Source organism: Ochotona curzoniae, unplaced genomic scaffold (assembly GCF_017591425.1).
Source record: "Ochotona curzoniae isolate NIBS_2020 unplaced genomic scaffold, NIBS_Ocur_1.0 contig_2723, whole genome shotgun sequence".
Taxonomy (NCBI): domain Eukaryota; kingdom Metazoa; phylum Chordata; class Mammalia; order Lagomorpha; family Ochotonidae; genus Ochotona; species Ochotona curzoniae.
Window position 1 is genome coordinate 24891567 of NW_024465573.1, and position 139669 is coordinate 25031235.

A 139669-nucleotide genomic window follows, 5' to 3' on the forward strand; every position below is an offset into this window, starting at 1 on the left:
TGAGTCATTGTGCTGTGTCCCATTTTTAAAACCTTAAAATGTATTTATTTTTATTTATTTGAGAGGCAGAGGGTGATACAGTTCTTCCATCTTTTGTTTCACAGCCATATGCCTATTTCCAATAGCCAGAGCTGGGCCAGGTGAAAGCCAAGAGCCAAGAATTCCATCCCGTTTCCCACGTGGGTTACAGGACCTATGCACTTAAGCCTTTCGCTGCTGCCTCTCAGGGTGTGCATTAACAGTGGAGAAACAGACTCAAACTCAGGCACTCCAGTACGTGAGGCTGCTGTCCCAAGCACTATCTCACCTACTGTGTCAAATGGGTGTCCAGTTATAGTCATCAGAACAGGTGTGAAATTTTATCTCACTGTAGTTTTGACTTGCATTTCCCTAATGAATAGGCTCTTAAACATTTTGTAATGTTGACTCAGATTCTTCGTCCATCTTGAGTTGGGACTATTTACATAGCATTAAGTTGTAAGAGTTCTTTATATAGTCTGGATCTTAGTCCCTTACATGGGTTATTTACAATATTGAACGGCTTGGTGCATGTGAGCCTGGCTTTCTCCCCCCTGCAAAGGTGGGTACAAATTACACAAAGGACGGCTGTGAGGAACAGTGACAGGACCGAGGCACCAGGTTGGGCCGCTGGGGTACAGCTCCCCGATTCCCCGTACAGCCCACGACCCTCACTCAACCCCCCCATCCCCACTCAGTCCCCCGATCTCCACTCAGCCCCCCGACCCCCCGGTACAGCCCCCACCCGATCCCCGGTACAGCTCCCCGACCCCGGCTCAGCCCCCCATCACCGCTCAGCCACCTGATCCCCGGTACAGCCCCCCATCCCGCCTCAGCCCCCCATCTCGGCTCAGCCCCTCGAACCCCGCTCAGCCCTCCCATCTCCACTCAGCCCCCCGGCCCCCGGTACAGCCCCCGAACCCCGCTCAGCCCCCCGATCCCCGGTACAGCCCTCGACCCCGCTCAGCCCTCCCATCTCCACTCAGCCCCCCATCCCCGGTACAGCCCCCCATCGAGCCTCAGCCCCCACCCCGCCTCAGCCCAGCCAGCCCCGCCCCCACATGCCCCGCCCCTGCCTCCGGCCCCGCCTTCCGCCCTTTGACCCGCGCCATTTCCGGTTGGAGACGTGGCCCGGGGCCGCCATCTTGGCTGGAGGCGAATCGGCTGCTGCTCCTGTCACGGGCGACGGGTGCGCAGCGGCCGGTGCGCCCTTCCCGGACCCCAGCCCAGGCCAGAGGACGCGGAGCGCGGGCGCGCCCCCACCACCGCCCTCGCCATGGTAAGATCCGCGCGGCTGGCCCGGCTGGCCCGGCTGGCCGGTGTCGCTCTCGGCCGGCCTGTGGCGGAGGCCGGCGGAGCCCCGGCCCCCGGGCGCGGCTGGGGTCTGGACGCCGGCCTCCTCCCTCGGGGCGCGGGGACCCGGCGGGCTCCCTGCTCCGCGCCCGGCGTCCCGGGATCCCCAGGCCTCGTCGTCGTGTCCACTGCCGCACCCCACCCCCTCCGACCAGCTGGACGCCAGCCGCCGCCGGGACTGGCGCTAGGTTTCTTTTTTCTTTTTCTTGAATTTTTTTTTTTATTTTTCTTTTGGACACCTGTGTAGGAGACTGGGTTTTATTTTGTCTCGTTTCGCATGGCAAGACCATGCGATGCTTGTGGGGGAGGGACCTCGGCGTCCAGGGCCGCTGCCCTGGCGGCGTCGGGGCTCGGCCGTCCCGGCGTTTGCAGCAGGTTCCCGCCCGTCTGTTGGTGCCTTAGCCCGCTGTTCGTCCTGTGTGTGCTACAAGTCCGGATTCCTTTTGTTTGTTCAGAAGGGGGAGTTGGAGGCGTAACGCCCCTGGTGACTTGGTGGGCCTCGAGTGTCCCTGACACCTGCCAGGTGTGTCGCGTCGATGAGCCAGTTACACGGAGCACGGCTTGTGTGTGCAGGGAACGCACCGTTTAAATTGGGTGTGTGGCGTCCTCTGTGTCCTGCGAAACTCCCTGTGGGCGGAAGATGGGAGAAAGCAAAGTTGGGAACTCCGCTACAGTTATCGCTGTGGTTTGTGGATATTCAGGAAGTAGAAGAAATGTTTCTGTTTTAAAGGAGTGTCATTTGGTTTCGAAGGCACCTTAAATTTTTTGAAAAATTATTTTATCACTGGGTGATTGACTTAACTTCTTACATACGTGGCAGTTGTCAGAATGTCACCAGTTGTATAAATTGGATGAAGCAGGTTTGCCTTCTAAAACTTTGGTGTGAACACATAAAATTAACACTCATTTTTCAGTTTCATCATGAGGCTTACATTTTACAGTTCTTAATTAAAGGTTTTAATGACCACTTATTAATCATATATTTACAAGGACAGAAAGCTATATTTCAGCATATGTATGTGTCTACAGTCTAATGATTATGGAAAATAAGTTTTTTTTAAAGATTTATTTTTAGGGGCCTGGTGTGGTAGTATAGTGGCTGAAGTCCTCACATTGTATGCACTGGGATCCCGTATGGGTACCGGTTCTAATCCCGGCTGTTCCAATTCCCATCCATCTCTTGTTCGTTGCCTGGAAAAGAAGTAGACGACAAAAGCTTTGGTACCCTGTATCCACGTGGGAGACCCGAAGGAGGCTCCTGGCTTTGGATTGACTCAGCTCCAGCCATTGTGGTCAACTGGGGAGTGAATCAGGCAGAAGCTTTCTTCTCAGTCTCTCCTCTCTGTAAATCTGACTTTCCAATAAAAATTTTTTTTTCAAGTTTTATTTTGGGGCCAGTGTAATGGCTCCATTGGCTAACCCGGCACCTGCAAATGCCGGCAACCCATATGAGTACTGGTTTGTGTCTCTGTTGTTCTACTTCCCAGCCAACTTCCTAGTTGTGGCCTGGGAAAGCAATGGAGGAGTGGCTTTGGGACCCTGCACTGGTGTGGGAGACCCGGAAGAAGCTCCTGGTTCCTGGCTTCAGATCAGTTCAGCTTTGATTGTTGGGGCTACTTTGGCTGAACCAGCAGATAGATCTTTCTCTCTCTTTCTCCATTTCTGTAAATTTGTCTTTCCAATAAAAATAACATACATATTTTAAAGAGTTATATTTAAAGAGAGAGGAAGAAAAAGAAAACTTCTGTTGGCAGGCCTACTTCCCACATGGCTGCAGCAGTCAGATCTGGACCATACCAAAGTCAGAAGCTCCCTCGGCATCTCCCATGTGGCTAGAGGGAGCCCTGGCCATCCTCTGCTGCTCCCCAGGTGTGCCGGATGAAGCTGGAAGGGAAGTGGAATAGCCAGAACATGGATTAGGTGCTCTGATATGGGATGTCAGTGGCCCAAGCAGAGTCTCATCCTTACATATTTTAATTTTGGTAATAGTTAAAGCCTTGCAAATGTGGGTAATTTATAAAAATCTTGTCTGTTGAGAGAGTCTTGGAACTTAGTATTTTTAATGAATTGATAACTGAAGGATGATGAAGTCCTAGATGCTGAGTGGTAGGGATACATTGGAAACATCGCTTTGACATGTGACATGTGTACATAGACACACAGTTGTGCCATGCATTTCTGAACTAATAAGAGACTTGAAATTATCCGGATACCCCAAAGGTTGATGTTATTTGGAGAACTTTGTCCAGGTGCATTCTTTGTAGAGTCTTAAGACATTTGCCTTATTTCTGTGTAATAGTTTGGGGTCTAACCCTTTTACAGAGTGGTCTGTGGGTAATAGATGACATCTACACTGAAACAAATTAAGACCTTAAGGTTACGTTGGGAAAGTTGGAGCAGGCCTTAGGCCTAGCAGTTAGAAACCTGCTTAGTACGCACTGCCATCCTTTTCTGAGTGTCTGGGCTTTAGCCTCGCCTCTACTTCCAGTTCTAGCTTCATGCTAATGTACACAGTAGACAGGCACAAACCAGTGCCCATGTGGGATCTGATACTTGTGGGTGGAAGATTATCCTGTTGAGTCACCAGAGTAGATGTTGAGGGTCTGCAGTAGTGGCTCAACAGACTAATCCTCTGCCTTACAGTGAGTGCTTACTTTTCCTTGGGTACTGGTTCTGGTCCTGGCTACTCAAACATCTGGTCTAGCTCATTGTTTATGGATTGGGAAAGCAGCAGTAAACTAATGGGTGGAGGATTTATCTGTCTTCTTTTTTTGAATCTGCCTTTCAAATAAAACAATAAATCTTTTTTTTAAAAAAAGGCTGAATTTGGGGGCAGTATTGATGAAGCTGCCTCCCATAATACCAACATCCTGTGTGGGTGCTGGTTTGAGTCTAAGCTGCTCTGCTTCCGATCCAGTTCCCTGCTAATTCACCTAGGAAAGCAGCTGAAGATGACCCAACTGCTTAGTCCCCTGCCCCCCATGTGGGAGACCCAGATGAAATTCTAGACCTCGGCCCAGCCCTGGACATTGAAGCTATCTGGGGAATGAACCAGCAGATGGAAGATTTTTCTCTGCCTCTCTGTAACTCTGCCTTTCAAATAAAATGAATAAATTTTAAGAAAAAAATTGGATTTGTGTGGTTAATAATCTATGCATAACAGAAGATAACTGACATCTTAAACAATTAGAGAGGATATTATTGCTTGATTTTTTTTTTCCGCTTATACTACAGCTGCACAGCTGTATTTTTATCTTTTTGTTGCTGGAGGGGACAGCAAAGAATGAATATTAGTTTCTTGAGTTTTCATTGATCTGCCATCTGCTTAGTCTTCATATGTCTTCAAAGCAAAAACTAATGTCTCTTTTCAAAAAATCTCTACAGGGTTTTATTTTAAAATAAACGAGATAGATTAAAAACCCTTAGTAAACTTTGCAAGCTTTAGGTTTTGTATGTGATTTACATTTTGCTTCAGTATTCTGTGGGATTTTATCTCTAATTACTTGATGTAAATAGGGAACATAGTGTTCTATAACAGGTATAGAAATTAACCTTAATGTAACCATGAATCATAATAAATATGAGAGCCCTTCACAAGTATAGAAAAGGGGTAGGACACAGCAAGTGAAGCTATTATTTATAATGGTGACACCCCGTATTGGCGTGTCAGTTCCAGGGCCAGGTGCTCAGCTTCCTATCCAGCTCCTTGGTAACATACTTGAGAAAGCAGGAGACTGTATGTTTGGGTCCTGGCCCCAGCCATTGTGGACATTTGAGGAGTGAACCAGCAGATGAAAGATCTCTTTCTTGTCAGTCTTCCCCTCTCTGTCACTGTGCCGTTCAAATAAAATAATTAAATCTGGAACCGTTGTTGGCAGAGAGTGTAAAGCCACCGTCTAATACTGTAGTATTCCATAAGTGCACTGGTTTAAGTCCCAGCTACTCCATTTCCAATCCAATTCCTTGCTCATGTGCCTGGGAAAGCAGTGGAAAATGGCCCAAGTGCTTGGATCCCTGTACTCACATTGGAGACACAGATGACGCTCCTGGTTTTTGCCTGGTCCAGCCAAGCTTTTGCAGCCAGTTAGGAACTGAACCAGTAAGTGGAAGATTTCTCTGCCTCCCCTCCCTTCTCCTGCTCTCCCTCTCTACTCCTTCCTTCCCTTTCTATAACTGTGACTTTCAAATAAATAAAAATCTCTTTAAAAATAAAATAATAAATCTGTAAAACAAAGCAAAAATATAAATACATTTTGATGTAAAAAAAAATGAAATCCATGCTTAGTTTTTTCTTAATATACTCTTCCCATTAACTTTTTGAAGTGGAAGAAAGATCTTCAGTGTGCTGTTTAACTCTCCAAATGTGTGTAAGAGCCAGGCCAGAAGAACCTGTACTCAGTCTGTCTCCTGCTTGGGTGACAAGACCCATGTGGCTAGACCATCTTCTACTGGCTTCCAGAATTCACATTAGCGAGAAGCTGGATCAGAAGTAGAGGAACTGGGACCCTTTCAGGCACTCTGATATGGGATCCAGGTGTCCCGGCCTGCATCTTAATCCTCTGAGCCAAGCCTTATGGCCACAAACAACTTGATAGGGAATCATATTTGTGCAGTCTGCCCCAAAGAAAATCAAGCCAAGACTAACTAAAAGCTCTGTGTCCCTGTCTGCTTTCAGGAGACATCCTGTCTCCCAGGACTCTGCTGGGAGGAGGAGGTGCTTTCTCTTTCCCTCTTCTTTACATGTTCACTTGTTGATTTTGCAAATAAAACTCCAAAAAAAAAAAAAAGTCAAATCATCATAAAAACTGTTAACGTACCCTTTACTGTATACTGCATTTTAATAATTGTTAAATGTCAGTAAATACTGATCTGTATGGCTTAGAAGTATTTCCTTTTTATTTTAATATTTACTTACTTGAAAGGCAGAGTTACAGGAACAGGGTGTGTGTGGTAGGGAGGCTAACGAAAGAAATCTTCCGTGTGCTGATTTACACCCCAGATAGCTGTTAACTGTTGGGGCTGGGCCAGGCCAAAGCTAGGAGCCAGAATATTCAGACAAATCCCCACATTGGTGCAGGTACCCAAGAGTTTGCGTCGTCCTCTGCTGCTTTCCCAGGCACATTTAACAGGCATTAGAAAATGTGATGTTGTTTTTGCCCCAGTTGGCTGCAACGACCATGTCTAGGCCAAGCTGAAAGCGGGAGACTCTATCTGGGCTCCCTCTTGGGTGGCAGGGGCTCAGGCACTCAGGTTGTCTGCTGTTGCCTTCCCAGACACGTTGGCAGGAAACTGGATCAGAAGCTGAGCAATGATGACTGGAACTGGCACTCTAGTGTTGGATGCTGGTAATACCTGTGGCAGCTTACTGGGCTGTGCCACACTACCGCCCCCTTGATGTTATTTTAACTCCGCTGGAAGCCTAGGGACAACCCTTAGGCCTGTGTAATCATTGCTTCTAGCAGACTTGTAAGTTTTCTATTAAGTACAACATGGTTGTGTAGGTGTGAAGTTTTGATCTTTCTCTGACATTTGATTTCTTTAATTTATTTCTCTAAATCTTCCAAAAATTCTGATATAGAGGCTAGTAACTTTAGGGCTCTATTTTCCAACCTTTGGTTTGGGGTAGATTCCACAGGGATTACAGTTATGCTTCTACTTGTCAGTATTTCTCAATGCAGGGAATGATTCTCTGTGGACCACTTGAAAATTTCTGCTCTAAAGTTATATGAGTTTCTTGAAATCCTTAGTAAAATTTTTTAGAGAGGCAGTTGATGTCATTTGAACATCAAGATATTGACCAACTCGGGTTGGACATGTGGCATAGAGGTTAAGTTGCTGCTTGGGACACCCATCAATATTCCACATTCGAGTATCTGGGATCTAGTCCTTGCTGCTCTGCTTCCAGTCCAGCTTCCTGCTAATGCTTGCACTGGGAAAAGTCTAAAGTACCTAAATACTCGAGTTTGCAGCTTCTGGCTTTGGTCTGATTTGTCTCTAGCAGTTGTGGGCATTTGGGGAGTGAACTAGATGTGTGTGTGTGTGTGTGTGAGTACATGCATATATGTACATGTCTACCTTTCAATTAAAAATGAAAAATGTAAAAAATTGACAAAACCATAGGGTAAAAATGATTACCTTGAAGTGACATTTTAAAAAAGACTTATTTATATTTTTTATTGGAAAGTCAGATTTACAGAGAGAAGGAGAGACAAAGAAAATAATCTTCCATATGTTGGTTCACTCCCCAAATAACCACAAAAGCCCGAATTGAACTGATCTGAAGCCAGGAGCTTCTTCCGGGTCTCCCACTGGGGAAAGGGTCCCAAGACATTGGGCCATCCTCTGGTGTTTTCCCATACTACAAGCAGAGAGCTGGGCAGGAAGTGAAACAGCCAGGGCATGAATTGGCACCGATATGGGATCCTGGTAGATGCAAGGCAAGGATTTAACAACTAGGATGTCGCACTGGGTCCAAAGATTTATTTATTTTTATTTAAAAGGCACATTTTATAGAGAAAGAAGGTCTTTATCTGCTGGATCATTCCCCAAATAGCCAAAGTGGTGAGGGCTGGACCAGCTTCCAGCCAGGAGCCAAGAACTCCATGCAGGTGTCATGTGGATGCAGAGTCCCAGAGATCTGGGCTGTCATTTGCTATCAGCTTAGAGCTTAAAAGATTAGAAGTGAACTGGCTGGATGCTGGTGTTGCACGAGGTGGCTTAACTTTCTGCTTCCAACTTCTAGTTTGTTTCACTTAGTATTTTCAACATGTATCAGTTCTTCTCTCCTTTTTATTACAAAATATTCTGGCCGCGAGTGGTGTCCAGCGGCTAAAGTCCTCTCCTTGAACATGCCTGGGATCCCATATGGGCACCTGTTCTAATCCCAGCAGCCCCACTTCCCATCCAGCTCCCTGCTTGTGGCCTGGGAAAGCAGTCGAGGATGGCCCAAGGCTTTGCAACCCTGCAGTTGTGTGGGAGACCCAGAAAGAAGTTCCTGGCTCGTGGGATTGGATCAGCTCAGCACTGGCCTTTGTGGACACTTGGAGTGAATCATCAGATGGAAGATCTTCCTCTGTCTCTCCACCTCTCTGTATATCTGACTTTGCAATAAAAATAAAATTTTTCTTTAAAAAAATCTCATCATATGGTGTATCAGTTTTGATATCCACTAATGGATGATAGCCAGTGGGGTTTTCAGTTTTTAGCTATTGTGAGTAATACTTCTTTGACTATTCATGTACGAGTTTGGTGTGGCACACTGCTGCTGAGGGAAGCTAGGAAGCAAAAAAAAGTCTTCCCTTACATTATCTTACCTTATATTCACATGGGCATAGTATGTAATGAGTCACCTGAGATTGTCCTGTGTGTGTTTTAAGATTTATTTATTTTTATTTGAAAGGCACTTTTGTTTTGCTTTTGTTTGTTTGTTGATGGAGAGGAGAGAGGAGAGACAGGAAGATCTTCTGTCTGTAGGCTTACTCCCCAGATGGCCACAGTGGCTAGAGCGGAGCTGATCCAAATCTAGTAGTTTATTCTGAGCCTCCTATGTGAGTGCAGGAGCCCCAAGACCTTGGGCCATCTTCCACTGCTTTCCCCGGCCATAGCAGAGAGCTGGATTGGAAGTGGAGCAGCCAAGACAAAAACTGCTGTCCCTGTAGGATTCTGGCATGATGAGCCACTGCGCTATCCCCAGATTGACCTATTTTTCATTGGTTAAATGAAGCAGCAACAACATTTAAATCTTTTTCCTTTTTAAAATGTCATTGTATTGGACCCATGTAGATAGTAGAAACATGAACCTCCTATGATAAAAATTAATGAGGGCCTGGCGTGATAGCCTAGTAGCTAAAGTCCTCACCTTGTACGTGCTGGGATCCCATATGGTCACTGATTCATGTCTTGGCTGCTCTGCTTCCCATCTAGCTCCCTGCTTGTGGCCTGGGAAAGTAGTCGAGGATGCCCAAAGCCTTGGGACCTGTACCCACATGGGAGCCTAGAAGAAACTGCTGGCTCCTGGCTTCAGATTGGCTCAGCTCTGGCAATTGCGGCCACTTGGGGAGTGAGTCAGCAAATGGAAGATCTTCCTTTCTGTTTCTCCTCCTCTCTTTATATCTGACTTTCCAGTTAAAGTAAATGAATTATTTTAAAAATTTCTTAGTGGTTAATACACTGGTTAAGATAACTGTATCCTGTATTGGAATGCCTAGGTTTGAGCCCTGGTTTTGCTATCAGTTCTAGCTTCCTGCTGCTGGATACCCTGGGAGGTAGCAGTCCTTATATCCCTGCCACCTGCATAGGAGAACTGCACCAAGCTCCTCACTTTGGCTTGGCCAACTGCGGCCATTGCAGCTGACTGGGGAGTGCACTGATACATAGGTGCTTTCCATGTCTTTCTTCCTCTCACATTAAAAAAGTAACAAATAATTTTAGGTCAGTTCCTTCTCCTTTGGGATTAGGGTATTATTATTTGTTTAACAAAAACTTAAAGCGTCTTGCCTTTGTGTAAATAAATCTTTGCTTACCTCACACTGTTAATTCAAGCTAAAAACCTGAAATAGATATGAGTCCTGACTTTTCTGTAGTTTCATTGTTTTCCTAGGATCAATTACTGTCCTCAGTATATCTTCTTGCCTCATATCTCGGGGATGCAGAATCCTCCAAATAGGTTGAAAGAAAAATGTTTGTCAAATACAAAACTTTATTTTACAAAATCAGAACTATATAGAAAAGTTCTTTGAATTATTTGCTACTCTAAAAGTAACCAACTGGTAATTTTATTTGTTTATTTATTTTAAAGATTTAGTTATTTTTAATGCAAAGGCAGTCCGATATACAGAGAGGAGGAGAAACAGAGAGGAAGATCTTCTGTCCAATGATTCACTCCTCAAGTGACCACAAAGGCCAGTGCTGTGCTGATCTGAACCCAGGAGCCAGGAACTTGCTCCAGATATCCCATACGGCTGCAGGGTCCCAAAGCTTTGGGCTGTTCTCCACTGCTTTCCCAGGCCACAAGCAGGGAGCTGGATGGGAATTGGGGCTTCTGGGATTAGAACCGGCACCCATATGGGAACCCCGGGGCATGTTCAAGGCGAGGACTTTAGCTACTAGGCCACCATGCCGGGCCCTATTTTATTATTTTTGCTTGAAATAGCTACAGAGAGAGAGGGAAAGACAGAGGATAAGAGGCTCTTCCACCTGCTGGTTCACTCCCAAATGGCTATAAGTGCTGGAGCTGAGCCTGTCCGAATCCAGGGTCTGCCACATGGGTGTATCGGCCCAAGGTCTTGGGACATCTTCTGCTGCTTTTCCAAATCATAAGCAGGTAACTGGGTGGGACTGGAAATGGCACCCAAAAGGATGCCCAGTGCCTGCTACAACGCTGCATCAGCCCAAGTTTTAGTTTTCTCTCTCTCTTTTTTTTTTTTTTAAAGGCTTATTTTTATTATTTTTTTATTGGAAAGGCAGATATACAGAGAGGAGAGACAGAGAGGAAGATCTTCCGTCCGATGATTCACTCCCCAAGTGAGCGCCACAGGCCGATACTATGCCGATCTGAAGCCAGGAGCCTCTTCTGGGTCTCCCACGCGGGTGCAGGGTCCCAAAGCTTTGGGCCATCCTCGACTGCTTTCCCGGGCCACAGGCAGGGAGCTGGAAGGGAAGCAGGGCTGCCGGGATTAGAACCGGCGCCCATATGGGATCCCGGGCACGCAAGGCGAGGACCTTAACCACCTGCGCCACCACGCCGGGCCCCAAGTTTTAGTTTTCATAAAAATAAGAAAATTAGTATTTTTCCTTTTGTTTTTAAAAGATTTGTGCATTTACTTATTTTCTTTAAAGGTTTACTTATTTTATTTGAACAAGTTTCTTTATGAGGGAGAGGGAAAGTGAGAGAGGAATCGGTCAATCTTCTGTTTGCTATTTCATGACCCAAACGCAGCAGCAGCCAGAGCTAGGTTGATCTGAAGCCAGGAGTTCCCTCCAGGACTGTAGTGTGAGTGCAGGAGCCTAAAGTCTTGGGCCATTTTCTACTGCCTTTCCAGGCACTTTAGCAGGGAATCTAGGCCACCCCGAGAGCTGGCAGGAAAAATTCTGTCCTTAGTACCTGCATTCCCTAATAGATGCTGTTTTTTTCCTGTTTTGTGCAGAGTAAAATTGAAGTTGAGGCATTCCATTTTTATAGATTTCTGAAGTAATGTTGTAGTAAGGTTATTTAAATAACATTATTCGTCTTTCATTTTCCATTTGTATCAAACATTATTATGTCAGTTCCCTAATTTAGCACCGTTCCTTCCCAGGCCACTTAGTCAAAGCAACCCCTTTTTCTTTTCAAAGATTTGTTTATTTGAAAGGGAAAATGAGGGGAGAAATGAAAATCGAAGATCTTTCATCCTGATTTACTCTCAGTGGCTGTAATGACTAGGGTTGGGCCAGACCAAAGCTAGGAGCCTGGAATTGGATTTGTGTCTCCCAAGTGGGTGGCAGGGGCCCACGCACTTGGGACTCAAAATTAAGGCTCTCATACGAAATGCGGGTGTTTCAGGCAACAGTTTATCTTGCTGTGCCGTAGTGCTGGCTCCTCTTCTATGTCTTGAATGCACCTGGTCAGATTTCTGTGTACAGAGAGTTGGGGGGGAAATTACAAACTTTTCTTTAGGTGCATGACTGGAAAATAGGAAGAGTATCTTTATTTTCCACTACTTTTGCTTTGCCTTATGAGCTGTATACTGGAATATAAAGCGATGCAAGTCTGAAAGTCAGTGCTCATTTATGTTATTCCGTGGAGGCTGATGAGAAAACAAATGTGAAGAAATAATTGACTAGTACTTATTTGTATGTGTGTTCCTGGCAGGTGCTGTTGGCAGCGGCAGTCTGCACAAAAGCAGGAAAGGCTATTGTTTCTCGACAGTTTGTGGAAATGACCCGAACTCGGATTGAAGGTTTGTTAGCAGCTTTTCCAAAGCTGATGAACACTGGAAAACAACATACATTTGTTGAAACAGAGAGTGTAAGATATGTGTACCAGCCTATGGAGAAACTGTACATGGTACTGATCACTACCAAAAACAGCAACATTTTAGAAGACTTGGAGACTCTAAGGCTCTTCTCAAGAGTGGTAAGAGTCCTGCAATATTCAGTTCTGTGTTTTTATACTTTTTATGTGAAACTGGTTTTTACCCCTAAAGTGGCTGCTGTTTAAAACTTTGTAGCTTATTGCTATAGTTTATTATTCATTCAGCAAATATTTAGTGGATGTCCTTTACTCTGTAACTATCCCAGAAGAGAATATGGAACTACCATCTCATTTTTTTTAAGATTTATTTTATTTTTATTGTAAAGTCAGATATACAGAGAGGAGGAGAGACAGAGAGGAAGATCCCCTGTCCGATGATTCACTCCTCCAAGTGACCGCCATGGCTGGTGCTGAGCCAATCCAAAGCCAGGAGCCAGAAGCTTCCTTCAGGTCTCCCACACGAGTGCAGGGTCCCAAGGCTTTGGGCCGTCCTCTATTGCTTCCCTCCCAAGGCCACAAACAGGAAGCTGGATGGGAAGTGGGAATCCCAGGACCAGAACTGGCGTCCACATGGGATCCTGACGCGCTCAAGGCGAGGACTCCAGTTGGTAGGCCATTGTGCCGCTAGGGCACTGCGCCGGGCCCTACCATCTCATTTATCACTTTTTTTTTTTTAATAAACTTGGGTTTCTATGAGAATTTGTTTCAAAGATTTATGTATTTATTTATTTTATTGGAAAGGCAGATTTTACAAAGGAGAGACAGAAATATCTTCCATACACTGGTTCACTCCCCAAGTAGCCACAACAGCCAGAGTTGAGCCAATCTGAAGCCAGGAGCTTTCCCCAGGTCTCTCATGTAAGTACAGGGTCCCAAGGCCTTGGGCCGTCCTCGACTGCTTTCCCAGGCCTCAAGCAGGGAGCTGGATGGAAAGTGGAGTAGGTAACACACGAACCAGTGCCCATATGGGATTCTGGGAGATGCAAGGCAAGGATTTAGCCACAGCCCTATATCAAGTCCCATGTCTCACTTCTTAAGCAGTTACTTTAATCTGCCTTTGTGGTGTTAATACTTGTTTGGTGTGGTTTTTAATGTTTTTTAGTAACTTACTGATACATACAGAAATACAAGGGTTTATGCCAAGAACTTATAAAGCCTAGTAGGAGCCAAGAAAGTGATTTCAGGTTTATTGGAATTTGAGTATTTAAAAGGCTAAGATCTGGAAACACAGATGTTGGTAAATTCTGAATCTTTTCCATTGCTCTCCATGCTTAGATCCCTGAATATTGCCGAGCCTTAGAAGAGAATGAAATATCTGAGCACTGTTTTGATTTGATTTTTGCTTTTGATGAAATTGTTGCTCTGGGATATCGGGAGAATGTTAACCTGGCACAGATCCGAACCTTCACAGAAATGGACTCTCATGAGGAGAAGGTGTTCAGAGCAGTCAGAGAGGTAAATCTTTGGGGCTGTTGAGTTGGATAAGTTTCTTGTTTTTACTTGCCACTATGGATTGTACTCAAAGCTATATCCATGTACTTATTTCTCTTTCATAGACTCAAGAACGTGAAGCTAAGGCTGAGATGCGGCGTAAAGCAAAGGAGTTACAACAGGCCCGAAGAGATGCAGAGAGACTGGGTAAAAAAGCACCAGGATTTGGGGGATTTGGCAGCTCTGCAGTGTCTGGAGGCAGCACGGCTGCCATGATCACAGAGACCATCATTGAAACTGAGAAACCAAAGGTGGCACCTGCACCAGCCAGGTACAGTCCAGTGCATATACCAGCACCCCTAGATGGCAGGTGAAGACTGTATGTCTGGAGGGATGCCTGATTTCTAGCAATCTATAAATATGAGAGACTTGATGAAATAAGATCTTAAGATCTCTTAAATCAGAACTTGTTAAACTGAACTTCACAAAGTATAGAGAGAAAGGAGAGATATGAATATCATATTTTTCATTTTAGGTAGAAGAGTTTTTTGTTTTTGTGTGTGTTTTTTTTAACAAATTATCACAGGACAGTTTCTTATCAGAGATGCCTTATTTGGGGAAGGGAGGAAATATTCAGTTCTTTCTGGAATGTGTTTTAATCTTGGTCAACAGTTGATTCAAGGGGGAATCTGAACTACTTGAATATGCATAATTTTGTTTGTGCACAAGTACATTTGTCTGGATGGAAGGCACATAATTTTCTTCAGATCCTGTAGGATTATAAAAATGTGCCATGGGTCTTTGAGTACTCAAGGCTTAAATGTTGTAGTTCCATAGGCCCTGGGATTTCTCCTACCCCTACCTCGTCCCCACCTCTCCCCACCCCCCCAAGTTCTCCTATATTATTACTCTAGTATAGTTTTTTTTTTTTTTTTAACAATCTTTACACAGTTAATTTGGGTAAAAAGGTTCAAGGGCTATAGGAAAGTGGGTAAGATTATTATTTCCATATTGCTTCCTTCATGTATTTGAGGTAAAGGGGGATATCGAGGGAGAAACCCCACCCAGTTTCCCAGCCACCCCAAGTCCTGCATGTGTGGCATGCTCTGAGATACTCGCTCAAGTGGTTTGGATAGGTTACAAGTTATGAATCGCTGCCAATCTCGCCTCTCCAAACACAACGAGGTCGTTGAAAAATCCACTGATTGACATTATCCATCATAGCATCTCTATTTGCCTGGTATTTTGTTGCCAACCTATAGCTGAGGTGGTTGATTAACCTGTTCCATTTTCTGTCCTTTCATGGTTAGGGTTCTGAGTCCGGCATTTCAATTGGGGAGATCCCCAAAGAAACTTTGTCTGAGGTGTTTCCAGGCCGGATTCTTGTATGCACCAACAAGTACAGGGTCCAGTACAGTCCATCGCCCTGATCAGCTGGTGGTTGCAATTGCTGGGTTGGTTCTGTTTCCAGCACCACCTTCCACTGGAACCAATGGGTGTTACAGTCCAGACTGGTTCTGCACAGTGCATACTCGGCCCTCACCTAAATCAGTGGGAGCTGCAGCCTGGTGAGAGTGACCCACAATAACCCCCACCAGGACCGCCCCCTACCCTGGTTTGCCAGAATGTGTAGCAGACCCGTCCAGTCTGTCCCACATCCCCCTTGTCTCTTCTTCATAAACAGTCATATGTCCATCATTGCTGGCATGGACAATGGCAGAGAGTCCAGCATCCTATTGTCAAGATATACTTAACAGTTTCATTGATCTGGAAGTAGAGATGCCCACTGCGTTATATCCTCACATATCTGGATATGATAGTCTCCATTACACAGTAACCATACAGCCTCTTAAATGAAAAGCCACAATAAAAATCAACAAGAAGAAAAATAGATACTCAAGACTTAAATGTTGTTTTGATTTGTTAATTTTTTATTTTCTTTTTCTTACTGTTTACATAGTTGAGGGATTCATGCCATATGGACCTCCAGTTAGGTTGGGGAGGGTCAGGCATTGAGGAAGTTAAGTGGGACAAATGTTTCAGGTTTTTTTTTTTTCCTGTGTTTAGTGGGGAGGAGAGGGAGGAGGCTGCTCCTTGCTAGCAAACTACATCAGTACCCAGGATGGGGCATGGTCTTGATGATGTCGATGTCAGGAAGAGTGTTCCAAGGGTGTTATTACTTGAGTAGTTTTGGTATCTGTGATGTTGTTGGCTACATTGTGCCAATGTTGAGAAACTCTTTCCAGGGTCTATTGGTCTCAGTGCATCTACAGACCCAGGAACATGCTGCTAGCTTGGCCAGGAAAATTGTCCAACTTGTTCTGCTTTTCATTCTCTAATGAGGCAATCAGCATTCCCTGCTGGCCTGGATGAGTTGACCATCCTGTCTTCCGTGTGCATCTGGGCATGTTGTCCATCACACAGGCATCAACAATTGAGGAAGCCCAGTCTCAATACATGCACTCCAAGGTCAGGTCATACATCCTGTGATCTTCCAGGGTGGCTGGTGTCTGAGTCCAGCAGTATAGTGTGGAGTCCCCCAAGAAACCCTGCCTGGGGTAACCTCCAGCTTGATTCTTGTGCACGAGCCAGTGCAGGGTCAGGTTCGGTCTGTCATCTGCACCAACCAGTGCACATACCAGTGGATGCAGCTGCCTGGTCAGTTTTGCCTCAGCCTCAGCCTCACACCTGACATGAGCCGATGAGTGCTGTGGCTTGGCCCAGCTAGTCTGCCACAGACCCGAACCTCAGATATGCCAGCCAATACTGTAGCCTAGTCAGGATGATCCCCAATAACTCCTACCAGGCCTACCCCATCCACAATACCAATTTTTGTGTGTACCAGTCTCTGCGGCCTAGCCTGGTCCAGCCTGAATTACATCCAGCTCTTGCGTACACCCATGGATGCTGTGGCTTAGCTCAGTCAGATCTGGCCCTCAGGTTAGCCAATGGATGCCACCACCTTGTCCGCCCCCAGCCCTGGTTCTCATGCTCAGCAGCAGTAGGTACAATCTAGCAGAAGAGTGCCCACAGGCATGCTGCCAACACAGATCTTGTGCTTGCCAGGAAGTACTGTGAGTCCAACCTGACAAGATTTGCACCCAGTCCTGGCTCTTGCCAGCTGATGCTGTGGTGTAACCCAACTGGTCTACACACATTCTGGCCCCTGCGCATTGCCACCGGGTGTGGCTCCAAACCTTGAATATTAATAGTGACTGTCAGCTGGCAGTTTGGGTAGGTTCTTAAGTCAGAACATGAATAGTCTAGTTGTCTACTAACAATAGGAACCTTGGGTTTTTCCCTTGAGGTATTCACATTCCTCTTAAGGAATTCCTATAGGATACAGGGTCATTAATTAATGTTTTTTAATTTTAATTTTTTTAAATTTTGTGTTCTTCCACTTAGGCCTTCAGGCCCCAGCAAGGCTTTGAAACTTGGAGCCAAAGGAAAAGAAGTAGATAATTTTGTGGACAAATTGAAATCTGAAGGTGAAACTATCATGTCCTCCAACGTGGGCAAACGCACCTCTGAAGCAACCAAAGTGCACGTTCCGCCCATTAATATGGAAAGGTAAAGTGGTAACTTTCAATAAGAAAAATCATGCTGTTTTATTTTTTTAAAGACTTATTTATGTATTTGAAAGTCTGAGAGAAGGAGTGGCAAAGAGAGAGATCTTCCATTTGCTGGTTTACTCCATAAATGGTCACAACAGCCAGATTCCAGCCAGGCTGAATCCAGAAACCAAAAGCTGCTGCTGCTGCTTTTTTTTTTTTTAAGATTTATTTATTTTTATTGCAAAGTCAGATATACGGAGAAGATCTTCTGTCCAGTGATTCACTCTCCAAGTGACTGCAACATTTGGAGCTGTGCTAATCCGAAGCCAGGAGCTTCCTCCAGATTTCCCACACAGGTGCAGGGTCCAAAGGCTTTGGGCTGTCCTCGACTGCTTTCCCAGGCCACAAGCTGGGAGCTGGATGGGAAGTGGGGCTTCTGGGATTGGAACCCGCTCCTATATGGGATCCTGGCACTTGTAAGGCGAGGACTTGAGCTGCTAGGCCACTGTGCAAGGCCCCAGAAGCTTCTTAAGGGTCTCCCATGTGGGTGGCCAGAGCCTAAGTGTTGGGCTTTTTTCCAGTATTTTCCCAGGTGCATTAGGAAACTAGATTGCAAAGAGAGAAGACAAGACTCAGCCTAGTGCTCATATAGGATGTGACACAGGCAGTGGCCTAACTTGCTATAATACCACACTTGGCCCCAAAACATGTAAATTAAAAAAATATTTGGGGCCCGGCGCGGTGGCGCAGTGGTTAAGGTCCTCACCTTGCACACCCGGGATCCCATGTGGGCGCTGGTTCTATCCTGGCAGCCCCGCTTCCCTTCCAGCTCCCCGTCTGTGGCCTGGGAAAGCAGTTGAGGACGGCCCAAAGCTTTGGGACCCTGCACCCACGTGGGAGACCCGGAAGAGGCTCCTGGCTTTGGATTGGCACAGCACCAGCCGTTGCTGTCACTTGGGGAGTGAATCATCGGACGGAAGATCTTCCTCTCTGTCTCTCCTCTCTGTATATCTGCCTTTCTAATAAAAAAAATAATAATAAAAATAAATCTTTAAAAAAAAATATTTGGAGCCTGGCACAATAGCCTAGTGCTTGAAGTCCTCTTCTTGCATGCATCAGCATCCCATGTGAGTGCCAATTTGTGTCCTGGCTGCTTCACTTCCATCCAGTTCCCTGCTTGTGACCTGGGAAGGCAGTAGAGGATGGTCCAAACCTTGGGACCATGCACCCTCGTGGGAGACCCAGAAGAAGCTCCTGGCTCCTGGCTTTGAATCAACTCAGCTCTGGCAGTTGTGGCCACTTGGAGGAGTAAATCAGCAAATGGAAGATCTTTCTCTCTGTATTGCTTCTCTCTGTATATCTGCTTTTCCAATAAAAATAAATCTTTTAAAAATAATAATATTTTGATGTTCTGTAAGTTTTTTAATCTTTCTTGATTTAAAAGATTTATTGAGCTCATATTGTGGAATTAGCACAAGATTTCTTTAATCTTGAAGGAGCGTTCTCAGCCATCCATTCTCTGTAAAGTTAAAACTTACCTTTAAATGACTAAGTTAAAAAGAGCTTGTCTTCATGCCTAGTTTGTGTCTTGTCTGTTAAAATGGACTTGAATTAGATAGCTAGAGCTGTGGTAGCTCTATACTGTATTTCGGTGTGTGTTTTATTGTTGTTGTTATTTATTTGAAAGGGAGAGACTGACACTGACTTCCTTGGCTGCAGTAGCCACCTCTGGTCCAGGTTGAAGCCAGGAACCAAGAACTCCATTCTGGTCTCTGTGTTGGTGGCTGGGGCTCAAGTGCTTGGCCCATCCATCTACTGCTTTCCCTGGGGCATTAGCTGGAAGCTAGGTTGGAAGCAGAGAACCAGGACTTGAGCTTGCAGCGTATCTTGGGATGGCACTGGCCCCCAGCATATCTTTTTCTAGTTGCATCTTTAGTCTAAAATATAGAAATACTTTGAATCAAATTAATATATTAATTTTTCTTTTATGTGTTTTTACTTCATATAAAATATATTGATTTATCTTTTATCTCAGAGCTGTGGTTCTGGTTGGTGACATTTTTAGGTGGTAGTTAACATTCATGGCTCAGATTTCTTGACTTAAAGCCCAGACCTTCTACTGTTGCTGATGGTTTTGAGGTCAAGTGAAAGATGAGTCTGGGAGGATACTTCTATCAGGTGTGCATAAAAGAGGAGTTTGCTCTTTATATGTCCTACTCTGCATGCAATGAGCAGGGTTATGTCAGGGTAAGTCTTGATTCACTAAAGCTGTGTTATTCTGCTAGTGCGTTGAAGAAGGCAGAACCTTCACACTTTGAGATGTTGAAGACTGTCATGTCTTAGAGTTGAGACTTATTCTAAATAATAAAGTACCTCTTGAACATTGCTACCTGTAGTGAGTACAGTGGGACCCTGTGTAGACCTGTGTGGTCTTAAGTTTGGGGCCTTTGTTTCTAGAAAGGCCTAAGGGTTGGAACGGTGAACAATAGGATGCCAAGGCACTCTAGCCTCTGCAGCTCATCCAGCTAGGACTAGTTCCATTCCTGAATATAAATTGTATTTGATAATTGTCCTTTCACAAGAAGAAATAGAAACAACTCTCTCGCACCTTTCCCTTCTCTGCCCATTCCATTCCTGAATGTGTTTCTGTTGTTTCCTCAACTTTTAAATAAACTCTACAAATAAGTAAATAGTGATTGTCCATTGTAGCAAGACTTTTTTTTTTTTCAAGATTTATGTTATTTTTATTTGAAAGAGTTACAGAGAGAGAGAAATCTTCCATTCATTTCCCAAATGACCTCAATGGCCAGACTTGAGCTGTTCTGAAGCCATTAGCTTCTTCCAGGTCTCTCACATGGATGCAGGGGCCCAAGAACTCGGAATGTCTGGTGCTTTCTGAGGAACATTAGCAGGGAGTTGAATCATACAAACGAAGCAGACAGAACTCAAACTGATGCTCACGTGAAGTGCTGGCCTTTTGTTAGTAGCTACATGACAATGTTGACCCTGTAAGTTGCCTCTCTATGGTTCTAGGAGGGAGAAAAAAACCAAATAAGTACACATGTATGTACTGTTTAAATAAAGAATATACAGGGTCTGGCGCAATAGTGTAGCTGTTAAAGTTCTCGCCTTGCACGCACCAGGATTCCTTTTGGGCGCTTGTTCTAATCCTTGCAGTCCCGATTCCCATCCAGCTCCCTGCCTTTGGAGTCCAGCAGTTCGAGTCCTGTGACTCCAGGCCTTGCCTTCCTGAGCAGAACTCCTATAATCCCAACTACAGCTCTGACTACAATTACAACCTGGGGGCTAACCGAACAGCGGCTTCGGAATCGGCCAGTGCAGAGACTACTGGGACCTGGCCCATGAGTGTGACCCGCTGAACTGCTTTGTGCGGTGCCGAGTCCGGGTCCAGGGCCACTTCTAGGACGAGGGCAGCTCCTGCAGCCCTTTCATGCTGGCCTCCTTGGAGTCCTTGTAAGACTCAAACTGCTGAAAGTATTTTTATTGGAAAGGCAGATACACAGAGAGGAGGAGAGACAGAGAGGAAGATCTTCGGTCGGATGGTTCACTCTCCAGGTGGCCTCAACGGCTGGAGCTGAGCCAAGCTGAAGCCAGGAGCCAAGAGCTTCCTCCGGGTCTCCCACGCTGGTGCAGTGTCCCAAGGCTTTGGGCCATCCTCAACTGCTTTCCCAGGCCACAAGCAGGGAGCTGGATGGGAAGTGGGGCTGCCAGGATTAGAACAGATGCCCATATGGGATTTCGGTGTTTTCAAGGTGAGGACTTTAGGTGCTGCACTATGGCACCAGACCTACCAACTGATGAGCATTCTGGGAGGCAACGGATGATACCTCAAATATCTGGATCCCTGTCACCATTGTATAAGGCCTGGGTTAATTCCTGGCTTCCAGATTTGACTAGTCCAGCCCCTGACTTAGGAGCATTGGAGAGTGACTAGCAGATGGAAACCTTTGTGTGTGTCCCTTGTTTCCCTGTCTCTCAAACAAAAAGAAGGCAAATATTAAAACTTTAGCCCCTCCTTACTCCCACCTACCTCAGAATTCATAGCCAAAATATTTTTTTAATTGGAATACACATGTGGCTTAAACAGTGTGCTCGTCACTTGGGATGCCTGCGTTCGATGTTAGAATGGTCTGCTTGAGTCCCAGTTACCCTGCTTCCCATCCAGTTTCCTGCTGATGTGTACTCTGGGAGGCAGTAGATGGTCTCAGGTGGATGGGTGCCTTCCATCCATCTGGGAGACCTGGACAGAGTTCTAGGTTCTTTCTTTTCCTGGTTCAGGCCTGATCCAACCCTGGCTGATGCAGGCTTTAGGGGAGTGAACCAGCAGGTGGAAGATTGCCTTTCATCTGTCTGCCTTCCAAATTAAAAAAATGAAATGAAAGAAAAGTTGTTCTGTTTTGGTTTCTACCTTTCTGAACAAATTTATTACTTTGTCATTATAGTGTACATATGAAGATTGAAGAAAAGATCACACTGACCTGTGGACGAGATGGAGGATTACAGAATATGGAATTACATGGAATGATCATGCTTAGGATCTCAGATGACAAATTTGGCCGAATTCGTCTTCATGTGGAAAATGAAGATAAGAAAGGGGTGCAACTACAGGTGTGTGGAGTCTTCAGATTCAGAATCTTTAAGATAGCTAGTGCAAGATCTAGCACAATCTTAGCTAGAGTCTTTTTGTTTTTACCAGAGAACACAGAAAATTATTTGTGTGATGTAGCTAGTGCCAGTCTGCCATGAAATAGGAGACCTGGTAAAGCTGTTGGCTTCATCCTGGACCAGCCCTGGTCATTGCAGCTATTTCAGGAGGGAACTTTGTCCCTCTGCCTTCCAAATAAATTAATTAATTAAAAAAATTTTGAAGTTGTAGTAATTGGAGTAGGTGTTGTGGTGAAGCAAATTAAATAAGTACTTGGAATGTCTGTATCCCATAGACTGAATTCAAGTCATTGCTACTTTGTGCTTGCCCTTTTTTTGTCTTTAATTTGAAAGAGAGGTCTTTCATCTGCTGGCTCACTCCCCAAATGTCCACAACAGGCAGGGCTGGATCAAGCTGAAGGTAGGAGCCAGGAGCTTTTTTGGGGTCTCTCACATAGGTGGCAGGACCCAAGCACTTGGACCATCCTGTACTGCGTTCCCAGGTGCATTAGCAGGGCACTAAGTTGGAAGAGGAGCACCTGGGACTTGAATCAATGCCCCTGTTGGTTGCTGTTGTCAGAGGCAGCAGCTTTTCCTGCTAAAGCCTCTAGGAGGCAGCAGATGATGGCCCAGGTCCCTTGGGTCCCTAGCACCTGAATGGAGTTACTGGCTCCTGACTTTGGCCAGCCCAGCTGGGACTGTTGCAGGCCCCAGGCAACATTTAACTGCTGTACCCAACACCTGTCTTCCAGTGGTTTGTGTCCTGTCTACTGTGTCTGAACTTCTGAAGTTTCTCTTTTCATTTCAGACCCATCCAAATGTGGATAAAAAGCTTTTCACTGCAGAGTCCCTAATAGGATTGAAGAATCCAGAGAAGTCATTTCCAGTCAACAGTGACGTAGGGGTGCTAAAGTGGAGACTACAAACCACAGAGGAATCTTTTATTCCTCTGACAAGTAAGTGCCTCTGGCTTGCTTCACTAAGCTAGTATGTGTAGAAATCTAGAAATAGTCCTGGCTGTTTGCTATAGCAAAGTTCTTTTTGACGAAATGACCTTTTTTCATCAAAATAAAAAAAGAATTATACCAACATTGTGGCCTAGCAGGTAAACCCATCTGGTTTGTGTCCCAGCTGCTCCACTTCTGAACTAACTGCCTGCTAATGACCTAGAAAAAGCAGTAGAAGATGGCCCAAGTACTTAAGGACTCAAAAGAAACTCCTGGTTTTGGCTTGGTCCAGTGCTGGCCACTGCAGAAATCTGGAGAATGAGCCAGTGGATGGAAGACCTCTGTCTCTCTCATTCTCACTGGAAACCAAATAAATAAATCTTATTAAAAACCCAGAGTTTCATTAGGATCACTATTTTAGATGTGTAGATTATGGGCCATGTAAGCTTCAAGGGACTTTGAAATTAGATTTAGTATGTAATCATGTTAATTTTTAATATTTTCAGTTTTAAAAATTGTTTAAATATAATTCAGATTAAAATGTTGTTAGACCTGACGCTGTCAGTACGATTTCATTTGCTTTCTGAACTTGCATGCACTCTTGTACTAATAGAGAATGACAACTTTGTTTTCCTCCTCAGTTAACTGCTGGCCTTCAGAGAGTGGAAACGGATGTGATGTCAATATAGAATATGAGCTACAGGAAGATAATTTAGAACTGAATGATGTGGTTATCACCATCCCACTTCCGTAAGTGATGTCTTCCACATAATTGTGATCCTTACATTGGACGTATAGGACTGTGTTTTGGAGCTCCTTTTGGAAGCAGCTCCTGGCTGGCTATCTATGACTTTCTGGAAAGGACAACAGTACTCTAGGAATGGGAGTTGGGTGAGAGAGAGGAAAGTACTAGGTGACCAGGACACAAGGGGACGGTGAGGGATGACTTAAATGTTTTATGACTTGATTATGATATTTGCAAGACTATCTACCTTTGTCAAATGGATTGGACTATACATTTTGGAAGGGGTAAGTTTTGCTTACTTTCAAGCCAAATCAAAAACCGATTTCTTTTTTTTTTTTTTAAAAGATTTATTTTTTTAATTTTTATTGGAAAGGCAGATATATACAGAGAGGAGAGACAGAGAGGAAGATCTTCCGTCCGATGATTCACTCCCCAAGTGAGCGCAACGGCCGATGCTATGGTTCCATGTTTGTATTTTCAGATGTTGATCCTCAGCTTGTTCATGTAATAATGAAGATGTCCAGAAGGAGGAGCCACTTGCCAGTCAAACTTTGTCCATTTTGACAGTTTTCAAAATTAAGTTTATTAAATTTTTTTTCAGTTGCTCTATAAATTTTCATTAAAATTGACAGTGTGTAGAAAAAAATGACAGTATGTAGTGAAGGAAACTGTTGATTTTTTTTTAAAGATTTATTTATTTTTATTACAAAGTCAGATATACAGAGAGGTGGAGAAACAGAGAGGAAGATCATTCCCCAAGTGACCGCAATGGCCGCTGCTGCACCAATCTGAAGCCGGGAACCAGGAAACTCTTCCAGGTCTCCGACACAGGTGCAGGGTCCCAAAGCTTTGGGCCATCCTCGACTGCTTTCCCAGGCCACAAGCAGGGAGCTGGATGGGAAGTGGGGCTGCCAGGATTAGAACCGGCGCCCGTATGGGATCCTGGTGTGTTCAAGGCGAGGACTTTAACCACTAGGCCACGCCGCCGGGCCCGAAACTGTTGATTTTTATCAAAACAAGATATTTTCATTTGAGTAAATTTTCTGATAGCTTTATTAAGGTATGTACTTCATGTAGTAAACTACACGTATTTAATTTATGTAGTTGAAGTTTTAACATATGTAGATCTGTGAAGCCATCAGCACAATCAAGGTAACAGAACTGTCTGTCACTCTGAAAAATTCAGTTCTGTGTTTTTGTTGTGCACTCTTGGCTTACGAGGCATCTCTGGAAATCTGCTTTATCCTCTCAGTAGCATTTCCACTAAGTGTTCACTGTTCATCAGTGAGTTCCCAGTTCATATCACCTGTCAAGCTTAACTGTGATCAGCTGTAAATGTATTCTTAGTGCATCTTCACTGATATGCTGCTTCCGTGCACACAGTGGCACCTGATATGGCACTGGTGGAGGGTGTAATCAATGAAATTCACCCTTTCCTGCACCTGACTGCTTGGACTCTACTGCTGCTCAGTGTCAGATTAAATAAATCAACAGGACAGGCATTTTTATGACTGGGTTCACCTCCTGAGTTCTTGATGAGCTCCCCTTCCTACCTGGCTACCAGTGGAGCTTTAATTGTCTGTTGCTGCCAGGGTATCTCATCACTGCAACACCACTTGCTGTTTCTGCTGCTTGCTTGTGTCCAAGGGTCTCCAAGTGTCCCTCTGCTATTGGCCTGCCCTCTTTGCTCTGCAGAAAAATAGTCTGTTTAGAGGGACCCTCCACCTGCATCCCTGGCATCCCATATGAGCACTGGTTTAAATCTCAACTGCTCCACTTCAAGTCTGGCTCTCTGCTTATGGCCTGGGAAAGCAGTGGAGGATAGTCCAAAGCCTGGGGACCCTGCACCAGTGTGGGAGAGCTGGAAGAAGCTCCTGGATCTTGGCTTCAGATCAGATCAGCTCCAGCCATTGCAGCCACTTGGAGAGTAAACAGCAGACAAAAGAGCTTTCTCTTTGTATCTCCATCTCTCTACATCTGGCTTTCTAACTATTTTTAAATTAAATCAATTAAATGATTTAAAATTTTATTTTAAAATTAATTTGGTGGGAGAAAAACAGTGACAGAGAGGAAAAGAAGTCTTCTACCTTGATTCACTCCCCAAATCCCTTCATCAGCCATAGCTGGGCCAGACCTAAATCAGAAGCCGAGAATTCCATCAGGGTCTTTCAGGGACCCAACTACTCCATCATTTTCTGTTGCTTCCACAGTAGATGATCCGGAAGCTGGATCGGATGCAGAATAGCTGAGACTGGATCCCAAGAACTATGCTATGGAAATACAGGCATCCCAAGGAGCTGTTTAACTTGCTGTGCCAAATGCCTGACCCTTTGTTCCATTTTTTGATAATTCAAAGCTTTACAGATTTAGGTTTGTCAGATAAGGGTTTGTTTAAGATTTATTTCATTTGTGTGAAGGAAAGAAGGAGAAATCTTCCGATTACTGGTTCATCCCGCAAATGGCCGCAGTGACCAGGGCTGGGCCACGCCAACGCCAGCAGCCAGGAGCTTCATAGGTCTCCCACGGGGTTGCTGGGACCCAGGCACTTAGACTCCTGCATTGTTTTCCCAGGCACACTTATCAGGGAGCGGTATCACAGACAGGCATCCATATGGATGTCAGCATTGCAGGCGGTGGCTTAACCTGTCTTACATAGACTGGCCCCCAAATATGGTTTTTTAGTCACTCTTCTGTTTTTTTTTTGTTTTTTTTTTTAATAGGCTTATCAAAAAGTAACCATCTGGGCCCAGCATGATAGCATAGTGGTTAAGTCCTCGCCTTGAATGTGCTGGGATCCCATATCCCGGCAGCCTCACTTCCCATCCAGCTCCCTGCTTGTGGCCTGGGAAAGCAGTCAAGGACCGCCCAAAACCCTGAGACCCTGTATCCACATGGGAGACCTAGAAGAGCTCCTGGCTCCTGGCTTCAGATTGGCTCAGCTCCAGCCATTGTGACTGCTTGGGGAATGAACCATTGGACCGAAGATCTTCCTCTCTGTCTCTCCTCTTCTCTGTATATCCGCCTTTCCAATAAAAAAAAAAAAATCTTTAAAAAAAAAAGAGGGAGGGTAACCATCTTAGTCTGTACAGTTTAGTAACTCTTTCAGAACACTTTATGGCTGCCTTCAAGTATTGTAGGATTTGGATGTTCGTGACAGGTAGGGTATTGTTTGTCAGGATTTATTTTACAAGATTATTTTTAGGATGCCACAATTTTTAGGCTTCTCCATCTACCCCATAATTGTGGTTATAGTGGCTTCCTGTGTCTTAGTTCAGTTTTGGAATAGTCGCCAGAAGAGACTGCTAGCATTTTACTCCATTGTCTAACACTGCTTGAACAGGACAAGAGTTTGAGCAAGAGCAAAGAGAAGGAAAATAAAAAATCTAGGACATTAAAATCAATAGGAAAGAGTTAACATATTCTTATGCCACCGTAAGGTTTTGTCTCCGTTATTTACTCTGCCCCTAAACAAGCCTTCATTGTCACTGGTGAACTAAAGCATGGTAAATTTAGAACGTGTAGGAGTAGGTGACACTGCTTGTGAGCCCTGTGTGGGGGTGCTAAGTACATCCTAACCAGCCGGCTTCTCTTGCAGATTGAGGGCACTTCACTTACTTCTTTCTCCTAACGAGTTCCTTCTGTTTTGCCCAGGGGTAATTGTGCTTTCACCTACCACAGTTCACTTGTTACATTGTAAATCAAATAAGTCCACTGGTGTTGACCTCAGTATGTCTCGAGTCTTTTGAAAATACATCTTAAAGGCTTGTATTGATCTCCTTTGTTAATACTTAAGTTCTTCCTTAATATAATGGACCTGCTTTTTCTTCTGGTGTCATGTATGAGGTGAATTAAAATCCTTCTTGAACGTGTGGCAAATTATTAATGCAGGATTTTTGAAAATATACCCAGCTCACATGTTTGTCACTATCCATCCTCTGCTAACTCCCAGGTCTAGTCTGTAAATTGAAACAGTCCACAGGCATACTTGTTGAGCATTGTATTTGCATGTATCTTTCCATAAAAAGAATTGAGTGAAACCTTGAGTCAGGGTGCTAGGTCTTTTATCTTTCAAGTTATTGGGAAGCCTCATTTTTTTTTCTAGAACTGCACAGAAATTGCAATTCTAGAGGCAAAATTTCAGGAACATAATCACATTTGGGATTGATTTTTCTTGGTAGAGTTCTAGCTATGTCAGTTAACTTGACTGGATGCTTTCTCATGACAGGTCTGGTGTTGGTGCACCTGTGATTGGTGAGATCGATGGGGAATATCGACATGACAGTCGACGAAATACCTTGGAGTGGTGCCTGCCAGTGATTGATGCCAAAAATAAGAGTGGCAGCCTGGAGTTTAGCATTGCTGGGCAGCCCAATGACTTCTTCCCTGTTCAAGTTTCCTTCATCTCCAAAAAGAATTACTGTAACATACAGGTAACTCATTCTAATAGAGGGCATATATAGAAGGAGCCATAGGGCAGGTACCAGGTAGAAAAGAGGGCTTCGTAGTGCAGAAATCAGAAAAGCTGGTGTCCCCAGATAACTCCGCTTCTTACTTGTATGATCATGCCCACATCAGTTTTCCTCTCTAGATCAGAAGAATTCAGTGTGCTTCTGTGTGAAAGTACTTACAGATGATGCAACATGCAAGATCTATTTTATTTATTTGAAAGAGTTATATAGAGGAGTCTGGCATGATGGCTCAATTGGTTAATTCTCCCCCTATAAGCGCCAGGATCCTTTATGGGCATCAGTTCGTTTTTCACTCTGCTCTGCTTCCCATTCTACTCTGCTTCGGGCCTGGGAGGCAGTAGAGGATGCCCCAAAGCCTTAGGACCCTGCCCCTGTGTGGGAGACCAGAAGCTCTAGGTGTCTGGCTTCAGATCGGCTTAACTTGAGCTGTTGCGGCCACTTGAGGAGTGAACCAGCAGATCAAAGATCTTTCTCGCTGTTTCTCCTTCTCTCCATAAATTTGATCTGCCTTACCAATAAAAGTAAATCTTTTTTTAAAAAAAAAGAAGAAGAAGAAGAAGAAAAAGAGTTACAGAGAGTGAGAGATCTTCTGTTCACTGCTTCACTCTGTACATGACTGCTTGGCCAGGGCTGGGCTAGGCCGAAGCCTGGAGCCTGGCACTTCATTCTGGTCTCTATGTTGGTTTAAGAGCCCAAGGACTTAAATAATTTTCTACTGCTTTCCCAGGTGCATTAACAGGGAGCTGGATTAGAAATAGAGCGATCAGGACTCAAAATGGTGCTCCTGTGAGATAATGGCACTGCAGGTGACAGCTGACTCTTCCCTGTCACTGCAACTATCCCAGTTTCCTCTTTTTTAAACTCTTATGTTAGAAAATTTTTTTTGCCTAAACACTTTTGTCATTTGATTTGTCCCCAAGCGGCCGCAACAGCCAGAGCTGAGCCGATCTGAAGCCAGGAGCTTGGAGTCTCTTCCGAGTCTCCCACATGAGTACATGGTCCCAAGGCATTGGGCCGTCCTCGACTGCTTTCTCAGCCCATAAGCAAGGAGCTGGATAGGAAGCAGGGCTGCCGGGATTAGAACCAGTGCCTATATGGGATCCTGGTATGTTCAAGCAAGGACTTTAGTTGCTAGGCTACTGCACAGGGCCCGATAAATCTTTTTTTTTTTTTTTTTAAAGATTTATTTTTATTATTTTTTTATTGGAAAGGCGGATATACAGAGAGGAGAGACAGAGAGGAAGATCTTCCGTCCGATGATTCACTCCCCAAGTGAGCGCAACGGGCCGATACTATGCCGATCCGAAGCCAGGAGCCTCTTCTGGGTCTCCCACGCGGGTGCAGGTTCCCAAAGCTTTGGGCTGTCCTCAACTGCTTTCCCAGGCCACAGGCAGGGAGCTGGAAGGGAAGCGGGGCTGCCGGGATCAGAACCGGCACCCATATGGGATCCCGGGCGTGCAAGGTGAGGACCTTTAACCACTTGCGCCACCGCGCCGGGCCCCGATAAATCTTTTTTTAAAAAAAGAAGACCAGGGTCCTGCGGCGTGGCCTAGCGGCTGAAGTCCTCGCGTTGAACACACCGGGATCCCATATGGGCGCCAGTTCTGATCTTGGCAGCTCCACTTCCCATCCAACTCCCTGCTTGTGGCCTGGGAGAGCAGTCGAAGACGGCCCAAAGCTTTGGGACCCTGCACCCACGCAGGAGACCCAGAAGTTCCTGGCTCCTGGCTTCAAATCGACATAACACCAGCCGTTGCAGTCACTTGGGGAGTGAATCATCCGATGGAAGATCTTCTCCTCTGTCTCTCCTCCTCTCTGTATATCTGACTTTGTAATAAAAAATAAATATATCTTAAAAAAGAGAGAGAGAGAGAGAGAGAAGACCAGATGAATAATGTTGGAAATTATAACATTGAATTTGGGGCCCAAGTATTAATTGATCATCTGGGTAGACCTGTAAATCTTCATTGGTTTCCTAAGGTCTGGTGGCTGCAGGTCATTGTGGAGCTTTGCCATCAGCACTGCTCTGTATCTCACCCCAGCTCTTACCGTTTGGCTAGAGCAGAATGATCATGTTAGTGAAAAAGTGATACCGCGAGCTGCAGTTCTGAATTGAACACATTTTAATATTTCTAAGTTGTTTTTTAATTCTGCTTTTCAGGACTTTGTTCTGTAATAATAATTTAGCTAGAATCTTGGAAACTCAGCCTCCTTTCCCTGACTCTCTCTCCCTTCCTAGGTTACCAAAGTGACCCTGGTGGATGGAAACAGCCCCGTGAGATTTTCCACAGAGACCACTTTCCTAGTGGATAGGTATGAGATTCTGTAACATGAAGAAGAGGGAACAGAAAAGAAAAATTGTCGAATAAAGAAGAAGCTGACAGTGGCTGAAGAGGTTTCCCAAATGTAGAGCCATTGGAGACCCTTGTTTTCTGATCCAGTGCTCGACTGCGCGCAAGGACCCTCAACTCGCCCCCCGTGTTTCAGTGTCACGGAGACGTTCTTTGACAGAGAAATGACACAGACACAAGGGAAAGGCTGCTGATTTCTTTGGCAGATGTTTCTGGCCAGCAAGAAAGCAAATTCTCCAGAGAATGCCCCTAATTAAATGCCACCTCTGCATTCGCCCTAAGCTTGCTCCTTTATTTTAATCTCTAAGTATAGGTCCATTTCATGCTTTGTTTTAAAAAAAGTTTTCTTTGTAGAAGATTTTAATCTTTCATTTTTTACCTCCAGTGTTTTCTTTGCATACATTCAATCAAGCACTGGGATCATCTGTATTTGGACACTATAGTTGTCTGGCACTCCTGGAACAAGTTTAACCCATTCTTGATTTTTGGACTATATACAGGTGAACTGCATTAGGAGATTGAGTTGTCTTTTGGCATTTTTCAATATGCATTCATCTCTCCATTTGCCAGGTTTTCCTGTTAAGTCTCGTCCCTCCAGTTGTCAATATTAAAGATAACTGAGAAGTAGCTTTCAAATGACACAATCCTCTCAAAGATGTTTTAGAGAAGAATAGTTATGTTCATTTCGGGACACCCACTGCAATCATGTTGCCTCCTGGTGCTACCCAGGCTTGCAGTTCTCCGCATTTTAGATACTTACACTGAAACATGCTAGTTCAGTCTTTGTAACCCAAGCACATTCCTCAAGTTTACCACTTGGTTGCTCTGTCATCAGTCCCCTCCTTGCCAGCAGAAATGAGATTATGATTTAGAAGGCTGTGGGTTTGGGGAGTTCCTGTACCAGTCCCATTGGCCCTGAACCAACAAAGAAACTCCATTTCTACCACTAGCTTTGTAGCATTTCAAGAGACAGATGATTCTATTGCTGTGCAGCGATTACCCGTATATATTCCTTTTTTTTTTTTTCTAGCCTGCCTGACATTTTCCACCTGTCTCCTCCTGTCTTGGAGCTTCTTTCTTTTCCTCCCCACTGAATATCATCGTGTGGTGGTGGCTTCTTAGCTCTAGCTCATCCATTCCTTTTTCAATCAGCCAGCCCAGCCTTGTTCTTCAGGCCAGTATTGCACTTAACAAGGGTAGAGAAAGGATTGCTAGGAGGCTGTAGTGGGCAGACATGGTGCATTGGACCTCCCACACCCCTGTCCTGCTGGAGAGTGCCACTCCCATTGAGCAGCCTGTGGTCCTCCTGCAGAGGATGCTTCGCTGGGAGCACAGCAGCTGCACACCCGGCCAGGGATGGAACTGCTTGCCAAAGAAATGTCTGGCCTTTCCCTTTCCCTAATACATCAGGAAGAATCCTTATCTCTAATTTGGTTTCCACACAAGATCTTTCTGAGGAAGGGAATTGGAAAAAGAAGTCTGTCAGGTAGTTAAGTAGGCAAGATATCTCTTATTAATCCATTTTTGTTGAGAGTTCCTTGTCCATATGATTTTTTAAAGTTTAATTTCATAAAAACTTTTTGTTCTGAAATTACTTTTGGGGTAATATTTAAAATGAGAAGTTTTGTAACCCTGTAAAATATATAGGGAATATAACATTCCAGTGTACACAGAGAAGGCAAATTCTTTAATCAAATAAAGCATATTATAAAATGAGATGCTTATTGGACTCTTGACTCACACTAAGATGGCTCCTGACTCAGGATACTGTGATGGGATCTAAGATGAAAAATTAATGAGACTTTTTAAAATAAGGTTTAAGTATTTTTATTGCAAAGTCAGATATACAGAGAGGAGGAGAGACAGAGAGGAAGATCTTTCATCCGATGGTTCACTTCCCAGGTAACTGCAGTGGCTGGAGCTAAGCCAATCCGAAGCCTGGAACCAGGAGCTTCCTCCAGGTCTCCCATGTGGATACAGGGTCCAAAGGCTTTGGGCCGTCTTCGACTGCTCTCCCAGGCCACAAGCAGGGAGCTGGATGGAAAGTGGGGCTGCTCCTGTGACTAGAACCAGCGACCATATGGGATCCCGGCACATTCAAGACGAGGACTTTAACCACTACACTATCACGCTGGGTACAATACTTTAAAACAGATTTATTCATTTGGGGTTAGCACAATAGCCTGAGGACTAAATTGTTGCCCTGCAAGTTCCAGGATCCCATATCTGTACTGGTTCTAATCCCGGCTGCTCTACTTCCCATCCAGCTCCCTGCTTGTGGACTGGGAAAGCAGTCTAGGACAACCCAAAGCCTTGGGATGCTGGACTTGTGTGGCAAGCCCAAGGTAAATTAAATAAATAATAAAATTAATAATGAACAAATAATAAACATCTTATTGGAAAGTGAGACTTAGAGAAGGATCAACAGATTTGTCTGCTGGTTTACTCCCCAAGTAGCCACAATGGCTGGAGCTGATCTGGCCAGGAGCCAAGAGCTTTCCCTCAGGCTTCCCACTCGAGTCCAAGGTCCCAAGGCCTTGGGCCAACTTCGGCTGCTTTCCCAGGCCACAAGCAAGGAGGTGGATGGGAAGCAGGGTTGCTGGGATTAGAACCTGTTCCCAGATGGATCCCAGCGCATGCAAAGGCAGGATTTAGCCACTAGACTACCACGCTGGGTGGAGGAACTAAGGCTTTTATGTTGTAGCCTTTAGAGGGGTGAAAGTGAATGCTCTGTTCCAGCGTGGTGGCCTAGCGACTAAAGACCTCGCCTTGAACCTGTGTGATCCCATATGGGCACTGGTTCTAATCCCGGTGGCTCTGCTTCCCATCCAGCTTCTGCTTGTGGCCTGGGAAAGCTGTTGAGCACGGCCCTAAAGCTTTGGGTTCCTGCACCTGCATGGGAGATCTGGAGGCAGTTCCTGGCTCCTGGCTTCAGATCAGCTCGGCACTCGCCATTGCAGTCACTTCAGCAGTGAATCATTGGACGGAAGAGCCTCCTCTCCGTATATCTGATTTGCAGTAAAAATAAATCTTTTTAAAAAATGAATGCTCTGAATTGATCCCCCTCTTTACTGTCATTGCAACCATTCTCCCCACCCCCATTCCCTCTTGAGCCTTTCAGTAACTGTGACTTGAGCTGCTCCCAGTGTGAAAGGAGCTGGGGTTATTGTCTTGCACTTTAAAGCCCCCGCCTGTATCACGGGTATCCCAGCTGCTCCACTTCTGGTCCAGCTCCCTGCCAATGGCCTGGGAAAGCAGTGGAAGACAGCCCCAGTGCTTGGGTCCCTACACTCACCTAGGAGACCTAGAAGAAGCTCCCAGTTCCTGGCTTCAGTCTATCTCAACCATGGCTGCTGCAGCCATAGTGTGGAGAGTGAACCAATGAAGATGTAACTCTGCTTCTTCCTCTAACTACATTTCAAATAACTTTTAAAAAAAAAAGTGTACTGTGTACTGTGACTACCCAAGGCAAACAGTATTTTTTGGGTGTCTAGCTGACTCTCTTTTTAGGTTTGTTGTATTTGAAGGAGTTACTTAGATAAAGAGAGATTTTCCATCCACTGTTCACTCCCTAAGTAGCTACAATGGCCAGAGCTGAACTGACCCAGGAGCCAAGAGCTTCTTCCAGGTCTCCCATGTGGATATTAGGTCTGAAGGCTCTGGACCATCCTCCAGTGCTTTCTCAGGCCATAAGCAGGGAGCTGGATAGGAAGTGGAACATCCTGTGGGGTACTGGCATTTGCAGGTAGAGATCTAGCCTGTTGAGCCACCACTTGGCCCCAGCTGGCTGATATTTTAGGCTGCAGAGTTAGTGATGGATAAGATGAGCCTTCAGAGAGGAAAAAAAAAAAAAAAAAAAAAAAGGACTACCTGACAAACACAAGAAATCTAGCTACCAGGAAGTTTTCAGAACCTTGGGCCACTCCTCATTCCCCACCAGGAAGGATGGTTTCTGCCTTGCAGTTCCTGTCAGTGGCTGCATGGGTTAGTCTAACTGCAGAAGGCTCCCCTGGGTCTACTTTGTGTGATTAGGTTGATTATCAAACTAGGACAGGTGCTGGTGTCTCAGACCAGCTCAAGTCTCAGCTGCTCCACTTCCCATCCAGCCCCCTGCTGATGTGCCTGAGCACTTGGGTCCCTGCCTCCCACATGGGAGACTCAGATGGAATCCCAAACCTTTGGGCTGGACCGACCCTGGCTGTTGGTGCCCATCCTTTCTTCTGCTCAAATGAATGTGTGTTGTTTCTCTAACTTGAATCATGAACTGATACAGGTGTACAAGACCAGTCTTCAACCTGAATTTCTCCCCAGTCTTGAGTGCATGCTAGCTTTGGGTGAAGGTATGCATGATGCAGTTTCCAAGGCCAGCTGAGAACTTCTGCTCCTTCGTAGCTAAGAAGGCTTGCACTCCTCCCCCTCCCCCAACCCTGTTGGACACAGGGAGGGATTAGCTTGATGTCATGGCTGCCACCACACTGACACTAATGAAGCCTAAGGTCCAAAGAAGGCAGAACTTTGGGAGAGGGTGTGTATCTTTGGGAACTGCAGGTTGGGGGATCATTTGTCGCCTCTTTCTGGAGTACAACTGGAGAGAGGCATAGAGAGTGTGCCAAGGTAAAGTCAGAAGGAGTGTGGAAATCCACTTGTGAGGTGCAGAGCCAAGTGCAGAGGGCCTCAAAAACAGGCACTCTTCCACACCCAGCCTTTGCCCTCTCCCGCTGCTTGCATTTCGGAAAGTCTGAAGCATGCCTGGAAAGCTGTTTGCCGCCCTCTTCTCATCCCCCCTCTCCACCCCTCCCCTGAGCTCCCAGCTGCTCGACCTCTTGCATAACAGAGCACTGAGTTTTTGATGGGCTCCAGATGTGGAGTGGGATGAGGGTGGAGGGAGGGGGCAGTAGGGCTCCACTCCCCTGAGTGCTCTAACTGTGGGAACCCAGAGGCTGGACACAGCAGGAGGGGACACATTGCACAGAGCCTTCGCCATGAGCTCCACGGCTTCCGGAGTTGTCAGGACAGTGGGAAAGGTTAGAGGCCATTTCAATCCCCCGGGGGCTGAGGCAGGCATAGGCTTAATTATTTTTTGAAGTCCCTCCTGGCCAAAACAGTAAAAAGGAGCTGGGATAGTAAAGCAGAATTTTAAGTTTCTAAGAGACTTCTAAGTCCCTTTTCTCCAATATTGGATGCTGGCATACAGGACAGAGCAGTTTGGGGACTGATATCTTCAGGTTTCCTGGTACGGTTTATGCTAGGAGCCTGATTTTTCCACCACCGCTGTAGGCAGCAGCAAAGCGTGCCCCCTCTCTCTTCCACTGCGTGACTGCAGCCAACCCAGCCGTGGGGGGCCGCCTGCTCACGCCAGCCCTGTCAATGAGTGACCAGAGATACCCGCAGTGCAACCTCCAGCCGTTCCGGAGTAAAGCCACTGAGAACAGGGTGTGACCATCCCAAACTGGATGCCTTATTCTCTGCTATCCCGCCTCCCCTACCCCCACACCACCCCCACGTCTCACAAGGTGGAGCCTGGGTCAGACCTGGTGATTTTCTGCCCCTCCTGTCTTCAAGGAGAAACAATCTCCCAGGTTTCACCAGCACAGGTTAAAAAGGCCCAGTCTCGCAGATGGAGCTCCCTTGAACTGTCCCCAGCCGGTCTCCTGGGAGGAGAGCTGGCTTTGCAAGGTGAGGATTCGCTGTCAGCGTCGGGTTTCCTGGTGGGAGTTGTGAGAGGAGGACATCAGCGGGTTAGAGCACTGCCTTCCCCGGTACCTTCTCTGTGTTGCTGTGGGATGCTGCGCTCTAGAGCCTGCCTCCCAGGTGCATCTGCTTCTCAGCAGGTGGGAGCTCTCCCGGGCCACACACACTTTCACGTGCCCTCTCGGCTCATTTCCAAGGCCGCTGCTTCCTGGTGAGGGCTTGGAACAGGGTGAAGAGGAGGAGGAAGGAATGGGGCAAGGTCAGTGTCCCCTCTGCAGATGTTCTGGAACAGATGTTGAAAGTGCCGTTCCCTGGGAGCCCTGGAGGCTCCAAGCAGCTAAGGCGAAAAGGTAAATAATCCAAGGGAGGGGTGCAAGCTGACTGTCCCCAACAGCTCCTTGAGAGGAGCCTCAAAACCTTGGGTGGAGGGTGGTCTGGGAGAGTCCGGCGCGGAGAGGGTGGAGTGTGTATGTGTGTGTGGTGCGCAGGGTGGTGCAGAGCCCAGCTGTGGGGACGAACAAAGCGGGCGCTGTGCAGGCGGGGGGGGGGGTGCTGCTGTGGGAAAGGGTGGGTGGGGGGACCTTGGACTGCAGCCCCACAAGGGCGTCTTCTCTGGCTAGCCAGGCCGGCCGGGACGGGGGTGGAGGCGGGGACTGGGGGGGGCGGGACAGGCTCGCTCTCCTCCTACTCAGCGAGCTCCCAGGGAAAAGCAACAGTGTCCTCCTGAGCCCGAGGCCGCCGCGGCCCAGCCGAGCCAAGAGACCCCGGTGTCTCCCCCTTACAGCACACACACCTACCAAACCCGGCCCCGGTGAAGGGCACCCCCTCCCCTGGCGTTGGCGGGGGTCCCATTCGCTGCACCTCTGCGCCTGGGCCAGGCGAAGCCGCGGGCCCGGCCAGAGTCCTCAGCTCAGCGTTGGGCCTGGGGGCTCGGAAGAAACCCGCACAGGAAGAGGGCCACCGCAGGTGAGTGTGCAGGCGCAGGCGACCACAGGGCCGGGCACGCCCAGGCGGCTGGCTTTTGCCCCCCTTGACTCGCCGCCAGGGGGGGCCCTCGCGCGCTCACCCCCACCCCCTCCCCCGGAGGGACACTTGCCAGGGTCTCTCGGGTGTCGTGCGCGAGCGGGGCCTCGTCCTGCAGGGCCCCACCCCTGCCTCTCTCCGCCATCAGCGGGACCCCCGGGTGGTGGTGGTGGGGGGCTCCCCGGCTTGCCTCCTGGAAGGACAGGAAAGACGTGGGGGGAGCGGGGCCGGGGGAGTCCGGCTCGGAGACACGATGGGGAGCTTGGGGGTGTGGGGTCTGGAAGTGTCCAGGAGGTGGGCAGCGCACCTGGGGCCTGCCAGGCACTCCTCCAGGCTCCACGTCTTTAGGGCCCGGAGGCCGCATGGGACACATTGGAAAAGTGAGTCGCAGGCTCTGGTTCCACAACAGCGCGCGGTCTGGGTTTGAATCCCCAGCGGAGTTCCCCGGAGCCGAGGCTCGGCCAAGTCATCGGGCTCCCCCGGGGGATGGGGAAGTGCTGGCGGGCGGCGGGGAGGGTGGGAGCTGCCGGGCGCAGGGTGGTTGCCGAGCAGCCCCACGACGCTTCCGGCGAGGCAGCCGCGAGCGGGGGACTTGGCCCGGCCACCGCGGCCGGCGTAGGAGGGATCCAGGGCGCCGGGGCGGAGCCGCATTCTGGGCCCGTTAGCTCAGCCGTCGCAGTGGCTCCCTAGGCTGACTCACCGGACAGCGGGCTCACCCGCAGCGGTCACACGAACACGCTCCTTACTGCGTGCGGCCCTCCCCCTGCAGCCGCTCCTTCCTCGGCGCGCCAGCCTCACACATACACACCCCAGCACCAGGTCCCGGGGGACCCCGACCCCATTCCGCCCTGAAGAACCCGTGCGTGTGGCACACGCAGCCCCTCTCCGTGCTGCAAGCGGGCGGGCGTCTGTGGGGCAGCCCTTCCCCCCTCCTATTTTTTTTTTTTTTTTTTTTAATTTGCCCCTGGAGCAAACAAGCGGCTCCTTCTCCCCGCCGGCCCAAAAAGAAAAGGCCGCTTGTCCGGCCGTCAGGGGCGGGCGGGTGGGGCTGCGCAACACTGACGCCTTGTCCCACTCGCGGCGGTTCCCGGAGAAGGGGGAGCAAGGGCCGCTTTCTAGCGGGGATCGCACTTGGCCTGGCCGCTTCGGATGAGTGCACCTTTCCGGCACCCCATCAGACGGAACCCCGATCACAGGCACGCACTCCGGGCCACCCGCCTTGCCTCCGGCTCCATCCCTGGGCCTTCTGGTCGACTCCCCCGTCCGTTCCCTCTCGCCGAGGACCCCCTGCCCCTAGCCTTTGCTCCCCGGTTCACATCCCTGTGCCTCCAATTCCTCGCCTGTTCGCTCTTCAGGCCCCCTTTCTTTTCCTTGCTTTTTTTCCGCCGCATTAATTTTCCTAGTCCTTGAGTAGTCTCCGCCCCTGGGCCTTAGGAGTCCCACTCCGGCCCCCGTCCGGCTCGGACGTCCCGCCCGCTGGGCTCCCAGCCTCAGTTTCCTTCCCGTCCTGGCTCCTTCCTCAAGGGCGGATGTGCGCCGGGCAGCCGAGACCTTCCCAGCTCGGCCCCGCAGGCCGCCGGCCACAGCCATGCGCCGCCCGGGGCGAGGCTTCGGTTGGCCCCCCAGGACTCAGGTGAGGGACCGAGCGACCCGCAGACGCTCTCGGGGAGCTGACCTTTCTTCCTGGGGCTGGCTTTGTACCTTTCCCCTTAGGCCATGGAGGTCTTTGGGCTTGTTGGCTCACTTTGGGCCTCTGTCCACCCTCACACGGGAGCAGAGATCCCCGGGGGACACTCAGCTCTCCGGAGAGGGCTGGGAACTGCTATCCGTGTGGCGCAGGTGCAGGAGCGCTCTCGCCGGGCGTGGAGACCGGATGGTTCGGGGTCGCACCTTCCAGTCCCGGTCTGGGCTGGCCGCACTCGGGGGTCCGTGCCTGTCGCTCATCCCATCTAGACACCCAGACCTCCGCCACTCTGCTCCCAAATGGGCGCTGGGGCGCTGCTGCTCTACTTCTGCGCTGCAGGACCAGAGCCTGCACAGCTGGGACATGGCGGGGTGGGGTGAGGGGCGCAGCTGAGCTAGCTGGGATTTTCGTAGGTCACCCCGGCGGGGAGGGGGCCCGAGCGGGCTGGGTGGGTAGTTAGGATTCCCGGGAGTGGGCGGAAGATACTGGGGAGTAGGGGACAAGAGACCAGTGGATGCAGACGGTCAGTCGGTCAGCAGTACCCTCACTCCGCGCTCAGGTTGGGGTCCGAGAGCAGAGGGCGCCGCCAAGTGGCGGCTCTGCGGCACCTGCGTGCCGGGCCAGGCTGGTCAGGTGCCTCCACTGTGCCTGGATTAGGTTTCCGGGCTGGGACCAGTGGCTGGCACCTCCCGATCTCTCCATCTTTTCTTATCTCCTGCCCACACCTCTCCTTATCTCTCCCTCTCCTTTCACCTCCTTATTTCCCTCTCTGCGTTCCTCTAGCACTATCGTTCCCCATCAACCTTGTTCCTTTACAATCTTTATCCCCACTTGAAGTCCTTGGGCTGGCAGATACTTGAGCATGCCCACAGCTGCCTCTCCTCTCACAGGTGACTAGACTGAGATCTGGGCCCCAGAACTGCCTCTCAGAGTCCCGCAGCTGGTAGTCATTGGTGTGTTCACAGCATTTGACACTTCAAGGGTAATACTGAATATAGTACCTGAATCTCCAGGGAGCCCCATCAAAACAACAAATAGCTTTATAGATGGCAAGATCCACCCAATTTAAGTATGCCATTCAGTGACTTACTCTATTTACCGAGCTGTGCAACTCTTATACGCTAATCTTAATTTTGAAAAATGTTTCAAGGCAGAGAGATCTTCCAGCTGACAGTTCTCTCCCTAAGTGCCTACACTAGTCTTTGTTGGGCCAGGTGGGAGCTGGGAGCCTGGAACTCAATCCAGAGTCTCACATGGGGGTGGCAGGGAGTCGAGCACTTTGGGCCATCACCTGCTACCTCGTAGGGTGTGCTTTAGCAAGATGCTGGAATTGAGAGTGAAGCCAGGGCCTCTTGATTGCTGAGCCATATGCCAGCCCCCACAATCTTAGAATGTTTCTTCTTCTTTTTTTTTAAAAGACTTATTTTACTTGAAAGGTAGATTTATAGAGAGAAGGAGAGACAGAAAGATCTTATATCTGCTGGTTCACTCCCCAAATGGCCACAACAACTGGAGCTGAGCTGATCTACAGCCAGGAACTTCTTCCAAGTCTCCCCACGTGGGTACAGGGGCCCATGAGTTTGGGCCATTCTCGCTTTCCCAGGCGATAAACAGGGAGCTGGATGGGAATAGAGCACTTGGGACATGATCGGGCACCCATGTGGGATGCTGGCACTTGCAGGGCGAGGATTAGTCAATAAAGCCATTGCACCAGACCCTAAAACGTTTCCATTACTCCCGAAAAGAATTCTATGCTCCTCTTTGAACCTTCAGCCTTAAGAGCTAGCACTGGTCAGTATTGCTGGGTTTTGTTTTCAGTTTTCTGGAAGAATGCCTTGACAGTCAAAGTTAAATATCTTGTCCACATCCTGCAGTTTCAAAAGTCAGGGTTGAAGTCAAAGCTCCTGACCACAGACGTGTCTCTTTCCTTCAGCACTATGATGACTTTTCTGATCCTCTTCTTTTGCATAAACATCCCATTCCCAACCCACGGGATCTGTCTCTCCTCCCACAGCGGAGGCAGAAGGATTTGCCCCAGGCTTAGGAGGGCAGTACAGCAGTCTCCATCCCTGGAAAGCCTTCCCCATGGCCCGGAATGCCTGGAGACGTGCCAGGCCAACTAGGGACCTGGTGTTAGGTTAACGGACTGCCTTGTCTTTGCCTGGGCGGCCTTGGGGTGGGCCTTGTTTTGGCCTCTCTTCCGCTAGCTTGGGTGGAAATGATGACGGAGGTGACGCAGTCCAAGCACGGAAGGGTGGAAGCCGGGAGGGTAAATATAGTAATTCCATGGACCAAGGCCCTGGAGAGCTGCTGCCAGACTAGGCTGTTCCTTGGAATGCTGGCTTCTCCCCACTTTCTTTCCAAGTCACCTTGGAGGTGGCTGCAAGACAGAAAGAAGGGAAACCCTGCAATCCTGGGGCTGCCTCGTAGCTTCCTTTACACACTCCTCCTCTTTGCCAGGAACATTTTAGCAGCACTTGGCCAAGGGGTGGACATGTATGCACTTAGAGGTTCTGACGCATTTCTCAGCTATACCAAGGCAGAAGCCAGGGAGAGATGGAAAAAAAAAAATCCTGTGAGCAGAATTCACCTGGTGACTTTAAAGTCCACACCTTCCCTTGGTTCTCTGGGCCCAAGCTTTCTAGAGTACTGGACCCAAAAAGGTGTGTGCTCCTAGTGCTGGTCACCCCCTGAGAGTTTTTTTTTTGTTTTTTTTAATTATTTTTGTTTGAGTTACGGAGAGGAAAGAGATTGAGAGATCTTCCATCTGCTGGTTTACTCCCCAGATGGCCAAGACAGCCAGGAGCTTCCCCCATGTGGGCCCAAGGACTTGAGCCATCCTCTGCTGCTTTCCCAGGCCATGAGCAGGGAGCTGGATGGGAAGTAAAGCAGCTGGGACACAAACTGGCGCCCACATAGGATGCTGGTGTTGTGGGCGGAGGAGTAACTTGCTCTGCCGCAGTGCTGGCTCCCACCGTTTGGTTTTTAGCTGAATGTGTTGGGGTGCGGTTGCTTTCTAGGAAGGGAAGGGTGTAGGAGTAGACATCCAGGGATGGCAGGGCTGACTACCCCCATCTCAAGGTCGGGGGCACATGCCCTGATGAGACTTGGGGAACAAAACAGAGGAGAGGATAGGTTGATGGGAGAGCTGCTTGCATGGGGAACCTCTGGCTCCCAAAGTCCTTAGAGGGGCTGCCCCACACTCTGTGTTTCCTGTAAGGGTTATTCCCACCTCCTGACTCGAGGCTCCAGGCGGTTGGTGGCCTTCAGTGGCCAGGGAGCATACAGAAGCACCGAGGTGCAGACTGGACTTGTGGTGACAAGGGCTAGGATTGGTGTGATTTCCAGGCAGTGATTGCAGGTGAGAAATTATCTGTCTGGGGCGCACCTACTCCTCCATGTTCCCTGCAGTTTTTCCCCCAGCAGGAGCTTGTTGAGACTGGTGGTGCCCTGCCCCGCCCCTCCTCCCACCCACCCAGAAGACACTACTGCTGCACCTGCTGCTTTGGGAGAGGTGGAGAGGGATGGCTTCTCCTGGTTTACTCCTCAGTTGTTCCAAAGAACCAGGACTGTATCTAGCTGAAGCCAGGAGCCACGTGCTCCATCCAGGTTTCCCACATGGGTGGCAGAGACCCACTCAGGCTCCTTGAGCCATCACGGCTGCTTCTTTAAGACTGTGCATTCGCAGGAAGTGGAGATCGGGGCCCAGAGCCAAGAATAGAACCTAGATGCTTAGCTATGGGATCTGGGTGTCTGGAATGTCATCCCAACTGCCAGGGTGAGCACTCGCCTCAAGAACACAGGGATTTTCCTCTTCTGCCTTGACCACCAAGCTTCCCCCTGCTTCTGCTGTGTCCCCAGGAACTTTGGAGCCCTAGGACCATGGATGCTCTCAACAGGAACCAGGGAGGCCCTGGAGGCAAGACCCAGGCAGTGGTGCAGGTGAGTAGGGGCAAGGCTGTGGAGCGAGAGACCTTGCAGTGAAGGTAGCTTTAAGCCATTCTTTTTTTTCTCCATTTAATTTTTTTTTTAACTTTTTCTCTTTTTTTAATTATTCATTTTTATTGGAAAGGCAGATTTGACAGAGACATAAAGATCTTCCTTGTGCTGGTTCACTCCTCAAATGACTGCAATGTTCAGAGCTGGGTTGGTCCAAAATCAGGAACCAGGAGCTTCCTCCAGGTTTCCCATGCAGGTGCAATGTCCCAAGGATTTGAGCCATTCTCCACTGCTGTTCCAGACCCCAATCAGGGAGTTAGATCAGAAGTAGAATAAGCAAGACACAAACTGGTGTCCATATGGGATACTGGTGCTTGTAGGTGGAGGATTAACCACCACCCTGGCCCAGCTCAAGCCCTTCAACTTACCTGTGGTCACAGCCTGAGGAGCGGGGCAGGAGTTCTGTCCTCCTTGGCCTTCCCCAGGTCCTAAGCTTATTAACAGTGCAGCCTTTATCTGAATCAGGTTAATTGGTTCATCCAGAAACTCCTCTTTGAAAGTCAGAAAGCAATTTCAGCCCCTAGGCTGCATGGCTATCCTGACCCCTGCCTGTTGCCTCCCTGATGACCTGGCATGGTCATGGCAAGTCACAGGCCAGTGGACAGAGAACTCGGGAGCTTGATTGGCCTTCCATGGTACTCCTCTGCTCCCCCCACCTCAGCCGCATACTCCCTGTTTGTTTCCACAGACAAAAGGGGCAGCTGAGCCAAGATTTGAGATAAATCCAGTGGGACAAGTTAGTGGCCTAGATTCAGATCTCATTACAATTTCGGGGGAATCACGCTGTGTGTAAGGGTTCCGACTCAGCCTTTCAACACCCTTGGAGCTCTGTGGAGAGGAGCAGAGTCTGAAGAGGGTGCTGGTGTGACCAGGGTGGTCTCCAATGATGCTTATCCCCCATCACCACCCCCTGCAGAAAGGACCCTTGGACTTGATTGACACAGGCAAAGGGCTGAAGGTACAGACGGACAAACCGCATCTGGTGAGCCTGGGCAGCGGGCGCCTCAGCACGGCTGTCACCCTCCTGCCGCTGGAGGAAGGTGAGTTGTGGACAAAGGAAAGGACATCTGGCCTGCCCACCTGCCTCCCTGCCCCCATCCTCTTAGGCATTCCTGCCAGGACGTCAGGCTCCTGTTGCTGTCTGCCAGCCACTCTGCGGGTGGGGGTGGGAGGTTTCCTTCCCCCTCTCTGATAAATGGTCTGGCCCTGATTAGAAAGGAGGAGGAAAGCAGCCCGTGTGGCCAGGAAGAAGGTGGAAGCCCTGACTCCATGGCCTGGGAGCCTGGATGGTGAATGAGGAGATGGGAGTTGGAGAGGCAAGATCTCCCAGGATAAGACCCTGGCATGGCCCCCTTCTTGTGCCCTCCCTCTTTTGCCTCTCCTGGCTGCACTTGTTGCCAGGGCAATAGCACATTCCCCACATTCTCCAAATACCAGTCCCAGGGGCTCTGCCAGGGGAGGGGGTGCAGGTGGCCGAAGACAGAGGAGAGAGGGAGATTTAGAAGAAAAGAGGGGAGACAAGGAGCAAGGGGGGGCCAAGGCAAAAGGTACACAGAGGGGCACAAGAGAGAGGCTGCAGAAGGCTCCTCCCTTCTCTCTGTGCAGTGTGGCCCTCACTGTGCCTTCTCCAGGGACCTGCCTGTGCTCAGGGGCCCACCGGGGTGGTGGAGGAAGACGTGTATTCCTCCCATGGCCCTGCCTGCACTGCTTGGCCTAGCAGTCCCTCTGACTCCGTTTGTCTCTTTTCTCCAGGGAGGACAGTCATTGGTTCGGCAGCCCGAGACATCTCATTGCAGGGCCCAGGCCTGGCTCCAGAACACTGCTACATCGAGAACCTTCAGGGCACCCTCACCCTTTACCCCTGTGGCAATGCCTGCAGTATTGATGGGCTCCCTGTCCGCCAGCCCACCCGGCTCACTCAGGGTAAGATTTAATGCCCCAAGCTGATGGGGGTCTGCATTGAAAAGCTTGTACATGTTAGGGGCAAGGGAAGCCTTCTGTGATGGTCACCATGGCAACTACCAGAGTGGCCATAAGGGGATAGGATGCTCGGGTGCACCTGCATGTGTCTTGACAATGTCTCACACTCCTCTGGCATCCAGACATGTCTCCCACCTGCTAATCCCTTCCCTGGTCATCCACACCTGGCTTCCCGACACTGGGCTCAGGTGGGGTGAGCAAGGGCAGTGAGCTGGAATCAAGTTCCTTGTTCCTTAATACCTAGAGGGAGGCTTTAAAAATATTTGTTTACTTATATATTTATGTGAAAGGTAGACACACAAGACAAGGGTCTTCCATTGGCTGGTTCACTCACCAAATTCTTGCAATAGCAAGGTGGGTGACAGGGATCCAAATACTTGAGCCTCACCTGCTGCCTTCCCATGGTGCACATCAGCAGGCAGATGGAACTGGAAAAGAAGCTGGGACTCAAACCCAGGCACTTTAAGGATAGAATATGGTACTCCAGAGAGCACCGTAACCTGTCCTGTTCCTTCTGAGAAGCAGCAGAGGACAGAACTTGCCCTGGGGATGGGCCAGGGGTAATATCTGATGGCTGGATCAGATACTGCCATTCCTGGTACAAGGCTGTTGACTGTGGCGTTGGGGTTATAGGAATGGGTGCCAGCTTAATTCCCAGAGCCACAGGGCGTTTTATTAGATAAGGTGGCTGCAAAAAACTGAGTACCCTATTAGTATGGTTACCAGACAGGTAAAAGGTTGGCCCATAAAGCACTTAGAAAAACATATATTTATTTTACATGCAAGAATGACAGAGACACAGAGAGAAAATGAGACCTTCTATCTACTAGTTTCTTTTCCAAATGCCTGCAACAGTCAGGCCAAAGACAGGAGCCAGGAGCTTCCTCCAGGTCTCCCACATGGGTGGCAGGAGCCCAAGTACCTGGGCCATCATTGCTGTCTTCCCAGTGCATTAGCTGGGAGCTGGATCCAGAAGTAGGATAGCTGGGATACAGGATATGGGCATTGCAAGTGGTGCTTGAAGCCACTGTGACACAGCACTGGCCTCCCAAGTAGCCCTGGTGTGGTCACTTGGGAAACAGGGGCCTAGGTTTCTATTCCTACAGAGTCAGCCAAGTTGGGGAGTGAGAGAAGCACATCTGGGTTAAAGAGGGGAAACCGCCATAAGCACAGGGCAGGAGGGCTGAAAGCTGGCATTGTTTTCCAAGAACTCTACACTGGCTGAAAATCCCTTCTTGGGAAGCTCCCACTTGCTCCAAGCTTCCCCACTTGCCTCTTGTGCATGCTGCTTTGGGGCAGGGCAAGGGAGAAGGGTGGTGCTTTAAATGCATATCCCACCAGATCATCAGGAGAGCAAAGTCTGGCCTTCTCATTGCTGCTGACCTTGGGCTGGGCTGGGCTGGGGACAGAATACGGACATCTGACTGCGGGGAGGTAGCTGTGCTGGCATTGGTAGGTCGGCCCTTGCTTCCTGCAGGGTCTTGGGGTCTCTGAGTCCAGATGGCCGGAAGGAGCCGCAGAGGTTCCTGAATGTCCAGATTTGTATGTGCAGAGGTCAGGCCAGCAAGGAAAGACCCCAGGGCAAAGCTCAAAGCAGGCCCTGTGTTCACCTCCCCACCTCCAGCCCCAGCCCCAATTCCCTCACTGTCACAGGAAGGCTGGTCCTGCCTATGTGTTGGGAGAGACGGAGACCCTATGTGCCTGTCTTAGCCATTTAGTCTAATCAAGTACACAAGGGTCAGCTCTCCGGGAAGCAAGAGGGCCCAAGGCCACCATGAGGCTTTCAAGCATTTCCTATGGTTGCAGGGACCACGCCCCTTCCATCTTTCCCAGGCAGCTGCCCACTCTGCCAAATATGTGCCCACTCCCATCGATCCTAACCCCCTTCCATTTGCATTGCTTGTGCCCCCAACCCCCAGTCCCACAGCCTTCTTGTCTGGGCTCGCCTGACTTGCGAGCCTGGCAGCCTGTGCAAGGGTAGGCAGAAGCACAAAAGAATGGGTGTTCTTGTCCCCAGCCCTCCCCTCCCCTGGGCTCCAGGAGCTGAGGGCTCCTTGTCTCATCTCGGGAGCAAGGCACGGAGCCCAGCCCAGCCTGGCCCCACTCCGGACATTCTTGGGAGTGCGTTTCCTTGGAAACTGGGTGGCTCGGGGGTGCATGTGCTCTTTCTGTGTGTCTGTTTATGCATCTCCGGAAGTGTTGGTGATGCTGGGCTTGTGTTTACAGATCAGTGTGTCCAAGTAGACAGCAAGGGTGGACCCCATGCCCCATGGTCCTGCTGTGTGTACATGTGAACCCACGAACCGTGGGCTTGCCTGGGACATGTACACCAGGGGATTCTTTTCCCTTTATCTTGTTCCCCTCATCTGGCTTTGCAGGAGGGGATTCCCTGCTTTGAAAAAACAGGTCTACGGTGGAGATGACAAGGAGCCCTTGGCTGCCACAGGCTTCAGATGTGTCACTCTGGTCCCTGGAAGAGACATAGTGCATACCAGGCAGACAAAGCAGCAACAGGCATTTCCAGCAAGAATATGCTTGGGCAAGAGAAGGAAGGTGCGGGGTGGGGTGGGGGAGTGGACAGAAAACAGATGCCAGCCTTTAGTGTGCAGCTATGAATACAGGAGCATGCGGCAAGGAAGTCAGAAAAATCCTCCTGCTGCCCCCTGTAGCTGGGCATCTTGGCACAACCCCATGCTATCCCTGTTCTCTGCTGAGCACAGGGTGGAGCTGGGAATAGGACCAAGGAAACAGGAGGAGGCATTTGGGCCTGGGTAGAGGCTGCCCCACCCTGGGACCACAGTGCCAGGCCACATGAAAGCCCTGGGAGGGGACTACGAAGGGGGAGAAGGAAGGAAGCCACAGGGCCCAGGGCCCAGGCTGTCTGGACAGTAGGTCCCCAACCACTCCCAGTAGGCGCCCTTGTTTCCAAGTCTTCTTCACTCCCCAGCCAATCACTGTGGGTGTAAGGCGGGTAGAGTTGTGTGTGGGCTGGGGGGTGGCCAAGCCTCCTGGGCGAGACAGCTGCCTTGCTGGGATCTCTTCCTTTCCCCATCCTCAGTTCTCAGTTATTCCTTCTGTGCAATGGGAGTAAAGCCTCCACACTCGCTCTGTTGCAGAACTAGTAAAGCTCAGACTAATAAATAAAGCTCTGAGGAAGAAAGCAGGAAGCGAGGACCGTGGCTGCGCTGGCCTGCTGCTGCCTCCTGCCCTTTTTCCCGCCAGGTCTGTCCAGCTGGCCATCAGTGTTTCCAGGCCGATGAATCACTGTTCCTCAGGAGGTGTGGCTGCTTAGCTTCCCCTTGTTTTGCATTTGACCCTAAATGGTTCTTCCTCTTCCTTTGGAAGGGGATGTACACTGCATTGCACATGTGTGTGGGTGTGTGGCTGGGTGTGTGTGTGGAGTGTTGTAGGGTTGTGGGTCTGTGGACCACTGGGCAAGGCTCCAAAGGATGCTAGGTTTTCTGAGGCATTGTTTCACATTCTTTTCAGGGATCCAGTGGGAGGTGGCTGTGTCAGAGTGTATAATTGGGGGGTAGGGTCCCTAAGGACCCTGTGTGAACTGTGAACTGAAATGGCTGGTGTGACTCAGTGTGTGTCAGGGCAAGTGTGTGGGGGCAGCACAGCCAGATATGGCTTGGGTGGAGGCATGGGCTCAGAGAGGTGTTTTTGGGGCCCTAGTAGGGCCTTGATCCAGCCAGGGTGATGGGTAAGTTGCAGGGAATGGGTACTGGAGGATAGGATGTTTACATGGGATCTGGGCTCAGGGACGCCTGCGTGGCACAGGGCACTGCCTTGGCCTTGAGGGCCCGGCTTGGGGTGACCTGGTCCTAGCAGCAGGCTGAAGACCAATGCTGGACCCAAGGACCCAGCTGCATTCCATGGGGCCCTCACTCTCCTCCTCTTCCTCATATGGACCCACAGAATGTCCTCTGCCATCACTGAGGTCAGCTGCTTCATTCCACAGATAAGGAAGCCCAGGCCAGTGTGACTGGCTCTAGGTGACACTGACTGGGTGGCCCCAGGTGACATTGGGTGGCCCCAGCTGACACTGGCTGGGACCCCAGCCTCTGCCACTGGCTTCCAACCCAGGAGGCTCTGAGACCTGGCGCCGCGCTTCCCTGCCATCCGTGGTTCTCCATTGAGTCTTCTGCATTCGCCTCTCACCTGGGCTCGGCCCTCATCGTCTTCCCGGGACCTCTTCTCTCACCCCTTGTCCCCCGCCCCACCACGCTGCCCGCATCCTCCTGCCGCCCCGCCCTCCGCATCCCGCTCCCCTCTCTCCTCCATCACTTCCTCTTCCCCTCCTCCCTCCTTTGTCCCTCCCTCCCTGGCTCCCTTCCCCCGCCGCCCGCCAGTGGCCGGCCCGCCCCTCCCCGGGCATTGGCGGCTGCTCGCTGCCTGGCTGCTCGCTCCGATCCTGGAGCCGGCAGCACCGGAGCTCGGCCCGCCCCCTCAAAGGCCCGGGGCGGCCTGGGGACCCGGCGGGCTTCACTAACCGGGGCCAGCGATCTGAAGGTTCAGGTTCGGAGGTGAGTCCTCACAGCCCCAGTCACCACGGTTCCTGGCTGCTGGGCGTGGAGGAGCTCAGGCTGGGAGGGGCGCTCTGGAAGGTTGGCGCCAGGAGAGGCGGTGGTGGTCGGGAATGGATCTTGGTCCTCCTTTGGGAACCTGAGACTGTGAGACCAGGTGGTTTGTGCCCTGAGCCTTTGGGAGTTGGCTAGGTCTGGACTTGGGTGCACAGCTTGTAGCTTGTAGTGGAGTCCATGGGCTGGAGGGGTCCTTGTTAGGATGAGGGCCGCTTGCCTTAGGGTTCTGATGGGAAGGGCCAATCCCTCGTCTACCTTTGCAGAGGGATTGGGAGGAGGGCAATTCTGTCTGTGTGGCCTGCAGGGCTGGGGCTGTGTGCAGTGTGAGCATCTGACTTGGGATCCACCCTCTCTTTCGCTCAGTGTTTCCGCTCCAGATGTGCAGCTCCTCCAGCCACCTGTGTGCAGCTGGAGTCTGAGCTGCTGTAGGCATGGTTGGGACAGAGGGCAGGACTGGTGACTCTAAGCCCAGGTGGACGGGGCTTCTGGGCTTTCCCGGAGCCGGCAGGGAGGGGGGCGCTGGTCTCTGGCAGGGAGGGGGGTCTCTTCCAGCAACAGGCTGGTAAGGCCCCTTGCCGGCAGTGGGGGGGTCAGAGTTGGGGACAAGCTTATGCCCCTGTGTACAAATAGAAAGTTAATTTGGGCAGGAGCTGGGCTGCGCCCATCCTGCTGCCCTCCTGCCTGCTCTATTAATACAGACCCAGCTTTGCTGCCTGGCATCACTATTTATAGCGCAGACAGCATGGCCACACCCCCTGTGGGGTCAGTGGGAGAAGGGACAGCTCTAGGGGCTGGGGCGAGGAGAGGGTGCTTAGATGCTCGCAGCTTCTTTGGTTGTACCTGGCATTGCTGGACTAGAAGCTGTGCAGAATCCTCACCCCCTTCCCAGCCTGGACTGTGTGTTTGGGCTCCCCAAGCCATCCCCAACCTCTCTTGCACCCCATCCTCCTAGGTTGAGTGGTCTGTCTAGAGCCTGTGAACTCATCATTAATTAGCTTGTTAAATGGCTGTAAGAAGAGGGAGCGGCCCGGCCCAGCTCCCTCTGAAGCAGCTGTGGTTGTGATTAGGTGGACCCTGTGGTTGGCTGTTATTTATTATGGTTATGAAGACTCTGAGATTAGCTCTTCTGATTGGTAACTGGGCAGCAAGACTCCCCCCACCTCACCACTCACCTCCCGTCCCCAGCCACAAGCTAAGCATTGTTGGTGTTTGCTTGCCCAGGACAGCCTAGGGGTGTGCCAAGGTAGTGGGTGGCTTACTTCCCTTTAGTTCTCTGCTGTAGGCTTTTCAGCCTGTGGGGCCTACCACCCCCACCTCCACCACCAGCAATGTCGGGGTCTCCAGGGACAGGCTCCCAGGCATCTCAGGAGGGGCCTGCCAAGATGCCCACGTGGCCCGAGACACCCTTTGCCCTTGCAGCCTGCCTGAACTGAAGTGTCTCAGCGTCCAGGAATGTAGCTTTCCCTGCCAGTCTTAGGCCGGCATGAAGCTCAGAGTGCCAAGTGGCATCAGATGGGGTAGGCAGGCGGCAAGGCAGGCACCGGGGGTGTAGACAAATTGGAGAGGTGGGTGGTACAGAGCCCCAGGGCTCTGGCATTTTCCAACACAGCGTCTTCTCCAGAGCCCTGAAGCACCTGGTGTGGCCTGCGGGCAGGATGCTGCCAGTTTGGCTGAGGTGCTTGTGGGCACACCTGTTGCTGTGCACGCTCCTGGGCCCCTGGCTACGTTTTTAGGCTCCTGCACAGCCTCCTCCCTGCATGCAATCACACTTCCTGGGCAGGACCAGGCTTGTGTCTGCCTCCTGGGAACGCACTCGGCTGAAGCCAGGACCTCTGTGGCCAAGGCTTGGCTAGTTTCCAAGGAGACCAGGGAGCAGCTAGAGGGTGCTTCTTCAGGGGGAAAATGAGGGTGGCCCCCATAGACTCTCAGAGCAGCAGCTCTCCTGAGGCCAAAAAGCACAGAGGAGGAGAAGCCAATTCTGGTGCCACTAGGACATGTCACTGATCCTTTTTTTTTTTTTTTTTTTTTGTCATCTGTCTCAGAACTGTAAGTCTCTGCCTCTCGAAGATAACGCGTCTACCCAAGGGGTGCATTAGTGGGTCTTGGATAGGACTCGGGTAGATGGGGCAGGGGTGTCTGAGTTCGTTGAAGAACCTTCTCCATTTGCAGAATATGTTTATAAACATCATCTTAACTGATCCTGCAGGCTGGGTGGTCTTGTCCCCATTTTTTCTGAAGAGAGAACTAGACTTGAAGGCCAAATGAGTTTTCCTGGAAACCTCACAGTGGGTGTGAGAGGAGGCATTAGACAAGGGCCTGGGTCTTAGGAACCACCCACCCGTGCTCTACACTTTGCCTGGCCCTGTGGCACAGGTGGCATCAGGTGTACATTGTATGCCTATTGAGAGTGTGGGCGGGATGGCCTGTGGCTCCACGAGGGGCTTCAGGCCTCCCTTCCTAAGCTTCGGCTTTCTCCGCAGGCTGCATGTTGTGCCTGGGTCAGTCCACTTTCCTTCGCTTTAACCACCCCGCTGAAGCCAAGTGGATGAAGAGCATGATTCCGGCAGGGGGCTTGGCCCCTGGGCCTCCCTACAGCCCTGGTCCTGGTAGGTACCCAGCTGGGTCAGGAACTCAGGCTGGTGGTACTCCTTGCCTGATCTAGCCACACTTTGGATGCTAGAGCAGAATGGTGTCCATGGTCGTGGTCTTGTTGCCGCCTGCCTCAGGCTGGTGGAGGTGGCTAAGCAGCAGGGCCATGGTGGGGCGGGGGTGGGAACAGGATCTGAGGCTGGGCTGAAAGCAATGGAGGACTCTGCCAGCTTGAACCCTCCACATTGCCTGCCCTGGAAGATGCCACTCCGTGTCTGGGTCCCTGGTTCTCTGGTGTCACCATGGGAGGGCCTCTGCCTCGAGGGTGGCCCGAGGGGACGGGGAAGCATGGGCATCACGTTCTTGGCCCCTGCCCAGCCCTCAGGCCGTGCCCTGCCTGCCACTGACTCAGTGGAGCAGCTGCAGTTCATGTGTGAATTATTGATCCCCAGAGGAGAATTGGTGATTGTTCTAGGAACTCACATTGGCTCCCTCCGTCCAGCTGTCCAAGGGGGTGGGGACACCCCAGGAGTTTACCAGAGGGGGTTGCCCAGTGCCCTGTGCACTAACATTCACATGACCTGCACATTTGCCCAGCACTGGAGACCCGAAGCAGGATCATGGGTTCAACAGGATCCAGTGTAGCCTCCCTCTGTCCCCACATCATCCCATAACTTGGGATGGAAGTGCTATCCTGAGAAAGGCTTTGCTGCCTCCTCTCCTTCAGCTGCAGTCTTAAACCCTGTGTGGTCCTAGCAGCCTGGGTGTCCAGTCCACACCCTCATTATTATTATTTTTTCTTTCCTGTTTCTACCTGAGCCTTGTCAAGCCCTCCCTGGGCTGCGGGGGCACTGATTCCAGGAACTCCTGGTTGACTGACTTGAGGGCTGGGGCAGGACAGAGTGACACTCCTGCCGCTGGTTCTGTGGCTCTTGAGCAGCACCTCGTTGCTGACCAGCAGGGCTTCCAGGAACCGGCCATTAGCAGCAGATCCCTCCCCTGCTTCTGATTGGATGAAGTGATACAGCCCTCACCCCTGACCTGGCCCTTCAGGCCTTGTTTTTCTCCCTTGTCCTCTGGCTGGTATGTAGGAAGGCCCCATGTGCTCCCTGTTAGACCGGGGGTCTCAGACCACAATAGTAGGCCCACCCTGCCCACCTGACCTTCCTGAAAGAGGAGTAGAGGGAATTAGTGAAACCAAGGCAAGGAGGGGCCTAGTTTTGGGGTGTTAGAAACAACCAGACCACCCTAAATTGTACAAGTTAGAGCTGGGAGGGGTCCTACCCAGCCCTTTGCTTTGGGGCTTGGTTTTGAGGCTGCACAGCAGGTCACGAGCAGAATTGGCTGGGGCGAGAGCCCAGCCTTTCCGGCTGTTTCTGCAAGGGGTGCCCATACTGTGGCTCCCGTGCGCCTGCAGCTCTCCCGAGTTGAAGGCCAAGGTCTCAGGCACCTTTGCCTTTCCTCCTTAGCGGAATCAGAAAGCCTGGTGAATGGGAACCACACCCCGCAGCCTTCCGGCCGGGGACCTGCAGCCTGTGCCAGCCACAGTTCCCTGGTGAGCTCTATTGAGAAGGACCTGCAAGAAATCATGGACTCGCTGGTGCTAGAAGAGCCCGGAGCTGCCGCTGGCAAGAAGCCTGCTGCCACATCCCCATTGTCACCGCTGGCTAACGGAGGGCGCTACCTGCTCTCCCCGCCCACCAGCCCGGGGGCCATGTCTGTGGGCTCCAGCTATGAGAACACCTCTCCAGCCTTCTCTCCACTCTCCTCACCAGCCAGCAGCGGAAGCTGTGCCAGCCATTCCCCGAGTGGGCAGGAGCCAGGGCCTTCTGTGCCCCCGTTGGTGCCTGCTCGTTCCTCCAGCTACCACCTGGCTCTGCAGCCCCCGCAGCCCCGGCCCAGTGGCTCCCGCTCCTCCGAAAGCCCCCGGCTGGGCAGGAAGGGGAGTCATCCTGAGAGGCCCCCCAGCCCTGGCCTCCGGGGTCTGCTGACTGACAGCCCGGCCGCCACGGTCTTGGCAGAGGCCCGCAGAGCCACTGAGAACCCCCGGCTGGGTGGGCAGCTGCCTGTGGTGGCCATCAGCCTGAGTGAATACCCGGCTTCCGGTGGCCGCAGCCAAGGCACCGGTATTCCTGGCAGCCCCAAGTTCCAGCCCCCAGTGCCGGCTCCCCGCAGCAAGATGGGCACGCTCCAGGACCGCCCCCCCAGTCCTTTCCGTGAGCCCCCAGGCTCTGAGCGAGGCCTGCCAGCCAGCCCTTCGCGCCCGCTGGTGGGGCGAACATTTTCGGATGGGTCAGCCACACGCAGCCTGCAGCCTCCCGAGAGCCCGCGCCTGGGCCGCCGGGGCCTGGACAGCATGCGGGAGCTCCCTCCTTTAAGCCCCTCTCTGTCCCGGCGTGCGCTCTCACCACTTCCCACCCGGACTACAGCCCCGGACCCCAAGCTAACAAGGGAAGTGGCTGAGAGCCCCCGGCCCCGGCGCTGGGCAGCCCAAGGTCCATCACTGGAGGACTTCTCCCTGACACTGGGTTCCCGAGGGCGGAGGACACGGAGTCCCTCACCTACCCTGGGGGAGTCCCTGGCACCCCGAAAGGGCAGCTTCAGTGGCAGACTGAGCCCGGCCTACAGCCTGGGCTCTCTCACCGGGGCCTCCCCCCGCCAGAGTCCTCGGGCACAGAGGAAGCTGTCCAGCGGGGACTTGCGGGTGCCCATCACACGGGAGCGGAAGAACAGCATCACGGAGATCAGCGACAATGAGGACGACCTCCTGGAGTACCACCGGCGGCAGCGCCAAGAGCGCCTGCGGGAGCAGGAGATGGAGAGGCTGGTGAGCAGGTGCCAGGGGGCCTGCTGCCTTCTGTCGGCATGCCTGGGTGGGAGGGGCTCCACCTCCAGGATATGCCCACATTACCAGAATCTCATGCCCTGAAGAAATATTTTACCCTAATTTCTTGCTGATCCCGTGTGTGCTCTGCACATTTCACATCAGTGCAGTGACACTAAACAGACTGATACCTCACGGTTTGAGAACCAGATCATGGTAATGCAAAGCTCGGCTCCTGAGGGGGAATGGACTTGTCCCGGGACGTACAGCAAATGCTGGTAGGGCTGGAATTAGGATCCAAGTCTCCCATCTGAGGCTGGTTTTTTTTTTTTTTTAATTTTGGGGTTTTTTTTAATGTTTTTTTTTCCTTTTTTTTTTTTTTTTGAAAATTTATTTTTATTACAAAGTCAGATATACAGAGAGGAGGAGAGACAGAAAGAAAGATCTTCCCGATGATTCACTCCCCAAGTGAGTGCAAGGGCCGGTGCTGCACCGATCCAAAGCCAGGAACCAGGAACTTCTTCCAGGTCTCCCACAGGGGTGCAGGGTCCCAAAGCTTTGGGCCATCCTCGACTGCCTTCCCAGGCAACAGGCAGGGAGCTGGATGGGAAGTGGGGCTGCCAGGATTAGAACCAGCGCCCATATGGGATCCTGGCGCGTTCAAGGCGAGGACTTAAGCCACTAGGCCACGCTGCTGGGCCCTATTTTATTTTTGTGTGTCTGTGTTTTATGTTTGTTAGGAGGCTTGTTTTTAAAGATCGATTCAGTTGCAAGGATGAATTAGAGATGACAGCTTTTCATCTGCTGGTTCAGTCTCTAGATGACTGCAGTGGCCAGAACTGGGCCAGGCCAAAGGAGGAGTTGGGAACTTCATTTAGATCTCTCTTGTGTAGGTAGCAGGGACCCATGTATTTGGGTTGTGTCTCACTGTTTTCCTGGGTGCATTAGCAGGGAGTTGGATGGGAGGGGGAGTAGCCAGGACTCGAACCCATGCTTTTGCCGGGTTCCTCTGGCTTGTTCTACAGAAAAGTCCCTGGTCCTCCTTTCTTGGTTCTCTTTGGCCTTTGTTTGCAGCTGGTTGGGAACTGGTTAAGGGGCCCAGGCAAGGTGGTCTGTGAGGGTGGGTGGCGGGGAAGGACTCTATCCCCCAGGGCTGTCCCGTGTAGTCTATTGTGGTTGCATGCACCCGTTTGGGTGTGTGCAGGGGCTGGGTGCGGCTCTGGGCAGCTGTCTTGGAGATGGCATGTGAGCTGGGTGGGGGCCGGGATTCCCCGGATAGCGCAGGGAGCTGCAGGGACTCTGGTTGGGACGGACCATGTGCTGGAGGACAGATTCTGCTTCCTCATCCCGACAGCAGAAGATTGGGACTCCTGTCTGTGCCCAGGAAGCCCGGGACTGGTGGGAGGAGGACCAGAGCCCCTCTGGGAAGCATCTGGGTGGGGCACAGGACAATTGTCTGGCTGTGTTGGGGCTTTGGCTTACATGAGACTACTGGGCTACCCTGGGCAGTGAGGCTGGCACAAAGGGGTGAGCCCAGCCTCCTGGCTCCTCCCTGTGCCCTCCCAATCCCCACCCCCACCTCACACAGACACACACCTCCTGCCAGCACCAGATGGCTCTACCTACCTCCACCTGCCACTTTAAGTCTGGAAAGCTGCTTGTCTTGCCCCTCCCACCTCAACCTGGCTGCTTATCTGGGACCTGGGGCAGGGGGCGTGGCTAGGGCCTGGCCCAACCTCCTGGGTGCTTAAACTTGGTTCCTGGTTTGTGTGTGTGTGTGGTTTTTTTCTTTTTTCTTTTTCCTTTCTTTCTTTCTTTTTTTTTTTTTTTTTTGTTTGCCTTGGAGCAGCTGGGCAGGTGTGTAAATGGGAATTCAGAGGGATCATGGCCAAGCCTCCAATGGTGGAGGAACACCTAAGGAGGCCAAGGGATGCCCCAAGAGCCTGGGAGGTCCTGCCTCAGGGTTGGGCTGTTAGGAAAGGGGAAGAGGGGAAACACAACCCAGGAACCTGATTGTGCCATCATTCCTGGGCACAGGATCCTGAGAAGTGACTGTCGGGGTGGTGTGTAGATAACAGGTGGGTTAAGAGGCAGGACCAGGCTGTGCTCACCTGCTGCTGGGGGCAGCAGGAGCTGCTGAGGGTGGGTATCAGGTTCTGTTGGGGCTGTGTGTCTCTGACTGTCGACTGGATCGTGTCTGTCTGTGCCTGTGTGTGTTTGTGCGAGTTGGGACCTGTGGCTGTGTGTCTGCCTGTAAACATAGATCTGGTGCCCATGCCGGGTCTCTGTGAGCCAGCATGCTGGGGCTGGGATGTCCAGGTGTCCAGCAGGGTCTTCGTGAGCCAGTGTGCTGGGGCTGGGATGTCTGTATCCAGTTCCCTGTCAGGACAGGCTGATGTGTCTCTTACTGCGGTCTTCAGTCGCCTGCGTGTGTGTCTGTTAGTGTCTGGGCGTGTCTATGAGGAAGCCCAGTCCCAGGGCATATTGAGAAGGGAACGGAAGCAGGAAGACAGGAGGGTTGGCCACGTGGGCAGGTGTCCCAGGAGCCTGGATCTTCCTGCCTATTTCTGGGGTGTCCTTGCTTTGCCGCTTCTACATCTGGGAGTTAGGACTGTCCTTAGCCCTGAGTACCCAAGCTCTCTCTCCTGACCAGACACCCTGCCTGGTTCTAGCCCCAGTCCATGCCCCCACTACCTCACCCCCAAATTCACCAGCTCATGCCTGCTCTGTTCACTTTCCCCAGGAACGCCAGCGCCTGGAGACCATCCTGAATTTGTGTGCTGAGTATAGCCGGGCTGACGGGGGACCTGAGGCCGGGGAGCTGCCCAGCATTGGGGAGGCCACGGCAGCCCTGGCACTGGCCAGCCGGAGGCCCTCCCGAGGCCTTGCGGGGGCCATGGCGACCTCTGGACGGAGCACGGAGGAACCTGGAACCAGTAGCCAACGCCTGTGGGACAGCGTGGACCGCTCTGACGAGGAGAATCTTAAGGAGGAATGCAGTAGCACGGAGAGCACCCAGCAGGAGGTGGGGTGCAGGGACCTGCGGCCCCGTGGGGCAGAGGAAGTTGGGAGCCAGAGAGTGGGGAGCCATGGATGGAACCAGCCTGGGCAGATTGCACAGCCAGGAATGGTGGCCATGAGCAGGCAAGGAAGGTGTTGAGGCTCCAGGCTATAAATATGCTTTACAACCTGCCTCTCCTCCAGGCCCCACCCAGCCCTGGCACTCAGTGGTAAACCTTTATGCCTTTTAGCTGCAGACTTGTCACTCTGCCTAACCCTCACAGGGAAGGGAGTCGGCCTCCCAGTTTCAGTCTAGGGCCACGCCACCCTGAATAAAAGGGGTTCCTGATGGCCTCCCTCTCTTGCAGCACGAAGATGCACCTGGTACTAAGCTCCAGGGAGACATGCTGGCCCTGGAGGAGGAGCGGGCACAGGTGCTGGGGCGTGTGGAGCAGCTCAAGGTACGCGTGAAGGAGTTGGAGCAGCAGCTGCAGGAGTCAGCCCGTGAGGTGAGCCTTCGGGCCCCCTATCCCAGGGATGAGCTAAGGCCCCTGACTGCCCCATGACCGGCCTCCTGGTGTCTGTCCCCAGGCGGAAATGGAGCGGGCTCTACTGCAGGGGGAGAGGGAGGCAGAGCGGACGCTGCTGCAGAAGGAGCAGAAGGCGGTGGAGCAGCTGCAGGAGAAGCTGGTGGCCCTAGAAACGGGCATCCAGAAGGAGAGGGATAAGGTAACCCATACCTGGCCTGGCCTAGCCTGGGTCGAGGACCAATGGCCTGGGAGAGAGGGGCCCTGGAGCCCTTGCCTCATCATCCATCACGCTGGCCAGGTGGTCTGCGTGGCCTCTTCGGGGACAAGGCCTCTTGCCATCCATGGAAGGTACCAGCTTGGAGGGAACTGTCAGGGGTGGGGCTTATGGTGTCTGAGGGTCTCCTCTACCTGGTCTTGGTACTACCTGTGGGTGCCTGCCATTCAGGGTCCTCCGTGGCCCTTCTAGAAAGTGCCAGAATCTCTCTTGGGCAGTGAGTACAGCACAGCAGGGGACTGAGTCAGGTCTATGTGTCATTGTGTGGACGCCATCCTGTCGAGTGTGCTGTGGCCTTGTGGGAGAGGGGGTCCTTGGGTCTCTGCTTCCCGTGAACCTTCAGGTGCTGCAGCTTCCCACCCCACATGGTCCAGCTCCTGCCCCTGCACCCCTTTCAGATTTTGTGCCTGTCTGCAGGGGCGGCTCCGGTCCGTAGGGGTGGCTCCAGTCCCAAGGGGCCAGGCGGGCCATGCCCGTGATGCCCCCACCGCTATAACAAAAGCTCTGACGTGGAAAAGTTCATCTCTTGTCAGACTCTAACAGTATTTTCCAAATAATTAAAATTTCCTTCTAGTTTTTAAAAAAATTTTTATTTTTTGGAGACTTTGTGGCCATCTTAAACATACTTCAGCAAACCACCCCCCTTTTTTTTTAAACTTTGACTCTGGCCCCCAAAACCACACTCCCAAATTCTGTGCCAGATTATTAACTCATGCTTACCAGCCAGGGCTTCACTAACGTGCCCCTCTGATCACCGTCCTGGGCTTTCGCATGCCCCTAACTAGCAGGCCACCCAGGCAGGGCTGAGCTGTGCCTGCCTTCGCACTAACTCCAGGGTGCTTTCATGCCCCTGGCCTCACCCCTCTAATAACTACCTCCTCCTCTTGGTGTGGGACCCCCCAGGGGTTTGCTCAGAAGGAGCTTGGGGTGGGGGTGTGCAGCTAAACTAATGGGACACAGGCAGGAGGGGCTTAAGGGTGGGGCAGGGCAGCCCAGCCTAGGAGCTCCTCCTACTGCAAAGGCCTGGGCTGCCGCCTCCACGTTGGCAGCTTCCTGCGTGGCAGGGGGAGACGGGCCATCTTTGCCCATCTCCCTGTCTGCCTGCCGGTTGGAGCTGAGGGCGGTAAGCAGGTCCAGTTGGGGCATGGCTCCTGGGGGTAGATCTTTCTAATGACACAGTGGCTACCCTTCCCAGCTTCCCTTGGGGCTTCCCAGGGTCTGATACTCGCATCAGAGGGTGGGATGGGTGACCCCTCTCCACTAGTCCCCCAAAGCTCAGGATGGGGCCAGGTCCTTCCGGGGATGTGGGGATGGTGAGTGGAGAAAGGGAGTTACAGGGGTAACTTCTGGGGTGCAATTTTGCATTTCAGCCTAGCCTCATTTCTCAGTGGCTAGATCGGGACTTTGTTGTCTCTCCGGGTCCAGTTATTGGAGGGCAGTGGGTGGTGGTGGTGGCGGCGGTGGTGGTCTGGAAGGTTCCCTTGCTTCCCTCCCCAGCCCCCAGTCCATGGCTGCCTCTGGCTGTGGAATCCATAATCACAGCTTCTCCCCTGCCTGTCCTTCCGAGGGGTGACTCACCAACTCCTCCCCTAGTCGTCCCCTTTCTCTGCCACCGCCTGCCGCCCTCTGAGGTGTCATCTCGCCCCAGACAGAGCAGTCCACCTCCTCTCTGTACTCGTTCCCGGGCTCCTGTTCCCGTGGCAACGGCCAAGTTAATTGCAACTTTTGTCCCCACTGAAGTTCAGCCTGCAGTGCTGGCACCCCACCCTGATCTTGGGCAGAGGGGGCGGGGCGCGGGGAGACCCAGAGTGTTGGGCAAGGGTCCACTCTGATGCACTGCGCTGTAGCTTTAACCTTCTCAGCTCCTGAATTACACCCCACCCTCAGATTTAACCCTCTTTCTCACAGGGGTAAATTTTGGTCTCTGGGCAATGGGGAAGCCCCAGGCTCCCAACCACAAGGTGGTAGCCCTTTGGGCCTCTGCTACATCCAAGAGAAAATGGAAGGCCTTTTCCTTACGGCCTCTCCTGAAGGTTGCAAGTTCAAGGGCCTGCAGGAGACCAACATTTCTGCCCTGTGCCTGCACCCCTGCCTGCATTCTGCCACGCCCCTCCTCCCTCCTGCTTCACCTCCTGCCTCCCTCACTCTCCTCTCTGCTCTTCCTCCTTCCTCTCTGATTGCTCTCTCTCCTCCCTTGCCCGCCCGCTACATCCCTGCTGCTCTGCCCACCCGGCCCGGAGTTGAGGAGTGTGTGTTCTGTTTCTCCCCCTGTGCCCGCCCTCCCCACCCCTCCCGCCACCAGGAGAGGGCGGAGCTGGCCGCGGGAAGGAGGCACCTGGAGGCCCGCCAGGCGCTCTACGCCGAGCTCCAGACGCAGCTCGATAACTGCCCCGAGTCAGTGCGGGAACAGTTACAGGAACAGCTGAGAAGGGTCAGTGCCACCAGCCTTCCCACCCCCGGCCCCTGCGGGCCACCCGCCCAGAGAGAAGAGAAGGAGAGCGGTGGGACGGGACCATCTGGCCCTGCACTACGTGCCGGACACCAGGACCGGTGCTGTGGCTTGGAAGGGGACCGGGCAGGTTGGGAGGGGTCAACAGCAACACTCTAGGCCATGATTCCCTCTCACCCCTGGTCTGGGGTGGGGTGAGGCCAAGCAGAGCAGTGAGGGTAGGGTGGGGGTAAGTCCTTTCCCACAGTGTCCCTGGGTCCAGCCCCCCACGACTCTCCTCTGTGGTCTGGCCTTCCAGGTAGGCCCGGAGTGCTATTGTGATCACCTCCCAACCAATTCCCTGTCCCTGTTGTTGAAGGAGGCGGAGGCCCTAGAGACGGAGACCAAACTCTTTGAGGACCTGGAGTTCCAACAGCTAGAGCGGGAAAGTCGCGTGGAAGAGGAGCGTGAGCTGGCAGGCCAGGGACTGCTGCGCAGCAAGGCTGAGCTGCTCCGCAGTGTGGCCAAGAGGAAGGTGGGCGTCTGTGGCATTGGCCTGGCTAGCTGCCTGTGGACGGGGAGGCCAGGGCCCCATGTCTGCATTGCAGTCATTGCCTCACTTTGCTCACTTGTGGATAGGCTGATGTGGAACTTAGACCAGGAACGACTGCACTAAGTCCTCTGCAGGGGAATTTTGGTCTTAAGCCTTGGCTCCCCTTCATCTCAGTGGAAGGCAGGTGCTGCTCGTGTCCTGAGCTGGGCACATCCTGAACAGGAAAGTGGAAGGTAGAGCTGGAGGAGGAAGCTACAGAGGAGGCTCTCACCCTGTCTAGCTGTGTCTGATGGAAGCATTGGCACCTGTTAGATATGGTGTTAGAGGTTAGAGACAGCTGGAGTTGGCGGAGGCCACCACCCTCCCCTTGACCAAGGGCGTCTGTCTGGGTTCTAGCCCCCACATGGCTGAGCTCTTAAACAGGGGGATTAGTCATCGTGTTCTGTTAGTAGTTTGGCAAGGGCAGGGGAGGGGATTGCAAGATGGCACTCCCATACCTGAGGACCGAGGTGTGGCTGGGGCTTGTGTCTGTAAGCAGGTGTATGCATGGGCAGTGGCCCTGGCAGGAGTGAGCATGTGGGGTAGGGTGAGGAGAGGCCACAAGTAGTGAGTGTGGTGGGTTTGCTGCTGGACGTCCCCTGAGCCCAGCTCCTTCGCTTCCCTTCCCAAGCCGCTCTGCCCGATGCTTTCCCGATGTGAGGCTGATGAAGGAAGGAAACTAGCCTCCCCTAAGCACTCGAGCAGGTGCAGGCACCCAGGCAGCAGCCCTCCTTGGTCATCTCCTGCTCTCTTGGGGATGATCTTGTAAGGCAGGCTCTCTTGTTCCCACTTTATAGACCAGGAAACTGCGGCTCACATGGCTTGACGCCTCCTGGCACATAAGCATCAGAGTGAGCCTGAACCTCCCCCTCTGGTCCTCAACCTTCCTCTTTCCTCAGAGTTACTTTTAGCACATGATTTTTTTAAAGGCTTATTTTATTTTTTTATTGGAAAGTCAGATATACAGGGAGGAGGAGAGATAGAGAGGAAGATCTTCTGTCCAGTGATTCACTCCCCAAGCAGCTGCAATGGCCAGAGGTGCACTGATCTGAAACCAGGAGACAGGAGTCTCTTTCCGGTCTCCCACGCAGGTGCAGGGTTTCAAGGCTTTGGGTCGTCCTCAACTGCTTTCCTAGGCCACAAGCAGGAAGCTGGATGGGAAGCAGGGCTGCCAGTATTAGAACCTATGCCCATATGGGATTCTGGCAAATGCAAGGCGAGAACTTTGGCCACTAGACTACCATGCGGGACCCATGATTTTTATTTTGTTTTATTTGATGGGCAGAGTTAGAGATCTGCCATCTGCTGGTTCACTCCCCAAGTGGCTGCACTGCTGGAGATAGGCCAGGAGCTGACACCAGGGGCAATATCTGAGTCTACCCACATGGGTGCAGGGGCTCAAACGGGCATCTTTGCTACTTTTCCTAAGCTGTTAGCAGGGAATTGGATCAGAAGTGGAGCAGTTGGGACATGAATTGTCATCCACATGGGATGCCAATATTGGAGGCAGTGGCCTTATCCTCTGTGCCTCAACCCCAACCCTGCAGTGTATTCTCTTTACAAAGATTAGATAATTCAGATATGTAAATGAACTTGAGAGCCCCTAAAGGGGCTATTCTGTGATAGCATGGAGTGGTTGAGAAAGTTGGAAATGGAAGCAGATGGCTGGCTGGTGAGTGGGCCTGGAGGGAAGGAGTGGGAAGCTGTGGGGTTGGGATAGGTGAACTATTTAGTGTCTGGGCTCTGTGACCCTGGACTAGAGGGTAGCGAAAGGCTAGATTTAGTGACTGGGTTCCAGCTAGTGGGTCTGGGGGTTCCTGGCCAAGGGAGGGAGGGAAGAAGGGGGACATGAGCTAGTCATGGCAGGCTGGATTTTCCTGGTCTGCACTGGGACCGAGTGAGAGAGCCAGCTTCCTTCACCAGGGCTGGGGCACCTGGGCAGCAGAGTCCGCTGAGTCCCCTTTGGCCTTAGCTCCACTTGCCCAGCCTTTGACCAAACACCCTCTCTCCTCCAGGAGCGCCTGGCAGTGCTTGACAGTCAGGCTGGGCAGATCCGGGCCCAGGCCGTGCAGGAGTCAGAGCGCCTGGCCCGTGACAAGAATGCATCCCTGCAGCTGCTGCAGAAGGTAGCTCCTGGTAGGGGTGGGGGGCTGTGGGGAGGTTGGAGGTTGGGGCACACAGGAGCTGGGGTGGGGATTTGCCAGCACAGGCCCACCTTCCTCATCTTCCTCTTCTCTAATCCTGCTTTTAGGAGAAGGAGAGGCTGGCCATGCTAGAGAGGAGATACCACGCACTGACCGGGGGCAGGCCTTTCCCGAAAACCACCTCCACCCTCAAAGAGGTAGCAAGGTTGGGTTGGCCCGAGTGGTGTCCTGGGGTGGGGCAGGGGACTGCGTGAGGTCGCTTTCCAGAGCAGCAGAGATCAGAGGCTAGATGGTCCTGAGGTCTGGGAGTTGTCCTTCCATGGGCAGTGGCTGCCTCCTTTCCATTGCTGTTTGTACTCCTAAGAGCTGGCTGATCTCACCATGTGGGGACTGGGGTTTGGGTACGGTAGGTGGGGTGGGACGTAGAGATCTGGGGTTCCCTGGACTTTCATCTGGGGCTTACAAGTGGGTACTGGGGCAGTTGCTTCCCTAGCCCATGTGTCTAGCCTGGGAGATCTGACTGGGACATGCCTGGTTTGCCTACCTCCTCCCTACCACACTGTGTCGAAACGCACCACACCGCACAGTGGTTTAATCTAAACAGGAGGGGTGCCACCCCTCACTATCTCCACCCCCTCTCTGTAGGCCGAGCTCCTCACCTCCCAGTCTTCAGACACAGGGCTCGGGTCTAAAGCTCTGAGCCTGTTGCCAGGGTCTTCTCAGGCCGGGGCTGCCTCTGTCCCCTTAACTCCGTCCGCTTCCACTCTGCTCTGCCCCAAAGCACAAGAGGTAACCACAGCTAACTGTGTGCTCTGCTTTGCCCGCTGCCTGCCCGCCCAGCTCCCGCCCCTAGCCCCTCCCAGGCCTGGCGGAAGGGCGCATGGCGGTAATCCTTTGGCTGGCCAGGGTTTGGGGGAGCTGGAGTGAGTGTGCTGTTCTGCTGGACTGCCCGAGCCACATCAGGGCATTGATTTGCATCTCAGTTTGCACGAATTCTGCATGCCACTCTGGTCTCTTTGGCTCCTTTTCTCTGTTTCATGATCCCCCACTCCATCTGCCCCCTCAGCCCTTCACCAGATAAACCGGACAGTCTGGCCTAGCTGATCCCCTGCCTGGGGCGGGCTTAGGCTCCTGAGCTCTGCCCCAGTGCCTGGACGGGCTTGAGTTCTGAGGATGAGTGGTGAATGTAGCAGTCCCTGTCCTCACAACCTATGGTTGGCTGCTGGCATCTTCCCAAATGGGCAGTGGGCCCATTTCCCTGCCAGGCTCTCTTGCCATAGCCTCGTTCTCAGAGCCTGTCTTGCTTGGGTCCTAGTGGTGTCTCCACCAGTTTCTAGTGCCTGGGGCAGAGAGTAGGAGAGACCCTGCACAGTAGTGTGGGCTGGTGGCTGAGGTTGCATGTGTGTGCCCCATAGCGGGTATGTGGGGTGCTAGACACAGATGGCGTCTCTGGGAAAGCCTTCTTAGGCCTTGTCACCTGCCCTCAGTCTCAGGAAAACCCAGTCATGGGCCTTCAAGGTCTGCTAAGGACTGGGACCGGGGGTCAAGGTGGCTCCCAAAATGAAAGACATGGGGGAACCTCCCAGCAGTCAGTTCAACCCATCTTCCCCCTCCTTCTGAACCCCATCTTCCCTAGCCCTTCCCCCTCCCACTGGATCCAAGCGTCCCACCTTGGCTCCTGGTTTTGTTACTGACAAGGAGTGATGGCACTGTGATGTGGCCTGGCATGGAGTGTGGGGCATTGAGTGCCTGTGCAAATCCCGGTAACCCTTTCTCCGCCCATTCCCGCCTCCCATGGGTGTCCCAGGAATATGTGAGCCTGGCAGAGGTCCTCCAGCTGTGCTTCCGCTTGGATCCCCATGCTTCTGCCATCCCCCCCAACACGCACACCTGGCCCCTGCCTAACAGCGAGGTATCAGCCACTGCGTGTGTGTACCTGCCCTTGCCCAGGGGCCTCCTTGTGTGTGCCTTAGGGCTGTCCCTTGATGGGAGGGATAGGTGGCAGGGTCTGCGACAATGAGAGAAAGGGCAGCAGGTGTGGGGGGCATGCTCTGTGTCGGCTCAGCTGCCTGCACCAGGCCTCCGGTCCTAGAAGCTGCTTCTGCTCTGTGATCCCTCTCCCTCCCTGGGCATGGCCCCTCTCTGGGGTTTCAGTCTGGTTAACCTCTAATGTTCCCTCCTTCGGCCGCTCTCTCCCTAAGTACGTGACGCTTGAGCAGCTAAAGGCAGCGTGGGGTACCTCGCCCAGACCCCCAGCCCCTGCACCGGGCCTGCCTGCCTGGGCTTCTGCCTCTCGGGACCTGGTTCCCACCAGCAGCCTTGCTCTCATGCCGCCCTCCTCCTCCTCTGCTTCCATCATGCCTTCTCCCAAGGTTGGTGAACTGTGTGTCCTGATGTCCCTGCCTGACAACTGGCCCTGTGGCCGGCCTCAGGAGCACGGCTCAATGCTGTGGCCCCAGGTCAGCAGGCTGGCTGCTGTTGCCTGCTTTTGGCCTGGGGTCTGTCTTTGCACTGTTTCTTTGCCCCTGAGGCACTTGCGGGCCAGCTATGATCTCACTGTTGTCTTCTCTCTCGTATGTGCTCTCTTCTCCCTCCCTCTCCTGTCCCCTTACCTGGTTGGACCTCCCTTTTGCCTTCTCCCCATCTCCTGCCTTTTTCTTTCCCCCGTGTCCTGGCCTCTCCCTCCTCCTGTCCCTCCATGTGACACCTCCAGATGGAGAAGTTGCTGCTCCCTGCCATAGACTTAGAGCAGTGGTACCAGGAGCTGATGGCCGGGCTGGGGACTGGCCCTGCTGTGGCCTCCCCTCGCTCTTCTCCCCCGCCTCTGCCCGCCAAAGCTTCCCGTCAGCTGCAGGTAACGCCCTTGGCTCTGCATCTTGCCCTGGCCTTGCTGTGACCGCTGCACCAGCCAGCCAGCCGCACAGGGCCAACCCTGGGGAAATGAAGGGAGGGCAGTTTTGGTCTTTCATGGGCAGTGTGGATTTCTGCCGGGGAAGCTGGGTGGGACAGCAGCCTCCCGAGCCCTGGCCAGTGGAAAGGGGTCCTGACATGGTCATGTTGGGTTCTGTTGGGTAGCCTGTGCCGGGCCAGGCTGTGGTTCTGCTCTCATTCGCAGCCCTAAGCCTGGAGCTTTGACCCAGTATGGGGCCTGTGGCAACTTCTAAGTGACAAGTCTTGAGTGGGCTGCTGGAGTTTTGTCCTCCTGGTCTCCTCAGGGATGACATTCAGAGGCAGCAAAGGAGGCAAAAGCTCCATAGTGACAGCCTGCTGTGATTGTTATGGGAGACCTTGCACCTGTGGGCACTCCTGACCGCAGGAAGTGGGGAGGGTGCTTGCAGGGTTGCCCCCGCCTCCAGGTTTTATGCCCTTGACCTGCGGGAGCCTCTGAAATGCCCCTGTCTGGGAGTTACTGACTCTGTGATGTTGGCTGGTGTTCTGTATACCTGTTTGGGGCGGTGGGGGAGGGAGGGAGGTGACTCCTGTAACATGTGCAGTGATTCTCCTGTGTGCCTGGCTGGATTGAGGTTTCCATATGGTTTGATTCAGTTACTCCTCACTGCTGGGCTTTTGGGGTGAGCGATGTTAGCTCTCATTTAACCCGACACCATGGGGGCAGGGAGGGAGCGCCTGAAGTCAGGGTTCTTGACTTCTGCAATGGAATTCACAGTTTGTTAGTTCCATTGGGGGCTTGGCCATGACAGGCCAGTCCCACCCCTTCCTTTGGCAGATTAGGCAGTCAAGGCCTGGAGCCGGGAGGGGTGTGTGGCTCAAGGCCATACAGACTGTCTGGCACAGCTGGGACCAGAAGCTGCCCAAGTTGCAGCTGTCTCCCGGCTGGCATGGCCTCCTGGTACGAGTCTGCTTACAGATCCTCCCTCTCACTCAGGAGGACCCAGGATTGGCCTGGGAGGAGGCTCGGCAGGTGCTTGCTGTGTCTGCCTGCTGGGTTGGCCCCAGAGGCCCAAGGCCTGATGCCAGGGCACAGCCTTGGATCTGAGCCACCCTGGGTGACATGTGGGAGCCTGACATCACTGGGCAGTGTCTCTTCCCTCCAGGTTTACCGCTCTAAGATGGATGGGGAGGCCACCAGTCCCCTGCCCCGGACTCGTAGCGGCCCCCTGCCTTCCTCTTCTGGCTCTTCTTCCTCTTCCTCCCAGCTCAGCGTGGCTACCCTGGGCCGCAGTCCTTCCCCAAAGGTCTGAGGACAGTGGTTGGGGTGCAAGTGCATGGTGGGGGGCGGGTGTTGCATCTGGAGTCGTCCACACCAGGGGCTGGGTGAGGGGGTGTGAGAGCTCCAGACCCAGCTCTCCATTGCCTCAGCAGAGCGCCCTCCTGGCCCAGAATGGCACGGGCAGCCTTCCTCGCAACCTGGCCGCCACATTGCAGGACATCGAAACCAAGCGCCAGCTGGCTCTGCAGCAGAAGGGTGAGTGGCTGTGACTCAGCCCACTGTCGCCTCCGGGCCATGCCTTTCACAGGATGTTCATGCTTTAATGGAGCGTGGGCGGGAGCAGGGAGAATTATTGAGACCCGCCCCCCCATACCCACCCCAGGAACCCGATACTTAGCAGAAGGCTGCAAGGCAGGGGCCAGGTGCCTGATGTGCTTAGCAGATAAGAAATGAGGCTTAGACATGGCCAAGTCCAGAGGCAGGGTGGTGGATTTCATGACCTCCAGAAATGGGGACCCTGGAGTCCCGTTGATTTGTGTGCATCTTCGTTGTTTTAAGAGCCCATGTGTGTCTGTCTCTCTTCTCCCCTTCACTTCTCTCCCCTCCTCTTCCTTCCTTTCCTCCTCTTTCCCCTTCCGTTTTCTCCCCTCTCCTCCATGTCTTCCTTTTGCATTCTCTGCCTGGGTCCCCACCCATCCAGTTGAGTCGCTTCACACTGAGTCCCTCCCGACTGATGACCTAGCAGGTAGAGCGGAGATCACCGAGGCTGTTGCTTTGGCCAGGCTGCCCTTGCCCTGGCATCAGCATGGTGTGCCCTCTGCCCCACGCCCCAGGCCTGCAGGCCTCAGCCCTGAAGCTGACTTCTCTCCCCTCCTGTCTCTCTTGCCCACTTTCTTGTGATGTTGCTTATGCATCTGCATTGCAGGGGGTCTGCATGGGCACCCTGCATGCCCCTGGTGCTTCATCGCCTCCTCCTTTCCCAGCAGGCTATGTGGGTGCATGTGTTCTGCCCATCTGCTCAGGCCTGGGCTGTAAGTTGGAAGCAGCTGACCATCTCACTACCAGGGCACCACCTGTGCAGGTTGGGTGCCTAGTGTGGGCTTGGGAAGCAGCAAGAACACTGATGTTAGTGCCATGGGCAGTGTGGGCAGCCTGCCTGGAGCCATGGGAGAGGGTGCCGTCGTGGGTCAGCCTCTTCCTGCTCGCCTCATTCCTCAGTGATGTTGCCAGTGTCCCTCTCAGGTAGCAGGGAGCCTGTTGTGACACGCACCTGTCCCCTCTACAGGGCAGCAAGTGATTGAGGAACAGCGGCGGCGACTGGCCGAGCTGAAGCAGAAGGCGGCGGCTGAGGCACAGTGCCAGTGGGATGCCCTGCATGGGGCAGTGTCCCTCCCCCCGCTCATGCACCATTCCATCCTGCATCACCTGCCAGCCGGGCGGGAGCGCGGGGAGGAGGGCGAGCTCGCTTACGACACACTGAGCCTGGAGAGCTCAGACAGCCTGGAGACCAGCATCTCCACCGGGGGCAACTCGGCCTGCTCCCCCGACAATGTGTCCAGGTACCCTTCCATGCCTGGGGCCCTCTGCCTACGGCCCAGGTCTCCTACGCACCTTGATGAATGCGCTTTTCCTCCTTGGCTCCACAGTGCCAGCGGTCTGGACATGGGAAAGATCGAGGAGATGGAGAAGATGTTAAAAGAGGCCCATGCCGAGAAGAGCCGGCTCATGGAGTCCAGGGTGAGGCTGCCCTGGGCCGGGGAGGTGCAAGGTGGAGGGGCCTGCGTGACAGCGCAAGCCCTGCTATCCATGTTGGCCACACAGCGTTCCCTTGGGATTAGAAGGGCTTGCATATGCTCTCTCTTATTAAGATTGATTTGTTTGAAAGGTATAGTTGCATAGAAAGAGAGGGAGAAACAGATCTTCTCTCTGCTGACTCACTTCCTGGATACCTACAATACCCAGGGCTGAGCCAGTATGAAGACAGGATCCAGGAGCTTCTTCCAAGCTTTGCACATGAATGTAGGGGCCCAAGGATTGGGGCATGCTCCGCTGCTTTCTCAGGTGTATTAGAAGTGGATGAGGCGAGACTCAAATCAGTGTCCGTATGGGATTCTGGCATCACAGGCAGCAGCTTCACCTCCTGTGCCACAGCATCAGCTCCATGGGGTGAAAGTGCTTTAGAAGTTTGCTTTAAAAGTTTGTATTGCTTTGGCAGGTGTAGGGTTGGCTTGGTGAGAGTGCAGCTGCACAGCTCTGAGTAGCAGAAGGTGTGCATAAGTGTTACACAACCTTGAATTTCCTGAACAGCTTGGCACTTTGAATCTGTGTTTGCTTGCTACTGTGGACTTTTTTATTTTCAAAAGATTTCTGTGTTTGAAAGGCAGAGTTTGAGAATTAAGTGAGAATCTTCCATCCATTGGTTCATTCTCTACTTGGCAACAACAGTCAAGGTTGGAAAGTTAGGAGCCAAGAACTTCCATCTGGGTCTCCCATATGACTGGTGGGGTCCAAGTACTTGGGCCATCCTCTGCTGCTTTCCCTGGTGCATTATGAGGGAGCTAGATCAGAAGTGGAGCAGTATAGACTCGAACCAGCATCTGTAAGGGAAGATGGTGTTGTAGGCACCAGCTTAGCCTATTGTACCACAACGCCAGCCCCTCTCTGTGGACTTTTGCTTCCCTGTCTGTAGCATGGCATTCTTCTTAGGAATGGTTAGGAATAGCTGGAGCTGGGGGTTGAGGTGTAGGACAGCAGGGGATTCAGAGCTAAGCCAGAGCAGGGATGTTGGCTGTAGGGCAAAGGGCATTAAGGAAAGATGTGTCCCCTTCACGTGGGCATAGAGCTGGGGCTCAGCAGAGAGAGACCAGGTGCGTATCCTGGGCATAGATGGGCCCAGGAGCCTGATGCCTGGGGAGGAAGTTAATTAAGGATCTACAGATGCACCTGTCTCCATGTGAGAGCTCGCAGCATCTCTTGAAGGGAGAGAGGCAGCAGCAGCTGCAGGGACTAGAAGGGGAAGCAACAGCCATTTGGAAGTGGGTCCAGCCAGCAGAGAACACTAATGGTGTTTTGGTGTTGGAGTCGGCCCCTCGGTGAACATCTCTTGGGCAGGTGAAGGGCTGGGGGCTCTGTCCAGGTCAGAGCTGGGCAGAAATGCCAAGTCAGGGGTGATGGTAGTGAGGTCTGTCTTGTTTAAAGCACAAAGAACATCATTGCCATGCTTGATTGCTTTTTAATTTTTTTATTGTTGTTGGTTTTGTTGTTTTAAAAGATAAAGTTATAGAGAGAAGAAACAGAAAAGGGGTTAGATTTTCTGTCTGCTGGTTCATTGTCCAAATGGCTACAATAGCTAGAGCTGGGCAAGTCATCCAAAGCCAGGAGCTTCTTCTGGGTCTCTACTGTGGGTGCAGGGGCCCAAACACTCGGGCCATTTTCTGTGACCTTTTCAGGTGTATTTGCAGGGAGCTGGATTGAAAGTAGAGCAGCCAGGACTCAAATCGGTGTCCATATAAGTTGCTGGTGCCACAGATGGAGGCTTAGCGTGCTACACCAAGGCACTGGCCCCAATTTTTGTGGTTTTTAAAACATTTCCTGTTAATTGACTTGAGAAGCAGAGAGGTAGAGAAAGATGCTCCAGCCCTGGTTCCCTCTCCAAAATCCCATGACAGCTGGGGCTGGGCCAGGCCAAAGTCAGGAACCCAGAACTCTATCCAGGTCTCCCATGTAGGTGACAGGGACCCAAGTACTTGGGCCATCACCTGCTGGAACCTAGGTGTATCAGCAGAAAGCTAGATTGGAAGTGGAGGCAGAAGTGGAGGCATGACTCGACCCTAGGCTGTCTGACATGAGATGCAGTCAGCTTAACGTGCTCTACTAGGACCAATGTCCCTATAATCTGTATTTGATGACTTTTAAACTGCTTCTATATATTCAGTCATGACCTTGGTGTCCAATTTTTTTTTTTTAAGATGTATTTATTTTTGGGCTTGGCACGATAGCCTAGTGCTGTAGACTGAAGCTTAGCCTACTATGTCATCGCACCAGCCCCACAGTATGTTTCCAAGGACCCGAAGTTAGTATTTGGGGAAGGACTCGGACAAACCGCCCAAAAAGAAGGTTCAGCAGTTCCATGTTCTAGAAATTCAGATAGGGTGCTAGGGTCCCCCTTGGCCTTATTGAGTGCTGCTTTTTTGCTGTACCACAGATGGGCATTTATAGATACATCTCACACACATGATATGGCATGTAGTTTGCACTATACTTTCAGGAGCAGGAGTTCTAACCCTGTGTTGCAGAGGGAAACTGAGGCACGATTGAAATTGGTTTGTTGGGCTCCTGAAGCCCCAGCGCGGTGGTGGCAGGGCCAGGGCTTCCTGCTTCATTCCCAGCAGGACTCTTGGAGAGGGTGGGCTGTGAAGATGGTGCCTTCTGCGCCCTTGCCTGGCCAGCTGAGGGGGCAGAGTGCAGCAGTGGCTGAGCCCTGACTCTGGGGTAGGAGCGGGAGATGGAGCTGAGGCGGCAGGCCCTGGAGGAGGAGCGTCGGCGGCGGGAGCAAGTGGAACGGAGGCTCCAGAGCGAGAGTGCCAGGAGGCAGCAGTTGGTGGAGAAGGAGGTCAAGATGCGGGAGAAGCAGTTTTCCCAGGTGAGTGTGGAGCCTACCCCTGCCACCTGCTCCAGCTGAGGCTGCTGTGGACTGAGCACAGGCAGCGTTCTGCAGGGATGTGCTGGCTCCAGGAGACACAGTCCCGCTGGGGTCTGTTCAAACCAGCCTCAGCCTTGGCATGGGCCACCTTGCAGAGAAGCAGCTGGGAAGAGTCAGGGAAGCATCCCTCGGCCCCCTGTGTGCTGTGTGACTCTGCGCTGGACCTCCCTTGCCCGCCCCCTGCTGCCCGTCCTGCTCACAGCACTCCCTCGCCATCCTGGCCCCACCTGCATGTCTTGGGGACAGAAATTCCCTCTTGGCACAGAACCAGCCCTGCCTCCCTGTCCCCCCACCTCCATTGACACAGGACACTTGAACCAGTTGAAGAAGGTGGAAGTTGCAATTGTGCTGGGTAGGGGAATCTGTCCATCTCCTAGCCAGGCTGTGGAGGGACAGGGGGTGGGAGGACTCAGGACTGAAGTCACAAGGGTTTAGGAGGGGGACCATGCGGCAAGAACAGGAGACTGTTGACTCTGCCTCCTGCTCCCAGGCTCGGCCCCTGACCCGCTATCTGCCCATCCGGAAGGAGGACTTTGACCTGAAGACCCACATTGAGTCATCAGGCCACGGCGTGGACACCTGTCTGCACGTGGTACTCAGCAGCAAGGTACCAGGCACAGGGCTGGCCCCGGGTACTTGGAGAGGACACCACGGTCAGACACCTGCCGGATCCCTGTGACTGAAGGCTCAGTTCCTGCTCTGACCTGCCTGGGTCTCTGTGTCAGGGCTAGCAGTGCTGGCCGGAAGCCATGCTGGCAACATCTCCTCTGGGAATTCCAGCATGAGTGACAGCAGCACGCACTTCCAGAGGCAGCCTGGGCAGAGGGGCCAAGGAGGGCTGTGTGCCGGCTCCTGACTGGCAGCTGCTCCCCCCCTAGGTCTGCCGTGGCTACTTGGTCAAGATGGGCGGCAAGATTAAGTCATGGAAGAAGCGCTGGTTTGTCTTTGACAGGCTGAAGCGCACGCTGTCCTACTATGTGGGTGAGTGTCCCCGTGACTGCCTCAAGGTCAACCCACACAGCTAGTTTTCTGCAAGATGACCATGCTTCTGGAGGCTAGGGTTGGTCTTGTCCTCCTGGCCACAGAGCCGGACACAGTGAACTTGGCTCACCTGCACTTGTGTTTTTTCATTCATTCATTCATTCATTGACTCACTCACTTTGCAACATTACTGAGTACGTGGTGTGTGCCTGGTCCTGCCCCGGGCTCTGGTGATCTGTGAGCTTGGCCTCAGCTCTCTGGGGGCCTATACTCAGGCAGGTAACACCTGCTGGCCTGGCTCTCTTAGGGAATGTCAGATGCTGCAGGTGCCTGGCCCTGGAGGGGATGAGGACTCCCTGCCCAGGGCGAGTTCCCTCAGGGACTCTAACTGGTTGTGCAGTTGCCTGGGGGGCTCCTGGAACTGCCTCTGGAGTGTCCCCCAGGGGATCTGAGCCACTTTCCTTTCCCGTGGGTGGTGAGCCATGGCAAGGTACTATTGCACACCTTTCTAGCCAGAGCAGGAAAAGAAAGGCTTAAGTGGGCCCTGAATTGGTGATAAGTATGCCTGCTGGGTGTGACATGTGTCTCGGCTGTGCCCCACCAGCCACACGCTGGGAGAAACAGTCCTCCTGGGACCTTGGAAGCAGTGAGGGACACAGGTGTGGTGCCAAAGATGCCCAGGCCTGGGCTACCCGCTGTCCCCTCTAACCTGCTCCCTAAGCAAGTGCCCTGGGTGTGGGGCAGCAGAGGCACAAGCATGCTCAGTTTCCCACCAGGGCTGGGAGAAGCCAGCCAGGGGAGAAGAGCTGGGTTGTAAGCGTAGGGTAGTGCCCCCTGGGACACCCAGCTTTATGGCGAGGGTCTGGGTTACAGGCAGAGTGACAGTGGAAACTGTTGGGGAGTAAGAATTGCCACCCTTGCAGACCACGTTGGTTGAGCACATGTGAGAGCCGGAGGAGGTGCTGAGTGCTCCACGCATGTGCTTTCATTCTGCCTTTGCAGGTATCACCTCCTCTTCACATGGGTGAGCCTCAGAGAGGTTAAGTCGATCTCCCCAGTTCTCACCGCTCTCCAACTCCTCCCCTCTCCTCCAGCAATTAGACTGTAGTGCTGAGCAGGAGAGAGAGCTGCTCCTGGACCAGGAGGAGGAGGAGTGAGAACTAAGAGAGACAGAGCAGAAGGCAGGAAGGCAGCACTGACCCCGCACCGGGTGCTCGGCATGCGTGGCCTCGCTGAATGTCCATGGGTAAAAGGAAGATCGGGTTCAAACAGAAATAAGGGAGGAAGCTGGCCAAGGGAGCAGACATTTGCGAGCAGGAGGCGTCCCCAACCATGAGAGAGAGATGCGGTGACCAGACCCGGGATGACGTGGCTCTGAGGCTGCAGGCAGGGAGAGCAGGGTTTCTGCTGTGCCCGGGGCAGGAGCCAGATTGCACAAGATCAGGAAGAGGTGGGGGGTAAGGAAGTGGCTGCAGGAGCGAGTTACTATTTCCAGGGGAAGGACTGGATAGGAGGGAATAGGGCCCAGAAAGGCGGCCCGGCCTGGAGTCAGGGTGAGGCTGGAGATGGGTCCAGCGGCTGCAGGAAGGCCTTGGTGCACCTGGCGCACCCCACCTGGGCTCCCCCTCCCCATCTCCAGGGATGGAGGTGGCCGGTGGCCCAGGGTGCAGGTCAGGTGCTGCCCTTGGAGAGGCCTTTCCTGACCTTGCCTCACTGGGTGTGGCAACTTTCCGTTGCCTTAGAGTTCCCCCAGCCCCTGTCCCTCTGATGACTGAAGCCACTTGATGTATGCCAGACCCTGCTCACTGCTGCGCATGCACTCTCACTTATGGCTCGTTAGCATCTTGCAGTGCTTTCACAGAGGCCTGGAGGGTGCCCTCTGGGGAATGAATGGATGAGCCCTGTGCATACCTCCTCCCTCCTCTCCCCACTCCTTCCACACCAGGCTGTAGGCTTTGCAGAGCCATGTTTTTGATTGGTTGGCTCACCAATTGTCAGAGCCCAGACCTTACCAGGTGCTTAGTGATGTTGCTGAGGGAATGAATGAATGAAAAAAACAAGCGGAAGTGAACCAGGTTCATTCCCATCTCCCTCTGCACCCAGGAGGTCAGGGCCAACCCCTGTCTCTGGGCACCTGCTGACGGCACGCATGTGGTTGCTGGTGTCTGGGGATGGTGGAAACTGGTGGGGAGGGTGTATGGAGGGGGCTCAGAATGAGCCTGGTAGGTTGTACAGAGCAGTGCTGTGGGCATGCAGGGCAGGACAGCACAGCAATGAGCAGTGCCCTGTGTGTGTGTTGTGGGTAGGGGACATGTCGTGGGTTTGAGAATCACGCAGGAGATTGCTGGAGGGAACAGCTGGAGAACATGGCACAGGGGCAGAGGCATGCCAGGGTGCGAGTGGTGTCTAAGCAGCCTTGGCCACAGCAAGGAAGCAGCCACTTCCAGGGGACGAGGCCCCAGCAGGGAGGTGTGAGCTGCACCAGTGGGATGAGCTCCACCCAGGGTGGGATGAGCTCCACCCAGGGTGGGGTGAGCTCCACCCAGGGTGGGGTACAGGGAGGAGGAGAGCCCTGGGGTGGGGCCAGAACAAGGATGCAGGTGTGGATGGAACTGTGACTCGGTCTGGACCAGATGGGGAGCAGCCCCACCCCAGGACGGGCTCCTTTCCAGCTTGGCCACTGAGGATGAATGCCTGGTGTGGCCTCTCCTGTGGCTGTGGTATCCAGTGGTGGTGGCCACAGGGTGGAGCCGGGGTACTATGCTGCCCTGACGGCTCCTGCTCTCCCCAGTGAATGGCCACCTCCTCTTGCCCTGACCTGCAGGTGCTGGGTACTTGCTGCAAGCTTGCTTCCTTCTTTTTCTGCTATTTGGTGAATGCATTCCTGTGGTTCAAAATTCAAACATGGGAACAAGTTTAAGGAGCCAGTGTCGTAGTGCAATAGGTTATCACCATCTGCAATGTTGGCACTGGTGTTTGAGTTCTGGCTGCTGCACTTCGGACCTAGCTTCCTAAATAATGCAGCTGTGGATGGTTCTAGGACTTTGGCCCCTGCACCCATATGGGAGTTCTTGGCTCCTGACTTTGTGCTGGCAATTGTAACCACTTGGGGAGTGAACCCATGGACTAAAGATCCATCTGTAGCTCAGCCTCTTGAATAGTTTTTAAAAACGATTTATATATTTTTATTGCAAAGTCATAGTTACAGAGGGAAGGAGAGACAGAGAACTTCTGTCTGCTGTTTCACCCCCCAAGTGGCTGCAATGGCCAGAGCTGAGCTGACCTGAAGCTAGAAACCAGGAGCTTCTTCCAGGTTTCCCATGTGTGTGCAGGGTCCCAAGGTTTTGGGCTGTCCTCGACTGCTTTCCCAGGCCACAGACAGCTGGATGGGAAGCGGAGCAGCTGGAACATGAACTGGCACCCAAATGGGTTCTTGGCGCATGCAAGAGGAGGACTTTAGCCATTAGACTACCACGCCAGACCCTCAAATGTTTTTAAAAAAAGGTGCTCCTGCCTACCACAGGAACTATTATTTATGTAATTCCCATGTGTCCTTCTGGAGTTTCTGTAGGAGAATATTAGCAAATAAACATGCAAGGACTTTCCAAAAGGTCATGGGAAATGTGTATTGTGAAAACAACTGCATGGAATTTCAAAATATTTTGCACCAAAGTCTCTTTTAATCCATTTTTTCTTTAAATTTGATTCAATTTTAAAAGAATCTTTTAATTTGAAAAGGCAGAGTGACACAGAGGGAGAGACAGGGCAATGTCCCATCTTTTGGTTCACTCCCCAAATGCCCAGTCAGGGCCAGGCTGTCAGCGCCAGGAGCCAGGAACTCCATCTTGGCCCCAACACATGGCAGGAGTCCACACACTTATACCTTCGTCTGTTACCTCCTGAGTACATTATCAGGAAGTTGGATGCGAAGCAGAGATGGGACTGGATCCTAGGCACCCCAGGGTGGGCCAGGAGCTTCCCACACAGCAGGCTAACCCACTGTACCACAAGACTGCCCTTGAAATTTCTTCATTTCCCTGTTCTGTTTTCCTTACCCCTTTTTCCTGCGCAAAAGGTAACATGCATTCCTTTTTCTTCTAGTGTATTTTAGAGACCTCCAATGGCTGTATCTCCATGTAGGCATTTATAGCTGGATGCGTCTTACAGGTTTATTTCTGACTGTGTTAGTTAGCAGCCAGGTAGAACTGCACCTCACTGTGCCCTGAGATTGTTTGCTTAGTCTGCATCTGGCGACTCCTCGGGTCATGCATCATCTTCCGTATGCAGAGGGCTATGGTGAGTGATCCACACACGTGAGATTTTGTGCACGTGCGAGACCGTCTCACAAGTCTACCTACTGGGTCAAAGGCAGCATGTGGATTACCACTATAAGCAGTCGCACACCTGCCCACCGTAGGGGGTGATGTTTTGAGTTTTTGTGGTGTCCTGGCAGAGCGAGGCCAGGGCTCCCTGTGGTCATTCAGTAACCCCCGCAACCTGCACATAGAGAAGCTCAGCCCATCCCTCTCCCCCTGCCCTCATTTCCTTTGCAGACAAGCATGAGACGAAGCTGAAGGGCGTCATCTACTTCCAGGCCATCGAGGAGGTGTACTATGACCACCTGCGCAGTGCAGCCAAGGTCAGGGGTGGAGGGCTCTGGGGGAGGAGGTGGCTCAGGGAAGACGGGGGCTGGTGGGGCCCCTGTTCCTTTTGTCACACTCTCTCCCTTTCTCCTCTTCCTCTCCCAGAAGAGGTTTTTCCACTTCACTATGGTGACTGAGGTACCCCTCCCCATACTCCTAACCAGAACCACCACCATTGCATATTAACACCCCCATACCTACTCACCCCAACCCGGACTCCCTCCCTCCATGCTCCTAACTCACCCAGGCCTGAGGGAGGAGCGGAAGCCAGAAGCCCTTGGGGGCCAGGTGTGTGGCTTGCTGCCCGCTGTGCCAGGAGATGGCAGCAGGACATGAGCCCCTGCAGGTGGCCCTGCACAGGGCTGGGATAAAAGGGGGGCGGAGCTCCAAGTCCAGGGCTGAGAGATGGAAGAGATAGGGAGTAATGCTGGCCAGCCTCCTGGGGTCCATCAGCCCTGCCCTCTGCTCCTCTGGGGTCCAGCCCCGCTGCTTGTAGCTTTTTCCATCTGACCCTGATAGTCACTGGAGAGCACCTAGGACAGTGCCCCCCACCTTGCTCTTAGGGTCCCCAAAGCTCTTAGAGGCTGGCCCCTCCTACTTGGGATGAGGAAGGGGTCTGATGTGGGCTAAGGTGGTACCAGGCTTTGGGGCCTGTCTAGGACCCATCCCCTAAGCTGCAGACTTTCTTGGGGAATGGTGGTCCGCCATCAGGGGCAGGTGAGTGAGTCGTGGTGACATGCCTTCCTATCTCTCGGCAGAGCCCCAACCCGGCCCTCACCTTTTGTGTGAAGACCCATGACCGGCTCTACTACATGGTGGCCCCGTCGGCGGAGGCCATGCGCATCTGGATGGACGTCATTGTCACAGGGGCCGAGGGCTACACTCAGTTCATGAACTGACTACTGCTGGCTTCTTGGACCCTGCCCCTGGCTGCCTACTGGGCAGGGTGCCGTGAGCAGCTGGGTGCGAGAAAACCGTGGGGTTCTGGAAGGCCCAGAGGCTTTTGGCCCATTGGAACCAGCCAGGAGCTGAGAGGCAAGGAGGGGAGCCCAGAATTTGCAATAACTCTCTTGGGTTTCCACCCCAGACCCTGCCAGGGCAAAGTGGGCCCCCTGCCCTGTTCCCTGCCACCCTGGCTGGCTTCTCCTGCGGAAAGGACACATATGGTACCAGTCTGCCAAAGATCCCCTCCTGCCTGGCCAGCCCTGGGCTGGGACTCTGGGGGCTGGGCAGAGCCACACGCACAGTGGGGTGATGGCTCCGGTGGTGTACTTCTCAGGCCCTGCTCCGCTCCAAAAGTCACCCCTCTATTTTTTATCCACTTTGCTCCAGGGCCAGAGGCCTCAAGCATCTCCCTTGAGGTAAGGCCCAGATCCAGCTACACCCTGGTCTGCATAGTGACTGTTCTGTCGCCATGGTAACCTGCTGATTGCCTGGTGCTGTGGCTGTACCCACTGTCTCCCCTGGACTTTCCCAGGGGGCCCCTGCCATCATCTCTCCTGCCCACCCAGGGGCACCTAGCGCTGGGGGGAAGAGCCTGGACACCGCCTCTGCCTGTGTCTCCATCCCCCTCCCCCCCACTCGTGCCTTGCTGGAGCCAGAGCGGAGGGGGGCGCTGAAGCCACTAGAGCAGCACCACTGTGCATACAAGGAGTCTAGAAGGGCTGGGTGGGTCCTGATGGGGACAAGCAGGGGGAAGGCCTGAGAGGGCAGGCGGGGCAGGCCTGGAGCCACAGCCCCCCTTCCTGGAGTTGAGAGCAGAGGTCCCAGCCTCCGACCAACTGGCCTCAGCCCTTTGCGCCTTAACACTAAGCCCATTTCCCCGCCTGTGCCCCAGCCCCAGGCCTTGGGCCACCTGGCCTGGCTGGCGGTTTTCAGTATTTCTAAGTGTTTCTGCAGAACAATAAAGCATTTGGACTAGGGGAGTGTGGGCACGTGGCTGGGTGGACTGAGGGCTCAACCCTCCCCAGATGAGAAATTCCCTCAGTGGAAGGTGCCAGGAGGGATGTAGAACCACAAATGTTACCTGCAAGTCACTGCTGTGCGCTGGAGGTGACGGGGCAGGAAGAGGCAGCGGGAGACAGGGGTGGTGAGAAGTTTAATGGGGGCACTTGAGCTCCCTGGGTGGGACAGGTGCACCGGGCCGTGGGGGTCACCGCAGTAGGAGGTTGAGCAGAAGGGCTGCAGTCAGGCACTGGGGCGCCAGGGTTGTTAGCTGGGTGCCCGAGCTCAGCCTGTCACCATAGCGGTCCAGGAACATCAGGGCCACTCCATTGGTCCAGCCAAACCCCTCCTGGACAGAGGTCAGGCTGGTGGGGACACAGCTTGGCAGGGGAGGAGGGGAGTGGGAATCGGGGTCCCGGTCCTGCCTCTCAGGCAGGGGGGCACACTGGGGTCTGGTGGGGAAGGAGTGCCACCACGGGGTATAGCAGGGCTCAGCCCACTCACCTGGACTTCATACTCCCCTCCTCCGCCTGGCTGCCCACCGTTGCTGATGTCATACTGGGGCCAAGAGGATGGAGAGAAGGTCGGGCTGTGGTCCCACCCGCCACCAGGCCAGCCCCAGGGAAACCACCTGCAGAGAGCAGTCACTCCGCCGCAGCCCCGGCCCCTGCAGTGCCCAGGGATGGCCACTGGGTGCCGCCAGTGCTCTGGACCTTCCCTCCACACCTGGGGAGAAGACCCCAGTGCGACTGGGGGTGACCCCGGCAGAGCTCACCTTCTCATACATGACTGACTTCTGGGAGTAGACATCAAAGTTGGTGCGAATCCAGTTCTGAGCAAGCTGGAAAGCCACTTCCTGCGTCTGGGGTGAAGTTGACTTGGCCAGGCCTAAACCCCACCCGGGGACAGGACCGAGAGTCCCCACGGCTCCCATCACACACAGCACAGAGGCCCCAGGGAGGGGAGGCCTGGGCCCTGACACCCTCTCCCCGGATCCCACCTGTCCTCTGCCCGGGGACCTGGGAGCAAGTGGGGAGGGGGCGCCAGGTGGGAGGCACGGGGAGCAGAGGAGAGAGAGGAAGGCAAGGGGCCTCCTCTGCAGCTCGCTCCTCAGGCCCTGGGCTGTGCCCCCTCTGGCCTCCCTACCTCTGATGACCACGTCCTGCAGGGGGGCCCAGGCATTGGGGAAGTCCCACTGCTGGCCTGTGTTCCGAAGAGAAGTGGGGATGCCGTGCCGGTAGCTCAGGATCTGGCTGTCCTAGAAGGTTCCAGCATCACTGTGGCTGTGGTGGAGGTTGCAGGAGGAGCCAGGGTGCTGGACCCCAGGAGAATGGGCGCCTCCTTAGCCACCTCTTCGTGGCCCGCGGCCGCCCCCATGTGGCCATGCTGGGACATGCAGGCTGAGACCAGCGGACAGGAGGGAGGCGCTGCCACCTCCCAGGTCCCTGCTCGCTGGAGTGGGGAATGCTGCCACCTCCCAAGTCCCTGCTCCCTGGAGTCCACGGGACAGGGGATGTAGTGGGGGACGGACAGACCCGGCTGCTGTCCTCTCACCTCCAGGTACTTCAGAGCTCTGTCCGCGACACCAGGGTCAGAGAAGCAGCCAGCCCAGAGTGGGGTGAGGTTGGACGGGTAAAACTCGTGGTTCTTCCTCTGGTTCTCGAGGTCATAATCAAACCAGGAGCCCTTGTCTTCGTCCCATAGCAGGGCTGTCAGGGCTGCCTCCCGCTGGGCCCGCAGGTTCCTGTACTTGGTGGCCTGGGAGTTATTCCCTGGGGCAGCGCTGCCTTCAGAGGGAGCTCACAGAGCCCTGCCCCCCAACACTAGACAGCTCTGCTCCACCTTCCTCCCCGAAGCTAAGGAATCCTTGACACCCACCTCCTTTCCAACCTGCAGGGCCCTCCAGTTCCCTCAGCCAAATGGCCCTGCTCTGCCCCCACAGCCAAGACTGGCTTGCTTCCTGGGGTCATCCTGCAGACACACTGGCCATCTTGCTTCCCTAGTTCTGTGGGTCCCTCACCCCGAGTGGCTGTTGGGAGAGTTAAGTATGGATGTGTGGATGAGGGTGTCGCTGCATAGACTCTAGGTGCCCTTATGTAAGGGGCCCCAGGTGTGTTCCCTCTTAACTCTGATCCTCTGGAAGCTGTTTTCTGGAGGGGGGAGGCCATGAGCTGGCTAGGTGCCCTCACCCTGGCAGTCCTTCCTGGGCAGTTCTGTTGGCCAAGACCAAGGCTGGGGCCTCAGCTGCAGCCCTGGCTTCCCGGGAGCTCACCCACCCAATCTGCTGTAGAAGTTGCCCATCAACTCCTCAGCTTGGCACAGGAAGGCATTCAGGTCGACGGGCACCATCCTGCTGGTCCGAATGCTGCTGAGCGAGTCAGGGTCCGGGCCTCCCACCAGCCAACGTGAGGAGAAGTCCCAGCCAGACTCGGCCCCAGACTTAAGCTCGGCCCACAGGCTCTCCTGGCTCCCTGTGAGGACGGAGCAGGTGCGGGGAGGCCATCCAGGCCAGGCTTGGCTGCAGCAGGCAAGGGACCAGGCTCTGGGGTCATGCTGTCCCTTGCCCCCTCCACTACTCACCTTCAGGCAAAGTGTCTGCCAGCTCTGCATCTTTGCTGTAGGATTCAGGCCTGACCCAGAAAGGAGAAGTGAGCACCCTGGCTCAGCAGACCCTGACATCCCAGCCTGGGTCTGCCAAGGGCACCCAGGAAGGCCAGACTGAATCAGCCTGTCCCTTGCCCAGGGATGCCATGAGGCCCCAACCAGAGTAAGTGGCAAGAGGCTGAGGGGAGCTGGGCCAATCCTCACCTGGGCCCCCCATAAGGGACATAGTAACGGTTCAGGGTGTAGTTCCTTTCCCCGGAGCTCACGGAGATGGTCCTGTTTTCTGCCCAGAAATTCAATTCCAAGGCCAAGGTTTCAATGTTCTCCCTGGGGAGGCATGGGCACTGCCTCAGCCCACCCACACGACCCCTTTCCCCATGCCCCATGCCCCATGCCTGACCCCAGGGAGGTGTGAGGTGTGGGGTGGGGGTCCCCACCGTAGGAAGGTGATGTCATCAGTGTGATTGATGTATCGGTCCATCATGAGCGTCAGGAGTGGGGGTTGGCTGCGCTGCAAGTAGTACACTCGCCCGCCATTGGGGATGTGCCCGTAGCTGTGGGACAGGGACCGGCTGAGATGCCCTCTTGTTGCCTAGCAGCTGCAGCCCGGAGCTCCTGCCCGCACCACTCTTACGTTTTCACCAGGTCCAGGAAGTTCTGTAGCATGCCCTTGACTGTCTCTGCCATCTCAGAGAGCAGCAGCCCTTCCATGACCCAATAGGAGTCCCTGGAGGACAGTGGAGTCATTACCTATGGCTGTTCTCTGCCCGGCACAGCCACCTCCCACCGCAGTTCCCTGGCCTCTCGGGCCTGGGCATGTACCAGTAGTAGAACTCGAGAAAGCGTCCACCAGGCACGATGAATGGGTTTTTCGAGTAGATAAGAGAGAATCGCTCAGGTTGGCTCAGCACGTCTGGCTTCATCTGCAGGCAGGAGAATCCCTGAGGTGAGGCACCAGCTGCGGGAGACTAGCAGAGGTTCTGGCCCTGTGCTGCGGGCTGTGTGGGCAGGGCCGAGCCCCTGGGAGCCTCGCTGGCCACCCATAGGTCTCTCAGGTCCTTGCTCAGTGTGAGCATGTGCAGAAAACCTAGCCATTCAGCTAGTGGGTTCCTGGCAGGTGTCTGCCAAGCATCAGTGGTAAGGTGACTTGGGTTTCTGGCTGGATGGCAGGTGCCAGTTCCCACTTTCCTCTCCCCTGCTGCCACCAGCAGACAGTAGCAGCCCACCTAGGCTGTTCTGTGGCCCAGGTGGGGCTACAAATCCAACCCTTCCCCCCTATGAAGCAGACATGAGTGACAGGAGCGAGGCAGAGCGAGCCCAGGAGGGGCAGCTGGGGCCAAAGGTCTCCCAGGTTCTTCTGCCCCAGGCCATGTCCGCAGGTACTGGTTTTAGTGGGGTTAGGGGCTCAGCTGGTTCAGCCATCATAGGAGGCAGCAGAAGGACCCATGTTCATTCCTGCCAGCTTGGCTGCTGAGCAAAGTCATGCAGCCAGCAGAGGAGCCCCGAACCACCCTTGAGGCCAGCAGCTGCAGGCCACAGGGCGAGCAGAAGGGGAGAGGTGGCTGGGCCTGGGCAGCCTTGGATGGAGGTGCTGCCCTGTCCGAGCTTTAGAACAGAGGAGAGAAAGTACTGAGCTCAGGCTGGGTGGGCTTGGGGTGCAGCCACAGCAACACCTACTGTTCCTGAGACGGACGCCGCCCTGCAAGCTCAGGGAATGGAAAGTGAAGAGGAGCTAGCAGTTCTCATTTTGACCTCAGAAGTTTTTTCTAGGTTTCTGTCTGGGGACTCGGGAGGTGTGGGAAGGGTGTTCTCCAGGATGGAGGTTCCTCCCCCAACCTGTAGCAGGCATGGTCCCTCCCAGGTCAGTCCCACCAGTTACCTTCTTCCCCAGGTTTTTCCAGAGCAGATGCAGCTGTTCCGCCCAGGTGCGCAGCTTGGCGTCTGAGATCTTCTGCAGGAACTTGGGACTGAATAAAGACCAGCACCCCTTCAACCCAGGGCTCAGGGAGGTGGCTCCCTCCTAGGGGCCCCTCTCCTTCCCACTGTCTAGCATCATACCTCGCTTTCCAGTCCTCAGGGGTCCAGGACTCCAGCTCCTGCCCAGCGGCCTGGAAGTGCTCCCAGACAAACTCCTGGAGCTGCTGCCTGGGGATGCTGTGGTTGTGGCTCGCAGCCAGTTCAGCAAAACTCTGCAGGACTTGGTCTGGGGAGTGTGGGGCCAAGAGGGGCTGGTTGGCAGGGCGTCCCCAGCTCCTCCCTGTTCAGAAGGGCTGCTCCACCTAGTACAGCCCCCTCTCCACCTCCTGCAGAGGAGCAGGTGCAGCCCTAGGTACTCACCTGGAGCCATGGACAGTGGCATGTCCACAAACTCCTTGTCATCTGGGTAGAGCTTGGCCATCTGGACCTGGTGTAGGAGCTCGCCATGGCAGTAGATCTGGCTGCAGAGAGATTAGTTGGGGTGGATGCCAGGCAGAAGGGCTGGCATCTGGGGTGTGTGTGTGTGTGTGTGTGTGTGTGTGTACACATGTGCATGCAAGGCCGAGTGAACAAATGGGGGTCTCCAAGGAGCAAACAACCCATGCAGTGGCTGGAGTGCATGCTCAGGGCTAACTGGAACCAACATGGTACAGGACACCTGGGGAAGGGGCAAGAGCTTAGCATGTGTGAAGTGGGGGTACCACTGGGGACATTCTCTGCCCGCCACCTTGGACAGGCCCTGCCAGTTACACACTATTATTTTGTTTGAAAGGCACAAATATATATATGGACACACACACAAACACCTTTCATTCACTGGTTTTCTCAAAAGCCTGTAACAGCCATGACTGGTCCAGGCTGGAGCCAGGAGCCGGGAACTCCCTCAGGGTCTTCCCTCAAGTCTTTGCGCCTTGGCCACTCCTCCCAGTGTGTGCATTAGTGGGGAGTTGGGTTAGAGGCAAAGGAGCTGGGATTCAAACCAGGTATTCAGGTCTGGGCTGTGGTGTGCCACATGGCAACTTCTGTACCAAACACCAAAAAGTCCACCAAATGGACTTTTAAGCAGGAGAGGGATTCAGAAGAAAAGGGTTAGAAAAGAGAGGAAAAGGGTTTATCAACTCGCATGAGGCAGCAGAAGTTCTCTTCCAGGAGAAAGGTGAGGCCAGAGGTCAGCCTGGGATGATGCGGCTCTGGGATGTAGGTTGGAACAGGTGCACAAACGGTGCCAGTCATACAACATGGGACCAAGCCCTGGAAACGGGCCTGCCGCGAGTAGCCACGGGGTGACATCTTCCACCCTGGCTGATGCGGCTCAAGGGGCACGCCTCTGGCAACCGTAGGGCCACCCGCACCTGCACGGCGCTCGAGTGGGCATGTGGTCACATGCTCGACTCTCGCACGTGACCCCCTCTCTGCAAGGACACTGTGACATGACACTCCCTAGGATAGTCTTCCATTTTGTCCTCCCTGTGGGCCCTGCAACGCAGCAATTGCCCTTGTGCTAACCAGGCTCAGGACAAAGTTGTGCATGAAGCCATGGCCACTGGCTTTGTTCCCTGTCAACCAAGAATCTGAAGAGAGCTAAACTGTGGCCTGTTACAGCAACACCTGTCCGTGAGCAATGGGGCATGCGCAAGGTCCAGTTCCAATGGAAGAACCTTTGTAGCCCAGCTGTCTGGTATGAGGTTGAACTGTACTCTGACCGTCCTAGGATACGGTATGTCCAGGCACTGCAAGGAAGGTGCAACTGCCCCATACAAATGAGTCACAACATGATAATACTGATCATTAAAGATGAAGTTCAGGGGCCAATGCGATGGCCTAGTGGTTAAATTCCTTGCTTTGAACATGCCAGGATCCCATATGGGTGCCGGTTCTAATACTGGCAGCTCCAATTCCCATGCAGCTCCCTGCTTGTGCCCTGGGAAGGGAGTCGAGGACATCCCAAAGCCCTTGGGATCCTGCACCTGTGTGGGAGACCTGGAAGAGGCCCCTGGCTTTGGATTGGTGCAGCACCAGCCGCTGCAGTCACTTGGGGAGTGAATCATCAGACGGAAAATCTTCCTGTTTCTCCTCCTCTCTGTAAATATGACTTTGCAATTAAAAAAAAAAATTGGGCCCAGTGGCGTGGCCTAGCGGCTAAAGTCCTCACCTTGAACATACCAGGATCCCATATGGGTGCTGGTTCTAATCCCGGCAGCTCCACTTCCCATTCAGCTCCCTGCTTGTCGCCTGGGAAGGCAGTGGAGGACGGCCCAAAGCTTTGGGACCCTGCACCCGCATGGGAGACCTGAAAGTAGTTCCTGGATCCTGGCTTCAGATCAGCATAGCATCGGCCATTGTGCTCGCTTGGGGAGTGAATCATCGGATGGAAGATCTTCCTGTCTCTCCTCTTCTCTGTATATCTGACTTTCCAATTAATAAATAAATATTTTAAAAAATAAATGTTTTAAAATAAAAACATGGAGTCCAGTGAAGCTATCTCAGGATTTAAGAACAACGGGAAGTGGGCCCAATGCAGTAGCCTGGTGGCTAAAGTCCTCACCTTGCACATGCCAGGATCCCAAATGGGTGCTGGCTTGTGTCCTGGTGGCCCTGCTTCCCATCCAGTTCCCTGCTGTGGCCTGGGAAAAGCAGTCAAAGATGGCCCAAAGCTTTGGGACCCTGCAGCCACATGGGAGACCAGGAAGAGGCTTCAGGCTCCTAACTTTGGATCGGCTCAGCTCTGGCCATTGCGGCTGCTTGGGGAGTGAATCAGTGGACAGAAGATCTTTCTCAGTCTCTCCTTTTCTCTGTATATCTAACTTTGCAATAGAAATAAGTCTTAAAAAAAAAGAAAGAACAATGGGAAATGATTGGCCAAGGAAGCTTTTTTTTTAAAAGATTGATTTATTTTTATTGGAAAGTCAGATTTACAGAGAGAAAGAGACAGAGGGAAAGATCCTCCCTCTGCTGGTTCACTCCCCAAATGGCTGCAATAGCCAGAGCTAAGTTGATCTGAAGCCAGGAGCCGGTGCTTTTTCTGGGTCTCCCACGTGGGTGCAAGGACCCAAGGACTTGGACCATCCTCTCCTGCTTTTCTAGGCTCATTAGCAGGGAGCTGGAAGGGAAGCAGAGCAGCTGAGACATGAACTGGTGCCTATAAGGGTGCTGGCATTTGGAGGTAGAGGATTAGCCAGTTGATGGAAGACTTCTCTGTCTTTTGCTTACTCTTTGTAAATTAGCCTTTCAAATAAAAATATATATATATATTTTAAACCATGGAAAATGAAATTGAAATATATGCTTATTTTGGTGTCTCTTGATTTTTCAAAAGATTTATTTACTTCTATTGGAAAGGCAGATTTATTGAAAGAAAAGGACAGAGAAAGATCTTTCACTTACTGGTACACTCCCCAAATGATATCAACAGCAAAAGCTGAGCCAGGAGCCAGGAGCCTTCTCTGGGTCTCCCACATGGGTGCAGGGTCCCAAGGACTTGGGTCAGTCTCTGCTGCTTCCCAGGCCATAACCAGGGAGAGAGATTGGAAATTAAGCAGTTGGCTGGAACCGGCACTTCTATGGGATGCTAGCACCGCAGGCCGAGGCTTAGCTTGCGATACCCACCATACTGGCTCCCAACCTCTGCATTTTGAAATCCACATGACAGGCTCCTGGCTTCAGCCTGGCCCACCGCCGGTCATCGCAGCCTTTGGGGAGTGAGTCAACAGATGGAGGAACTCTCTCACTTTCTCTTTTTAACTCTACCTTTCAAATTAAATATTTTAAAAAAATGTTGGTACATCACTAGAGTCCTACTGCCATCAACGACTGGTCTAGTCCATCATATCATGTGACAAAAAGTCTCCCAGGACAAGCCATTCATGCTTTTTTTTTAAAAGATTTATTTTATTGGAAAGGCAAATATATATAGAGAGAGAGACAGAAAGATTTTTCATCTGATGATTCACTCCCTAAGTGACCAGAACAGCTGGTGCTGCACCAATTTGAAGCCAGGAGCCAGGAACTTCTTTCCAGGTCTCCCACATGGATGCAGGGTCCCAAGGCCTTGGGCCGTCCTCGACTGCCTTCCCAGGCGACAAGCAGGGAGCTGCATAGGAAGTGGAGCTGCCGGGATTAGAACCAGCACCCATATGGGATCCTGGTGCGTTCAAGGTGAGGACCTTAACCATTACACCATCATGGCGGGCCCCAAGCCATTCATATCGGTAGGTTTCCATTTGACTCTGTCATCTTCCAAAGCAGGAGAGGGCCCAGTAGCTAGGTCAGGTGGCTGGTATAAATGAAGGAAGTGCTCTCTCTCACAAAGCATTAACACAGTGGTGAACTGCCCTCCTGCACTTCTGATCTACCCAGGCATTCAGCCCTCATCCCCCGTGGCTGCTCCTCCTCCTCTCCATTGCACTGGGCTTCTCCACCACTGGAAAGGAGCACTGGGCCGGTCCAGGCTGAAGGCAGCAGCGCTTGTTTGGCAGGGGGCTCCTACTGCTGGGTCCACTCCCACAGGGCAGGGTTCCACAACTGCAGACCTCAGGGCCATCTTAGCCAGGAGACAGCAGAGTCATGTCCACCTACTGTTTGCCAGACAGAACTAAAGCACAGTCCATCAGGCCACGTGATTCTCAAGCAGGTTGAAGGGCACAGCCACCCTTCCTTACTCATCACCCCCATTGCTGAACCTGTTGCTGCAATCCTGGCACTGGGACCCCTGCCTCAGCTGAAGAAGAAAGGGCAGGTGACCCAGGGAGGGCCACAGCATCATGCTCGCTCCTCCTCTGCCCCATTTCCCCAGTGTGCCTGGAGAAATAGAAGGGTCCTTCTCCCACGGGCCCTCTTTAGGAGACCACACCCATGGGCCCCGGCACACACTGGAAAAGGTGAGATTTTCATCGCTGGTTCTGATTCTCTAACGAAGCACCACCCTGAAGAAGTACACCTCAGAGGTCCAGAGGAGCATAAGGGCTTTGGTTTTGTTCCATCTCCGGGTCTCTGAGCAGCTACATCTCCCACCATCTGTGCCAGATCTAGCCCTGCCAGGACCCGTGTTGGCTCCAGGACCACCAGCATCAGCCCGAGCTGCCAGCTCTGTGCAGGCGCTCTCAAAGAGTCAGCTTCCCGGGGCTGTGCCCTGGAAGGCTGGTGTTTTCACACACAGGGTTCCCACTGACCACACGACCAGATCCACTGGCACTGCCCAAGAACCAGGGAAAAAACTCAAGAGGGCGGCCCACAGAGCTGATCTGGCTGTCATGCCTGCTTCAGTCAGAGGCAGCCTGGTAGAGTCTGCCCTCTGCATGCCCTGGGGAACTGCCATCCTCCACCCAAGTGGCTCTGGGCCAATCCTTTGAAGGCTGTTTACAGGTCATGGCTCAAGGGACAAAAGAACCCAGCAGCCCCTTGGGTCCTTCTGGAGCCGGGAGCCTTGCCCATGCTTGCACAGAGTAATTTGTAAAAGTTGATTAGAAAGGATCCAGCGCTGTGGTGTGTAGGTGAGGCCTCCATCTGTAGCACTGGCATCTCAGATGGGTACCGGTTCCTATCTTGGATGTTCCACTTTCAATTCTGCTCCTTGCTTATGGCCTAGGAAAGCAGCAGAGGATGGTGGACTATACCCATGCGTGGGACACGGAGAAAGCTTCTGGCTCTGGCTTCAGTTTGGCCCAGCTGTGGCCATAGTGGCCTTTGGGGAGTGATTGAAGGATAAAAGATTTCTCTGATTCTCCTCCTCTCTGTAACTCTGGCTTTCCAATAAAAATAAATCTTTAAGAAAAATTGAAGAGAGGTGGATGCTGGGGGGCTCCGATCAGGCCACCTCTAGCTCGGTAAGCACCAGGCGGCCTTCATGCCCACTAGGGGGGCCAGTGCGCCAGTTGGCGCCAGACTTTGCCTGCTGGCCACCCGGCCAGGGAGCCCGGGAGAATTTGGTTCTCTGAATGCTGCTCAGACAGCTCCATGCCAAATCTGCAGTGCTTAGGGGATGCGAAGTAACCCTAAAGATTTCCATTGATGGTAAATCTCCCTCAGATGAACCTGTAACTAATATGGTCTCAACCCACGTGTTTTGAATGATCATAATACCCAGTACAATCCCAAATCCTCGCAACACACAGCAACTGGACGGGAACACAGAGAAATCTCTCATCTCCTTGAAAAAGCTAGGAAGCCGTGAAGTGTAACCTACAGGATCTGGACAGGTATCTTACAGTCGATAGATTCAGAACAGCATTAGACAATAGTAAAAACTACAATGACACACAGGGGGAATCAGGAGTGACCCCAATAAACTATTAACAGGTGGTCATATGCACAGAATAGGGGAGAACCCCAGAGCGGAGCCGCAGGACAGGAGGCGGCTTGTATCCCACTCATAAGGACTCCCGGACTCCCATCAAGGTCTATCGGAACGGGCACCAAGGACGTCATCACAACTGCCAAAGAGAACACGGGCAACTGGAATGCCTTCGGAGGCCAAGAACCCAGAGGACAGACATCCCCCCTCTTTGGACAAACTATACGAGATGAAAGAAGCCTGAGTCCTTCCACATAGGAACCAACGTCATCAGAACAACAGCCAGGAACCACAATCGGTCCTCAGAATCAGAAGAACAATAAACCTTCCTCGGGACAAGGGAGAGGAGCCTTCTCCAGTCCTTGCCCAGTTCCAGCTCTGGGCCTACACCCTCTATAATGACCAACAAGGTGGCTCCAGAACCCCTTTCCCCCCAACACACCCACACACACGCACACACACACTCACACAAATAGGGATAGATAAGCAGAGAACAATAAAGAAAGATAGGTCATCAAAGACTCACACATACCCTGTTAGATAGAGCACAAAGAACAAGTACTCATCACCAAAGTTTGAGAGATTTCTCTGCAACTCCCCCCAAACTAGTTATGCACTTCAATGGTTAAAATGTCACTGAACTAGGCACAGGAGGTTCTTAACAATCTACATGCAATTTTAACATATTGTTTAATCAGTGCTGTGTAAATTAATTCCATAACGATATATATTGATGCTGCTGGGGCTTTTAATTGATTGGGATCTTGCTCTTTTGGCCCTGCCTCTGGACCAGGGAGGGTCTGCCCAAGAAGCAGATGAACTTATCTGGAGAATAAGATGCTGGACTCTATGCTTGGTACATCTTGCGGTGAAGGTGCCCCAACTGATCTTGATCTGAGGTCTCACAACAGGGTGGAGGAATCCACTGGGGGGGAGGGGTGGGGAGAATCCCAGTACCTAGGGAACTGTATCTCATAATACAATGTAACCAATAATTAAAATAAAATTGAAGAGAAAGAGAAAACACAGTGCCATCCACTAGCTCTGTCCCCAAATGCCCACATGTCCAGGTTCAAGGCCAGAGCTGGAATGCAATTACTTGGGCCATCGCTGCTGCCTCCCAGGGCCTGCCTGGTGAGGGAGGAGGAGCTGGAAGGAGGAGCTGGGAAGCAAATCCAGGCACTCCCGTGGGGGCTGCAAGTGCTTTAATCGACATTTTAAAAAGTTTCTTTCATGATATGAAAGGCAGAATGAGACAGACCAGGAGAGCGCATTCTTGCATTCACTGGTTCGCTCCCCACATGGTTGGCATGATGCACGCTGGCCCAGGAGGCAGGAGTTCCACCCCGGCTTGCTGTGTGAGTGGCAGGAACTCACGCCCTGAGCTGTCACCTGCTGCATCCCAGGTCTGCAGCAGGGACTGGATGGGAGGGAGAGCACCCAGGGACTCTCTGGCACGTGGGCATCCCAGGGAGAGGTCTAGCACGCTGTACCACAGGGCTTCCTAACCCCACGCTTCACAGTTCACGGTGGAAATCTGCACCCTGCCCTGACTCTCAGATGTACCTCCAACACTACCCAGGACGATACAGGACATTCAGGGTTTGAGATTAAGTCAAAGGGGCAATCACAAATGACATCTGATATTAAGCTAATAATTACCTCTCGGATGGGCATTTTCTGGGCCAAAGTCCCAGGTGGTGTGCAAGGAGGAGGTCAAAGGCTCAACTGGAAGCTTCCAGAGAGCTCACGACCTCCTGTTGGTTCAACCAACTGTGCTTGATGGAGAATCCTCAGGCCACGCTCTGCCTGGGATGCGGGATCTGCCCAGGACAATGAAGGAAGATGCCATTGCCCCACAGCAAGTCCATTTCATCTACTCTTCAAGTGAACATTCCCTAACAACGGCCTCTACCGGGGTTCTGGGCTCACACAGGTAGGAGGGGAGCTGCTCCCCCATCAGGGGTAAAGTCATTCACTCCCTAGAAGCACGAGAAGCACGCAGAAGAGGGAGACGCACTGCCTTTGCATAAAGCCCTTGTCGACATTCCACCTTCCTCCCACACAATCACTTCAATCCCAGCAACCTTGGCCTTGGGTATTCTCCAGATCTGCTGGCAGCCCAGGTCTGCCTTTCCCACCCCCTTGGATGACCTGGGCCATGGCCTGGAGGCTGCAGTCCCATTGGCCAGAATCCAAGCTGGGCCCGCCTCTTCCTTCCATTTCTGTTGCTACCATCCTCGAGTGTCTTTTCTAGATTTTTTTTCATACCCCTTTTGTCCTTCACTCACCCAATTGTTTTCTTCACCAATCCCCCATCCTCCATATCCTCCAGCAGGTGAAAAGGATCCTGCCCTTCCGATTCCTTCTCTTGCCAAACCCTGTGTCTCAGCATGTCAATGTCCTTCTGGTCAACCTTGCACTTCCTGACTCCAGCTGCAATATTGGAACTTCTTTCTGGTGCTACGACTGTTTGCTTGTCCTCCTTCCAGGCACCAGCTCTAAGATCTTGGGTTCCCCAGGACACTACACCCTCACTACTGGCAAAGGCGTAGGCATTCCCATGGTCCCCTCAGAAGTAACCATTTGCTAGAACAATTCATAGAACCCAGGAGAGCACCACGGTCATTATAAAAACACAACCTCAGAGCAGCCACATGCTGAAGCCTGGCATAATACACGTTCCAAACTGGACTCAGAAGATCAGGCCGCCCCTGACCCCAACTCCAGTCCACCTCTGGTCCCTGGGGAGCCTGGAACAGCTTCAAGCTGGTCAGGCCCAAGGAGAGATCATGCCCTAACCATTCAAGGCCTCTTACTACTTGTGCTCTGGCCAGAGTAACCCTGTGTGAGCACCAGGTGACCCTGCTGGAGTGGCAATGATGAACTATGGGGCTGTTCTGAACATTTCATGCACAATAGAAAGCATCGTGCCTGCAAAGAGCATCGGGCCTGGTGCCGTCCAGAAGTGGCATGTGCCAAAAAGCACAACCATGCCTCTCCACCCAACAAGCCCCTGCTGAGCTCTCCTCCCTGGCTGACAGGTGGGAGCTCCTCCCATCACGGTATCCTCCAAGTCCCCAGTAAACCTCATCAGAGTTGTGTGTCAATTTCCATCGCTCAGGAGCCAAAGAACCCAGGCTTGGCACCAGGGGCTTCTGGATGCAGGGCTGCATTCTCTCCCCGGAAGGTCAGAATGTATCACCCTCCTGCCCTCCTGGCTCACCCATGTGCTGGGGCTTTTGCTGGGTTGGCAGGATATAGGCATGACTGGGCACATCCTTGGTCAAGCCATGGAGCTCAACAGGCAGCCCCAGTCCCCTTGCTAAAGGCTAAGAAATTGGGCAGAGGTCAAGGTAACCCAAAGCCCCAAGCCCCTTCAAACATAGTGGGACTTCCTTAAGCAGAAACCGGCTGAAGGTGCATCCCGTGTCACCTCAGACAAGGACCCTCCCATCCCTTGGGGCATCTCAGAGACTGGTCGGTTCTGGTCTAGGAGCCTAGATTCTTCCTTCTACAAGTGGCTTGAGCCCAGAAGGCTCTACTTGGCAGGTCGGCCATGTTCAATGCCTATTCATTTCAGCAAAACTTCTGGCCCGCTTCTGGCCCCGAGGATAAACTCAGGAGCTTCCAGGTGATGCCAACACCTGGTCAGCTTTGGCTTGCCTGGGCCCGCAGGTCAGGCTGGATAGCTTAGATTAATCGTGGAATAGTGGTGTGGATCTTCTCACCACTGGCATGTTTGATCTCTGGAGACCTGAAGGCTCCATGAGTAAGGGAGCCACCTGGGCACGCCATGCCTCTGTGACTAACCACAAAACAAAACTGCAGGTCCCACTCCCCTGCCCCGCCCAGGACCATGTGCTGCCCACTGCATTGCAGGGCAAATGCAGAGCTCGGCTCAGAAATCCCACCACGGAGAGGTGCTGCAGGCCTGAGCTTGCTTCCTGCCATGATTCTGCCACTGTCGGCTGGTAGCATGCCTGGCACAAGCCATCGCCAAGTGAGGGTGGCAAGGGGGTTTGTGAGCCACCAATACAGCCCCCCACCCCCAACATTGGCACCAGCCTGATGCCTGACCAAACCCTGGGACATGTTTGCTTTTCAGAAGTCATCATGCCTACACTGTGGGCCTTCCAGGGGTGGGAGGAGGGATGGGTGTGGGCCTGCGCTCCCAGGCTGCCCCGCTTCTCTGCTCCCTCTGATGGGAGGGAGGGAAGAGGCCTGGGCTGGAGCCCAGGTGTGCCTGTTGAGCCCTCGGGTCCTTCCCACAGCCAGGCTTGGGCCTCAGGCACGGAGTTTGCTGGAACCACCTTGAGAGTGGCCTGGCAGAGTCCACAGAGCAATGTGGCTGAGACCAGCAAACCCCTGGGACCTCAGGTGGCCCTGTCTTGTCCCAGGCAGGAGATCCAGTGCCCAGCATGACACCTACTCTCCCAGGAACCCAAGACTTCTTCCCTTCCCTTTTCTTCCCTCTGCAGGGCTGCCGGCCAGAGCTGGAGATGGCGTCTCAGCGTCCCAGCCCCTGCCCCTCTTTGCCACACACTTACCTCTCACAGGGTGGGGGAAGGGCCTGCTGGGACCCGAGCCCCAGAGCCAGCAGAAGCAGCAGGTGTAGCTCCCAGGTGCTCCCCGGCATGGTGAAGATGACTATGACTCCTCAGCCGGCATCTGTTGGCTGGACAGCTTGGCCTGCCGCCCACTCTCAGGCAGCCAAAGTCCAGGGTTGGAGGCGTGGCTGCCTGTGGCACCCACACCTGGCCTGCATGTGGCCAGCCACTCCTTCTGGGTTCAGGCACTCTATGCATCAAGCCTCTTCTTGCTTTTTGTTTCTTAGGTTGATCAGCTTCAGCTGGTGCCACGTGCTCATCCACACCTACCTTCCCCCAGTGGGAGTCTGGCCATGTTGTCAGCCAGCAGTCCAGGGCCAGAGATCTAGTTCAGGCCACAAGCTGGGACTTGGACGCTAGTGGCCTAGGTGGCCCCAAGCCTGTCCACCTGAGTCTACTGCTCCAACGTTTCAAACAGAGTGGCTCAAGACTTCCTGGGGTGGTGTGAACCCCAAGCACCCTTTTACCTACAGAAGATGCCACCCTGTGTGGGGAGGAGTAGGAAGATCTCCCAGAGACATCTACAAAGGGTTTTGAAGATCACTTAGGAGTTGGCCCAGAGGGAAAGCAATTTGCCAGACAGGGCCCAGAGGAGAGGTCTGTGGGCAGCTGCAGGCGCAGGCTGAGGCTTGCGGAGAGTGGGGGAGAGATCAGCCCCAGAGCAGGAAGCCGAGGAGGGGGAGGCGCAGAGTGAGCTCAGCTTGGGGGTGGGCTGGGGCGGGGCTTCCTTCCAGCTATGCTCCTCAAGGCCTTGCCGCAGGTGCAACCTGCTCACTGGCAGGCCTAGGGCATGGAGAGAAGCAGCTGTGGCACCTGCACAGGGCTTGCCACGCTTAGGAGAAACACTCTGGACAAATAAACTTAGCAGGCAGGTTGCACTCTGAGCGAGCAAGTGCCCCAGAGCTTCCCCTGGGAAACCCAGCCACCCAGCTATCATATTTATAGCCAGAAAAAGGCTATGGCATAGGAAACTAGCTAATTGGTTTCAATTTGGCATTTGCCTTATTTCGAATGGCTGAGCACTTTGCAGCCTGTGATTGATTGAAAGTTGAGCTGCTACCATTGGCTGAGACCTAGACATTTGATACAAGAGTCTACTGACTAGTAGGTTGTAGTTGGTTTACATAAAAGTTTGGTTACAGTTTGCAACGATTCAGAGTCAGCTTTGGGCTACATGTTAAATTTTCCCCTTTGGCAAGCCTCTCAATTTTGAGATTGATCAAAATTTTGGGCACTGATATAATTTTCTAAAAAATAAGTGGTATCATTTATTTTTCATTTGAAAGGCAGAGAGAAAATCTTCTGTGTTCACTCCCCCAAATGCCTCCAACAGCAAGGGTTAGGCCAGGTGAGAACCATGAGCCCTGAACTGAATTGAGTCTCCCACGTGGGCGGTAGCGCCCAGGGAATTTGAGCCATTCGCCGCCTCCGAGGGTGTGCACAAGCAGGCAGCCGAGGGAGACCGAGAACCAGGCACTCCCACATTGCACTCAGGTGTCTCATACTGTGTTGCAACTGCTCAGCAAACACCTGTTCCTGTTCCCTGCTCGCACCACAGCAGACCTGGTTGGTCTCAACATGGAATTCACAAATTCCCAGCCCTGAGTCAGCCGGATGGCTCTTCTGCTTGCTTTGTGTCTTTGTGGTTCCAACTGTCATGAGCCCTTTGATGTCCACAGGGCAGCTAGGTGGGAGCAGGAGGACTCTTGAGGGGACAGCACCCCGGGGACACGGTCAGGATAGCTCTCAGGAGATGTACTCCTTAACAGGAGTCTCTGCAAAATGGGCTCATGGAAAGAAATCCACACGAAGTTGGGCAATCATGATCACTCACCGGTGCTTGAGTCTGGGTCTTCACGGTCTTGTTTTGGGGGCACACTGATGACGTGGAACCAGGAGTGACTGGGAAACAGCCTGATTCAAACAGATTAAAAAAAATTAGGGGACAGTACCATGGCATAGCAAGCTAAGCCTCAGCCTGCAGTGCCAGTATTCCATATGGGTGTCAGTTTGTGTGCCAGCTGCTCCACTTCTGACCCAGCTGGGAAAACAGTGAGGATGGCCCAAAGCCTTGGGACCCTGCACCTGCATGGGCGACCTGGAAGAAGCTCTTGGTCCTGGCTTCAGATCAGTTCAGCTCTGGAAATTGCAGACATTTGGGTAACGAACAAGCAGATGGACGATCTTTCTCTCCGTCTCTCCTTCTCTCTAATTCCACCTTTCCAAATAAAAATAAGCAAATCTTCAAAAAGCTTTTGAAAAGATTTCTTTCTTTGAGGACCCTGCGTGGTAAACCAGCGGCTAAAGTCCTTGCCTTGAACACGCTGGGATCCCATATGGGCACCAGTTCTAATCCCTGTTGCTCCACTTCCCTTCCAGCTCCCTGCTTGTGGCCTGGGAAAGCAATGGAGGACAGCCCAAAGCCTTGAGACCCTGCACCGTGTAGGAGACCCGGAAGAGGCTCCATGCTCCTAGCTTTGGATTGGTTCAGCTCTGGCTGCTGTGGGCACTTGGGGAGTGAATCAACAGACAGAAGATCTTCCTCTCTGTCTCTCCTCCTCTCTGTATATCTGACTTTGCAATAAAAATAAAATAAAAGAGAGAGAGAGAAAGACTGAGACCTGTTGGATCCCCACACCTGCTGATTCACAGCGGCAGTGCCTGTGACAGCCGGTGCTGGACAGGCTGATGCCGGGGAACCACAGCTCTATCTGGGTGTCCCATGTAGGTGACAGAGCATTGACACTGGTGGCATTGTTGCCTGAATTTGGAACATTCCCCCACAAGCCGAGCAATTGCTCTGGTTTACTGCTAGAATACAAGTCTTGGCTAAAACCAGCCACGGGTTGTCCTGAGAGGGTCTCCTGAGAGGAGGACAGCAGGGAAAAGATTCAGCTTGCACGGCAGCAGAGAGGCCTCGAGCCGTGGCCTTGGGAAAGCTGTCCACGGGTGGGAAGCCATCTGTGCCAGCAGACTTTGCCTCAGGGTCTCCAACAAGAGGACAATTCCAGAAGTCTGGAGAAGCCCCCTTTATTTTTTTTTTTAATTTTAATTTATTTTGGGCCTGGTACAATTATCAATGGCTAAATCCTTACCTAGCAAGCACCAGGATCCCATATGGGCACTGGTTCATGTCCCAGTTCTGCATTTCCCATCCAGCTCCCTGCTTGTGGGCTGGGAATGCAGTAGAGAATGGCTCAAAACCCTGGGACCCTGCACCTGCATGGGAGACTTGAAGAAGCTCCTGGCTGCCAATCAACTCAGCTCTGGCCATTGCAACCACTTGGGGGGTGAATTAATGGATGGAAGATCTTTCTGTCTCTCCTTTTCTTTGTAAGTCTGCCTTTCCGATGAAAATGCAAGAATATTTATTTATTTATTTATTTTTACAAATTTAGTTTATTTGAAAGTCAGAGAGAAAGAGAGAGGAAAAGATTATGGACTTGTTCACTTCCAAAAATGGTCACTGTTAGATTCGCTGAGCACCGTGAAGGAACGGATCAGTCTAGCATAGGAAAGAATATACATGCCCTTTATTTAAAGAAACTTCGCCTATGGGCCTTTCTCCCTTGCAGCAGAAAGATGTGAAGAGGTTACAAAGGAACGGAAAGAAAGGCAAGGAAAGGGGCTTTCAGGGAGTTTTAAAACCCTCTTGACACGGAATCTAAAGCAGGGCCACTTGGCCCCTGACTTGGTGTTGGACGTGGGCTGGCCACTAGTCCAATAGTGGCTCTGCTGCCTCAGGGGCGTGCTGGACTTCTGCTGCCCCTTCTGGGTTTCAGTCTGACGTCAGAATGACATACTGGGTTCGAAGCAAGCTCCACCCTTCTCGGTGGCAACCATCAGGCACACGGTCCGAGGCTGAACCCCAACTGTTTTGTGGTCAATGAGGTAAAATCCCCTGCCCAGATGTCTAAAGCTTTTGAATAATATCTGTGAAAAAAAAAAAAAGATTTCAGACTTTTACTATTTGTCTTCCATAGGAAAAGAACCTTATAAATAACTCCTCTTTGATTCATTTAATCTTCTAGATTTCTATGTATATCAGTTATTTGTGCTCCAAGGCTGTTGTGACATGTTGAAATTTTTTGAAGATTTATTTATTGTTATTGGAAAGAGATTTACAGAGAGGAGGAGAGAAAGAGAGAAAGAGCTTCCATCTACTGGTTCACTCCCCAAATGGATGCAGCAGTCAGTGTTGAGACAATCCAAAGCCAGGGGCTTCTTCTGGGTCTCCCATGCAAGTGCAGGGTCCCAAGCACTTGAGCCATCCTCTGCTGCTTTCCCAATAGCAGGGAGCTGGATGGAAAGGAGAGCAGCCAAGACATGAATTGGTACCCAGTATTATAGGTGGTAGACTGGTCTGATACGCCACCATATTGTTTTCCAACGTACTCCACAAATGAAAGACTGCCTCTAGACCAAACTTCCCCTCTGGGGCCACTGTGCCTTTTAATAAGTTAATCCATTATTCTAAAGCTGCCTAGGTTGCTTCATAGATGAGGGACTGTAGATCCATGCAGGTCTCTGGGTGGGAAGGGAAGGGATGGAGGGGAAGTGGGTGAGGGGAAGACTCTGCTCTCTCCCCTGTGCCATGAGGGTTGGGGAAGATGTGGTGTTGTTCCTTGCTGCCTGATCACATCAGGGGACAGAGATGCCCCCTGATCTTGCCCCAGGGACCCTGCTTGGGGCAAGAATGTCCTGAGGGTGTTACTTATGTCATCTTGATTATTCTGATGGCTTTGGTGTTGGCTTTGATGCACCATGTGTGGGATACTTCTCGCACTTGTAGACTATGTTTCAGTATGTCCATACCCTTAGATGCTTGGTAGAGATTGGCCTATAGCATTATTCAACCTGCTCTTCTTTCCATCTTTTTCATGGGGCACCCTGTTGAATCAGAAAGGCCAGCCGTGGTCTGACCTGCTCTCAGACCCAGCTTTCGCATGTGCTGCCAGGTGCTATGACATGCTAGAATCCCAACCAGGCTTGTACCCAGATCTGACCCCTGTGTGACTCCTAGCCCAGCTACCCCCAGATCTGTCTCTCGTTTGCATTGGTAGGTGCTGTAGCCGGCCCATCCCACCCTTAAACCTGGCTCTTATTTTTTACTTGCAGGTTCAGGCCTAGTCAGGAAGACCTCTGAGTCCCCAAGCCCTGGCCTGTCCCCAAGCCCAGTTCTCACCTTTGCCAGCAGGTGCTGCAGCCCACCCCAAGCCCCAGCTCTTGCATGCTATTGCAGGTGCTGCAGCTTAGCAGGGTGATCACCAGAATCTCCCACCAGGCTCACTCCCAGCTCCGGGTCTCATGAGTGTTGGTGGGTGCTGAGGCCCACTTCCCACCCTGACACCAGTGCGTGCTATGACATGGCCGTAGCCCCAGTTCCTGTGCGTTAAGGAAGGTGTTCTGGCCTGACCCAGAGAGCCCTCTGGATTCCCACCTTCTGCTCCACCCCATCTCACCTTCCTCAATTACCTGTGAGTACAGTGGCAGCAGCAATGGAGATGCAGTAGCCCTGGCTGGCATGTACCCATGGAGGCTTGACAAGTGCTCTGCATACCCCTCCCCTAGATATTTTTTAGAAATATAGAAAAGGGTCCGATGTGGTAGCCTAGTGGCTAAAGTTCTGGCCTTGCATGCACCAGGATCCCATATAGGTGTAGGTTCTTATCCCAGTTGTTCCACTTTCCTTTCAGCTCCCTGTTTGTGGCCTGGGAAAGCAGTCGAGGACGGCCCAAAGCCTTGGGACCCTGCACCCGCGTGGGAGACCTGGAAGAAGTTCCTGGCTCCTGGCTTCGGATTGGCTTGGCACTAACCATTGTGGCTGCTTGGGGTGTGAACCATTAGACAGATGATCTTCCTCTCTTTCTCTCCTCCTCTCTGTATATCTTACTTTCCAATAAAAATTTTTTTAAATAAATCTTTTTTAAAAATAGAATAGGCAACTTGGCTGGCACACTGGTACAGGTTAACACAGAGTTGGTAATAACGAGGCCCAGAATGCTTGCCAGCCATTGGCTGTTTTTCTTCCAACAGTGTAGCACCTGCCATTGCCTGTAGTTGGGGGCCTATAACTTTTGTACATAAAGTTAACCAGTGTCCCAGCCTCCTTATATTTGGAAGAACTAATTTCCAAAAGGTGCTTGGCTGAGGTCTCCATTTGAAGCCAATTCAGTTCATTATTACAGCCGGTGCAGCTGCAGGCCCACTGCAGTACAGATTGTTCAACTAAATTGTAGAGCTCAGACCCCAAAGCATTAAGAGCTCAAAGAAGCATCTAAACAAGCTGAAGTTAGCAGACATGTTCAAGCTAAGACAAGTCTCGTGAGTCCAGCCAGTGAGGATGCGCAAGCTTCCTTCAGCAACCAGACAGGCAGTATTTACAGCATAAGGAGACAGCGCACAGAACTGGACCGGCTCAGCAGCCACGATTTGCACATGTCTGAGCGGGTTCAGTCTGCGCCAGCCTGGAAGTTTGAGTGCCCCGACTGCCTGGCACTCAGCTACTTGCTCCAGGAAAGCACCTGCAGCTCACTGGCCACGGGCTGGTCTACTTGGTTAGACTGCAGTTCACCAGAATAGTCACAGCTCTGGGCCAGATTTTAATCCAATGCCACAAGGCAGTGCTTGCCCCTCTTCAGCAAGCCTTCCACCCCTAGGCCACAGCTCTAGACGCTTCCTTTCTTCTCCAGGGGCTATCTTTTCCCTGCTTGAAATTTTTACTGTGGTTAAATATGCAGGACATCAAACCACATATATTTTATGGTAACTCAATTTACTCTAAATTGCATCCACTCACCCTTGCATTCCTAAGAAAGTCTCCACAGCCATTGCCTGATTCATGTTGTCGCTTTGACACGAGATGAATCTTCTGATGGAAAATTCTCCAAACTTTGATTTGTAAAAGTCTCATTTCTCCTTCACTTTTTAAACATCATTTTATAGGGTACTGAATGTCATGCAGACTTTGTTTCTTCCTCTTCCAACAACTTCTACCCTTGATCTTAAACCAAAAGCCCAATAAGTGATCTCTCCCAACAACTTTAATGTTTGAATCTCCTCTTGGTTTACTATAGAAAAACCAGATCGATTTTTCCTACCATTTGGTCGCAATTCACATCACTTCCGAAGCCAGACAGGTGGGGGTTCTACCCCACGCCGAGCAGCCGTGGCAGCTGACTGTAGCCCTCTGATTCAATGTCATTCCATTCTTTTTAAAGTAATTTTTAAAAAAGACTTATTTATTTTATTCAAAAGGCAGGTTTACAGAGAAGAAAGGAGAGAGAAAGAGACCTTCTATCTGCTGGTTTACTTTCCACATGCTGCAAGGGTCAGAGCGGGACTGATTTGAGGCCAGGAGCCTGGAGCTTCCATCTGCATCTCCCAGGTGGGTGCAGGTGCCCAAGCACTTGGGTCATCTTCTGCCGCCTTCCCAAGCTATTAACAGGGAGCTGGAGCAGAAGTGGAACAGCTGGGACATGAACCAGTTCCTGTATGGGTTGCCGGTACCACAGGCTGTGGCTTTACCGGCACGGCGCCACGGCACCTGTCCCAGGCAATGTCCCTCTTATCCTGGCTTCTCTTGGATCAGACTGTTTGCCCTGTAGCTTCCTTCAATGTTCTCCTTTTTATCACCGAACTACTTTGGTTTGGAGAGGACACACACGGATGTGACTTATCCCGCTTGACATTCTCAGAAGTTCCTGGGCCTGTAGTTTGCTGCCTGATACGGGTTTTTGGAAGTCCTCGGTCACGATTGGTCTTGAGTTGTCTTTCTTCTTCTTCTGTAGTCCCATTTACACATATGTTGCCCCTCTCTGGTTATGCAGAAGTTCTCAGATGTTTCATTCGGATTGCTTTCGTCTTTGTGCTCCTGGCTTTTAAGTCTTGCATGCCCCTATTGATGCCACCCTCAGGTCTGCTAACTCTTCAGCCAGTCCATCACAGAGCCAGGAGAGGCAGATGGTCACTTCTGCTGGTATTTGTGTCTTGTATTTCTCCCTTTTTGATTTATTTCAAAGACAGATTTACAGAGAGAAAGAGACAGAGTGAACCTCTTGTTCAGTCCCCAAATGGCCAAGCATGGCTGAGCTGATCTGAAGCTGGGAGCCAGGAGCCTCTTCCAGGTTTCCTACGTGGGGGCAGGGACCCAAGGACTTGGGCCATCCTCTGCTGTTTGCCCAGGCCACAAGCAAGAAGCAGGATCAGAAATAGAGCAGCCAGGACTAGAACCAGGGCTCACATGAAATGCTGGTGCTTGTAGGTGGAGGATTAGCCTGTTGAGCTACCACACCACTCCCTATGTTTTATTTATTGTTTATAATTTCTTGGAATTGCCACCTCTGCCTACATTACCTATCTACTCTTGCATGTCACAGCCGTTTAAAGGCCTGGGTCTAGCGAGGCAAGGCAGGCCTGCTCTGTGAGAGGGGGCTCAGGTCCGCGCTGTCTCCTCACTTTGGGTTTGGCCTGTCAACACACCCTGCAAAGGTCTACGGTGAGCCAGACGTTCCGTCTTGCCTACAAGTAGCAGTGAGCCCTGGTTCCTGGGGGTGCTTCACCCCTGCTCTGCGTCCCTCTCCCCCTGCAGGGCACACAGTGGCTTCCCGGGACCTCAGTTCTCTGGCTGAACTGAGCCGTGCTGGTGCTTCGCTGGCACCACAGCCCTGCCACACCAGATCAGACCCAAGGACCCTCCTCTCGCTGTGGAGATTTATATTTCTCTCTCTTCATTGGTCATTTTTACTTGAAACAACATGGTCGCCACACCTTCCTTTACTTCTTTAAGCACAATTCATAACGGTCACTTGAAAGTTTTGTTTTTCTGACAGGTCCGACATTGGTCACTCTCCCAGCCAGCCTTCTTGCCTCCTTTCGTGTGTATGGAGGGGGCATCATTTCCTGTTTCTTTGCATGGTTCATACATTTTTGTTGGAAATAGGGCGTTGTGGGTACTAGAGCAATTCTGGGTACTGCTCTTCATCCTTCCAGCCCATCATTATTTGCATATTTATTTGTGAAGGGCCTGGCTGGGCTATGTCATTGATGCAATAGCCAAAAGTCGGCCCACTTCAGATCGTGGTCTGGAGGTACAAGGTCAAGGGCATCCTCTGGCACTGGGGTGTTGCCCACAGTCCTGAGCCAGCACCTTGCATGACACAGCAGGAGGCAGGGAGCAAGCAGGTGCCTGTGTGTGCCTGCTGCCCCTCTTGCTGTGAAGCCGAGAGCTCTCATTCGGGGGGCTCCCGCCTCAGGACCCTAGCTAACCCTGACTGCTTTGCACAGGCCCCACTCAAACCCGCCGTCAGATTAAATCCCCACTGCTTAACCCCATCCACACAAGGCGGTGGACGAACTGTGTTGAAACCATAGTGCGTTTGGGCAGCCTGTCTGCCTCCCGCCATGCTTCTTTCTGGGAACATGCTCTGGGTGACACTGACCTTGGCCACGGACCCTGCCCCCCTGCCCGAGGAGCATGCTCACCTGTTGCCCTCTGCCAACGGCCAGTCGATAGTGTCCTGAGATCCTGAGAGGAGTTCTTTTAAGTTCACTCTGGAAGGAAAAGTCATGGGGGCAGTCAGTACTTGGTCTCCCACCCTTTCCCACAGCACGGGCTCCGGGATTCCAGTATTTGTGTTTCTGAAGAACAACAAAGTACTTGGGCCAGGCGAGTGCGTGCATGGGTGCATGGAGCAGCGCTGATGCTGGGGAGACCAGATATTTCCCTGCTGGCAGGTACCAGGAGGGACCCAGGCCCACCCGTGAGCGGCAGGTTAGTGCTCTGTCCCCTGTGCTGGGAGGAAGATGCGAGGCTGGTGAGAGGTTCAAGAAGCAGTTGGAACTACCTAGGTGGGGCAGGTGCACGAGGGCATCTGGGAGCAGTCAGGTGTGCAGGGACCTGCAGGCAGGGGAGCTCACTGAAGCTTGGCGGTGGGGTGCGATGGATTGTAGCAGATAGCAGGGCTCAGCCCGCTCACCTGGACTTCATACTCCCCTCCGCCACCTGGTTGTCTCCCGTAGCTGATGTCATGTGGGGACAAGAGGTCGGAGGGAAGTCAGGCGGTGTGGTCCTACCCACACCGGACCCTGTATATACAGTGCTACTCTAGCCGCTGCCCCGGCCCTGCAGTGCCCAGGAATGGCCACTGGGCGCCGCCACTGTCCCGGCCGGGCCTGGCAGCAGAAGGCAATTTCCCAGAGGGTTCAAATGGAAATTCTGAAACGCATTTCCTATTACCATAATCTGAAACCCAGAAAGCATAATCCTGGAGGATTGAAATCTTCAAAGCAAAAATCCTGCAAACCACAATTTACATGAACAAAAGGCTCCGTAAGAGCCTAGAAAGCCGAATCTGGGTGTAGTACATAAAGCTGCAGCCTGAGGTTACCAACGCTGTGGCATGCAAGTTAAGTCTCCACTGACAGTGCCAGAATCCCATATGGACGCTGGTTCGAGTCATGGCTGTGTCACTTCTGATCCGGTTCCCTGCTAATGTGCCTGGGAAATCAGCAACAGATGGCCCAAGTCCTTGAGTCCCTGCACCCAGGCAGGAGACCCCACCAGAGTTCTGAGCGCCTTGCTTCAGTCAGACCCAGCCCTGGTTGTTGTAAACACTGAAGGGCTGAACCAGAAATGGGATATCTAACCTAAAAAACAAGAGTTATGTATTTTTGTTATTGAAGTCAGATATACAAAGAGAAGGAGAGACAGAGAGAAAGATCTTCCATCTGTATGGTCACTCCTCAAGTGGCTTGCAACAGCCAGAGCTGAGCCAATCTGAAATCAGGAGCTTGGAGCCTCTTCTGAGTCTCCCACATAGGTGCAGGGTCCCAAGGTTTTGGGCCATCCTTGACTGCTTTCCCAGGCCACAAGCAGGGAGCTGGACAGGAAGTGGAGCAGCCGGGATAAGAACCAGCTCCCATATGGAATCCCAGCGCATTCAAGGCGAGGACTTTAGCCACTAGGCTCCTGAGCCAGGCCCTGGAATATCTACCTTTTACATAAAAAATAAAAATAAACATTACAATAATGCATTGGCATTTCTTCCCGCTGATGGAATTTCAGGGAATTTTCATGAAGTAAAGCTGTGTTTTCCTGAAGAAGCCAGAAAAATGACTGATTGCTTTAAGACCACTGCTGTGCTTGAAAGGAGAGTAAGGCAGTCCACAGTGTGTGGCCAATCACTAGTGTTGTTCTTGCCAAATCTGGTCTGTGTATGTGTGCAAGCAAAATGCATTTCCACAAGCTCCAGCCATGCAGAAGCATGGAAGAGAGGAGAAGCCACCAGAGAACGGCCATGCTAGTATATGTCAAATCATCGATGAAGTAGAGCAGCACATAGAAAATGCATGTGATCATATTTCCAAATGAAAGTCATGATCTGAAAGGCAAAAAGCTATTCATTCATCACCATGTAAGTCAGATATACAGAGAAGAGACAGAAAGAAAGATCTTCTGTCCATTGATTTACTCCCCAAGTAGATGCAACGGCCAATCCAAAACCAGGAGTGTGGAGCTTCCTCTGGGTCTCCCACGTGGGTGCAGAGTCCCAAGACCTTGGGCATCCTCGACTGCTTTCCCAGGCCACAGGCAGGGAGCTGGATAGGAAGTAGGGCCTCTGAGATTAGAACCAGCGCCCATATGGAAACCTGGCGCGTGCAACACAAAGACATTGGCCGTTAGGTTACCGTGCCAGACCCAGAAGTTATAATTATTTTTTAAAATGTATTTTTTTGAAAGGTCAAGCAAGAGACACGAATGTGTTCCACTTTCAGAGAGGTGTAATTCATTTCATGCGCTGTTGGCGAATCTGACTCCGTAAAAGTACATTGGCACAAGGCCAGCCTTCTGTGTAAGCAGAAAAAAAAAAAAACCTTGAAACTTCCTATTAGTCAAAGAGATTTATTTAAAAAGCAGAGCGACCGAGAAACAGAGTCTACCCTCGGGTTCACTTCCCAAATGCTTGCTAGAGCCAAGGCTGAAGGCGCCAGGAGCCGTGACCAGGTCTCCCACCTGAGTGGCAGGGACCCAAGCCTTGGGCCATCACTGCTGCCCCCAGAGAGTGCATCAGCAGGGAGCTGGACAGGAAATGGAGTAGTCAGAATGAGGACACCCCAGGTCGGTACCCAGGGCTCAGGCCTGGACCCACATTGATCTATAACCCCTGCACCTTTGTCATGAATATTAAAATAATAATTTAAAAAAGTTGACTTGGCCAGGCCTAAACCCCACCCGGGGACAGGACCGAGAGTCCCCACGGCTCCCATCACACACAGCACAGAGGCCCCAGGGAGGGGAGGCCTGGGCCCTGACACCCTCTCCCCGGATCCCACCTGTCCTCTGCCCGGGGACCGGGGAGCAAGTGGGGAGGGGGCGCCAGGTGGGAGGCACGGGGAGCAGAGGAGGCAGAGGAAGGCAAGGGGCCTCCTCTGCAGCTCGCTCCTCAGGCCCTGGGCTGTGCCCCCTCTGGCCTCCCTACCTCTGATGACCACGTCCTGCAGGGGGGCCCAGGCGTTGGGGAAGTCCCACTGCTGGCCTGTGTTCCGAAGAGAAGTGGGGATGCCGTGCCGGTAGCTCAGGATCTGGCTGTCCTAGAAGGTTCCAGCATCACTGTGGCTGTGGTGGGGGTTGCAGGAGGAGCCAGGGTGCTGGACCCCAGGAGAATGGGCGCCTCCTTAGCCACCTCTTCGTGGCCCGCGGCCGCCCCCATGTGGCCATGCTGGGACATGCAGGCTGAGACCAGTGGACAGGAGGGAGGAGCTGCCACCTCCCAGGTCCCTGCTCCCTGGAGTGGGGAATGCTGCCACCTCCCAGGTCCCTGCTCCCTGGAGTGGGGAATGCTGCCACCTCCCAGGTCCCTGCTCCCTGGAGTCCACGGGACAGGGGATGTAGTGGGGGACGGACAGACCCGGCTGCTGTCCTCTCACCTCCAGGTACTTCAGAGCTCTGTCCGCGACACCAGGGTCAGAGAAGCAGCCAGCCCAGAGTGGGGTGAGGTTGGACGGGTAAAACTCGTGGTTCTTCCTCTGGTTCTCAATGTCATAATCAAACCAGAAGCGCTTGTCTTTGTCCCATAGCAGGGCTGTCAGGGCTGCCTAGTGCTGGACTCCGTCTGGTTCTCCTTCTTCTAGGCTGCTCCCTGGCCTGCACCCTTCAGGATGCCCAGCTCTGCCTCGGTCTGCACCTAGAGCAGCCTCTCAGGCTCTGCTTGCCAAGAACTTGCAAAAATCCTTTCCTTCTACTTCTCTCCTGCCACCTGCAGGGAGCGGCAGACCACACCAGCTGTTCTCTGACCCCAGGTGAAGCAGACATGGATGAAAGTGGAGGGCAATGAGCCCAGGAGGGGCTGCTGAACCAGCAGGTGCCCCAGCTCCCTTGATCCCTGCTGCCTATGTAAACATACCTGTGGCTTCAGTGGAGGACTCAGCCAGCACAACCACAGATGGGGAGCAGCAGAAGGGCCCGTGCTCATTCCTGCCAGGCTAGACTGCTGAGCAAAGCCATGGGAAGGCAGAGGAGCCCAAAGCTCTCTCAGGGCAACAGGTGCCAGGCCATGGGGTAAGCAGGAGGGGAGTGCTGGGTGATCTGGTCAGTCTTGTGCAAGGGTGCTGCAGAGGTCCCTCGGGTCTGCATGGGCTCAGGCTGTAGGCAAGGCAGCCTCTGCAGATGTGACTTCTGCAAGTTCTGCTGCCAATGTCTGAAAGGGGTGACTGTGTCTCCTCTCCCAGGGTGTTTGTCACCAGCTTCCTGTGTGTCCCCACCCCTCTGTCCAGCCCCAGGGACTCTGTCCTGCTTAAGACACTCCACCTTCCCCAGGCTTTCCTGCACCCGGAACCTGGGCTGCAGTTCTGTGCTGCTCAGCTGTGTGGGTTTAGGCTGGGCTGCTGGGAGCCTGAGCGTGTGTGTCTGCTCCACACTGGCCTCCAGGGCCCAGCCCGTGTGACCCTGTAAGTGTAGAGATACCATCCACTCAGTCCGACAAGCATCAGTCATGAAGTGACTTGGGTGTCACTGGGAGGGGGGTGCGGGATGTGTCAGGCCCCAGCCTGGCACTTGATCACATCCCCTGGGCACAAAGCTTCTTGGAATTCATTGCCAGTGCTCAGGACAAAGCCCTTGAGTCTGCGCAGACAAGTCCTTAGCCCTCCCCGTCCACCATGAGTCACAGAGAAGCCCTAACCACTCAGGCTGTACCTGACCCGCCTGACACCTACCAGCTCTGCCTGGAGCCCTCTCTCCTCCCAGGCCTTTCTCAGCCACACAGGCCAGCTCCCCAGTCTCTTTTATTACTTTTATTTTAAAAAGATGTATTTATTCACTAGAAAGGCAGAGTTACAGAGAAAGAAAGAAAGAGAGGGAGGGAGATATTTTCCATCTGCTGGTTTGCTCCCCAAATAACTGCAACAGCCAGGGCTAGGCCAGGCCAAAGCCAGGAGGTTCTTCAGGGTCTCCCACATGCATGAATGGGCTTAAGCACGTGGGCCATCTTTCTCAGACACATTAACAAAGCTCTGGATAGAAGTTGAGCTGCTAGATTATAATTGGCACTTGTGGGATGCCAGCTCACAGGCAGCAGCTTAACTCACTGGGCCGCCATGCTGGCCCCAGCCTTCCCAATCCTCCATGTATGCCCCAGGACTTTTGCATCTCAGTTCTCCATGTGGACTGTCTCCTCCCAGATCACGGACATGAATCCAGGGACGTCACCCCTCCCCATCCCACTCACCATTTCTGCCCCCGCCCCCTGCAAGAAGTCCCATCTCCCCTTCACTTGAGTCAAGCTCCTTTCCCTCCTGACCTTCTGTCAGCACTGCCCTTACAAGAGCCCGTGACTGTCCCTGCCTCCCCACCCTGTGGGAAGTGCAAGGGCTGGGCATGGCCTGAACTCCAGGAGGACTCAGCTTCCTCATCGCTCCTGGAGATAGGAAGAGGCTCCAGCCAGGCCTGGAGCTCCTGCCTCAGCCAAGGTGGAGCCATCAGGCAGAGTTTGCTAGAACAGTCCTGAGTGACCTAGTGCAGTGTACAGAATAGCAGGGCTTGTGGCTGGCAGACCCTGGAGCCTCAGGCAGCCCAGGCCATTCCCCAGAGAGGAGGCCCACTGCCAGGCTTATATCGGACATGGCCTTCACTGTCCAGAGCCACACAAGGTCTACAGGGCAGACTGGCTCCAGTCAGTCACTTGCTGGTGGGCAGGGAAGCAGTGGAGATCCCACTCTGGGCCATCCCTGGGGCAGGAGTCGCTGAGGCTTAGGGGCCCTGGGCTACAAGAGGCAGATGCAGGAGAGCTGTTCTTGAACCAGAGGAGAGGAGGGGTGCAGCCAAACAGGGGATCCTAGACCAGGGCAGACCCGGTGGCTCGTGCTCAAGGCTCTGGCTCCCTTCACTTCTTGATTCCCCCCATCCCCCCAACCTAGGCCCACCCCCTCATCCCTCCCCTCCCCACCTCCTCTGGTGGTGCAGGGTCCGGGACAAGAAAAGGAAGACTCAGCTCTCCTCCCCTCCCCTCCCCAAACCACAGCCACCTGTGAATCAAAAACACCTCTTTGACATTATTTTTGTTTAACTCTCGGTTGTCTATAAGATGTGGGTGGTTGGGTGTGGGGCTGAGTCACTGGGGGCTGCCTGCACCCACAGCCTGGGACTCCTGCACCACTTGGCGTTTCTGCACGTGGCAGCAATTTTTGCAGAGACGGCATGGCAGGTGAGTGCAGGCCAGGGGCCCATGAGCTGCAGCTGCCTGTGGTCGCCTCTGCCCACCGGGGCTGCCAACCTCTTGTTCTCACCTCAACCACTGTAGCTTCCTTCCTCTCCGTGGGAACAGGGCCTGGAGCCAAAGCAAGAGGGCATCTCCCTGCCGGGCCCCAGGCTGTTAGCCAAAACCCGCATCTCCCCTATAGGCAGGCCCTGTAGTCCAGGGCATAGGAACTGGATGTTTCTAGCAGTTATGTGATTTCAGAGCCAGATCCCAGACCCAACTGCCTTTATGACCACCACCACGGTGAGTGGCTCCAAGTGGACCACAGTGGCTACAAACACAGAACCTGGTGAATCAAGTGTGCAAAATATGTGGCAGGAGCTGTGTCGGGGGGGCTAAGGAGTGGTGAGGGACCCGTCCTGGGAAGGCAGGGGCTGGGGTGGCTGGCAAGCACACACCGTGTCGCGAGACCCTAGCTGCCCAGAAGGATACCGTAGAAGTTCATATTTGTGTGTGAAATTTCTCAGGTTTTCAGTGTCTCCAGTTCTGACTCCAATTCTGAGAGCTCTGTGTGTGTGTGTGTGTGTGTGTGTGTGTGTGTGTGTGTGTGTGTGTGTGTGTGTAGGTGTGGCTGGGAGGGGACTCTGCATGCTGGGTCCCCAGCACTTCCTGACACCTATAACCTTAGCTTGGAACACCGCCCCCATTGCTGGGGACCCCTTTCAGTTGATACGCTACATAATAAACACTGCTATTCTTAATATGTTGAGATCATGTACAAATCTAAAAGAAGAAATAAGCAACAGGTGTTTGGCCCGGTGGCTAACATGTCGTTTAAGACACCCACACGTCATACTGAAGTGCCTGGGTACGTGTCCCAGCTCAGCTTCCAAAGGAAAAACTAGGGGTGGGGAGGGGCACAGCAACTGCAGCAGCTGAGGCATCTGTGTCTGACCTAGGAGGACCCGGGTTTGAATCCAGGCTCCACTTGTGATTGCAGCTTCCTGCTGTCACACACTCTGGAAGGCTGAAGGTGATGACACAAATTCCAAGGACCCTGAGACCCACTTGGGAAACCCAAACTGATTTCTGTTCTGCTGACTTCAGCCTGGCCCACCCATAACTACTGCAGACATTTAGTAAAACAGAGCCCTTTCTTCCTTAAGTTGCTGGTTTCATCTTTCTGTCCCTTGCAACCAGGGTACTTCTAATGGCTCCTAACAGACCCTTCTTCTGGGACTCTGTTGCTCTTCTCCCTGGAGGCCTTCCTGGTTGGATGTTTCCTTCTTGCCCAAGGCCTGTGTGACCAGGAGCCTCACTCCCTCCTCCCTGGTGAACCTCAAGCCACTGGAGGGCAAACAGGAGGGGGGGTTAAGGAGAATGGGGATCCCTCTTAGCCCATCACCATCAACGGGCTGACTCCCATACATGCCTGGGTGCACACAGTCACGTGTCAGGGCTAGGCTGGCCTGGTCCATGTGCAAAACAGTTCCAGACACTCCGAGTTTGCTCTCACACAAACATGCTTTCATACAAACCCTGTGATTGTTGAAAGTGACTGTATGTATGCCTGGCACAGTGCAGCACTGCCCACTCCAGCATCTGAACCACTGGCCAGCCCAAGTCCATGCCTCTAGGACAGAGCTTGCTAGCCAAAAGCATGCAAAGCTGCCGTTGGTGCTTCCAACACCTCCCAGCTATGGCTGATCGTGAAGTCACTTGAACATTGGTTTTTTAAAAGGAGCTCAGCAACGTGCTTATCTTGGCCCTGTTTGGGCAGGAGGAGGAAAGGATTGGTGTGACCCAGGCCAGCCATGCTCCAGGCATGTGTGCGCACACACACGTGTGTGTAGGGGGCAGGGAGCAGGGCTCTGACTGATCCCTGGAACTCTCACGCTCTCAGAATAGCTGCGCACCTGCAGGTCTCCAGTTTCTGTTGTGGTGAGAAATGGTTATAGTGATAAATAAAACGGCGAGCAAAGAAGGAGCTCATCCTCCCCGTGCCCATCCTGTGCGGCTCGGAAACCGCCACGGTCTAACACCTCCCACTCACTTTCCTCAGTCAGCCTGCCTGGCTACCTGGGGCAGGAACCCCTGGGGCCAGTGGGGCACCTGCACCAAGCCACAGAGACCACAGGCCCGCTGGGCCCCATCCTTGGACGCCTCAGGCCCAACCTGCCCTGTGGGATAGGTTCAGAAACGTTGGGTCTCCGTAAGTGTAGACAAGTCACACGACTTCTGTAAGCTTCAACTTCCTCCCCTTTTGCCAAGTGGGGAAGAGCAGATTGTCAACCATGGTGGGTGCCTGGATTGTTTGTTTCTTTGTTATTGTTTTGTTTTGAAAGGGAGACACAGAGAAGGAACAGAGATTACCAATAAAGGGAGAAAATAGTTGTGTGTGTGAAGATTTGTTTATCTTTTTGGAAGACAGAGTTACTGAGAGGGAAAAGCAGAGGGAGAGAGATTTGCCATCCAGTAGTTCTCTGCCCAAATAACCACAATGGCTGGGGTTGTGCCTGGCTAAAGTCCCACGAACCTGGGACTCCATCTGGGTTTCCCACACAGGGAGGAAATTCTTTGGTCACCATGCACTGCTTTCCCAGACACACTTAACAGGGAACTGGATTGGCAGTGGAGCAGTCAGAAATTAAGCTGGTGTTCATATGGGACGCTGATTTTTGCAGGCAGAGGCTTCTCTGGCTATGCCACAGGCTGGTCCTGAGATGTGAATTTTTTGTAGAAAGAACAGGATGGTAAGAAGTAAGGTTTCAGTTAACTTGGATAGCAGGGTGGAGGTCTGAAGTGAGTCTTCACCCAGCCAGGCAGCCTGTGGCAGCCCCCTTTTAAGCTACTTGTTTGGGGAAGTTCACACAGACAGGTTGAATACCCCATTACCTGTGATAGGGTGGGCTTCAGTTGTGCAGAATGTTGCCAGTTACTTATTGAGGCTGATGATCTACAGAGGTTGTTCAGGTGGTTCGGTATGTCTTGAGAAAGGCACTTGTAAAAGCCAGCCCTGGGCTGGCAAAACACAGGGTGGCGAAATAACACCAAGGTCTAGGGTTATCTACTTGTGCACAATTTTGCCAAGTTTTCGGAATTAAGTGTTTGTGCCCCAGAGGCCTAGCAGATCCTAACACAGCCATCACCTGTTGCCTGCCAGGGCACACATGAATATGAAGCAGGAATGGGAAGTGGAGCCAGGACTTGGACCCAGATATTCTTGTTACAGGATAATGCAGGTGGAAGAAGAGAGGACAGAGAGGGACAGTGAGCAAAGCGAGCGACTTCCTGCTCCAGCCATGGGAGGGCAACTTCAAGGAGGAGTTGCAGAAGCTTGTCAGTGCTGGCTCTTTTATACATAAAGTGGCTCTGTCTGATTGGTCCCTTTCTGGAAAAACAGTATCTATTTAAACAACCAAAAGGAGGGGAAGGATAAAGAGAATGCAGGGATAACAATCAGGAGGCCAGAACAGCAGTCAATCAGAAGGCAGGAATAACAATCAATCAGGGAACTGAAAATACATACTAATGAGGCATGCTACATGAGCCAAAGAACTGATATCGGAATAGCCTCTCTTTCTTTCTTTTTTTTTTTTTTAATTTTCTTGATAATCTTTACGTAATTGATTAAGGCACAAAGGGTCAAGGGCTACAGGAAAGTGGGTAAGACCATTATTTCCACATTAATATATTTTTTTTCTCTATCCAGGGTAAGGGAAAAAAAAAAAAACCATCCAGCCTCCCTTCCATCCCAGGTCCTTGACGTGGGGCATTCTCCGAGGGCCCTGCTCATGCAATTTTGATAGTTCAACAATTCTGAATTGCTGCCAATCTCGCTGCTCCAAGCATGATTAAGTCTCTTCAGAATCCACTGGCTGACGTAATCTCTACAAGGGGTTCTGAGATCAGCAATTCTGTTGGAAGGATCACCAGAGAAACTTCAACTGAGGCGATCCCAGACCTGATTCTTGTGTGTGCTTGCCAGTACAGCGTCCGGCACAGTCCATCACCCCAATTAGCTTATGCATATGCTGGTGGTTGCAATTGCTGGGTCAGTTCTGTCTCCAGCCCTGTCTTCCTCATGAGCCAATGGGTGTTGCAGTCCAGCCCGATCCTGCCCACTTCATACTCGGTCCTCATGCAAACCAGTGGGAGCTGCAGCCTAGTAGGAGCGACTCTCCATAATCCCAACCAGGCCGGCCCCCTACCCTGGTTCCCATGCTTGCCACTATGTACCACAGACTTGTTCAGTCTGTCCCACATCCCATTTAGCTCTCGTGCATGTCAATGGATATTGAAGCCTAGTTTAACCCAACCAACCTACTATCCAGCCCACACACATACTGGCGGGTGCTGTTCTGTCTAGCCATACCTGCTCCAATCCTGGTTTTCATGCTCTCCAGTGGGAGTGGTAACCTAAGAGGGAGGATCCCACTATTTCCCTACTAGGCCACTCCCACTCCTGGATTATGCACTCTCCAGGTAGTTCTGAAGTGTAACTTGACAAAATTAGTCCCCAGTGCCATCCTCTGCCAGCTAATGCTGCAGCAAAGCCCAACCAACCCTTACCCACTTTAATTTATGCTTACACCAGTAGGAACAATCAAACCTGCCTGGCTTTTCCCTGATCTAGCTCACAGCAAGCCCACAGGTGTTGTAGCCCTGCCTGTTCTGGTCTGCCCCCTTCCCAACTCATGCTCTCCAGTGGGAGTGGCTGTCTAGCAAGGGAGCCCTCAAAATTCCCCTACCGGCTTTGCCCCCTCCCTCCCTGGTTCTCACATGTGCAGGTTGGGCGTTGTGGCCCAGCCTGGTACAGCCCACCTCACCTTAGCATTTGCCAGTGGGTGTTGTAGCCCGGTCCACCCCCAATTCCAGCTGACGCTGGTGAGGATTACAGCCTAGCCCAGCCCAGCCCAGCAGGCACCCAATCCCAGCTGTAATGTCTCTAGGCAGCAATTATATACTCTAAAAACCCTAGAGCTTGCTTCCAGGTGGCCAGCAGGCAGAGCCTGGTGCCCAATAGGCAACTGGCCACACAAAGCTTAGGACTCTCTCAATGCATGGCGACAGTGCCCATGGACCGAGTCCCAAGTCTTGGGTCTGACCTGGCCCTGGTATTCTCCGCAAGTCGGTAGCCACCACTACAGAGGGCTGCTGTCCCCCGAGCCACCAAGGTCGAACTCCCACCCCTTCGTTTCTTGCTACCAGAAGGCGGTGGCTGCAGGACGGGGCTAGGGGCCCTAATTCTGTCCCAGAATTTCCTCATGGTCCCCACCATTGGGTCCAATCTGGCCTGGGTACTCTCTACAAGCGGGTCACCACCACTGCAGAGGACTGCTGTCACCAGAGCTGCCAAGATCGAACTCCCCCAGAGTAGCCTCTTTTGCATGAAAGAGTATACAGTGCTCAATCAGATCCCTTAGGCCAACTCAGAGACATTGGAAAAGGACATTGTCTATGTTTCCTCCATTTCCTGTAACATCCCTCAGGGCTCCTGAAAAGTTACACCATGAGTTTTTCTTTCTCCTCCCGGGGTCCCAGGCATCCCTGTGACTCTGATACAGCATGTCCTGACCTTTGCTGCAAATCCTCACACTGGTACTTGGTTTGTTCTTGGGTAGTGATGCCCAGTTGATTACATTTCAGCAGCTGAGGGGCTTGGGGAAGAACTGTTCCCTTTGTTCCACTGTGCATGGCTGAAAAATCTTCCAGGAGGCTGAGAGAAGGCTGGTTGAAAGTATAGTCAGGCCTTAAAGGGAGAACCTCTGGAACGCTCTCCTCAGCACCCTTCCTCCTCTGAACCTTTCAGGATGCAAATCTATGGCCCCAGGGAGAGGAGCAGGGGTCCACCTGGGCCTGCCAAGACTCGGCCATTAAGTATTGGTCAAACAAGTCAAGACCAGCATTAAAGCAACAAAATAGTGATAGGGTGGAGCCTGGACCACGCCCTTGGCTCAGCCATTGCATGAGAATGGAGTGGGACAAGAGGGACTCTCAAAGGAAGCCCAGGGCCACAGGGCCTTCAGTTCAGCACAGGAAATAGAGACTCTTGTCACAAATAGGAAGGTGTGGGGCTAGTATTTTGGTGCAGTAAGTTTAACTATTGGCTATAATATTGGCATTCTATGTGAGTTCTGGTTCAAGCCCTGGCTGCTCCACTAATGATTTAGGGAAAATTATGGAAGATGGATCAAGTGCTTGGGCCCCTGCACCCACGTGGGAGACCCAGATGGAGCTCCAGATTCTTGGTTTTGGCCTGAGCCAGTCCCAAATATGGTGGGCATTTGGACAGTGAAGCAACCGATGAAAGATTTGCCTGTCTCTGTCACCTTGCCTTTTAAATAAGTAAAAATAAATCCTATTAAAAATAGCCTGTTGATTTAATTACCTGCTAATTCATTACTCTATTAACTGATAATGAGTTAATCCATTCAGCCGGGCATCATCCTCATGAGCTAACTTGCCTCTTGAAGGTCCTATTTCTTCATGTCTCTGCATGACTCACTCTAGAGATTAAATCTCTGCATTCACTCCACAGCAGAGGTGTCCTTGTGCCCACAACCATCCCTCCTAGCAGGACCGCCGTTGCTGCTCTTGCCTCTTGTATTAATTTGCAAAGCGGCTTGGATCTTTGGGCAGCATCTCTGTCCTCCCTAGGGTGGGTCCAGGCAGAGTATCTCTAGAAGAATCCAACAAGGAAGCTTCCCAGGCCAATGGTCACACATATAGTATTGCTCCAGAATTTAACATGATGAACTCAAGTAAGCGCAGGCCTCCTCAGAAAAACCACTCTGGCCCCATCAGCTGAGCCACACTGGGCCTCAGGGTGGAGCTCTAATGTGAGAGAGTTGGGCTGTGCATACAATGCTATTTAGAGCTGTAGGGATTCCTGGATCCCACTTGCTAGGTATGAATAGTGGCTTCCTTCAAATAATGACATAGTCAAAGATTATTACAAAGTTCAGAGAATACTGAAAAGAAACTTGAACGTGTCCACCCCTCTGGATCTTCCTGTTTTCCTCAGATCATGTTTCTAGAACTGAAACATCACAGTGCACCTGACACAGCCTGTGCTCCCACTGATTGTCGGCTTCCCTCATCCCTGCCCTGACTGCATTCCCAAGTTTATGGTCTACCACTCTCATGCATGTGTGTCTGTGAGCCACACATTGTGCCAGTTTGCACTTTTTTTTTATTGTGGCCAAACACAGCATTAAAATTTAGCATTGTAACACATGGTACCAAATAAATAGATAAAATTTTTATGTGCCTGTTAAAATAGTTTTTTCTAAATATATACATATAGGGCCCGGCACGATGGTGCAGTGGTTAAGGTCCTCGCCTTGCACGCCCAGGATCCCATATGGGCGCCGGTTATAATCCCAGCAGGCCCACTTCCCTTCCAGCTCCCTGCCTGTGGCCCGGGAAAGCAGTCGAGGACGGCCCAAGGCTTTGGGGCCCTGCACCCGCATGGGAGACCCGGACGAGGCTCCTGGTTTTGGATTGGCATAGCACCGGCCGTTGCGCTCACTTGGGGAGTGAATCATTGGACAGAAGATCTTCCTCTCTGTCTCTCCTCTCTGTATATCCACTTTTCCAACAAAAATAAATAAATAAAATAAAATATATACATATATACATATTTTGTTTTTTATTGGAAAGGCAGATATACAAAGAGGAGCAGAGACAGAGAAAAAATCTTCCATCCAATAATTCACTCCCCAAGTGGCTGCAATGGCTGGAGCTGAGCCAATCCAAAGCCAGTAATCAGGAACCTCTTCTGGGTCTCCCACACAGGTGCAGGGTCCCAAAGTCTTGGGCCATCCTGGACTGCTTTCCCAGGCGACAAGTAGGGAGCTGGATGGGAAGTGGAGCCGCTGGGATTAGAACTGGCACCCATATGGGATCCTGGGTATGCAAAGTGAGGACTTTAGCTACTAGGCTATCATGCTGGGTCTGAAATAGTTTTTAAATTAGTTCAGTTGCATCTATGTGTGCATCTATGAATAAGACTCCTACCTTACACCTTACATAAAAATCAACACTAAGTGGTTTGAGAATCTAAATCTATGACCAGATGCCATCAAATTACTAGAGGGAAACATCAAGGCCACTCTGCAAGTACAGGAGTAGGGAAAGACTTCCTGGAAAAGACTACACAGAAGCACAGGTGGGCCCGGCGCAGTAGCCTAGTGGCTAAAGACCTTATCTTGAACGCACCCGGATCCCATATGGGCGCTGGTTCTAATCCTGGCAGCTCCACTTCCCATCCAACTCCCTGCTTGTGGCTTGGGAAGGCAGTTGAGGACGGCCCAAAGCCTTGGGACCCTGCACCTGCGTGGGAGACCTGGAGGAAGTTCCTGGCTCCTGGCTTTGGATCGGCGCAGCACTGGCAGTGTGAATCATTGGATGGAAGATCTTCCTCTCTGTCTCTCCTCCTCTCTGTATATCTGACTTTGCAATAAAAATAAATAAATCTTTTTTTAAAAAAAAAAGCAGCACAGGTAACTAAAGCAAAGATAAACAGATGGGATAACATCCAGCTAAGAAGTTTCTGGATCAGAAAGGGAACCATCTCAAGCCACAAAGTGAAGAGGAAACCAAGGAAATGACAGACAATATTTGCATGCTCTGCAACTGATAGAAGGTCAATATCCAAGATCTACAAAGAGCTCAAGAAACCCAACAACAAAACAAATAATCTAGTTAAGAAATAGGCATAGCAGGCTCGGTGCAATAGCCTAGTGCCTAAATCCTTGCCTTACTGACACTGGGATCCCACATGAGCACCAGTTTGTGCTTTGGCTGCTCCATTTCCCATCCAGCTTCTTGCTTGTGGCCTGGGAAGCAATAGAGGATGGCCCAAGGCCTTTGGAATCTGCACCATGTGGGAAGCCCAGAAGAGGCTCTTGGCTCCTGGCTTTGGATCAGCTCAGCTCCAGCTTTTGCAGCTACTTAGGAAGTAAACGAGTAAATAAAAGCTCTTTCTCTATCTCTTCTCTGTATCTGCCTTTCCAACAAAAATAAAAGAAACACTTTAAAAAAAAAAAAAAAGAAATGGGCAAAGGACATGAACAGGCATTTTTCAAATGATGAAATTCAAATGCCCACAGATAGGAAAAAAGGTTCAGAATCACCAACCATCAGGGAAATGTAAATAAAAGCCACAATGGGCCCGGCACGATGGCGCAGTGGTTAAGGTCCTCGCCTTGCATGCCCAGGATCCCATATGGGCGCTGGTTCTAATCCCAGCAACCCTGCTTCCCATTCAGCTCCCTGCCTATGGTCTGGGAAAGCAGTCAAGGACGGCCCAAAGCTTTGGGACCCTGCACCTGCATGGGAGACTCGGAAGAGGCTCCTGGCTTTGGATTGGCTCAGCTCCAGCCGTTGCGGCCGCCTGGGGAGTGAATCATCGGACAGAAGATCTTTCTCTGTATATCTGCCTTTCCAATAAAAATAAAATAAATCTTAAAAAAAATTAAAAGCCACAATGAGGTTTCATCTCACCCTAGTTGGAAGGCTATCATACAGAAATAAGAAAACGATCAATGCTGTTAAGAATGTAGGAGAAAAGGCACTTTAAAATATGCTTTTATTTGTTTTTTAAAAATATGTATATATTTTAAAGGCTGATCAGATTTACAGAGACAAGGAGAGACAAAGCTAAAGGTGCCAAGGCTTTGGGTGATCCTCTCCTGTTTTCCTAGGCCCCTGCAGGGAGCAGTAAGATATGAATAGGTGCCCATATAGGATCCTGGCACTTGCAAGGTAAGGATTTAGCCATTGAGTCATTACATCAGGCCTGAAAAAAGGAACTTTAATGTAGGTTGGAGTGTAAGGAGGGAATGTAAACTAGTACGTCATTGTGGAAGATAGTATGGAGAGTCCTTAAAAATCTGAAAACAGATCTACCATAGGATCAAGCCATCCACACTTGGGAATTTACCAAATAAAATTAAATCAATATATGAAACAGTTATCTATATTCCATGTTTTAGCAGCACAATACCAATAGCCAAGATATGGAACCAACTCAGATGCCCATCAACCGATGAGCAGATACAGTGTGGTATATGGGGTTGTTGCGTTGGCTCAGTTGGCTTGTCCTCCACCTCCAAGGGCTGGCATCCCATAGAAGCACCAATTCTAGTTCCAACTACTCCACTTCCCATCCGGCTCCTTGCTTGTGGCCTGGGAAAGCATTGGAGGATGGCCCAAGACTGTGGGTCTCTATGCCCGCATGGGAGACCTGGAGGAAGCTCCAAGTTCCTGGCTTTGGATTGGTTCAGCTCCAGCTGTTGCAGCCATTTGGAAAGTAAGCCAGTAGCTGTCTCTCCTTCTCTCTGTGAATCTGCCTTCTCAATAAAAATAAATCTTTTTTTTAAGTTCTTTTTTAAAGAAAATGTGGTATATGTATGCTATAGAATACTACTCAGCCATAAAAATCCCATCTTTTGGGCCCGGTGCGGTGGTGCAAGTGGTTAAAGGTCCTCGCCTTGCATGCCCAGGATCCCATATGGGCGCCGGTTCTAATCCCGGCAGCCCCGCTTCCCTTCCAGCTTCCTGCCTGTGGCCTGGGAAAGCAGTCGAGGACAGCCCAAAGCTTTGGGACCCTGCACCCGCGTGGGAGACCCGGAAGAGGTTCCTGGCTTCGGACCGGCATAGTATTGGCCCGTTGCAGTCACTTGGGGAGTGAATCATCGGACGGAAGATCTTCCTCTCTGTCTCTCCTCTCTGTATATCCGCCTTTCCAATGAAAAATAATAAAAATAAATCTTTTTTTTTAAAAAAAATCCCATCTTTTGCAACTAAATAAATTCAATTAGAAGCCATTGTTCTTAGTGAAATAAGCCAGTCCCCAAAAGAAAAATACCATATGTTTTCCCTAAACTGTGATAACTAATACACAGAGCCACAAAAATATATAATCTGTATGAGTGAGATGATACTCATGGATTTGATTATTGTTTAAACCCTTTGTCTAAACCATGGCTGGGCTGAAACATCCAACAGTAAGAACCAGTTTGGGTTGAAGGCCAGTCAGGAAAAGCCACAGTTCCTGCTATGACAGGAGGTGGACTGAGTAGGACTGGCTCATGGACTCACTGGTAAGCGTGAAACCTGGCATTGGGAGAGGTTCTGACGGAGGAGCCTGGGCAACTCCTCTGGCAGAACACAGACCTGGCAGGTAAGCGCAAGAAACATGATAGGAAACAGCCCAGAAGAGGCCATGGAAAGTTACCCACTGGCATACAGTTGGCAGGGGTTGGGGGAAGACCAGGCTGAATCTGTCCATGTCATCCACTGCCAAATCCAAGCACCAGAAAAGTGTGGGTTGAGCCAGGTTCGGTCGCAACAAAGACTAGTGCACAATACGACATGTCAAGGTGAGGTTGCCTGTACCAGAAGGGACCGCAGCACCCAACCAGCGTGAGAACAAGGAAGGGAGGGGGCAGAGGCGGCAGGGGAATAAGGGAGGGTTCCTTTGCTGGACAGCTACTCCCGCAGGAGAGCATGAGCTGGGATGGGGGCAGACCAGACTAGGCAGGGCTACAACACCTGTGCGCCTCATGTGGACTAGATCAGGGAGAAGCTGGGCTGGGCTGATTATTCCTACTGGTGCAAACAAAATTGGAGTGGGCGAGGGTTGTTTGGGCTTAGCCACAGCATCAGCTGGAAGAAGCTGGCACTGGGGGCTAGTTCTGTCAAGTCAAACCACAGAACTATCTGGAGAGTGCATAATCTGGGAGTGGGAGAGGCCTGGGAGGGAAATAGTGGGCTCATCCCTCTTGGGTTACCACTTCCACGGCTGGGGTGGAAAGGGGTGTGGGACAGACTGGATTACTGCTACACATACTGGCAAACCAGGGTAGGGGACAGGCCTGGTGGGGGTTATTGTGGGTCACTCCAACTAGGCTGCAGCTCTTACTGGTTTATGCGAGGGCCAAGTATGTGCTGGGCAGAACCAGGCTGGATTGCAACACCCATTGGTTCCTGTGGAAGTCGGGAGTGAAAACAGAACCAACCCAGCAATTGCAACCACCAGCTGATCGGGGCGATGGACTGTGCCGGGCCCTGTACTTGCTAGCACATACAAGAATCTGGTTTGAGAACACCTCAGACAAAGTTTCTTTGGAGATCTCCCCAATCAAAATGCTGGACTCAGAACCCTAACCAAGAAAAGAGAGAAGACAGAACAGGTCAACCAACCATCTCAGCTATGATGAACTATATCAATCAGTGGAGTTTTCAAAGACCTCATAGTGCTTGGAGTGGCAAGATTGGCAGTGATTCATAACTGTTGAAATATCAGAACCACATGAGCAAGATCTTCAGAGCATGTCCTACATCCGGGACCTGGGGAGGGTGGGAAATTGGGTGGGCCTTCTCCCTTAATACCCCCCTTTAAACATGAAGGAAACAATATGGAAAAAATACTAGTCTTATCCACTTTCCTGTAGCCCTTGAACCTTTTTACCCTAATTACCTATGTAAAGATTGTCAAAATGACAAAAAGAAAAAAAAAAAGAAAGAAAGAAAGAAAGAAAGAAAGAAAGAAAGAAAGAAAAGAAAAAGAAAAAAGAAAAAAAAATAAACCCTTTGTTTATACTCCTGATACATAGTAGGCTTTATTTTCACTACTTGCTGTGTGTGAATAACTATACATAATGGAGTGGTAAGCTCATATTGTGATTGTGAAGTGAAATGAAAATATCCCACTGTAAACATTAGGACAATAAATAAGAAGGGAGGATGGGAGCCGCAGGTGAGCAGGAGGGATGGTAGAGCGAGAAGTATCACCATGCTCCTGACCTGTATCATTCAGATTTCTTCTTTTTTTTAAAAAAAGATTTAATTTTCTTTTTAATACTATTTACATACTTGAGAGGGATGCCTGCTCATGTGGGTCTTTAATTAGGATGGGGAGAATCAGAATGGATGAAGGTGGGTAGGTAGAACAAATGTTTCGGTTTTTTCTTCTGGGTCCATAGAAAAGGAGGGGAGCTATTCCCCACACCCTTTTTAATTAATTTTATCTTTGATGTTGTTCAGATAGTTGACAAGAATGTAGGCCCATGAGGAGCATGAATAGGGAGGGGAGGGTCAAGGCATGGGGGAAGCCAAGTGGGACAAATTCTTGCAACGTTCCTTTTCTTCCCTTCTCTCCTGTATGTGGGAAGAGGAAGGGAGGAGAGAGGGCTGCTCCCAGTTACCAAACTATACTACATCTGAGGGTGGGATATCCATTTGGTGTCATCTTAGAAACTCCAACGTGGAAAGAATGTTCCAAGGGTTTTGCTTGAGTGGTTTGGATACTTCCAAGATGCTGTTGATTTCACTGCTCCAAGACTGAGAAAATCCTTCCAGGATCCATTGGCTGACAGAGTCCACCCTAGTGCACCCACTCATCCAGACATACTGCCAAAGTGAGACTAGCAGAGTTGTCCAACCTGTTCTGTTCTCCATCGCCTTACATAGTACTCAATGTCCTCTGTAGGCCTACATGAGCTGGCCGTCACGTCCCCCTTATGTACCTGGGCATGCCATCTACTGCACTGACATCAGTAATTGAGGTGGCACGCATTGCAAGGCTGGACCACAAATCCTATGATTTTTCTCTGTGCCTGGAATGTTCAGTCCAGTGATCTAGTTGGGGAGTCCCCCAAGAAATCTCACCTGGGGTGATCCCAGATATGGTTCTTGCATATGCCAGCCAATACTGGGTCCAGCTCAATTCATCACCCGTCAGCCTATGCACACACTGGTGATTGTAATTGCCTGGTCATTTCTGTCCCCAGTCCTACATCCTATGCAAATTAATGGGTGCTACAGCCAAGCCCAGCCCAGCGTACCACAGACCTGGTTTTTACACACACCAGTGAGAACTGTAGCCTAGTTGGGGTAAGCCCCAATAACCCCCACCAGGCCTGCTCCCAGCCCCAGTTCCTGCACATGCCAGTAGTACAACAGACTAGTCCAGTCTGTGCCACACCCTAATCATGCTCTGTTATATATCTATGGGTGTTGCAGGTTAGCTGAGTTCACTCTACCCCATAATCCAATCCATAGTATGCTAATGTGTGCTGCTTCCTTGACCAGACTGAGCTGGCCCAGCCCTGGCTCTCAGGCACACCAGTGGGAGCTGCAGCCCAGCAGAGTGCTCCCAGTCTCCCCACAACCAGGCCTACTCCCAGTTCTGGATCTTGAACTTTCCAGGGAGTACTGTGGTCCAGTCTGACATAACTTGTTCCCTGTCCCAGCATTTGTCAGAGGATGCTGCAGCAAAACCTGGACAATTGGCACTTATCCTGGCTCTTGCATGTATCAATGGATATAGTGTTCTGGCTTAACCTGGCCCTCCCCCAAACCCAGCTCACATGCAGGTGGCTGGTTGTGGCAGCCTTGTTCAGCTCAGTCAGCCCCCAGTCCCAGCTCTTACATTCACCAGTGGGAGCAGTGGCCTAGGAGAGGTCCCATGGCCCCCTCAACAGGCTCACTCCTTGCCTAGGGTCTTGCGTGTGCTGGTGGGTACTGTGGCCTAGTGTGGTATGACCCATCTTATCTCAGCATTTGTTGGTGGGTGCTGCAGCCTGACTGCCTGACCTGCCTCAGTCCCAGTTCATGCTGGAGGATGCTGCAGCCTAACACAGCCCAGTCAGCCCCTAATCCTGGTGGGTGTTGCATCCCAACCCAGCCTGACCTGCACCCTGTCCTGACTCTTCCACCTGCCACAAGGTATTGCAGAATGGCCCAGCCTGGCCCACCCCCAGACCTGAACCACATATAGGCAGATGGGTACTACAGCCCAGCCTGGTCTGGACTGCCCCCAGATTTGGTGGTTGTGTTCATCACCCAGGGTTGCATCTCAACAGGGGAGTTCCACAAACTCCCCTATCAGACCAACTCCCACTTACAGATCTTGCATAAGCCAGTGAATGTATGGCTCAGCCTGACTTGGCCTACTTCCAGTCCCAATATTCACCAGCAGGTACTGTAGTCTTGTCAGACCAGACCACATTCATTCTGGCCATCACCAATCAGTACTGCAGTCCAGCCTTGCCTGGTCTACTTCTAGACTTGACTATCAGGCGGATCAGCGAGTGCCACGACCTAGCGCAGCCCATCTCACACCGACTCTGGCTCTCGTGAGCGCCAGCAGGTGCTGAAGCCTAGCTCAGCCTGGCACACCTCCAGACCCAGCACACACACATGCTGAGGGATGATAGCCATTTTCAGCTAGGTCTCTCCACGTTCCTAGCTCTCGTGTTCACCATTGGGAATTGTAGCCCAGCCAGGGCATCCCCATAGCTCTTACCAGGTCTGCTCCCAGCCACAGATCTTACACATACCGGTGGATGCTCTGACCCAGCCTGGCATGATCCACCCCACCGTCTTGGCCCTTGCCATCAATGCTGCAGCCTGGCCTGGCTTGTCCCCAGTCCCAACTCATACTGGTGATTGAGAGCTCCAGGCTCCCGCTTCAGATCAGCTTAGCTCCAGCCATTGCAGCCACTTGGGAAATAATTCAGTGGATGAAAGATTTTTCTGTCTCTCCTTCCCTCTGTAAATCTTCCTTTCCAACAAAAATAAATCTTTTAAAAATAATAAAAATATACATGGGGACCAGTGTTGTGGCATAGTGAGTTAAGCCACTACTTGTGGCGCCTATCCAATATCCTACTAATGCACCTGGGAAGGCAGCAGATGATTGTCCAAATCTCTGGCATCTGCATGGGAGACCTGGGTGGAGTGCCTGGCGCCCAGACCTGGGTATTTGGGGGGGTAAATCAGCACATGAAAGGATTTCTCTTTCTGTGTCACTTTGCCTTTCAAGTAGATAAATCTTTGAAAATATATGAAAAAACAAATAAATAAAAATGGGCCCAGAGCCCGGCGCGAAAGCATAGTTGCCTTGGGCCCAGCACCATGGCTTAACGGCTAAAGTCCTCGTCTTGAACATGCCGGGATCCCATATGGGCACAGATTCTAATCCCGGCAGCTCCACTTCCCATCCAGTTCCCTACTTGTGGCCTGGGAAGGCAGTCGAGAACAGCCCAAAGCCTTGGACCCTGCATCTGCGTGGGAGACCTAGAGGAAGTTCATGGCTCCTGGGTTCAGATCAGTGCAGCACCGGCTGTTGCACTCACTTGGGGAGTGAATCATCGGACAGAATCTTCCTATCTCTCCTCCTCTCTATACATCTGCCTTTCCAATGGAAAAAAGTCCTTGCCTTGAACGCGCCAGGATCCCATGTGGTTGCTAGTTCTAATCCCGGCAGCCCTGCTTCCCTTCCAACTCCCTGCCTGTGCCTTGGGAAAGCAGTGGAGGATGGTCCAAACCTTGGGACTCTGCAAGTGTGTGGGAGACCCAGAAGAAGCTCCTGGCTCCTGGCTCCTGGCTTCAGATTGGCTCAGCTCTGTCTGTTGTGACCACTTGGGGGAGTGAACCAGCAGATGCGAGATCTTTCTGTCTCTTCTCTCTTTAGATCTGACTTTACAATGAAAATTAACAAATTTTCAAAAAATGAAAAGTCACCATTTACCATTTTTATTTTTTAAGCATTGACTTATTTACTTAAAAGGTATAGTTACAGAGGGAGTGGGGAGAGGGGAGGAACAGGAAAGGAGGGAGAGACTGCAAAGGGGAGGGAAGGAGAAGACGGAGAAATACCTTCCACTGCCAAGTGGGCACCAAGGCCTGGGTTGGTCCAGGCTGAAGCCAGGAACATGGAACTGCATTCTGCTCTTCCAGGGGGTGGTGGAGACTAAAATATTGATTTTTTTGGAGGGAGGTTTGGTTGGTATAATCTGTTTTGTTTTGTTTGCTGGCAATCTGTTTCTCTTTATTATTGATTTTTATTCACATAAATGAAACCTAAGTACTTAAGCCATCTTCTGTTGCTTTTCCAGGTGCATTAGGAGGGAGCTGGATCAGAACTAGGACCTGTATGGGATGTCGGCATCTCAGAGGGTGGCTTGACCTGCAACGTGGGTCCCCAACCCCTACTGACCATTGCAGTTGCATGGCGCTGAGTCCATTCCCACAGCTGTGCAGCAGTTACCACCACACATTTCTAGCTTTTTCATCTTTCCAGACTCTAGACAATTCAGCACTAACTCCCCAGACTCCTCCCCACCCCCAGCAAGCACTGTGCTACTTTGTCTGTAAATTTGACAACTCAGGCTATTTCATATCAATCGAATCATAAAGTGTTTGTCCTTTCATATCTGGCTTATTTCATACAGCAGTTTCCAAAACTGAGCCATGCTTTAGTATGTATCAGAATAGTTTTCCTTAAGGCTGAATTGCCTTCAATTATATGAATAGATCACATCTTGCTATTCATTTATTTGTTTTAATTTAAAAGGCAGAGAGGCCACAGTGCCTCAACTGCCCCACTTCCCCTCCAGCCCTTTGCTTATGACCTGGGAAACCAGCAGAGGATGGATCAAGTCCTTGGACCTCTGCACCTGTGTGGAAGATGCAGAAGAAGCTCCTGACTCTTGGCTTTGGATCGGTTCAGCTCCAACCATTACAGCCATTTGGGAAGTGAACCAACATGTGGAAGATCTCTCTCTCTCTTTCTCTGTCTCTCCTCTTCATTACTCTGCCTTTCGAATAAAAATATAGATCTTTTTAAAAAAACAAAAAACAGAGTATCTGGGACTCATACTGGTGCTCTGTCCAGGATGCAGGTGTCACAAGCAGCAGCTTAGTTCACTGTACTAGATCGACGGCTCCCATATTTTCATTTAACCGGCTTATTCAACAATTAATTACATTCATTTTTGTTTACACTTGCTTTTACTCTAAAAATGATTTAAAACTACTGCCAAAGGCATAAAACCCAAGATAGCATAATTAAGGAGTAAATTACTTTTCAATGAGCTCATGTCGTTTTAAGTGACCCTGTGCTTTTTGAATCTGAAGAGTTTTATCTTTTATTAATTCTGAAAAAAATGTTTACCAGTGTTTTTCAATAGCACCTCAGCTGGTCTCTCAACTCTTTTTCTCATTAGAGGTCGGCTATTCTATTTTATTCCTGTGTCACTCAGCTCCTTTTTCATAATATCTTCCCCCTTTGAGTAATTTTTTAGATCAGTTTACTATTCCATTTTCAATTGTGTTAAATTTGTTGTTTAAGTCATTAGCTGAATTTTATGTTCTAAAAAATATTTATTTATCTGAAAGGCAGAGAGAAAAAGAGATTTCCTAACTATTGGTTCGCTTCTCTAATGACTGCTGAAGCCAGGGCTAAGCCAAGTTGAAGGCCAGAGCCAAGGCCTCAGTCCAAGTCGCCCCATGGCTAGCAAGGACTCAGCCATATAAGCCATCACCTGCTGCCTCACAGGGTGTGATGAGAAGGAAACTGGAATGAAGAATGGAACCAAAACTTGAACCCAGGGACTCCAATATGGCATGTAGGCAGTCCAAACAACAACTCAACTGCTAAGCCACACACCGCAGCAGAGGCTGGTACACACAAAAACCAGGACTGGGGTCAGCCTGGTGGGAATTACTGGGGGTCCTCTTGACTAGGCTGTGACACCCACTCGTGAGCATGAGTATTAGGCCTGTGGCAGGCTAGCCGGAGCTAGGCCTCAGCACCCATAGGTTCACGTGAGAGATGGGGCTGTACTGTGGAAACAATATTAAAGTCAAACGAACATGCATGAGCTCTTTTTGTGGCTCAGAAATTTGGGTCATGGGGCTTAGCACCACAGGCTAGTGGCTAAATCCTCGCCTTGCATGTGCCAGGCGCCCATCTCAGCGCTAGTTTGTGTCCTGGCTGTTCCACTTCCCTTCCAGCTCCCTGCTTGAGGCCTAGGGAAGCATTAGTGGACAACCCAAAGTCTTGGGACCCTGCACCCACATGGTAGACTCAGCACAAGCTCCTGGGTCCTGGCTTCGGATTGACTCACCTCCAGCTCTTGCAGCTACTTGGGGAGCCATCAGAGGAAAGATCTTTCTGTCTGTTTCTCTTTCTCTCTGTAATTTTGACTTTCCAATAACAATAAATAAATCTTAAAAAGTAAATAAAGGTTAAAAAAAAAAAAGAAAAGAAAGAAAATTTGGGCCCAGCTTACCTGGTTCTCTGGACCAAGACTTGGCTGGGCTGCGGCCTCTCCAGGGCTCTGTGAGAGAAGTAGTTGCTCCCAGGCTCCCACAGATGGAAACAGAAATCTTGCAGTTGCAGATCAGGGCCAGGGTCTCTTCTACCACGGGGTCCCAGCCAGAGGCAATCCTGGGCAACGCAGACTCCAGGTGGTTCTTGGCCTGGCAGCCCCCACCCCGGAACCCACTGTCTCAGACTCCGCAACAGAGGGGTCTGGGTCACTGGCCGTCTAGGAAGCACCTAGATTGTCTTTCAAAGCGTTCCACCTGATTTCATCAGGCCCACCGGTGATTACTTCAAAATCAGCTGATTGGCGTTTGCAAAAACCCATTTACTCAATACCTTGATGTTTGAAAACAACAACAAAACACGTCCTAGGTCTAAGCAGTAGGTGAAGGCAGACAAGAGTGATAGGCAGGAATCATAGGGGTGACTCTGGGCGGCGCTGGGTGTAGGTGTGTGTCTGCTCAGAAGAAATAAATTATGTGTGCCTGGGTGGGTGTGGCCTAATGAAAGCAAAACACCTGTAGAAAGGAACGCAGCAGCCTCCAAGGACCTACAGCCTGCAGCAGCACAGCTTGGAAACAGCCCAGGGTTTTACACTACAAAGTTCTGCTCAGACCTGATAACTTTATAGGTGGTCCCAGTCACTCTTTGCCTCCCCCTGACACCAGGAAAGCAACTCAAGGCCAAGTGGGCAATCCAGGCTGATAACACTGTATAATAAAACCTCCTGAGGGATTTCATCTCTCCCACACCAGGCAAAATTTTTGTAGGGGGAGAGGGCAGACATTACAGAAAGATGTGGGCCCTGTTGTCTTACAAGCCGTGGTCTGAATACAGACTGCCCAGCTCTGGCCCACTGCTGAGACACGTGGCTGCTCTGCCAGGTGTATTCTCTTTGTTAAACTCTGTAACCTTGCTTGTCCCTTTATAAATGACTGGGCACTCTCTCAGATCTATCCGGAGGAGTGGCCATCTGTCCTGATGGGTGCTCTCCCCATTAAGCCTTGCTTAATCACCAGTCTCTTATCACACCTGAATTCTTTCTTGCATGAAGAATATTTGAGGGGCTGCTGCAATGGCTTAATGGGCTAATATTCTATGTGCAAGTGCTGGGATCCCTTAAGGATGCTGGTTTGTATCCCAGCTGCTCTATTTCACATGCTGTTTCATGCTTATGGCCTGTGAAAGCAGTATAGGATGACCCAAAACCCTGTAATCCTGCACCCAAGTGGGAAACCTGGAAGAGGCTCCTGGCTCCAGGCTTTGGATTTGCTCAGCTCCAGTCATTGCAGCCATTTGGGGGGTGAATCAGTGGACAGAAGATCTTTCTCTCTGATTGTCCTTCTTCCTGTAAATCTGCCTTTCCAATTAAAAATAAATCTCTGAAAAACTTCCCTGCTAACACTATTTATAATGCTGAAGAACCCACAAGATCCCATTAAACAGATACATCATAATTTATTTAACCGGTAAATTACCACTGGATACCAAATAAACAAAGATATTTGAGTTTACTCATTTTCTTCTGCTGATATGAAGAGTGTTGAATGCCTTGGTGTCTTTTTTATTCGCTTTTTATAATTACTTATTTATTTCAAAGGCAAAGTAACAGAATGATAGCGATCCCATATTCATTAGTTCACTTCCCAAATGGCTGCAACAGTGAGGGCTGGGCGAGACTGAAGCCAGGAGCCTAAAACTCCATCCTGGTCTCTCAGATTGGAAGCAGGGACTCAAGTACTTGGGCCATTTTCCTTGCCAAGTGCACCAACAAGGAGCAGGATCCAGAGTTGCAGGCAGCAGCTGAACATGCTCTTCTACAATGCCAACCCAGGGGCCCCCTTTTTTGGTTTTTTTTTTGGGGGGGGGAGTTGTATATTGTATTATTTCCTTAGAATAAATTATTAGATAAGATTGAAGTATTTTAGAAATATTGTTTTTGATAAACGGCATGATCTTTTTTGAATAACCAAGAGCTGGGGGTTTTGCCCTTGGCGTTGAGTTACTGAGAACAATTGGTAAAATGAATCCCCAGAGTTTAAAGCCTCTAGAGTTAAAGATGTCCTTGGCATTGAGATTTGGAAGTCAAACTGTCTCCTGTCCTAGAAGGAGTGTGCAGGTGATGGGTTGCCCTGCCCCTACAGAAGATGGGGAAGGGTCTCTCTGTCCCCACCACCCTATAGGCAGAGTCTGTGCGCTCTCCCTGTGGTCAAGGCTACTGCCCTGCCCCTCTCACAGAGCACAGTGAGGGTCTCCAGACCCCCTGCTTTGCTAACCCTGAGGGCGTCTGAAGGCTAATGGCAGACAAGGGTCTGTCCTGTGCTCCAGACTGAATCTCATCATGTCACTGAGAGGAGGCCAAGTCTAAAACCCTGCCAGAAAGTGGGTCTAGAGTTAATGGGGCTGCAAGTTTCAATAAATTAGAAGGGCATCTGGATGACAAATAACTGGATTAAAATCCAAAAAAATCAGGGTTTTTGCAAACCCCTGTGAGGGTCTCTGAGACGGAGATGTCACCAGCTTTGCAGCAAGCCTGCCTGTTTCCCAGGAGCTGGGGCTGGCTGGCTGGAGGCCAGTGGTGTTGTTTTCCAAGCTGGCTAAGTCTTTTCCCCCTTCTTTCCTTTTGCAGCTACCTTTTTATTTATTTATTTTTAAATATTTAGTCATTTTTATTGGAAAGCTAGATATACAGAGAGAAGGAGATAGAGAAAGATGTTCCATCCGCTGATTTACTCCCCAAGTGACCGCAACAGCCAGAGTTGAGCTGATCCAAAGCCAGGAGCCAGGAACCTCCTCTGGGTCTCCCATGTGGATGCAGGGTCTGAAGGACTTGGACCATCTCCTACTGCTTTCCCAGGCCACAAGCAGTAAACAGGATGGAAAGTAGAGCAGCCAGGGCATGAACCGGAGCCTATAGAAGAGCCCTACGCATGCAGGGCGAGGGCTTTAGCCACCAGCCTCTCACATCTATCTTACAATTCAGCTATCTTACAATTTAACAATCTATCAGACTTTTTATGTCTTTTTTTTTTTTTCCTTTGGCAATCCTCTAATTTAACCTCTCTCTATCCCGAATCATGGTTGCACATGACACAAGCACAAAAGCTGCCAATTCCCACCAGTGGCCTCTACCAGGGAAGGGCACGGAGGAGGGTTATGAGCGGGGCAAGGGGCCGGCAGGCACAGGCTGGCTCTGCCTCTGTTGGGCAGCCTCTCATTCCTTCCACTCAAATCCCCAAGGGGGTCTTCTTGGAAAAGAAAAGGCAAGTTTGGATGAATGTTTTGGAGGTTTTAGCTCTGGATTAAGCAGCCCCATAGCATGACATGGGTGGATGCTGGTCACAGCAGGTATGGGAGAGCTATCTGCAAGTGAGCCAGAGGGGAAAGAGCAGTGAGCCAGAACTTGAACTCAAATAAATCCTCTGTGTGAACCAGCTTCTGACACACCACCTAAAGACTTCTTGCCAGGCTCCATAACTTGAACAAATCTCTGTCCTCAATCCATCAGCCATGAATATATCAGTCTAAACTACTGCAGGAGGCATTTGGGGGCACCAAGTCCTGTTAAATACTATGGTGGGGGTCCGGCACGGTAGCCTAGTGGCTAAATCCTCACCCCTCATGCACTGGGATCCCATATGGGTGCCGGTTCTAATCCTGATTGTTCCACTTCCCATCCAGCAACTTACCTGTTGCCTGGGATAGCAGTGCAGGACAGCCCAAAGCCTTGGGACCCTGCACCCACATGGGAGACCAGGGACAAAACTCCTGGCTCCTGGCTTTGGATCAGTTCAGCTCCAGCCATTGCAACCACTTGAGAAGTGAATCAATAGATGAAAGATCCTTCCTCTCTGTCTCTCCTTCTCTCTGTAAATCTGCCTTTCCAATAAAAATAAATACATCTTTTAAAAAAATCACAGTGGGTGCTGTGCTGGGGTGAACGCCTTCCACCCATGTGGCTGCGGGGAGGGGAGCAGATGTTTACTGCCTGGGGTCTCCTCAGAACAGCTTCCATTTTAGGAGGGAATTATCTTCAGACCCCGCAAGTGGAATTCAAATTGGAAACCATTTGTAGAGTAACTTTGGCACTTAACCCACTATACCAGCCAATCTCCCAATAGGGAACAGATGGCACGTTGAAAATGGGATCATTTGAACAGGATTTGTTTACAAAGATGTGTTCGGGGAACCACACAGGATGAGACAATCACCTGGGGTTCGGGAGCAGGCAGGCACAGCCACCATCCGGCCCTCGGGGGTGAGGCAGCATTTACGGAGGAGATGGGTTAAACGGATTCTTCATGTGAGGAAAACTCAGACATGAGACCAAGATGAGTGGAAAGCAAGGGAGTAAGGGGTAATGCAGTCAGGCATCCCACAGAACAACAGCACCACTTAGGCAGAATCATTGAGACCAGAGGAAGCCAGACTCTGATTTGATGGAGAAAAGACACGTGGCTGGCAAGGAAGGCAGCTCAGGTGAGAGCCGAGCATGCTGTCTGCATCCAGACTGGGGCTGTCTGGATCACGGAGGAGGATCCGGGCCTTCTTACCGTTTCTCCTTCCCCTCCTCTCTCTTCTGGACAAATGGCTTGCCGGGTGTGGATAGGTAAGTTCCCTCCCAAGGGTTCATTACTCGGTGTTCTCACACTGGGTAGCCCATCTGGCACCCAGCAGAGGAGATTCTCTTAGGGTTCCTTCTTTGGTGGAAAGATGGAGACCAGATGTAGAAGCTATCAGGGTCTGGGCAGGACTTTGTAGTACAAAATACTGGGTTGGCTTCCCAAGCTGCTGCATTCCTCTCCCTTCTGCAGGACCTTGTTTGGCTTAGTCTCTTACACACAGAGGCCAAGTTCCAACTTGCCACCCAGCAGAGCCATCACCTGCACCCACAGTGAGAGAAGGTACAGGGATGGCAGAGAGACACAGCCAGCTGATGGGGCAGAGGCGTACCTCCTGGCGACAGTTTCTCCACACTCAATGATGTTGTTCTGAGGAGCACTGCTCAGGTGTTTGGTACATTATCCCACCATCTGAGCTGTTTGGTGTGGTCCTTGGTTTTCCTGGGGTTGGAGAAGGGTGCCCCGAGAGACCCAGCGCTGTTCTCATCATGTATCGAGGTGCTGTGACCTGTCACAGAGGAGGTGAACTTGTATCACCTAGTTCAGATCTCCCATATTTGTGGGTGCATCATTCTGCCCCATCAAAGTCCTCTAATTTCCACTCTGCAAGCTGGTTGGCCTCAGCCCCCTCACCTAACTGCAAGCACAGTGGCCTTGCTGGCAGAAGTCCCACAGAGCTCATTACTCACCTGTAAACTACTCCCCCAGTGGTCCCCCCACCCATTCATCCCATACTCCTTTTCCCGATCAATCCACAGCTCTCTAAGCCTGCGAGCACATGGGTTCCCCAGCCCTGTCTTCTGGCAGGGTGGAACACTGGCCTGGAGTCCTGCCCACTCACCTGCCCACTCATCCCAAATCCTGTCCTCGAGCACATGGCGCTGCCTGGGACCCCAACCCTCCCACCCAGCCAGGACTCAAATATGCTAACAAGTCCACAAGCTCAATCCACCGGCACACCACAACCAGCATGCCAACCTAGGGCCCTCACCCCTCACCCCCACCCACCTGGGAGCCAAACACGTGGGGGAGTTCCCAGGCTTGCTCTGCTCTGCTGGCCCACAGTCTGAGTCCCCAGGTCCCCTCCAGGCTGCCTAGGTGCCACTGGGACAGAAAGAAGACACCTAGGCAGTACTGTGGCGGAAGGCCAGGTTCTTCTTTTTTTTTTTTTTTCAAAGATATATTTTCATTGGAAAGGCAGATATACAGAGAGAAGGAGAGACAAAGATCTTCTATCCACTGGTTCACTCCCCAAGTGGCCGCAATAGCTGGAGCTGAGCCAGTTTGTAGCTGGGAGCCAGGAGCATCTACTGTTTCTCTCACATGGGTACAGGCTTCCAAGGGTTTGGACCATCCTTGGCTGCTTTCCCAGGTGAGAGGCAGGGAGCTGGAAGGGAAGTGGAGCAGCCAGGACCCAAACCAGTGCCCATATGGGCTCCTGGCACATGCAAGGAGTTTGTACCGTGCCGGAATGTCCTCCAGCTGGGATGCAACAGCACACGAAGTCTTTTCAGACTGGCGTCTCACATGTAGTTGCCTGCATTTTCTTTCCCTTTGCGTATTTTCATGGCTGCCAGCTCCTTTCTTTCTTTCTTTCTTTCTTTCTTTCTTTCTTTCTTTCTTTCTTTCTTTCTTTCTTTCTTTCTTTCTTTCTTTCTTTCTTTCTTTCTTTCTCTCTTTCTCTCTCTCTCTTTCTTTCTTTCTTTCTCTCTTTCTCTCTCTCTCTTTCTTTCTTTCTTTCTTTTTTTAAAGATTTATTTATTCATTGGAAAGTCAGATATACAGAGAGGAGGAGAGACAGAGAGGAAGATTTTCTGTCCGATGATTCACTCCCCAAGTGAGTGCAATGGCCGGTGCTGAGCCGATCCAAAACCAGGAACCAGGAGTTTTTTCCCTGGTCTCCCACATGGGTGCAGGGTCCCAAGGCTTTGGGCCGTCCTCAACTGCTTTCCCAGGCCACAAACAGGGAGCTGGATGGGAAGTTGGGCAGACTGGGATTAGAACCAGCACCCATATGGGATCCCGGTGGGTTCAAGGCAAGGACTTTAGCCACTAGGCTACCGTGCCGGGCCCCATTTCTTTTTAATGGTGAAAAATACTTCATTGATTAGCTGCATCTGTTTATCCACTTGCCTGCTGAAGGACATCTTGGTTGCTTCTGTGCTTCAGCATTTAAGCTGTTATAGTCGTTAGCACACAAGCCTCTGTGTGAACACATCTTCAATTCATTCGGGAAAACACCAAAGAACCTCATGGCAAGCATATGCTCTTGTAAGAAACTGCTGAAATGAGGCAGGTGTTGTGCTGGAACAGCTAACGCTGCTGCTGTGATGTCAGCATCCCATATGGGTGTTGGCTTCGGTCCTGGCTGCTCTACTTCCAGTCCAGCTCCCTGGTGATGATAGGGAAAAGCAGTGGACCCCTTCCACCTAAGTGGGAGACCAAGGTGGAGCTGCTGGCTTCAGCCTGTCCTCAGCCTTGACTGCCGCAGCCACTTGGGGAGTGAACCTGCAGAGAGAAGTTCTCGCTCCTTCTCTCTGTAAACTCTTGCCGTTCTAATAAATAAATGTTAAAAAATAAAAAAGGGACTGACTACTGTGCTGTTCCATTGTACCATTTCACAAACCCACTCGCAGTGAGAGAAGGCTGCTTCCTCACCTCCTCGGGAGCCTTCAGCATTCCTGGTGTTTTGGATTTGGGTTGTTCCCATAAGTATGTAGTAGAATATCACCAGTACTTTAACTTGCATTTATCCAATAGCACGCAAAGTAGAGGATTTTAAGAAATATATGTTTATGGGTCTGGTGCGGTGGCCTAGTGGCTAAAGTCCTTGCCTTGAACGTGCCAGGATCCCATGTGGGCGCCGGTTCTGATTCCAGCTGCTCCACTTCCCATCCAGCTCCCTGCTTGTGACCTGAGAAAGCAGTCGAGGACAGCCCAAAGCCTTAGGATCCTGCACCCATGTGGGAGATCTGGAGGAAGTTCCTGGCTCCAGGCTTCAGATCAGCACAGCACCGGCCGTTGCGGTCACTTGGGGAGTGAATCATTGGACAGGAAGATCTTCCTCTCTGTCTCTCCTCCTCTCTGTATATCTGCCTTTCCAATAAAAGTAAATACATATATTTTTTAAAAATATATGTTTATTTTTATTTCTTTGAATTGGCAAAGTGACAGAGAAGGACACACGGACACACACACAAACTTTCATCCTCTGGTCCATTCTCCAAATGGCCACAGCAGCAGTCAACGTTGGACCAGGCTGAAGCCAGGAGCTTCTTCAGGGTCTCACATGTGGGTGGCATTAGATGAGCACTTGAGACATTTTCTGTTGCTTCCCCAAGCACATCAGCAAAGAACTGCATCAGAAATGGCGCAGCCAGGATGCCCCCTGGCTGCGTCTTGGTGGCAGCTTAACCTATTGTACCATACCCCAATGATCTTTTCCCAGGCTTCTTTATCGCCTGTTTATCTTTTCAGTGAAATGGCCGTTAACTTCCTTGGCCTCTTAATCAGATTGTTCATTTTCTTATTGTTGTTAAACAAACTTATTCTTTTTTAGGAAGATTTACCTTTATTTACAAAGGCAGAGTTGCAGAAAGGAGAGATAGGAGTGTCTTCCATCTGCTGATTCACTCCCCAAATGGCCCCAACAGTCAGGAGCCAGGAGCTTCTTTTGGGTCTCCAAAGTGGGTGAAAGGGCCCAAGGACTTGAGCCATCCTCTGCTGCTTTCCCAGGCCCTAAGGGAAACGTGGGATGTCAGCACCGTAGGCGTAGGCTTAGCCTATACCTTGGAGGCACTAGCCCTGGATAAGCTTATTCTTAAAATCTATTTTCCCACACTTAAAAAAAGTTTTATTTATTTATCTGAAAGACACAGTAACAGGACAGGAAAAACAAAAGAGAGATCTTCCATCCGCTGGTTTACTCTCCAAGTGCCCACAGCAGCCAGGGCTGGGCCAGGCTGAAGCCGGGAGCCAGGAACTGCATTGAAGTCTCCCATGTGGGTAGCAGAGGCCCAAGCCCCTTCATCTGCTGCCTGCAGATACACTAATTGGAAGCAGAATCAGGATCAGAGTAGCTGGCTGGGCCTGGATCAGGTACCTTTCAATGGGATGTGCCACAAGTTCTGACCCAACACTTATCTTTTAAATAAATTAAGGAGATTTGTTGTATGTCTACTCATATAGTTTCTCTTTGCAGTGCTGTCTTTTGTGTAGATCTGTTTTTCCATGTCATTTTCCTTTTCATGAAAGTATATTCTTGGGCCTAGCGCAGTGGACTAGTTGCTAAAGTCATCACCTTGAATGTGCTAGGAGCCCTTATGGGGACCAGTTCTAATCTCAGCAGCCCCGCTTCCCATCCAGCTCCCTGCTTGTGACCTGGGAAAGCAGTTGAGGATGGCCCAAAGCCTTGGGA

General features: G+C 51.8%; 3 protein-coding genes across 8 annotated transcripts; 2 read left to right on the top strand and 1 right to left on the bottom strand.

Moving 5' to 3' along the window:
• The first annotated feature begins 1135 nt into the window (after nucleotides 1–1135).
• On the top strand, nucleotides 1136–32257 carry ARCN1 (archain 1). Of its 2 annotated transcripts, XM_040977069.1 has the most exons (10): nucleotides 1136–1297; nucleotides 12221–12484; nucleotides 13658–13837; nucleotides 13939–14144; nucleotides 17219–17383; nucleotides 21831–21996; nucleotides 22841–22988; nucleotides 23621–23729; nucleotides 27950–28154; nucleotides 30433–32257. In XM_040977069.1, exons 1-10 carry the CDS (start codon nucleotides 1295–1297, stop codon nucleotides 30520–30522), a joined length of 1536 nt encoding a protein of 511 aa, XP_040833003.1. In that variant the 5' UTR covers nucleotides 1136–1294; the 3' UTR covers nucleotides 30523–32257. The 2 variants fall into 2 exon arrangements, with proteins under 2 accessions (XP_040833003.1, XP_040833004.1); XM_040977070.1 differs by lacking the exon at nucleotides 12221–12484 and having other exon boundaries at nucleotides 1148–1297.
• A 4751-nt stretch (nucleotides 32258–37008) lies between these two features.
• PHLDB1 (pleckstrin homology like domain family B member 1) lies at nucleotides 37009–79356 on the top strand. Its single transcript, XM_040977062.1, has 23 exons — nucleotides 37009–37201; nucleotides 42804–42884; nucleotides 43858–43981; nucleotides 44694–44864; nucleotides 51988–52113; nucleotides 53566–54923; nucleotides 57664–57945; nucleotides 58289–58429; nucleotides 58512–58649; nucleotides 61532–61687; nucleotides 63760–63870; nucleotides 63996–64085; nucleotides 66602–66742; nucleotides 67944–68084; nucleotides 68212–68314; nucleotides 69345–69618; nucleotides 69706–69796; nucleotides 72555–72701; nucleotides 73252–73368; nucleotides 73640–73742; nucleotides 78296–78381; nucleotides 78491–78523; nucleotides 79144–79356. The coding sequence occupies exons 2-23, from the start codon at nucleotides 42825–42827 to the stop codon at nucleotides 79282–79284; spliced, it is 4134 nt and encodes a 1377-aa protein (XP_040832996.1). The 5' UTR covers nucleotides 37009–37201; nucleotides 42804–42824; the 3' UTR covers nucleotides 79285–79356.
• Nucleotides 79357–80464: 1108 nt separating this feature from the next.
• Nucleotides 80465–96468, bottom strand: TREH (trehalase). 5 transcript variants are annotated; one of them, XM_040977065.1, is made up of 15 exons: nucleotides 95750–96468; nucleotides 85271–85371; nucleotides 84992–85136; nucleotides 84813–84900; nucleotides 83756–83856; nucleotides 83568–83660; nucleotides 83371–83487; nucleotides 83138–83260; nucleotides 82906–82959; nucleotides 82606–82796; nucleotides 81884–82101; nucleotides 81476–81587; nucleotides 81105–81217; nucleotides 80834–80887; nucleotides 80465–80678 (listed from the first exon to the last, which is right to left on the bottom strand). In XM_040977065.1, the coding sequence occupies exons 1-15, from the start codon at nucleotides 95836–95838 to the stop codon at nucleotides 80538–80540; spliced, it is 1740 nt and encodes a 579-aa protein (XP_040832999.1). In that variant the 5' UTR covers nucleotides 95839–96468; the 3' UTR covers nucleotides 80465–80537. The 5 variants fall into 5 exon arrangements, with proteins under 5 accessions (XP_040832999.1, XP_040832998.1, XP_040833000.1 ...); XM_040977064.1 differs by having other exon boundaries at nucleotides 82606–82800; nucleotides 82910–82959; nucleotides 95750–96467; XM_040977066.1 differs by lacking the exon at nucleotides 83568–83660 and having other exon boundaries at nucleotides 82606–82800; nucleotides 82910–82959.
• Between the last annotated feature and the right edge of the window lie 43201 nt (nucleotides 96469–139669).

Excerpts from the sequence above, each read along its gene's own strand:
- ARCN1 (XM_040977069.1), top strand. Across the intron at positions 13,838-13,938 it reads TGTTCAGAGCAGTCAGAGAG|ACTCAAGAACGTGAAGCTAA; the intron begins GTAAATCTTTGG and ends TCTCTTTCATAG. Across the intron at positions 28,155-30,432 it reads AGAATTACTGTAACATACAG|GTTACCAAAGTGACCCTGGT; the intron begins GTAACTCATTCT and ends CTCCCTTCCTAG.
- PHLDB1 (XM_040977062.1), top strand. The coding sequence starts at position 42,825 with ATGGATGCTCTCAACAGGAACCAGGGAGGCCCTGGAGGCAAGACCCAG. Across the intron at positions 68,315-69,344 it reads GCTGGCTCTGCAGCAGAAGG|GGCAGCAAGTGATTGAGGAA; the intron begins GTGAGTGGCTGT and ends TCCCCTCTACAG. Across the intron at positions 69,797-72,554 it reads GCCGGCTCATGGAGTCCAGG|GAGCGGGAGATGGAGCTGAG; the intron begins GTGAGGCTGCCC and ends ACTCTGGGGTAG.
- TREH (XM_040977065.1), bottom strand. The coding sequence starts at position 95,838 with ATGCCGGGGAGCACCTGGGAGCTACACCTGCTGCTTCTGCTGGCTCTG. Across the intron at positions 82,797-82,905 it reads GACACTTTGCCTGAAGGTGA|CCAGGAGAGCCTGTGGGCCG; the intron begins GTAGTGGAGGGG and ends CCTCACAGGGAG. Across the intron at positions 81,218-81,475 it reads GCAGGACGTGGTCATCAGAG|GCCTGGCCAAGTCAACTTCA; the intron begins GTAGGGAGGCCA and ends GGTGGGGTTTAG.